At 48.0% G+C, this 144179-nt stretch overlaps 1 pseudogene; it reads right to left on the bottom strand.

The window, feature by feature from the left end:
* Positions 1 to 70811: 70811 nt before the first annotated feature.
* On the bottom strand, positions 70812 to 112641 carry LOC141041182 (uncharacterized; annotated as a pseudogene).
* Positions 112642 to 144179: the final 31538 nt, after the last annotated feature.

Genomic DNA, 144179 nt, shown 5'->3' with positions numbered 1-144179 from the left:
ATACACAACACAAAACACAATTCACAACCTGCAAATACTGACAACCCTAAGCTCCTCCTAACAATTCACAACCTGCCCGACTATTGGGCTGGGGGGCAGTCCCCTCCTATTCCTCGGCGGCAGACAGCCGCCCCGTGAGACGATGTGAACAGCGAGGGAGAGGACGGCGGGTAAGCGTCATCGGGCCAACTGCTTTTCTCCTCTTGCAGTTGCGTTCGGTCGACGAAGACTCCACCAGCACGCTCTGGCACGACACCCTGACAAACGGCACCCTGTAGATGCTCGATCCTTCAATCTCTGGTGGATGCTCCATCTGGGATCGATACTCCCACCACCGCTCCCTCACGATCGGATTCGGTGAATCTGTTTGCTCCATGGCCTAGAGGAGCAGCTCTATGTACTCCCGTGTGACTCCCTTCGGGAGTATCGCCGCCTTTTCGCTCTGTTACAGATATTTGGCCATGGATGTCGTCGTCGCCGCTAGTTGGTCCTTGTTGTCAAACCAAGACTGTATCTCCAACATCCTAGCTAGCTTCACAGGGTCGCCGTCTGTGATCCTCGCGTATCGGTTGTACTCCTCCATCGATCTACTTCTCCACAGCAGGTTCACTCGCCGGCGGTGTTTTTTTATGGAAGAGGAGAGGAGCAGCGCTAGTTTTGGATTAGAACGGGAGAGGAGCGATGCTGGTTTTGGATTGGAACAGGAGAGGAGGGGCGGTGGTTTTAAAATGGAAGAGGAGAGGAGTGGCGCTAGATTTAGATTGGAACAGGAGAGGAGCGGCGCTGGTCTTGGAAGTATTTTTTTTGTTTTGCGTATTTTGGGTCAAAGTTTGACCACGTACTGTATTTGACAAGCAAAATGTGAATGCATGTCACCAAAAATTGTATCGTTTGGTTCGTATATGAATATACTTTCAAATTATATTATTTTTGCAACGTATAACATATATTTTATTGGTGAAAATAATGGTCAATTATGACCCAGAATAAAAGGGAGAGCAGTTAATGTGGGGTCGCTTTCTTAATTGAAGGGTAAATTCATTTTCATTTTGATCCAGTCACAGCGCGCCGGCCCTCTTGTCCAATCCTAAATCGCTACCGCATGCTCCTCTCCCTCTTCTCCATTGCAAAACCACCACCTCTCCTCTCCATCATCTCCATTCCAAAACCACTGTCTCGCCTCTCCCTCTTCTCCATTGCAAAACCACCCCCTCTCCTCTCCATCATCTCCATTCCAAAACCATAGTCTCGCCTCTCCCTCTTCTCTATTGCAAGACCACCGTCTCTCCTCCCATCTTCCAAAGCTAGCACCAGACCACTCAGAAGGACATCTATGGAGAGGATGCAGCAGCGAATCAAGCAGATCGCCGGCGGCGACCAGGCAAAGTTAGCCAGGTTGAAGGAGATCCTTACTTGGTTTGACAACGATTGGTAATTTCGAGGACGGTGAGGGCCATGTGGCAATGTATGCGAAAGAGCGAGACGGCGGCGATGTACTCCTCGGCGGCAGTCACGCCGCAGTCCTTCGAGTTCATCGAGTATCTCCTCTGGGCGATGGAGCAGTCAGATTCGCCTGAGGCGAAAGTCAGGCGGAGGTGGTGGGCGTACAGGTCAAAGGTCGAGCACCCAAAGGATAACGAATCGATCGAGTACGGGGTGCCGTTCGTGAGGGTGCAGAGCCAGCCGGAGCCACATGAGTATTCATTCTCCCACCGCAAGAGGAGGCCGGATGGCGCAACGCCGCTCCCCCCCCCCCCCCCCCGTTCTCCACGGTTCCCTCGATGCTCGCCTCGTTTCAACGGCGACGGTAGGGTTTAAGGTAAGCTTCGCACTAACCTAATCTTCCATCTGCTCATGCTTACAATCAGTATGATAGCTAATGAAAATCATGCTTACAATCAATCTCCGAGTACTACATCAATCACCCTAAAATAGCTCTGGACCTTTAGGTCAAAGTTGTGACACTGTGTACAAATAAAGAAAAATAGATTGGTGCTTCTTTCATAAAAGAGTACTCCCTAGAAAACTACCAATATAAGCTACTAGTATTTGGTTAGAGGATTTGCTGCCGAGAATGATCCGTCCACAGAGAGCGCCACACATCCCACTACTGCTGGTGGATGCCAATGCATGCATGTAGCATGTTTGGTGTCGGTAATTTTTACTTGGTAGACCTCGCACTCTCCATATATGTCGGTTCCATCCGTACATTTGTGTAGTTCCACCAAAATGCAGCTGAATAACCTTGTTTGCACAGATAATGAAAAAGCATGATTACATTATAGTGGCACTAGTTGATGAAACATACACTAATAAATAGAAGAAAATATTGTGATAGTATCATAGTATGCCATGCTGCGAGGGCGAGATGGGCCCTGCGACGCCTCATACGGTATGCCTCATACTGGAAATCGACCCAAGTCTCCCCGATACACCTTCTGCCAATGAGGAACATCGTGTACAGCGGTAGTACAAGGAGGGGCCTTGAGACATTCCAATCTCTATTTTTTTGCAGATCAACTAAAATTAAGCACCCCAGTTTGCATAAACGCTTAAACATTAACAATGGGTCTAGTTGATGAAACATATACTAACAAAGAGAAGCACTTTCTTTATCTACATTGGAAATGAAATGATAGAGAGGACACTCGCTCTATTTTAACTGTATTATTACTTCATTTTATCAGTGGCACTAGGGTCGAGTAGGTGGCAAACGAGGTGTCCTGTGCATTGCAAGGATAGAGGCCGGAGGTGCTTAGACTGGGATGCTGAAGCTGGCTCTTTCAGTCCCTATCTTCCACCCTGATGTTTCTGTGGTAGCATTTGGGTTGTAATCCAAACTTGGTCGAGCTGGTGCTGCGTCCCCCTACCTACCTAGCTTATGTGGCGAACTTGTCTCCTGCTAGTACTCAGTCCGTTCTAGTAGTAGTTGCATAACTGCCCGTTTACACTGAGATTGGCGGTATACAAAAAGAGGGTGCATTTTTGTACCCCTTTACCTGTGCACGGGCAGTCGGAGCCGCGCCCGCGGTCACACCAAGCAGAACAGGGGAGGTGAGCCAAGGTAAAACCGAAGCCCAAGACAATAAGAGCACTGCCAAGGCCAAGACCACAAAGAGCAGAGGGACGAAGCAGGTTCCCCCAGCAAGACCCTTGCCGGGGCAGCCTCAGCAGGCCCGGCAAGATCCTTGCGGGACAGCTCGCCCCACACCAACAGAGCGAGCCACCATTGAGCCCACGGTCCCCAACGCCATCATCCACGTGGGGCCAGTGCTCGGGAGGCACCTCTGTGGTGGCATGCAGATCTTTGTGAAGACATATTCAAGATCAGATGAGGATTAGAAGACGACGATCCTCGGCAAGATCCTTGCTGAGGAAGGCCACCACCCTTGCCGGGGACGACAGCGCGCCACGGCAAGACCCTTGCCGGGCCACCCTGCAAGGCCCTCACCAAGAACGCCAGCAGGGCCACCGCCAGGCCCACGTCAACCAAGCTTCCACCACCGTTCCCATGCAGCTGCCAGCCCAACCAGCTGGGCGGGCACCTGCGTGGCAACATGCAGCCCCCAGGCCAACCCATCGAGCGCCTACGTGGCGGCATGCAGATCTTCGTGAAGGCTCCACCATCGCGCCACCTCAGCTGCCTGCCTGCCTACATGGCGCCGCACGCACCGCTGGCCAAGGCGCGTGTCAAAGCGAGGAGGAGCGGCGACGGACGGGACGGGCCTCGCCCCCGTCCCCGATAAAGCAAGGGGACATCTAAGCTACACATTAAATGCGTCTTGTCCTGTAATACGAGCGATAAGCTCGGGGCACTGTACGCCTTTCCACCTCCTATGTGCCACTGTGGCAGCCCCTTCTGACTATAAAAGGAGGCCCATGGCATACTGGAGAAGGATTCGGCTCTTTCGAACCACGCACTCATCACAACTAGTTCGAGAGCTCAAGAACTCTGTGAAATACACCCACCAAAGAAGGACTAGGGTTTTACGCATCCTCGCGGCCCGAACCTGGGTAAACGATTCTTGTGCTGGCTACTGATCCTGCTCTTCTTGCAATCCCGCGCCCCGGCAACCGTAGTAGGGATTCTTGTGATCCCATAGGTGTCGTTCCACACCGACATCTTTGGCGCGCCAGGTAGGGGGCGCAATTGTGAGAATTTTGTCTAGTACTTAGCCTAGCAGTTCTTCGTCGCCATGGCTCCTAAAAAGAAGACGGCCACAGCGATCGGCTCGCTGGGAGCCGAACGGCCCGTGCCGGTGCGGACGAGCAGTGGACCGGTCGCGGATAGGACCCGGGCCGCGGTCCGCGAGCACCAGCATCGCCCAGGAAGTCAGAGCCTGGCGAGCAGAGTCGTTCGTGCGCCAGACGACCGGCCGCACGCTGCCAGATCCAAAGGCGGAGTCGGGCCCCCCGTAGGCGGTGCGGGGCCGTCCAGGGGTGTCGTTGTGCCACCTCCGGGCGGCGCAGCGACCTCCTAAGACGCTCACACCGGCGACCACCGCGCGCTCTTCCCATGGTGTGCACGCCGAGTAGCGTCACCACGTTGGTGACCCTGGGCATCGCCGTGGGAAGAGCCCTGTGCGTCACTCGCAAGGTGAAGGGGTTCAGCACGCTCGCCGAAGCGCTGGCGGAAATGGCACGCAGCCGCTGGGTCGTAACGGAGCTCCTTCTAACGTAGTTAGAAGTCAAAGCGTGCCGCGATCCACGCAGCTGTCGCTGCCGCCCACGCCAGCGGAAGCTTTGGCGCGCGCACAGCTGCTCCTTGACTTCCCTCCTGCTGCGGAGAAGCTCGAAGAGTGGAGGGCCACCATCCGGAGCCTCGTCGCCGTCGCAAACAAAGACGATCCGCGACTGGCGTGGCCCCCGGGTCGGTGCTCCACCGAGCCACCACATGCTGGCACTGGGAGGACCGGGGGAGCTGCGGCCACGGTGCACTCTCCTCCTCCTCGCCAGCCGCCGCGGGCGTCGGCCCGTCGCGACGATGCTTGTGATAACATCTCCATAGCATCGTCTGACCCGCGGACCCTCCGCGACCAGCGCCAGGTCCTTCGGGAGCGAGCTCACGAAGACGCTCGAACCACCATCGAGCACCGGCGCGAAACGCGCCGCCAGTCGGACAAGCGGGCGGGACCCACTATGGACCACCCGGCACCCAGGGGCCCCTGCGGCCTACCTTATGAGGTGGGCTGCCCAGCTTTTACCCGTGAGTTGCGGCAATTCCAGTGGCAGTCCCACCGCACGTTCAAGCCCGACGTCGGCGAGAAGTACACTGGCAAGACCCATCCGTCCGAGTTCCTCAACATCTACACCATCGCAATGCAGGCTGCTGGGGCTCGCGACGACAAGGTGCTTGCCAAGTATTTCCCGCTGGCGCTCAAGCCCAATGTGATGTCTTGGTTGATGCACTTGCCGGTGGATTCCATTTCTTCTTGGTCGGATCTGTGCCATGAGTTCGTTGGCGCCTTCACAGGAGGCCACCAAGCTCATGGCCAGGCCAGTGATCTGCATATCATTCCCTAGAAGGAAGGGGAGACCCTGCGCAGGTACATCCAGAGATTCAGCTGGGTGCAGTACAACATCCCCGACGTTCATCCCGCCGCTATGATTAGCGCGTTCCACCAGAACGTGCGCAATCGCAAGATGCGCGAGGAGCTGGCGATGACCAAGGTTAAGGATGTGGCCGAGCTCTACGTTCTGGCCGATAGGTGCGCCCGCGCTGAAGAGGGAAGGAAGTAGCCCGGCGAAGACGCCGGCGCGGAAACCGACTCTACCGATGAAGACGCCGCCACCCCGACGAAGAAGAGCCGGCGTCGCAACAGGAAACGCAAAGGCAAGGCCGTGCTTGCCGTTGAGGGATCTAACGATACCGGTGCCGACAAGAAGGTCAAGGCAGACGCCCCCGGCAAGAAGATTGCCAGGTGCGCCGCCTGCCGGGCCTTGGCGGCTACCGACAAGCCAGGAAGCTCCGGCAAGAAATACTGCAAGATCCACCGCACCAAGGGCCACGACCTCCAGAACTGCCGACAAGTCGAGCTGCTTGCTGAGAAGCAAAAGGCTGAGTATGAGAGGCGGGACAAGGAGAAGGACCAGGACGGTGCTGAGGGATCCGGCAAGAAGCGTGGCGGCCAAGGAGGCCGCCCCGGCAAGGACAACCAGCAAGAGAGGCCCGCCTGGGGCCGCGACAAGAAACAAGAAGACGATGATCACGACGAGGACGACGAGTCTGGTGAGCAAGGGTTCTAGAAGGCTACGGAGGCCATGTGCGTCGATCGCAGCGCCTCGCTGCATACCTCTCACCGCCAGCTCAAGCAGTCGGCGCGTGAGATTATGACAGCAGAGCCGTCGTTCGACGCTCAGAAGCCGCTGAAGTGGTCTAGCACGCCCCTCATCTTTGACGCCGAGGACCACCCTGACCGCACTACCGCGGTTGGGTGTTTGCCATTGTTGGCCTCACCAACGATACGCAACCTGAGGGTGAACAAGATGTTGGTTGACTGCGGGGCCGGCCTGAACCTGATCTCGCATGTCGTGATCAAAAGGTTGCAAATCCCTGATGGAGACCTCAAGGAAATGGGCACGTTTCAAGGGGTCAATCCGGGGAGGAGCCAGCCGAAGGGAAAGGTCACACTACCCGTGACATTTGGAGGAGAGTTGAACTACAGGACGGAGAGGATTGTCTTCGACGTGGCCGAGATCCCCTTGCCCTACAACAGGATCCTCGGCCGCCCGGCACTAGCCAAGTTCATGGCGGCGTCGCACGATGCCTACAACATGCTAAAGATGGCCGGGCCATTAACCATCATCTCCGTCCTCTCCGACAAGAAGGACGCGCTGATCTGCGTCGACCAACTCTACCAGGAAGCAGTTGCAGCAGCTGCCGTCAAGGCACCTGCTCCTACCGCTGAAGGCCCGGGAGGGAAGAAGGAGCTCGGCAAGACCTCTCGTACCCACTCCGGCAAGCGCACCTCCTCGGAGTGTTGTGCTACCGTTGAGGCCGTGCCAGAGAGCTCTACCGACAAGAACAAGAGATCCAGAGCCGAGACGCCGCAGACCAAGAAGGTGCCCGTCGGGGAGGATGGCACGAGAGGGGCCTTCACCATAGGCTCCACCCTCGACAGCAAATAGGAAGGCTCCCTCGTCACCTTCCTGCGGGCAAATGTCGACGTGTTTGCATGGCAAGCGTCCGAGATCCCCAGTGTTCCCAGGGAGGTGATTGAGCACCACCTAGCTGTCTGCCCCCATGCGCGGCCCGTCAAGCAGAAGGTCAGAAACAGGCTCTGTAGAGGCAGGAGTTCATCACACAAGAGATCAGGAAGTTGGAAGCGGCAGGTTTGGTGAGAGGAGTGCTCCACCCGACGTGGTTGGGCAATCTGGTAGTGGTGCGCAAGACGAATTGGAAGTGGAGGCTGTGTATTGATTACACAGATATTAATAAGGCTTGTCCTAAGGACCCCTTCCCGTTGCCGCGCATCGACTAGATTGTTGACTCCACAGCCGGGTGTGATCTGTTATCATTCCTCGACGCCCACTCAGGCTACCACCAGATCTTCATGACAAGAGAGCATGAAGAGAAGACAGCATTCATCACCCCATGTGGTACGTATTGCTTTTTACGGATGCCTTTCGGGTTGAAGAGTGCTGGCTCAACGTTCGCAAGAGCAGTCCAAATTGGTTTTGAACCTCAGCTCCTTAGAAATATGGAGGCATACATGGATGACATAGTGGTCAAAACCAAGGACGGGCCAACTCTTGTGCAAGATCTGGAAGAGACATTTGCCAACCTGCGCAAGATCAACCTCAAGCTGAACCCCGAGAAGTGTGTCTTTGGTGTTCCGTCCGGCAAGCTTCTCGGGTCTTTGTGTCACAGCGCGGGATTGAGGCAAACCCAGACAAAATCAAGGCTATTGAGCAGATTGAGGCGCCCAAGCGGATCAAAGATGTGCGTCGGCTCACCGGCTGCGTCGCCGCCATGAGCCGATTCATCTCCAAGTCTGCTGAGCACGCTCTTCCTTTCTTCAAAATCTTGAAGAAGGCGGGCCCAATGGAGTGGACCCCAGAAGCCGAGGCAGCATTGCAGGATCTGAAGAAATACCTTTCCTCCACGCCAATACTTGTTGCGCCTAAACCACAAGAGCCGTTGCTGCTATATCTGGCAGCGACGAATCAAGTGGTCAGCGCCGCACTAGTGGCACAGAGGAAAGTCGACGAGGAGGCAGTAACGGCGGCAGAACCAGCGGATGGCAAGCCAAAGATTCCCCAGGCAGGGCCTCGTGCCGGCAAGGCGCGGCCCCCAGCAGAGTCTGATGCCACCAAGGCAGTGCCCGCGCAATCGAGTGAGATGGTGCAGAAGAAGAAAATGATGCAGCACCTGGTTTACTTTGTCAGCTCCCTCTTGCAGGGGGCTAGGTCGAGGAATTCCGGTGTGCAAAAATTGCTCTTCGGCCTCCTTATGGCCTCGAGGAAGCTACGTCATTACTTCCAAGCCCACGAGATCACTGTCGTCACCCGCCTCCCATTGCAACGGATACTGCATAATCTGGATGCAACCGGAAGGATTGTGGAATGGGCCTTGGAGCTATCAAGTTTCAGTTTGAAGTTTGAAAGTACCTCAACAATCCAGAGCAGAGTCTTGGCAGAGTTCATTGCAGAATGGACCTTAACGCCTGACGAAGAAATCCAGGAGACCACTCTGCCCGGCAAGGAAGCAGACCGCAACTAGATCATGTACTTTGATGGGGCTTTCTCGCTGCAAGGCGCCGGTGCCGGTGTGCTGCTTGTCGCGCCCACCGGAGAGCACCTCAAGTACGTGATCCAGATGCACTTCCCCAGGGAGATGTCCACCAATAACAATGCTGAGTACGAGGGATTGCTTGCCGGTCTCAGGATCGCGGCAGACCTTGGGGTTAAGAAGCTCATCGTCAGGGGTGACTCGCAGCTTGTTGTTAGGCAGGTCAACAAGGATTACGAGAGCCCATTGATGGAGGCCTACGTAGATGAGGTGAGGAAGCTGGAGGAGTGCTTTGACGGTATTCAAGCGGAGCACGTCCCCCGAATGGAAAACGACATCGCTGATTACCTGTCAAAGCGTGCTGCATTCAATCTACCTGTCGAACCAAGTACCTTTTTGCTCTGGTTAACTCAACCATCCGTTGAGCCATCGGCGGGGCAGAACAAGCGGAGGAAGTCAGGTCCCGGCAAGTACTTTCCTACCGAGCCCCCTGGGGCTGCCGGCAAGGGTGCTGCCGCGGCGCTGAGCCTGCCCAAGAGCAACTGGCTCCGGTAGGGCGTCAAGCCCTGGCCGTAGAGACAGTCACTCCCATGGCAGAAGAAATGCCTTTGGCCCTTGCCGTCGAGCCCCAGGCTCCGGCATGGGCGCAGCATACCGTCCAATTCCTCCAAACAGGGGAGCTTCCTGAGGAGCAGGAAGAAGCGAAAAACGTAGCCCGTCGGTCCGCCCTGTACCAGTTCGTCGATGACGTCCTGTACAGGAGAAGGCCAAACGGTGTGAAATTGAAGTCCATCCCCCGGGAAGAAGGACTGGAGTTGTTGGCAGAGATACATGGAGGCATATGTGGCTCCCACATAGGGTCGAGGGCCCTTGCCGGGAAGGCGTTCCGGCAAGGTTTCTTCTAGCCCACCGCCCTCCAGGATGCGACGACACTAGTAACCAAGTGTGAAGCGTGCCAGTTCCATTCAAAGAAGCTTCATCAACCAGCTCAAGCCCTTCAAACAATCCCTCTCTCCTGGCCATTCTCAGTCTGGCGGATCAATATACTGGGCCATTTCCCCCGCGTTGCCGGGGGCTTTGAGTACTTGTAAGTTGCAATCGACAAGTTCACAAAGTGGCCGGAAGTGGAAGCAGTGAGAAAGGTGACTGCTCAGTCAGCCGTCAAGTTCTTCAAGGGACTGGTCTGCCGTTTTGGTGTGCCAAACAGAGTCATCACCGACAACGGCACGCAGTTCACAAGCCACACCTTCATGCAATACATTCAAGACCTCGATAGCAAGGTCTGTTTTAATTTCGTGGCACACCCACGGAGCAACGGCCAAGCTGAGAGGGCAAATGCTGAAGTGTTGCGAGGCCTGAGAACGAAGACCTTTGACAAGCTGCACAAGAGTGGAAGGCACTGGATTGATGAGTTGCCGCGGTTCTTTGGTCGATCAGGATGACACCACATCGAGCCACCATCCAGACACCTTTTGCCCTGGTCTACGGGGCAGAAGCAGTTCTCCCCACGGAACTCATATACGGGTCACCTCGAGTGCTCGCTTATGATGAGCTTGAGCAAGAGCAGTTGCGCCAAGATGACGCGACGCTCCTTGAGGAAGATCGTCTTCGGGTGGCTGTGCGAGCAGTGCGGAACCAGCAAGCCTTGCACCGCTACCATAGCCGCAAGGTTCATGCCCGAAGCTTTGAGGAAGGCGACCTTGTTCTTCGGCGCGCTCAGTCGGCCAAGAATACCAACAAGTTGACGCCGAAGTGGGAAGGCCCTTATCGGGTAATACGAGTCACCAGGCACGGCGCAGTCCGCCTGGAGACCGAAGATGCCGTCCCAGTGAGCAACTCCTGGAACTTCGAGCATCCTCACAAGTTTTACCCATAAGGCGTGGCTTGCCGAGCCTCCCGGCAAGCCACCTATTGTACAAGCTTTGCCGGCAAGCCATGTGACCCTTTGTACAAAGCCAGGCGCAGACCCAGAGCATAAATAAATGAAGCGCTGGCGCCCTAAGTTATAGCATGCATGCTAGGTCGAGTCCCTTCCTTGGTTAGGGTTGATAGTGCTCAGCAGCAACTAACCCCTAGCTTAGAGGTCGAGTGCGCGTCTATCTGTTTCTCTTCTGTCCTCTTTTGGTTCGCATGGCACATGAGCACTTCTGCCGAGCTACTTGGAAGAAAGGAAACGGACCGGCGTCCCGACCCCGGCGAACCAGAGTTGCCGGGGGCTGCAAGCACGAGGATCCAACCGTGGCAAGATGAGAGTGCCGGGGGCTGCCGATCTAGATAAGTCTTTTATCCTCTGTCGTGCATTTCGAAACTGAACTGGGGCATGTGAAACCTCGTTTTTATCTCTAGGCTGCCGTGCTCCCCTTTTTCCTATACCTAGGGATTATTTCCTGGGTCCGGATTTGGTTGTAGCCGCGGCGACAAGGAGGTAGAACGAGGAGCCTAAAGCCCACTTCATCCCTGCCTCCGCCAAGAGCGCGAGAACGGTCGAGTAGAGTGGGGGGACGGCAAGGCCTGTTGCCGGGCGAAAAACGTTTATCTTAAACAATAACAAGGATTCACTCCTTGTCGCGGGATTTTACCCACGAACTAAAAACCCGGCAAGCATCCCCTTTTCATTAAAAACATCCCATACAGGTACAGTTCGTACGAAATGAAAAACATGAGCAAGGGGATTACAAGTTTTAAATTTAACAAAGGCCCGCAGGCTTACAAACTAAAAAAGAGATAAGGTGCCTGTAATCCCTTTCTTGTCCCTCTCCTCAGGAGGCAGGTCAAGGAGGCGAGAGGGCAAAAGGGGCGCCTAGGCGAGCTACGAGCGGCAGAAAGCACCAAGAGAACACCTCGGTGGCCGCCCACGGGTGGGCCGGTGATGACGGTGCCGGGAAAGGAGCTGGAAGACGAGGCGGCAAGACCGGCAATACACGATGAAGGCGTCGGTGCCCGTGTACTCCGAGTTGACGGCCTTGCCGCCCGCCCTCTTCCTCTTCCGCAGCCTCCCGACGCCAGCCGCCCAAGGAGACGGCCCCGAGAAGTTCAAGGAGCTGGCCCCGCCCCCGGCAAAACCCTGCCGGAGGAGCGGCCAGGTGCAGATGCTGCTGCTGCCGCGCCCGCCCAGGCGCGGCGGTCCGACGCCTAGTCAGACTCATCCCCGTCATCTGCCCCGATGTCCTCCTCATCACTTTCGCTCGAGGAAGAGCTTCCATCGTCGGAATCTCCATTGAAGGAGCTCTCCACACAACACTTCAGGCGAGTCCCGAACTCTCCGAAGACCTTGACGGAGAGCAGGCCGTCCTCCATTAATTTGAAGTAGAGGACGAGCCCTGCCGTCAGGCTGTGGATGCGAGCGAACTTCTTCCACCCACGACGGAGGTACATGACCCGAGGAGCCGGGAAGTCAACATCGACCCGCGTGCCCCCATTCCCACAACCTCTCATGTGCAATCTGAGGGATTGGGGTAGGTCACGCTCCATCTCCCGAGCAAACGGGGCGGGAAGACGAAGACAGCGACGCGGAGGCCGGCGCAGCCTGATGAAGAACTCGCGGGGCTGGTCTCCGACATGGCCTTCCATTGGAAAAGGCATCATTGGCCGGGGCGACGCCGACGCGCCGCCCCGTCCTCCTCTTCCCTGAGCACTGCGACCTCTGCCCCGGCCTCGCCCCCTCCCCCTTCCCCTCGTGGCCGGCTCCACCAACCCGGGCTCAGGAGGAGGAGGGACGCATTGTCGAGCGGCGACCCTCGCCGCCACCGTCGAAGGACCAGGATTCCCTTTCTCCATGGCGAGTGAAAGGAAGAAGCAGAAGCAAGAGGAGATAAATGATAGAAGAGTGCGGGACGCCATCTCCCATTCCCCCTCCTTATAAGGAAGTGGGGTCGGGGCTCGACCGCCCCGCTCGGCCAATCCAGCCACCAGAGGCGCAGGGAATCGGGACCGACCCGCTGCCCCAACCAGCGACGGCCCGGTTTCCCGCCTCCATCGCTTGCCACCCCAAGTGCATGGGGGGCGTGTGGCGGACGTGCAGGACCGAGGGGACGGGCGAAGCGACCTCTCCCCACCCCGTGATCGTGGGGAGTGGATGCCTTGAAGACCGCGCCCAGGCCCTGTTCAGTAAATGAGCCGCGCCTCCACGCCTCCCTCTTATTACGGGGAAGGCGCGAGCCGCCTCTTTACTGCGATGTGACGCATGCGTGTGGAAACCGCCCCACGCATGCCGCCCACGTCACGCACACCCCTCCACGCCGCGCCACGCGCGCGGGTCGTGGGAAGCGCAACGCGCGAAAAGTCCTACCGCGGTAAAAACCGCCCCGCCTGCCCGCGCACCGTTTTGGGCCTGGCCCAACAAAGTGTCGCGCTTATGTGTGGCCCAGGCCCGGGGCTCCTGTCGGTGTACAAAAAGAGGGGTGCGTTTTTGTACCCCTTTACCTGTGCAAGGGCAGTCGGAGCCGCGCCCGCGGTCACATCAAGTAGATAGGGGAGCTAAGCCAAGGTAAAACCGAAGCCCAAGACAATCAGAGCAATGCCAAGGCCAAGACCACAAAGAGCAGAGGGACGAAGCAGGTTCCCCCGGCAAGACCCTTGCCGGGGCAGCCTCAGCAGCCCTAGTAAGATCCTTGCCGGGACAGCTCGCCCCACACCAACAGAGCGAGCCACCCTTGAGCCCACGGTCCCCAACGCCATCATCCACGTGGGGCCAGGGCTCGGGAAGGCACCTCTATGGTGGCATGCAGATCTTTGTGACGACATATTCAAGATCAGATGAGGATTAGAAGATGACGATCCTCGGCAAGATCCTTGCCGAGGAAGGCCACCAGACCCCCGGTAAGGCCCTTGCCGGGGACGACAGCGCGCCACGGCAAGACCCTTGCCGGGCCACCCGGCAAGGCCCTCACTAAGAACGCCAGCAGGGCCACCGCCAAGCCCACGTCAACCAAGCTTCCACTGCCATTCCCATGCAGCTGCCAGCCCAACCAGCTGAGCGGGCACCTGCATGGCAACATGCAGCCCCCAGGCCAACCCATCGAGCGCCTGCGTGGCGGCATGTAGATCTTCGTGAAGGCTCCACCACCGCGCCACCTCAGCTGCCTGCCTGCCTACATGGCGCCGCACGCACCACTGGCCAAGGCGCATGTCAAAGCGAGCAGGAGCAGCGACGGACGGGACGGGCCTCGCCCCCGTCCCCGATAAAGCAAGGGGGACACCTAAGCTACGCATTAAATGCGTCCTGTCCTATAATACGAGCGAGAAGCTCAGGGCACTGTACGCCTTTCCACCTCCTATGTGCCTCTGTGGCAGCCCCTTCTGACTATAAAAGGAGGCCCATGGCATACTGGAGAAGGATTCGGCTCTTTCAAACCACGCACTCATCACAACTAGTTCGAGAGCTCATGAACTCTCTGAAATACACCCACCAAAGCAGGACTAGGATTTTACGCATCCTCGCGGCCCGAACCTGGGTAAACGATTCTCGTGCTGGCTACTGATCCTGCTCTTCTTGCAATCCCACGCCCCGGCAACCGTAGTAGGGATTCTTGTGATACCATAGGTGTCGTTCCACACCGACAGAGATGTTGTCGGATAATGGTTCTCTATGGTTGGGTTTCTTTAATGAAATCGGAGGAAACCCCCTCTTTTGATATTTAAAAAAATTAGTCGCACTAGCGGTGCCAAAACATTGCCTCAAATTAATAGTGCCACTAGATTAAGGTGCAACATAATGACATTACTACTTTATCATGGCAGTGCCAAAACAGTATCACAAGAGCAGACTCAACATGCAGGATCTTTGGCAAATGATCAGACCAAAAAGGAACATTCCTCGTGATGGGAACCACACTACTAGGAAAAGGGCTATAGATGGAATGGCCACTAATGGCGCACCAGACATGTGGTGCGCCACTACTATATAGCAGTGGCGCACCATGTCCTGGTGCGCCATTAGTGTTAAAGACACTAATGGCGCACCAGACACACGGTGCGCCACTAGTAACAATTTTTTTTATTTTTCCAAACATACTAATGGCGCACCAGGGCACGGTGCGCCATTACTAGTTCTAACTAGTAATGGCGCACCAGCCACATTGTGCGCCACTACTATATTTTTTATTTTTTATTTTTTTGCAAAACTACTAATGGCGCACCAGGGAACAGTGCGCCATTACTAGTTTAAACTAGTAATGGCGCACTGCTCCCTGGTGCGCCATTAGTGTTTTTTTTGCAAAACTACTAATGGCGCACCACCAGCAGGTGCGCCATTAGTAACCAGGGTTACTAATGGCGCATTTGTTGGTGGTGCGCCATTAGTAACCTGGGACGAGCTAGATATTTTGGACAGCCACACCTACCCACTCACTTTCCCCACTTCATTCTCTCCACCTCCTCCTCCAAGCTTGTCTCGGCTGCCTCCTCCTCCTCACCTCATTTTCACCATAAATTCATCCAAATTAAGTGGTTAAATTACCTTTTTTTGATAGGTAATTAAGGGGGAAGCTATCTTTATGTTGTTCTCCCTCCAACAACGTGCACATGCACTTTTTATGGCCTAGCTAGATCTATGTATGTTTGTGGTGTTGCATATGTTTGTGGTGTTGCATATATGTTTGTGTTTGCAGGTACCGGTATTTGAAATGCGATAGTTGCCAATATTTTGCCGGAATGTTGATTCATTTCCGTTTCGGCGAGAATTTTGGCACTATGCATTCTTTTTGGTCCTATTTTTAGGGAAAGTCATGCCAAATTTTTTCTTGGTTCTAAAATATCGTTTTGCTCTACCCCGCAGGCGACCATGGTCCGCACGATGACCGAAGGCATCGTGAATAGGTTTTTGAGCTCCGCGAAGGCCAAGATGCTTGAAAAGAACGAGACGGAGATAAGATGTCCGTGTCGAAGATGCAAGCTGAAGAGCCTTATTGCGGACCCGGATTCTGGGCAGGTGCGGGACCACCTGCTCTTGCGTGGTTTCATGGATGGCTATCGGTGGCAAGGTGATGAAGATGACTATGAAGTCGTCCATGGGGGTCGGGCAGGAAATGAGGAAGGGTAGCAAGACAACCACCGTGTCTCGGGCGGGCGAGAAGACGAAGAATCTCCAGGACATGATCACGACGGTGATGCTGTACACAGTCATCATGTAGAAGATGCCGGACATGATGATGAGGAAGATGCAGGAGCAGACGAAGGGCATGATCATGAAGATGAAGATGCCGGCGGAGCAGACGACGATGGACCATCGATGGGCTGGGTGCAGGACCCTCATATTCAAGAGCTGCTTCTCAAGCAGACGGATAACGCAAGAGCTGCCGCCCGAGAGAAAGCCAAGCTGGATCAACTGGAGATAGACGCGGTTACTCCATTGTATCAAGGATGCAGGCCCGAGGATACCCGCCTGAAAGTAACGCTCATGGCTCTGGAGATGAAGGTAAAACACAAAATGACCGACGCATGCTTCGACGAGAACATGTCATTCTGGCACGAACGTCTTCCCAAGGGGAACAAGTGCCCGACCAGTTTCGAGGAGGCGAAGAAAATCGTGTGTCCTTTGGATTTACCGCACATGAAATACCATGTGTGCATGAACAATTGCATCATTTATCGGGACGAGCACGTGGAGTCTACCACATGTCCGGTGTGCGGCGTCACTCGATACAAGAAGAGGAAGAAAGCTCCTCGAAAAGTGGTGTGGTACTTTCCGATCACTCCTCGTCTGCAGCGGTATTTCGCGGACCCTAAGGTAGCAAAGCTCCTGCATTGGCATGCGGATAGGGAGGAGAAGAAGCGAGAAGATGACGCAAATGATCCGGAGATAAATAAAAAAGACAAGATGCTGAGTCACCCTAAGGATGGGAGCCAGTGGCAAGCGTTGAACTTCGAACACCGAGAATTTGGGAAGGATCCAAGGAACATCGTGCTGGGCGCGAGCACCGATGGAGTCAATCCGTTTGGTAGCCAGAGAAGCACCCATAGCACCTGGCCTGTGTTTGTGTGGATGTACAACCTTCCCCCCTGGTTGTGCATGAAGAGGAAGTACATTCACATGGGTATGCTAATTGAAGGGCCGAAACAACCAGGGAACGACATCAATCTGTATCTGGGGCTGCTGAAAGAGGAGCTAGACACGCTGTGGAAAACGCCAGCCAATACGTGGGACGCCGCAGAGAAAGAATATTTCCCTATGAGAGCCGCACTGCTCACGACGGTGCACGACTATCTCGGTTACGGATATCTCGCGGGGCAGGTGGTCCATGGATTTTCTAGATGCGTCAGGTGCATGGATGACACAACGTATCGCCAGCTAGATAGAGATCCTGGGTCTTCGAAAACCGTGTTCATGGGACATCGAAGGTGGCTTTGCGACGATGACCCGTGGAGGAAACGCAAGGATCTGTTCGATGGTGAAACCGAACCCCGAAGACGCCCGCGTACGAGGAGCGACGAGGAAATAGACGAGCTGTTGAAAATTTGGAAAGATTGCCCACTGCCGGGAAAGAAGCAAAAGGCGCCAGAGCCGAGAAAGAAGCGAAAGGCGCCAGAGCCGCTGCTGAAGGTATGGAAAACAAGGTCTGTTTTCTGGGACTTGCCGTACTGGAAGATCCACCGTGTGCCTCACAGCCTTGATGTCATGCATATCACAAAGAACGTGTGCGAGAGTCTGCTTGGTACCTAAGTCAGGAGGAGATCGGTCAATTTTTCACCTGCCTCGTAGGAGTAAAACTTCCTTACGGTTACGCGGGGAAGATAAGCAGATACCTAGACTCAGCGAAGCAGAAGTTCATCGGGATGAAGTCTCACGACTGTCACGTGCTGATGACGCAGATACTTCCAGTTGCAATCTGTGGGATCATGGACGCGCATGTCCATGAAACGCTATTTGGCCTATGCAACTTTTTCGACATCCTCTCTCGGAAGTCGGTTGGCGTGAGGCAACTCAGAAGGCTACAGGAAGAGATCGTGGTGATACTATGCGAGCTTGAGATGTACTTCCCGCCCGCATTCTTCGACGTTATGGTGCATCTGCTGGTCCATATCGTGGAGGATATCATCCAACTCGGGCCGACATTCCTGCACAGCATGATGCCGTTCGAAAGGATGAATGGTGTCATCAAAGGATACGTTCGCAACCTGTCACGTCCAGAGGGAAGCATAGCCAGGGGCTTTCTGACCGAAGAGTGCATCTCCTACTGCACGAATTATTTAGGCATCGAGAACCCCGTTGGTCTGCCCGTCAACAGGCACCTCGGCAGGCTCGCTGGATGGGGTCACCATGAGGGTCGCCGCGAAATGCATGTCGACTTCGATGGTCGACTCGCCGACTTTGAAAGAGCAAACCTAGTCGCGCTACAACACATAGACGTGGTTGATCCTTGGGTGGTAGAGCACAAAACCTTTATTGAGAAGACGTACAATGACCGAGGCCAACAGAGGACGGACGGAGATATAATCAAAGAGCACAACTCATGTTTCACGCGTTGGTTCAAGCAGAAGCTTCTGTCGTACCCTTTACATGAGGATTCCTCCGCGGAAGAACAACTCATATTCGCCTTGTCACAGGGCGCCCAGCACAACCTGATGACGTATGAGGCGTACGATATCAACGGCTGCACATTCTACACCGAGGACAAGGACATGAAGAGCGATGGTTATCAGAACTCTGGGGTAACGATGGAATCCTACACCGGTAACGACAAGGACAGATACTACGGAAGGATTGAGGAGATCTGGGAGCTGAGCTACGCTGGAGAGAAGGTCCCGATGTTCCGTGTCAGATGGGCCAAGAGCGTCATAAAAGAAGACCGGTATTTCACCACCATGGTTATACCCGAAGCCAAATCCAAGACCGCAGGCGCGAACGTCACCGCGAAAAATGAGCCATGGGTACTGGCTTCCCAAGTGGACCAATGCTTCTTCATTACCGACCCGTCAAAGCCCAGTCGTGTTGTCGTGAGGAGAGACAAAAGGAAGATCATCGAAATGGATGGAGTCACCAATGAGCAAGACTTCGACAAGTACGGCGACCCGAAGATGGAACATGACGACGACGATGAAGTATCAGCATACACCACAAGAAGAAGCAGGACCACCCTACCTAAAGAACGTCCGTTCATGAGAAGAACTCCATTTACGAAAAATAAGGGCAAGAAGATTGTGAATAGATAGCTAGCTAAGATCGATTGTATTTAAATTGTAGCCTTCATTTCTCAATTGTATTTCATGGGCACTTTTTGAACTCATGAATATTTTTAAATTTCATGGACACTCGATCTCGATCCCCCTCCATCTCGATCGCTATCCCACCTCGCCAGATCCGGTCCCCCTCGCCGCCGAGCACCCCCCGCACCCTCTACCCCGCTCCACCGGCCGCCGTCGCCGACCCCCCGCACCCTCCCCCGCTCCACCGCCGACGACGACCCACCGCATCCTCCCCTGCTCCACCGCCGCCGACGACCCACCGCACCCTCCCCGGCCCGCTCCACCGCCGCCGACGACCCCCCGCACCCTCCCCTGCCCGCTCCGCCGTCACAAATGAATGCAACTAAAATTGCAAAAAAAACAAATTTGATTATATTTTCAAATAATAAATTTGATGATTTTTTTCATATTCATAAATATTTTCAAATAACAAATTTGATTATATTTTTTAAAAAAATATTACTGCTTTTATAAAAAATTATTACTGTTTCATATTCATATTCATTTTCTAAAAAATTATTAGATGCAACAAAAAATAAAATAAAAAGATTACTAATGGCGCACCTCTGGCTGGTGCGCCATTGCTATATAAAAAAAGTTTACTAATGGCGCACCGATCGTGGGTGCGCCATTGCTATATAAAAAACATTCTAATGGCGCACCGCTTCGGGGTGCGCCATTAGTAAGTTTCCCCCCTATAGCTCATTCCTCCCTCTGCCTCACCAGTTCCCCTTCGTCCCCCTACCTCGCGCCAGTTCCTCTCCGTCCGCTCCCAATCCGCGCCCCCGCCGCCTCCCTCTCCCCTTCCTCCCCTCCGACCCCACCCCACTCTCGCCGGAGCAGCGCCGCAGGGCCGACACCAACCTCGCCCTCGCCCGCGCGCGCCGCAACCTCCGCCTCGCCGAGTCCGGAGCTGCTCGTGGAGGAGACCTGGCTGGAGGCGCTCTCCGGGGAGGTGCCCGTCTACCCTCCGCCCTCGAGCGCCAGTTCGTCGCCCTCGAGCGCCTGCACGCCAAGGTGCCCGTCTACCCGCCGCCCCACCTCGTCTTCCACGCGCTCCACTATGCTGTTAGGGTTAAGATTTTTTTAGTCCCCGCCCCCGACTCTACTGCTGAAATTACCGTTGAAATCGAGGTAAAATCACTGTTGAACTGGGTGTAAAATCACTACTGTTGAAATTCAAATTTAAACTTGAAAATGAAAATTGAATTGGAGAATTAAATCACTGTTTTTTAGTCCCCATTTCTGAACCTATGCTAACCTTGCAAGCAGCATAACAGGCAATGTACTCCAAAGTACTATAAGAACTGGAGTAAAAGATGACTGCATCTCACAGAATATAAGAAATGGGGACTCTTGGCTAAGTATGGCAATGCCATAGAGTATAAGAAGTACTCCTGCATCTTACACAATGATAGGTCTAATTTATGCTACTCAACGAAAGAAGAAGAAAAATGCATTGGACATACACTGAAGAAAAATGCACTCTATCATTGGGTAATTGTCCATGGTTTATACCTGAAAATAAGTTTATCTCACGGCATGAATGTAAGTATCTGTTCCGCATTCATGGGCTATCTACCCAAGGTAAACCTAGAAAATGAGTTATATCCAGGACAAGCCACTGTCAATTAACACTCTATACACTGCCAACTGTATTTAGTTAACATTACACTGCCACTGCTATTCAGCACAAACGTTTGATCATCTCACTCTACTTACTGTCAATTGACACTGTATAACTGTCAGCTCCATTCACTAGCAGCAGCCAGCACTTCTGAATCTAATCTTTCTTGGGCAAGCTCGGCTACTTGTTGTTAGTCATTCACTAAAAGATCCTCAACAGACTGCATGCATCTAGTATTAAATTTCTTGGACGGATCATCTCTTTTAGCAAAGGACTCTAATAATTAACTAACTGAATATTTGACATTCTGGACTATGCTTGGCTCTGGTTTTGTGAAATCTCATCTCTTTTCTACTGCCATGACTAGTCATGAATTTTATTTTACTTTCCCCACTTTATAACATTCAGAAATTGTTTACTAGCTCAAGCTTCTCCTTTGCACTTTATCACTTCAATCTGCTGCTACCTCAAGCTTCCCGTTTATACTTGTGCCAAGTAACATTTTTTCCTTGTATAATTATATGGTGGTTGACTGAGCTGCTACTTTTTCCTTGTAGAAGATCGCAGGTCGAGTGGGAGGGATCCAGTTGCGATGACACCGAATCACCAGCAAGGCAGCTGCCTAGAATAATAGGTTGACTCACCTATATATACTACTATCTTGCATCTCTCTCTTGTTTCTTCTTCTACTACAATACAAAGTGTGTGGTGTGGCTGTTTATTGTTCAACACCAGCAGCTAGCTCTATTTAGGTCCAGTAGAAATGACATGGCTCTCCAATTTTTAAGTAATCTTGCATATGTTAGAAACTACATATATGGTCTCCGGTTTTCTTACCTCTGCTCTGAAACACCAACGCATCAACAAAACAAGATGGTTATTTTGTTACGCTTTCAGTTCGTGTCAGCAGGGAGATATAATGTTTTAAAATCTTTCTGGTTATATTGGAGTTAGGTTTTTTGAATATGAGCAGCAGTGACTTGGATATACCTTTTGGAGTTGTAACAGTTCCTCTTGGTGCTTAGGTGCATTTTCTTTGTGTAACTTGGTTTTAAAATGTGATTTGGTCTTTTGTGGCATTTGGATGCCTAAATCCCATTTTCTTAATCATATTGCTTGGAAACTTTTGGTTATCTCCTCTCAGTGATGAAATATTTATATGTACTGCACTTTTTTCATAATTAGGTAATAACGTTGGTTACAGTTTTGGTAGTTCAAACAGGATGTATCTCATTTTGTAGACAGATTATTTTCTGGAATATTATATATTCAAATTTGTAATGAATGATGGCTTCTACCTGAATTAGTAGACTCTGTGGTGTTAGTTTGTTCTAAATACAGTAAGATAATTTTAACAACTGTAGAACATGTTGAGACTAGCAACTTTTTTGTGACATCAACCAACAGTCCTGTCACTGGGTTATCCTATTTTATATTTGTAATTACTAACTTAAGTTTGAGTAAACAGTGGCACTGAAGTCCTCATAATAATCAGGCGGATGTTAACTTTCTGATCTCCCCAGAAGTTAACTAAGATTGTGGTGCTAGTAGAGGCACATTGTGGCCTTTTCATCCATATGAAAGGAGAGGCACATTGTGGTGCTAGTTTGCTGGGTTTTGTCTCCGACCATCGTGTAGTGATGATTTTGCAGGTACCTCGAGAGGCCCTTGAGTTTGCCGGAATGTCCATTAACTTCCGTTCCGGCAAATTCGGGTACTCCATATGTCCTATTTTCAGCAAAGGTCATGCTGAAATTTTCCATGAATTTTAGCATGACTTTGCTAAAAATAGGACATATGGGGTACTTGCGACTAATGCATGGCCCGGGGTATCTTAGTACTTAATTAAGTAGGATCAATTGCCCCTTTATTCTTGCTACATTAAACCATAGGTGGCAATAGAGCCAAGTGATTAGGCCCAAATGATGAAAGCTTAGGCTTTTAGGGTGCCTTGGCGTCGACAAACCCTAAATGATAAAAGCTTAGCTTTTAGGATGCCTCTCGGTGTCGACAAACCCTAAATGATGAGACCATGATCTTTGTTCCTTGACAATAACCAACTTTTTGACCAAACTTTTTTCCTATTTAGAGCGAAACATGGCCCACAACGATGAGGCCGGCGGTTCGGGCGGCAAGAAATTCTGGGAGCTGTCCCAGGAGCTGGAGGAAGAACCTCACCGCTATGAGGAAGCCGCGGAAGACACCGATCCTGACTACACAACCCCTAGTGGCGTTGGGGATGACACCACTGATGGTGCCGCCGAGGATGCCACCACTGATGATGGCAGCGCACGCATAGATGGCAGCCAACTGAAGAGGCAACGGAAGGATCGGCGCCCGAGCGTGCTCGGCACCGTCAAGGAGGAATTTACTGAAGTGAACTCCGACGGGCATCCAACAGCGCCCAAACAAGTAGTCAAGGGGTACTCGGTTCAGCTCGGGTGCTTTCTCCGGAGCACCGTCTCGATCAACACCGAGAACCTAAGGCATAAGGACCGAGGGAATTTGCGCAGTCTCCTCTTCACGAAGCTGCACGAACGATACAAGTTCCCTGCCGAGTTTGCAAACACACGCCTCTAAGGGAATAAAGTGAACAGTGCCGCCCTCACGAGGATGAGCACGGCCCTGTCTACATGGAGAAGCACGGTGAAGGCAATGATTGAAAAAGGTGATAGTTATGAGAAGATCAAGGTGAAATATCCTTTGATGAGCGAAGATGACTACAAGGAGTTCAAGATCAAGTGCGAGAGCAGCGCAACCTCCGAATCAAGTCAGTGGGGGAAAGAAATGCGGGAGTTGAACTTAGGGGTCCACCAACTCGGTCCCGGCGGTTACAGAGTGGCGGAGCCTATATGGGACAAGGAGGACGCGGAGCGTGCCGAGCAAGGCCTACCGCCCCGCTTCGAGAAATTACGTGACAAGCAGACCAGGAACTTTGTCAGGGCCCGGTACAAGGAGGACCCAGTAACAAAGGAGCTTACCACGGATCCGAAGACCAGGGCGCTTGAGCTTGTTCTGGTAAGGAATACACCCCCACGTAATTAGCTCCATATGGTTGCATTCTAATTAATGAAGCCAAATTTGTAAATGGTTCACATTCCTTCCGCAGGAGGCTGAAAGTAGTAGCGCGGGGTCGTCTCAGAGCTCCCCTTTTGACACCCCTTTAAATAGGGCGTTGAACGTAATGAAAAACAAGGATAAGCTCAGTAAGCCGTCGTCAGCTGGTCGTGTGGCCGGCAAAGGCTTGTCCACGAAATGGTCGTCATACTATACCACTGGTGGGCGAAAGGAGAAACAGACCAGCTCGGAAAGCCAGTCGCGCGAGGTTCAAGAACTCAAGGCACAAGTGGCGCGGATTCCGGAGATTGTCCAAGAGCAAGTGCAACAACAACTGGGAACGACGCTCACCGCCATAGTGCCTACCTTGATTCAGGGGCTGACGACGTGGATTGCGGGCGGCCAACAGGGGCCTCCCCCGGTTCCCAGCTTCACGTCCAGCAACTCGCACAACACGCAGGCGGCGCCATTGGTGTCTCCGGCGGAGGCGGTATTCGTGTCTCCGGCGCCGGCACGGGCATTGGAGCTTAATGCACCAGGGTGTACGCCGGCCGGCACCTCGCCAGCAAGCGGCCCCTCCGTCAGTTGCACGCCCGCCGTTGGCGGTGCCTCGACATTAGCCGAGCTCGACGGCATCACGGTAACTAAGCCTCTCGGCCGATGACTTCATCTCCTTGCCTTTGACTGGGCATCCCTGACGCCCTACATGTTTTCGCAGTGCGCCGCCGACGTTCCTTGCACTCTCCTGCACTTCGTGGGCGGCGATTTGGTCGATGTCGCCAAGGGCAGAATCGTTCAACCGGGCAACCGCATGTTCCACGGTAATCCGATGCCACCCAGCTTGTATAGGGTTGAACTGGTTCGGGTGCTGGCAGGCTGCGACGAGTTGTTACCTCCGATTCGACCCGCTGGGGCCGACGAAGATGATGTGATGACCCTCAGCGCCTGCGTAAGCTGGCCCCTGCTTTGGCCGAAGAGCCAGATTCGTTTGGGGGCGGGGAAAACCACCCCACAAACAAGACCGCCAGTCGTGCCAGCGCCAAGCCATGGCAAGAGTGCCGCAACGCTACCGGACATGCCGGACATCCCTATGGCACAGGATCCGGACATGCATATGGCACAGGATCCGGACGACGACGACAACGACGGCGGTACATTTTCCAACATCGATAAGTACTTTGCCGAACATGGGTACGGTGACGAGTTCTGCGGGCCTCATTCTCAAGAACCCAACCCTGAAAAAGACGACCGCGATCTAGCTGGTACGGCCGAGAAACCCAATTGCAACAGGCGTCGTCTGCGTTCAGTTCTCAGGAGACGCCTCCAGCTGCCTCCTTCACCGAGCCTCAGATAGCTGAGGTGCGAAATATTATCAGCCCCAACACGCTCAAGAAGGCGGTCTGTGAGCAGAACTCGATCCCATTACAGCAGATCAGGAAGAAGGGACGAAAACGAAAGACTAACAAGGGCGCCGGTGCGAGCCAGCCGGCACCGAGTACGATCCGTGCTCAGGACGGGCCACCTTCACCTAAGGATATCTCGAGGAGGGTGCATGTGGCGGGTAGGGCGATGCTACCGACAAATATGCTCAATGCTGCAACCGGTGCTATGCGGAGTCTGCATGACAGTGTTCTTTCTTTGGAGAAGCGGCGTCTCAGAGAGAATGATGTGGCATACCCGGTTTTCGTGGCCAAGGTGCCAGAGGGCGAGGGCTTTGTGGATAGCGCCGTCGGGGGTATGATCGTCCTGTGGTTTGATGCCATCTTTGCTATGTTTAACCTTCATCCGCTGCACTACACCTTCGTTCGGCTGTTTTCGCTGAGTATGGAGATGCGGATCATTAGAGACAAGACCGCGGACATTGTGATAGTCAACCCCTTCTACATGCGTGCCAAGATCTTGGGCAGCGCTGGGGACTGGCAAGTCGCGAGTTCACACCTCGAAGGCGTCATTCTGGCAAACCCAGATAAGGATAACTTCCTCGTGCCTTACTTTCCCGAGTAAGTCATCTCCTAACCGCCCCATAACATATGATTTCTTAGATTTCGATCGTTCTTTTTTTCTAACATTCCGTGTTCTGTGCAGTCACACACATTGCACACTCATCCTCTTAAGCCCGAAATATTCCATGGCCACGTATTTCAACCCGGACCGTGACTCCAAGATAGACTACACAAATATCAAGAAAGTTCTTGATGATGCTCTCCCCGGCTACGCCGCATCTGGAGGCACCTTTAAGAGGCCAGCTCGTAGGTACGGCAGGCACGTGTTCACCCACAATACGACGTTCCCCTGCGTCAAGCAGCCGCCTGGTGGTCAGAAGGATGCCTACTACGCCCTCCATCACATGCGGGCGATCGTACGGGACCATAATCACCTTCTGCTACCAAATAATCTCAAAGATTGGGCCGCAAGCTTGGCGGCAATCCAGGACGCGGACATCCGACAAGAATTCTTTCGCATCCAGTCGGAGTTTGCAGAAATCATCCATCAAGATGTCCTTCATACCTCGGGGCAGTTCTACCTCAAATTTCAACCGCCCAACAGTGAGATAGACACAACGCTACAAATGCAGGCTAACAACGCCCGCGACTTCATGACCATCACGATAGACGCCGGCTTCATCCACGCTCCGGTCCCATGAGTCGAGTCAAAAGTAGTGATGCTATGTGTAGTTCTGAAACATTGATTAGCTCATGTTGTAATTAAACTTTAATGAACTTGTATGTCTCTATGGTTTGGACAGTCGTTTAACTTAGATGTAATCGATGCTATTTATTAGTAGGACCATGAATCGTGCTATTAATATCTTGCTTTTCTCTTCCAATCCTTTTGTTGCATACTTATATATTGCTTATGTATTGTCTGTTGTTTGGCTAGTGCATAGAGTTGCCGTCGTATGTCGTGTACAAGGGTAAGGTTCCCGGAGTCTATGACGACTGGGAGGAGTGTCGGAGACAGGTTCACCGTTTCAGCGGTAACAGTTACAAAGGGTACACCACTAGGGCGGAGGCGGAATCTAGATACGCGCGCTATCTAGCGGGAGAGAGGAGGGAGCGTTGGAGGAACCGGATGAAGACCAGTTTCATCGCGATGATGCTCATCGTGATGACCGCAGCTCTCTTCTATGTGATGGTAGTTTAGATGATCGATATCGACTTGTAATGTGAAGACAAACTCGCTACTCGCGGTCTCGAGACTTGTAATGTTCTATCTTTGTTCGGTCTTTTGAATTCGGAGACTAATATGATGAATTGTATTCGGAGACTTTCGATGAATCTGCTGTTGCTGTGTGGTGCTGTTTATATTTTGTCCAATAATATATTTTGTAATCTGTGCAAATATCAGAAAAGAAAAAAATCCCTAATATACATACTAATGGCGCATCACCCCAACGTGCGCCATTAGTATGCCAAAGGATACTAATGGCGCATCACCCCAACGTGCGCCATTAGTATGCCAAAGGATACTAATGGCGCATCACCCCGCAGTGCGCCATTAGTATGGCAAAGCACATGGGTAAATATGGCCCCCTGGGAGGCATACTAATGGCGCACCGTGGCCTATACTAATGGCGCACTGCCTGGTGCGCCATTAGTATACCAGATACTAATGGCGCACCAGTGGTGCGCCATTAGTAAAAAATACTAGTGGCGTGGTACTAGTGGCGCACCAGTAGTGCGCCATTAGTAGGAAAAACTGGTGCGCCAATAGTAGGCCTTTTCCTAGTAGTGCCATATCTGCAGTCAACGCCATCATAGAAGGGATGACACCAGTCACCAACATGGATGATTCAATTCATGGGACCTTTTGGTGCAGTTCACCTAAAATGAAGCAATGTTCACCTAAAATGAAGCAATCACAAGGACAATAGCAATATCTAAAGCAACAACATTGCTAGATATTAGTGTGGACATTAGGATTAACTATGACAACCATTAAATACGACATTACTTTAATGGTGCCATTGCTTCATTTTACCAGCAACATTACATTAACAGCTGCTACAGAGTTGGTATTTGGGCACGGGAGAGTAGGCGGACCAGGACAGTTGCATTTCTAACGAAAAGAAGCAACTTACCTTTATGGGAAATTTAGTAGGACATGAAAAAAAGAGCCATTGATTCATATTACTAGAGGCATTACATTGAAAACAACATTGGTTTAACGTGTCCTTACTTTTAACAGTGCGACTGCTACATTTTACCAGTGGCATTACATAAGAGTGGCTCGGGGCAACAAACATCAGAACAGGATATCTGGGTTGGTCTCATTTTTGTTCGGTATAGCCACCTTACACTGTGTGAGGCTAGCAAATCTAGTGATGGACTTACTCTATTAACTTGTCCCCCATTCCTCACTTTCTTTCATTTTTCAACCAATAGATCGGGTTTATATTGAGTTTGTACTGTGTTTCCCTTTATTTCCCTATTAGACCCAGAGACCAGTTGGATAGCCAGTCTCAGCTACTTTTCGCCCCCATTATTTCCTCTTTCGACCAAGTCCTAGATTCAGGTAACAAATCTTCCCCCACCCCCCACCCCCACCCCCTTTCTTCCTTGTTTGAACCAAGTAGTACTAGATTCGAGTGCATAAACTAGTTTTACCTCTTAATAGTAAAAAAATTAGGTGGCTTTCGAACAGCCGATCGATCCTATCTATGAGGGGGGCTGAGAAATAGTAAAAGATACAAATGCAGCGATGTCAGGAGCTCTGGAAGTAGAGCAAGGCCGGTTTCGAAGGAAGTTATACCCGAGGGTCGCCGGGATGTCGCTAGGTGGGCGGCGGGAGGCCGGATCTGCCCACACTACGGCAGCGACGAAGAAGGGGTCGGAGGCCCTCCCTAGCCAGCGGTGCTTGGGAGAGAACGGCAAGGCACGCTGATCGGGACACGCCGGGAGTGGGTAAGAGCCGTCGCGGAGGACAACCGCGTGAATGTTGCACCTTCTCACCTTCCCCGACGGAGAGGATCCGGCTGGATCTGTGACCAGTGGTGAGCAGAGAGAGTGTGGCCACCGCTGTCGTGTTTAGATCTGGAGAGGACGAGACAGTGTGAAGAGAGCAACACTAGCAAGCAAGCGTGGAGGCTCCTGCCTATATAGTGGAGTACTACTAGTTTTCTTTTGCCTTCCGGAGCCGGCTTGACCTCGTCAATGACTGTCGAGAAGTCTTCATGCATGTGCCACGGAGGCGCAGTTGTCGTCATTTTGATCTGAAGCACTGGATTATAACGTATAACACGAAAAAATGCCACATGACGAGAAACCATAACCTCACTGCCCAGAGGAAACAACATGAATCCCGACGGATAAACTAGAAGAGGACCAAAGCTCAAATTAAAGATAAACTCATAGAAAAGGGGTCCATCGATAGATGTCCTAATTAACATAGCCAGCTTGACCTAGATGGCAACCGAGTAGTCTTCGTGCATGTGCCCCCAATGACTAGCGCCTTGGAGGAACTCAGTTGTCGCTGTTTAACCCTCGCAGTGATCCGAAGCACATGACACCTAATATTGCGAGATGACAAGAAACCTTTTTTTCGATTTCTCATCATAACTATAGCCCTATGCAACACAGCCTGCACGATATGTAGACGATAGGTAATCCAGGCGTGTCTGCTGGAGTCTGGTCACATGCATGGACAAACTGATCTTCCGTGTCATGCAGGGATCGTCCAGGCACCAACGTCTTTACAACACTTCTCTAGTACTATCGCTCACCTCTCTTTCTATTAACTCACCCGACTTGCGAGGCCGGGGAGTGTGCCTATGGTCGGTTCTCAATTGTAGTCCCACATGTGTGTGCAAACGCAATATGACGCGCTTTCCATTCAGAGAGCAGCGTGCCAGACCGACCGACCGTCTGGGGTGCGACGCGAACGCGACGGGCGTGCTATATACTCTGTACATGTGTACCGCCGTTTTCTTGAGGCTTTGCTCCATGGCGCAATCCATGGATACAAAATTGGTATATTGTACTATTTAAAAGTCGAGGGCAGGGCTTTTACTATGCGGTAGGCGGGACAGTTCCGCCTAGTCGGTTCAACAGAGAAGCGAGAAAATGAGGGAGTAGGCTGCTGCAAACATAGGGCTGTGTGATTTGACAGCGAGTTACTGCTGTACAGGTGGGGCCTTGTGATTTGACTTGCCATTATCATTTTAACTGCGGCACTACGACCGGTGTGAGTCTCCCGATTCCTGACCACCTCCATACAGGTGCCTCTCCCAATGCTCCACCATGTAGAGGCTGGCTCTTGCATGAGATCCCACTCCTCCACTTTTTCCTTGCCTCTTTACTCCACATATGCAAAAATGCCTAAGTGGGCTTATAGCCCACTATTGTACTTGCTCCTACAGGTGCTAAGCTTGCCACATAGGCATAAAGTATGATGTGGCAAGTTAATTAAGAAGAGAGAGACTAGTTTGGTGACCCCAGAAAGAAACGGTGCTGAGCGCGTGTACCTAGGTGAAAAGACAATTTTGAGTCTATAGCTAATTAAATGAAGCAAACTTAGCAACAAAAAACTAGGCACTGATGCATTGGGGACTTGAGTTGCTAAGCCATTTAATGCCCTTAGCACCTCATCTAAGCACCATTTCATTGGAAGAGGTCACTCCTTGGCAAATGCAATAAATACTACGAAGAAAGAGATAGAGAGAAGTAAAAAAATACTCTTATAGCCAACCTTATAGCTAACCTTGTTGTAGTATGAGTGACTAAGTGATGACTATGTATGACATTTCAACATCAGATAGCCTAACGCACCGTGTTAAATCTCCAAGGGCGCGACCTCGCGAGCGAGGCGACGGTCGTGGTAGGCGCGACGATGATACGGGCTGCTGGCAGCCCTTGGATCTGAGATCGAAAGGTCGCATGCTAAGTTGCTGATAATTTGCAGAATAACCCTCCAGGATAGGATATTCACCCATAGGTCTAGAATCACGCCATGCAACCGTTACATCTCAGATCCAAGGGCTCTCGGAAGCCCGTATCATGGGAGAATGGAATGCTTCGTATCACCTGTAATTTTCCCGACGCTTGACATGACATAGAAAGCCATTTAATTGGGCGTCGAGTAGACATGAAATCTAATTGGGCCCCCATAGTACTGTGCATGAATCCATTTATCCACCAGGCAAGCCACTACCCTGCCGTTCGCACGCCCTACTCAACATTTTTACAATCGAAAAACCGCTGGCAGTTCGCTCCTACTCGTCCTCGGACGTCCTTTAACATTATGGCAGTTCGCTCCTAGTCGTCCCGTCCTTTCACATTATGGCAGTTCCACTAATCCTAACCCTCCTCCCAAATCCATGGCGTCCCAAATCTCCATGATCAGCGGTGAGTACAAGGTTAGAACCATCATCGGCGATGAGTTCGACATCATCTACACGCGCTCTTCCGCGACGGTGAAAGGATGCCTTGCTCGCTTCAGACGCATGTTTGAAAACTCAAATGATGAGTGGGTCGCTGGGCTAGATGTTGAGTAGACGACAACCCTGGACAAAGAGAAGAATCTAAAGGAGGAAGAGAAGATGAAGCCCGCCGTGATCCAGGTTTGCGTGCATGACTTATGCTTGGTCTACCACATATGCCATGCCGACGTTGAGTGCGAGGAATTTAAGAACTTCCTCAAGGGCGGCCGAGTCAAATTCGATACTGTAGAATTTACGAACGAAAGAAGAGTCCTGGATCGGATAGGCCTCGTTGTAGGCAACCCCTTCGACCTCCAGAAGAATGGGTTGGTGCCCTCCCGTGATCAGCCTTCAATGCTGACCCTGGCAGGAGCCATGGTTCATCCTTTGTACGGTAAACTGAAGAAACCTCCGCACACGTTTCATCGTGCATGGCAGTGGAATGTACTAGATATAGACCACATCCAGTACGCTGCAATGGATGGCTACCTTTGTTTCAATATCTACAAGGGTTGGATGAAGAGCAAGAGCCAAGTGTGCGGTTCAAGCAAAGAAGTATCAGCCAAGAAGAAGAGGGACATGGACGAAGTCGAGGACGTGGACGAGGACTCCGAGTAAGGTAGCAGTGTCATTGCTCATGGTGGTTCTAATGCAGTGTGTACTGGATTAGTAGCTTAGTTTAATTTCAGGTGTGCTTAGTTTTATTTGAGGGGTGTGTTGTCTTGAGCCCCCAGCAGAACTATGTTATGTTTCTTCTTGTTACTTTAACTCTTCAGTACGTACATACTAGTATTTCTTACAGTTCATCTTTTAGTTGGTATAGTACTACCACTCGTTTCTTCACATTATATACGTAAAGTATATATGGCCAACATCATATAGCCAACAGTTTAGTTGTCAAAGAATTTCAGGGTGCCTAGTTTGTCAAAGAATTTCAGGGTGCTTAGTTTTATTTGAGGCATGTGTTGTGCTCGACACCATTATTGTGACTCAAATCTCTTTTGCCATGTTATAATGACATAAATACCGATGGACCAACATGCCAGCTATCCCTCTATCTCACTACAGTAAAATAAAGGGTGGGGCCTACTTGATCCCAACAATGTTCTTATTTTCCTATAAATTTATTCGCTTGGTTACTCCTGACAAGCGGGGCCATGCTTATCATTGTGAGAATCGGCTTATTTTTGTCATATAACATGGTCAACGGGTTTGACGTGAAAATAACAATGTCTAATGGCATTTTTGAGCAAACATCTAACTTAACGATGGCATTTTTGAGATATCTAATTGCATTTTTCAGCAGGCATCTCACGGATCGATGGCATTTTTGAGTAGTTTTAACTTCTAATGGCAAAACTGAGTAGTGATACACAACTACTGGCATAAATAATAAGAACCTGAGAATTAAATAGGTATGCTAATTTCTTTAATAGAATTTAGCACCCCATTTAAGCACGTACTAGCTTTTTTAATAGTACTATATGCATAATTTGGCGATGAGCGCTCTCTATATGTACCACCTTTTTTTTCTTTAATTTCATCTTGTTAGTTTTGCTCCATGGCGCAATCCATCGATCCTACTACTTTACAAAAGTATACATTTTTTAAAAGGCTAGAGGGCGGGGCAGTCTAGCTAGGTCGGTTTCAAGAGAGGTGAGGGCCTTTGTGATTTGATGGCTCATTACTACTAGAGGGCAGGGTAGTCTAGCTATGTCGGTTTCAAGAGAGGCGGGGGTCTTTGTGATTTGACGGCTCATTACTGCTGGAAGGCGGGGCCTTGTGATTTGACTGCTCGTATAAATGTGCCGACGACCTGACGAGGAGCAAAGAACCGTGCGGTATACTCAAGTTTTCTACTAGAGTACGGCACGAAACACGGCAGCCCAGTGCCATATCTCTACTCTCTACTCTTATAAAAAACCGAGTTGCTGATGATGGTGTGCCTGCCATCTTGTAATATAGATCATCCGATCTATATCTGACGGATAGAAAGCAAACTATGACAATTTTGCAAAAGATACCTACACCTCTCTCTCCACATTTACTGATAACGCCTTGCCTCATTCATTCGTATCGCCCACAACCTCATTGCTGAGCAATTAAAAAAGGAAGTCCCTGGAACAATCTAGCATGGTGGCCGCTGCCGCCTGCCGGCGCAGTCCATCCCCATGCCTCCGCCTAGTCCGACCACCAGTCACCACCACGCCCCACTCCTCCTCACCTTATCTCTCATCTTTCTCGACATATAATTTTTTTGATGAAATTCTGAGTACCATTTTTCCGATAAAATTCTCAAGATATCATTAGTTTTTACACATGGGATTACTCCTGCATGGGTCAATCACAACAGGTGTTTTATAAAAAATGCATCTTGATGTTCCGTGCAATGCATGGGCATCTTGCTAGTGGCGATAAAAATGATCTAATTTGCTAGTCATCTCATTGTTAGCATTGTTCTATTCATGCCTCGTAGAGAATGTGACACGTGCGGCGAAACACCCGAAGAAAAAGAAGAAACACAGGAGCAAAAGAAGAAGGAAGATTATCACCCCAAAAAAAGAAGGAAGACGCACGCACAAGTCTGGGGCGCTGCTCTCACTACATGAAGGGTTGCTGGCCGCGGAGTCGTAATTGCTTCTTCATCGCCTCCACGACCTCCATCTCCTTGCGCGTCTCCTCCGCCATCTTCTTCATTCTGTCCATGATGCGGGATTTCTCGATGCGAGCCTTCATCATCTGTTCCACGGTCGCATTACGTACCTTGACAGTAGTCGGGTGCTCGATGCGGACCTTCGCCAACTCCTCCTTCTGTTCCATGACGAGGGCCTGCAGCATCTTCATCGAGGAACTACTATTCTCATGCAGCTTCTTCCAGCCGGCGTTCTCCTCCTTCAGTAGGTCGAGCTCGTGGCAGAGCTTCGCCTTGTCCTCCTGAAGTTGCAGGATTTCGCCGGTCGCCTTCTTCTCCGAAGCGATGCTCTTCTTTAGCAGCATCACCAAGCCACCGGTCAACCCCCCTGCTCATTGAGCTCAGCAGGCATGTCGTCGAGGCTCTCCTTCAGGAGCTCCACCAAGCTGTGGATGAACTCCTTCTGCTTATTGAGGTGCCTATTGAGCTGATCGGGCATGCCGTCGAGGGATAACGACTCCAGCGCCGCCAGCTCGGCATGTTCGCCTCCACGGCTAGGGCGCTCCTGGGAGCCATCGTTTGCCCGTGAGAGATCTTTCGAGGTCTCTGCGTGGCGGCGAGCCCTCTTTTTTTCCGCAGCCTTGGTTACCGCCCCCATGTTACGAGTAGTTCTCAACCTAGAGCTCTGCACACCGGCCATGACAAGGACGGACGAAGAAGGACTTATGAGGAGGAAGGTAGAGTAATTTTCGGTTAGGTAGTTCCCCTTTTTGTAACCTAAGTACTAGCACTAGTACTAAAACCTGCATAGTGGGAACACGTTCAGGTTTGGTAGGTACTAGTAGGTGTGAGCAGGCTTGCACTTAATTGTAGCACTAGTACTTTGGAATGTGATGGGAACAAGGTAAAGATTAATTGATGGTTTTGGTTTCGAGGCCCGAAACGGATCCCGATGAGTTTAGTGGAACATAAATTTCAAGTACTCCCTCCATCTCAGTTTACAAGGCTTGCACGTGTATCTAGGTCAGCAATGTAACTTATATAAAATAAATTGTTTAACATAAAAAATATATCATTAAAAATAGAATATTTGAAGTTTGTAATGATATATTCTTCGTAATGTATGTCTCTTATTAAGTTGCTCAAATTAACGACCTAGGTACACGTGCAAGACTTGTAAACTAAGATAGAGGGAGTACTACACTGCTCAAATGCGGTCGCACAAGTCAGTGATGTAACTGGTCGTACATGTCAAACCAAGCCGATGTGTGTCCCTTCGGTGAGATGCGGGTCCGACTGGCCGTCTGTTGGTGCGACCGACCATAAAGTATTATGCGATGGAGACTTCTGGTTGTGGCTTCGGTTGATTGTCACGACCAAGAATTCTAAAACTAGTGATAAATCAATTACCATATTTTTCCAAGCGACCAAGTAACTTCACAGGAATACAATACATATAGATGGAGTGATTGTCAAGGTTGCAAACTGACATGGCCTTGCAAGTTCACTGCAGCAGCAACCGACTAGGTCACCACATTGCTGGCGGGGAAGGAGGGCAGATCACCTCGCCTATGATGCATGCCCAGTGGTGCCTCCACAACTGGTCCCGGGATTTGGCTTCTCCTACCGCCCATTTGAACAGTTGCACCTGCTGCTCATACCATTGCGCAGGCATGCGTGTTCTTTCCTCCGCGGTTGACTCCGTGAATATGATCTCTGCCATTAGCCCTAGCTCGAAATCAACGTGACGCTGCCAGATGCTCACATCCCTCAGCATCTCTCCCGTGAGATCGACTTGCGCCTCCGCCTTGTGTTGCGCCAGGCGCAGCTCCTTGGAACTTCTCTCCAATCGATGCGACACTTCCTCGATCCGATTTGCCCTTGCTTCCCACCACCTGAAACGCAGCCCTGGCATGTCCTCCGGCGCCACCATTTGTGATTCCAGAGCAATGGATCCCCTCTAAAACACATGTGGGTTTTGCTCAAAGGCGGCAGTGCTGCGGGCCGCAGTGAGAGGGCAGCCCGCGGGATCCTGGGATCTAAGGGATTATCCATGGCGGGATACTCCATGGCGGGATCCGGTGGGCGAGGCATGGAGGCGAGCCTAGGCGCTGGGAGATCCCTACGAGGCTAAGATAAATATAGTACTAATCCACTCCGTCCATATTTAAATACAAAGGCCACCAACAGTAGCCCAGGCAAAAATTGATCATGCTGCCTGCGTCCTAGTTTATTGGCCCCCTTTTTTGTGCCACTTTTTATGACATGCATAAATATTACGTTACTTACAAATATGGTCAAATTTTGGCACAAAATACGAAGGAGACCAATGGAAGTAGCAACCCATTGTATTAACTACTCGCATGCGCGCAGTGGAGTAGTAATGTCTTTCTTCCGCCCTCACGTCCACTCAATTTGCATGCGCTGTATTAACTGACCATAAATGAAGTGAAGGATTTTACACGTGTCAAATTATCACATGGGGTGGATCTTCATACAAAAATGCGGCCCCCATGTACTCGCGTGTGTGTGCGAGGGAATGAGTGCGTGTGTGGCATGCGTGCACATCTTCGCTTCGTGCATGTACCGCCAGTGTGCCTCAGAGAGGACGAGTACATTCTTCTAGAACCAGCAACACGTCACTGTGATCAATCCACACAAGGAGGTCGTGACAACGCCTCCACATGTGCCACGTGGCTTCATGAACTGTAAGAGAGACACTGTGTAGCGTGCCATTGGAATTCTAATTTACGTGTTTTGCACATACTCGAAGTACTAGTAAGGTACACGTGCATTGCACGCATCAGATTTGGCAACCAAATTATGAATAAATACCACACTTAGCATGTAAGATCTGAGTCATATATGCCTGATGTAGACCTTCGTTTAATTCTTATTGTTCATCTCATTCAAAATCAATTAGTTTTTATAAAAAAACTAGGGCCTCTTTGATTCGTAGGATTTTCAAAACGCGGGAATAGGAAAAACATGAGATTAGAGTGGAATGTCGTCTTGAATCCTTCAGGATTGTACGAGTGTTTGATTGTGCATAGAAAAAACGCAGGATTCTTTGAAAGAGGTTTGGGTGGATGGGATGTTTCCTATGAAATCTAGTGCAAATGAATCCTATGGAAAAATTCCTATGGTTTACAATCCTGCGAATCAAACAACCAAGATAGGAAAAATTCCTAAGGATTAGAATCCTCCAAATTTCCTTTGAGAATCCTTTGAATCAAAGAAGCCCTTAATCTATTTTATGATTCATGGGATTGTGCGTTGTAAAGCATAAAGTAAAAAAATGGCAATTTAACTAGAAAAAAAGTTTGGGCAGTTATGATACGGAAGATTCTAGAACAAAGGAGATGCACTTGTGTTTTGAGGTTTGTGCATTATGCTTAAGTTCAACCATGGAGTCTGCTAGATTGTACATGTGGCAAAAACCGGTGGGGGGATAGAAGATGGTGCGAGGGGCCAAGTGGAGGGAGACTATGAAGGAGTGCACAAGTGTGAGATCGGTATTTAAAGAGATGGGCCGGAACGTGCGCTCTTGCGCGCAGTGGCGGAGTCATGAAAAATAAATAAGCTAGGGGGCCCAGCATTGCTAATCCTTTACGAGGAGGGCCAATTCATCAACTTAAACCATTTACCAGGAATTGTCTAATAATCACATTATTATTAGCCTCGATATATAGTGATGTTAGGGGGGCAGGGCCCTTGCTGCCCCCTGTCTTCCCCACTGTGCGCGCGTCTGAGAGATGAAGCGGAAGGGATGGATGATGCGAGGGGGGCATTGGATATATAATTAATGTGGGTGTATTAGCTATGTAATCATGTATAGAGAGGTATAGATTGATCGATGTGGACGTGGGAAAGAGGGTGAGACCTCACTAGATATATAGATTGATCGATTTGTGTGGAAACTATGAATGACCTAGCTATATATATCGACACATAGAGGAACATCGACTGTTGCGCGTGCACGTGAGAGATAAAGAATGCCTGATATGATGGAGAGGGGGAGGTGTGTGTGTGTGTATGCATGCATGGGAGACCGACCTGAAGAAAAAGATTGATGTGTGTGATGGATAATGCCGACTGGTAGTGTGTGTGCATGCATGCACGAGAGAAAGTTAGAGGTACAATTATAAAGAGAAGACGACTGTGTGGGTGTAAAAGACTAGGTGAGGTCATAATCAATGTAAAGTTGAATTCAAATATTTGAATAAGAGATCATGATGTTTGAAACCCATGCATGCATGAATATAACTGAGATATCCGCGGTGTGGTTTGGAAATGAGCATGTTGTACTGTATACACATTGAACAAGGTCAGAATGATTTGAATTTGAGATACCGATGGCAGACATCGTTTGGCCACATTGCATCCGTGCATGGACACTGTCGGGGGAACGACACCTATGGGATCACTGGGATCCCTTCTAAGGTTGGCGGGCGCGGGGTTGTGCAAAGAGCGGGTCTAGGAGCCAGCACGAGGATCGTTTACCCAGGTTCGGGCCGCGAGGATGCGTAATACCCTAGTCCTTCTTTGGTGTATATTTGAGTGTTGTTGAGCTCTTGGACTAGCTACGGTGTGTGCATCGTCCAAAAGATCCGAATCCTTCTCCAGTACGCCTCGGGCCTCCTTTTATAGCCAAAAGGGGCTGCCACAGTGGCACACAGGAGGTGGAAAGCTATATAGTCTACTAGCTTATCGCATGTCATTGCGGGACAAAACGCATTAAATGCGCTCCTTAGGTGTCCCCTTGCTTTATCGGGGACGGTAACGAGGCCTGTCCCATCCGTCGCCGCTCCGCCTTGCTTCGACACGCGTCCAGGCCAACGAGGCGTGCAGCGCCATGTAGGCTGGCACGCTGCTGAGTTGGCGTGGTGGTTGGGTCTTCACGAAGATCTGCATGCCACCACGCAGGTGCTTGCTGAGTTGGCCTAGAGGCCGCACGTCGCCACGCAGGTGCTCGCCTAGTTGTTGGGCTGGCAGCTACATGGGAACGGCGGTTTAGTCTTGGCAGAAGTGGGCCTGGTTGCGGCCCCGGAGACGTCTTCAGCAAGAGTCTTGCCGGGGCCCCGGCAAGGGTCTTGCCGTGGCATCGGGGTCGTTCCCGGCAAGGAGCTTGCTGGGGGTCTCGTGGGTATCCTCGGCAACGATCTTGCCGATGATCGTCATCTTCTGGTTATCATCTAGTCGCATGTGCTTCTTGTCTTCACAAAGATCTGCATGCCGCCATGGAGGTGCCTCCCGAGCCTTGGTTCCAATGTGGTCGATGGTGTTTGAACTCTTCGGCTCAAGGGTGGCGGCTCTGCTTGTGTTGGACAAGTTGCCCCGGCAAGGTTCTTAACGGGGCTGTGGAGGCCGCCCCGGCAACGGCCTTGCTGGGGGAGTTCACCTCGCCCCTCTGCTCTTTGTGTTCCTGTCTTGGCGTTGCTCCGGTTGTCTTGTGGCTTTGCTTCCTCTGCCCCTGACCTACTAAGTGTGGCCGCAGGCGCGGCTCTGACTGCCCGTGCACAAGTAAAGGGGTACAAAAAGGCCCCTGCTTTTGTACACTGACAGGAGCCCTCGGGCCTGGGTCACACATAAGCGCAACGCGTTGTTGGGCTAGGCCCAGAACGGTGCGCGGGCAGGTGGGGCGGAGTTTTTACTGCAGTAACTCCCTCGCTCGCTGCGCTTCCCCATGACCCGCGTTGAATGCGCGTCGTGGGGGTCGCGTGTGACGTGGGGGTTATGCGTGGGATGACCGCAGGATGCTCGCGTCATCCCGTGGTGAATAGTAAAGAGGCGGCTTGTGTGTCCCTTTATAACCGCAGGGCCGCTGCCCATTTACTCTCTCTGCCTTGGAATCGTCGTTCCACGTTTCCCACCACGCCTGCCCCTTACGCCACGTACACATCATGCATGGCGTGGGGTAGGTGGCTGACGCATGGAACACGGGCAGGCGCGCGAGGGCCGATACTCACGTGCCTTTTGATTGGGCAGGGAGGGCGGCCGACGGCCTTGCTCGTTACCACTTAATGAGCCAGACCCCAGCGGGTGGCCTTCCCTGCTCAACTATAAAAAGGGAACTCAAGGGTAGGAGGAGGAGCATCTTCTTGCGTCTCCCCTCCGTCTCTATTTTTCATCCACTGTCATGGCGAGAGGGCGTGGCCGCGGCCGTCCTCCCGTGGAGGCGACCAGGTCCTCCTCCCATCAGAGAGCCGTGGCGGTCAAGGAAGAGCCAGATGCCCAGGGTGAAGGTCATGCTCGAAACGGGGGCCTTGGGTGGGGCCGTGGCCGGAGAAGCGGCCGAGGCGAAGGCGGGGGAGGCAGAGGTGGGCGCGGGAGGGCGACACCTGCGTCGTCTCCGTCTTCGTTGCCATCTCCCCCGCCATCTCCTCCTGCCTCGCCGAGCGGTCATGTCGGGGACACGGCGCTCGAGTTTATCCTGCAGCTGCATGGGCCGCTGGGCAGCCGCCTTCGTCTTCCCCGGGCGTTTGCGAGGGTGCTGGAGATCGACCAGCCACCGCGACTGAGGCTTCACATGAAGGGGTGTTGCCATGGCGACACATGGGTAAACACGAGGTTTCCCGCCCCTCAAGTGATGCTCCTTGGTCGGGGCTGGAAAACCTTCGCACATGCCCATTACTTGATGGATGGGCACGTCCTCTACTTCAAGCTAGTGGAGAGGAACCTGCTCTCCATCAAGGTCATCGGGCGCTCGGGACATAGGCTAGGGTGCTGTGCAGAGAGCTCGACCGATGACGAAAGCTCCTCCTCCGGCAGCAGCGACGAGGAGGATAGCGACGGCGACGACGGAGGTAGCGGGCAGGAGGATGACGGGTCCGACTAGGTGTCGGACACACCGTCCCTAGGCGACGCCGGCAGCACCACCATCTGCACCGTCGGCTCCTTGAACTTCTTGGGGCCGCTGCTTCTGGTGGCTGGTGCTGGAGGGCCGGAGAAGGCGAAGAAGGCGGGTGGCGGGCCGTCAACTCGGAGTACGATGGCATCGACGCCTTCGTCGCGTATTGCCGGCTCGCTGCCTCATCTTTCGGCCCTTCTCCCTGCACCGTCATCACCAGCCTTCGCTTGGTTTCTTCTGCTGCTCGTACCTCGCCTAAGCGCCCCTTTTGCCCTCCCGCTTATCCTGATCCATTTCCTGAGGAGAGGGACAAGAAAGGGATTACGGGCACCTTATCTTTTTTAGTTTTTAAGCATGCGGGCACTTGTTAGATTTAAACCTTGTAATCCCCTTGCTCATGTTTACATTCCGTACGAACTGTACCTGTTTGGAATGTATTAATGAAAAAGGGTGCTTGCCGGGTTCTCCGTGCGTGAGCGGGGCCCATGCCAAGGAACGAATCCTTATTATTTTTAAGATAAACATCGTCGCTCGGCAACAGGCCTTGTCATCCCCTTACTTCATTCACGACCATACTCATGCTTTCGGCGGAGGCAGGGGCAAAGTAGGGTTAGGCCCTTCGTTTCCTTCCTTGTCACCGCAACTACAACCAAGTTCCGGCCCAGGGAATAGTTCTTGGGCGCAAGAAAGGGTGAGCACGGTGGCCCAGGAATAAACGAGGCTTCATACGTCCCAATTCCATACGAAAATGCATAACAGGGGATAAAGGACTTATCTGGATCTGCAGCCCCCGGCGACCTTGGCTTGCCGTGGTCGGGTGCTTGAATCTGCAGCCCCCCCCCCCGGCAATGGCTTGCCGGGGTCGGGGATGTCGATCCGTCTCCCTGCCCTTAAATGACTTAGCACTAACACCTGTGCAGCCTGCGAACCAAAGAAAAGACTAGAAAGGACAAAAAAATACACACACCCGACCTCTATGCTAGGGGTTAGTTGCCGCCGGGCACTATCAACCCTACTAGAGAGAGACTTAACCTAGCATGCATGCTAAAACTTAGGGCACCAGCGCTTCATTTATTTATGCTCAGGGTCTGCGCCTGGCTTTGTACAAAGGGTTACATGCCATGTCGGCAAGGCTTGTACAAAAGGTGGCTTGCCGGGAGGCCCGGCAACCGCGCCTCATGGGTAAAACTTACGAAGATGTTCGATGTTCCAGGAGTTGCTCACTGGGATACCATCTTCGGTCTCCAGGCGGACTGCGCCAGGCCTGGTGACTCGTATTACCCGATAAGGGCCTTCCAACTTTGGCGTCAACTTGTTGGAATTCGTGGCCGACTGAACGCGCCGAAGAACAAAGTCGCCTTCCTCAATGCTTCGGGCATGAACCTTGCGGCTATGGTAGCGGCGCAAGGCTTGCTGGTAGCGCACTGCTCTCACAGTCGCCCAAAGACGATCTTCCTCAAGGAGCGTCGCGTCATCTTGCCGCAATTGCTCTTGCTCAAGCTCATCATAAGCGAGCACTCGGGGTGACCCGTATGTGAGTTCTGTGGGGAGTATTGCTTCTGTCTCGTATACCAGGGCAAAGGGTGTCTGGTCGGTGGCTCAATTTGGCGTCGTTCTGATCGACCAAAGAACCGCTCGCAACTCATCAATCCGGTGCCTTCCACACTTGTGCATCCTGTCAAAAGTCTTCGTCCGGAGGCCTCGCAGTACTTCAGCATTTGCCCTCTCTGCCTGGCCATTGCTCCGTGGATGTGCAACAGAGGCGAAACATACCTTGATGCCGAGGTCTTGGATGTACTGGATGAAGGTGCGGCTTGTGAACTGCGTGTCGTTGTTGGTGATGACTCTGTTCGGCACACCAAAACGGCAAACTAGCCCCTTGAAGAACTTGATGGCTGACTGTGCTGTCACCTTCCTCACTGCCTCCACTTCAGGCCACTTTGTGAACTTGTCGATTGCGACGTACAAGTACTCAAAGCCCCCGATAGCACGGGGGAAGGGGCCCAGTATGTCGAGCCCCCAGACCGAAAATGGCCAGGAGAGAGGGATCATTTGAAGGGCTTGAGCTGGTTGATGAAGCTTCTTTGAATGGAGCTGACACGCTTCACACTTGGTTACTAGTGCCGTTGCATCTTGGAGGGCAGTGGGCCAGAAGAAACCTTGCCGGAATGCTTTGCCGGCAAGGGCCGTCGACCCTATGTGGGAGACACATATGCCTCTGTGTATCTCTGCCAACAGCTCTAGTCCTTCCTCCCGGGGAATGCACTTCAATTTCACACCATTCGGCCTCTTTCTGTACAGAACGTCGTCGACGAACTGATACATGGCAGACCGACGGGCTACTTTCTCCGCTTATTCCTGCTCCTCAGGAAGCTCCCCTGTTTGGAGGAATCGGACGGTATGTTGTGCCCATGCCGGAGCCTGAGGCAAGACGGCAAGGACTAAAGGCATTTCATCTACCATGGGAGCGGCTGCCTCTACGGCGAGGGCTTGACGCCCTGCCGGAGTCAGTTGCCCCATGGCAGGCTCAGTGTCCTCGGCAACATCTTTACCGGCGGCTCCTGGGAGCTCGGTGGGAAAGTACTTGCCGGGACCTGATTTCCTTCGCTTGTTCTGCTCTGTCGATGGTTCAACGGATGGTTGAGTTAAACGAAGCACAAAGGTACCTGGTTCCACAGGCAACTTGAAGGCAGCGCATTTCGACAAGTAATCGGTGATGTTGTTCTCCGCTCAGGGAACATGCTCCGCTTGTATACCGTCGAAACGCTCCTCCAACTTCCTCACCTCATCCACGTATGCCTCCATCAATGGACTCTGGTAATCCTTGTAAACTTGCTTGACGACAAGCTGCGAATCACCCCTGACGATGAGCTTCTTGATTCTGAGGTCTGCCACGATCCTGAGACAGCAAGCAACCCCTCGTACTCCACCGTATTGTTCGTTGATTTTTCCCGGGGGAAGTACATCTGGATTACGTACTTGAGGTGCTCTCCGGATGGTGCGACGAGTAGCACGCCAGCACCAGCACCTTGGAGTGAGAAAGCTCCGTCAAAGTATATAATCCACTCACTGCTCGTCTCCTTGCCGGGAAGGGTGGTCTCTTGGATCTCCTCGTCAGGCGTTGCGCTCCACTCTGCCAAAGCTCGGCTCTTGATCATTGAAGTACTTTCAAACCTCAGGCCAAAGCTCGACAGCTCCAATGCCCACTCCACAATCCTCCCTGTCACATCTGGGTTGTGCAAAATCCGTTGCAAAGGGAGGCGGCTGACGATGGTGATCTCGTGCGCTTGGAAATAGTGGTGCAGCTTTCTCGAGGCCATGAGAAGGCCAAAAAGCAGCTTCTGCATTCCAGAATATCTTGACCTAGCCCCCTGCAAGAGGGAACTGACAAAATATACTGGATGCTACACCATCTTCTTCTTCTGTGCCACTTCGCCCATCCGCTCAGGCTCTGCCTCGCTGTGTTCGGGCCATGCCGGGGGTCGAGGCTCTGCCGGGGAAGACCCCGGCCCACCATCCGACGGCTCTGCCGCAACTGCTTCTTCTCCCTCATGTTCCCTCTGCGCCACCAGCGCAGCACTGACCACTTGATTCATTGCTGCTAAGTACAGCAGCAACGGCTCTCGTGGCTTGGGTGCGACTAGTATTGGCGTGGAGGAGAGGTACCTCTTCAGATCTTGCAGTGCTGCCTCTGCCTCCGGAGTCCATTTTACTGGACCCGCCTTTTTCAAAACTTTGAAAAAGGGGAGGGCACGCTCAGCAGATTTGGAGATGAACCTACTCAGGGCAGCAACGCAGCCGGCGAGCCTACGGATGTCTTTGACCCGTTTCGGCGCCTCAATCTGCTCAATCACTTTGATCTTGTCGGGATTTGCTTCGATTCCGCGTTGAGACACAAAGAACCCGAGAAGTTTTCCGGAGGGGACACCAAACATGCACTTCTCTGGGTTGAGCTTGAGGTTGATCTTGCGCAGGTTGCGAACGTCTCTTCTAAGTCTTGCACAAGGGTGGCCCTGTCCTTGGTTTCGACCACTATGTCATCCATATAAGCTTCCATATTTCTATGCAGCTGGGGCTCAAAACCCATCTGGACTGCTCGGGCAAAAGTCAAACCAGCACTCTTCAACCCGAAAAGCATTCATACAAAACAGTACGTACCACGTGGGGTGATGAATGCGGTATTCTCTTCGTCTTCCTTCATCATGAAGATATGGTGGTACCCTGAATAGGCATCGAGGAATGACAGCAGGTCACACCCGGCAGTGGAGTCTACAATCTGGTCGATGTGTGGCAGAGGGAAAGGATCCTTTGGACAGGCTTTATTGATGTCTGTGTAATCAATGCACAACCTCCACTTCCCATTTGCCTTACGCACCACCACCGGATTGGCCAACCACGTGGGGTGGAGTACTCTTCTTACCAGGCCTGCCGCCTCCAACTTCCTGATCTCTTTAATGATGAACTCTTGTCACTCCAAAGCTTGCTTTCTGACCTTTTGCTTGACGGGGCGTGCTTGAGGATAGACAGAAAGATGGTGCTCAATCACCTCCCTGGGAACATCGGGGATGTCAGATGCTTGCCATGCAAATACATCGACATTCGCCCGCAGGAAGGTGACGAGCGCACTTCCTATTTGCTGTCGAGCGTGGAGCTTATAGTGAAAGCCCCGCCTGTGCCATCCTCCTTGACGGACACCTTCTTGGTTTCTGGTGGTGCGGCCTTGGACTTCTTGCTCTTGCCGGTGGAGCTCTCGAGCACGTCCTCAATGGGAGCACAACACTCCGAAGAGGTGCGCTTGCCGGAGTGGGTGCAAGAGGTCTTGCTGGAAGGAGCCTTGTCGGCCTTCTTCTTCCCTCGAGCTTCAGTGGCAGGAGCAAGTGCCCTGGCGGCAGTCGCTGCAACTGCCTCTCAGTAGAGTTGGTCGACGCAGATGAGTGTGTCTTTCTTGTCATAGGGGACGGTGATGATGGTCAGTGGCCCCGGCATCTTCAACGTGTTGTAGGCGTAGTGGGACGCCGCCATGAACTTGGCCAGCGCTGGGCGGCCAAGGATCCCATTGTATGGCAAGGGGATCTCGGCGAGATCGAAGACGATCTTCTCCATCATATAGTTCAGCTCGCCTCCAAACGTAACGGGCAGCGTGATTTTACCTTTAGGCTGGCTCCTTCCCGGGTTGACCCCTTGAAACGTGCCCGTTTCCTCGAGGTCTCCATCAGGAATCTGCAGCTTCTTGATCACAGCGGGAGAGATCAAGTTCAGACCGGCCCCACCGTCAACCGGCACTTTTGTCACCTTGAGGTTGCGTATTGTTGGTGAAACCAACAACGGCAAACACCCGACCGCAGTTGTGCGGTCAGGGTGATCCTCGGTGTCAAAAACGATGGGCGTGCGGGACCACTTCAGTGGCTTCTGGGCATTGTACGACGGCTCCGCCGCAGTGACCTCACGCGCCCACTGCTTCAGCTAGCGGTGTGAGGTGTGCAACGAGGTGCCACCGTCGACGCACATAGCCTCTGTGGCCTTCTGGAACTCGTGCTCGCCGGACTCGTCGTCCTCGTCGTGATCATGATCCTCCTCTTTCTTGTCGCGGCCCCGAGCGGGCCTCTCTTGTTGGTTATCTTTGCCGCGGCGACCTCCATGGCCGCCACGCTTCTTGTCGGACCCCTCGGCACCATCTTGACTCCTCACATTGTCCCGCCTCTCATATTCAGCCTTCTGCTTCTCTGCAAGCAGCTCAACCTATCGGCAATTCTGGAGGTCATGGCCCTTCATGCGGTGGATCTTGCAGTACTGCTTGTCGGAGCCTCCTGGCTTGCCGGCGGCCGCCAGGGCCAAGCAGGCGGCACACCCGGCAACCTCCTTGCCGGGGTCATCAGCCTTGGCCTTTTTGGCGGCGCCGAGCTCGCCTGATCCCTCAATGGCAAGCACAGTCTTGCCCTTGCGCTTCCTGTTGCAGAACCGGCCCTTCTTTGTCTGGGCGGTGGTGTCTTCGTCTGTGGAGTCGGTTTCCGCACCGGCGTCGTCGCCGGGGTACTTCCTCCCCTCTTCAGCTCGAGCGCATCTATCGGCCAGAACACAAAGTTCGGCCACATCTTTGACCTTGTTCATCGCCAACTCTTCATGCATCTTGCGGTTGTGCACATTCTGATGGAATGCGCTGATAACGGCGGCGGGATGAACATCTGGGATGTTGTACTGCACCCGGCTGAACCTCTGTATGTACTTGCTCAGGTTTTCACCTTCTTTCTGGGGGATGATATACAAATCGTTTGCCTGGCCATGAGCTTGGTGGCCTCCAGTGAAGGCGCCAACAAACTAATGACACAAATCCGACCAAGAAGAAATGGAATCCACTAGAAAGTGCATCAACCATGACATGACGTTGGGTTTGAGTGCCAACGGGAAGTAATTGGCAAGCACCTTGTCGTCGCGAGCCCCAGCAGCTTGCATCACAATGGTGTAGATGCTGAGGAACTCCGACGGGTGGGTCTTGCCGTTGTACTTCTCGCCAACGTCGGGCTTGAACATGCGGTGGGAGGGCCACTGGAACTGCCGCAGCTCTCGGGTAAAGGCTGGGCAACCCACCTCGTAGGGTAGGTCGCCGGGGCCCCCCGGCGGTGGGTGGTCCATAGTAGGCCCCACGCGCCAATCTGACTGATGGCGCGTCTCCGTCGTCGTTCAATGGTGGTTTGAGCGTCTTCCAGGGCCCGTTCCTGAAGGACTTGATGTTGGTCGCGGCGGGTTCGCGGGTCGGACGACGTTGTGGAAACGTTGTCACCAACGTCGGGTCAATGGGCCGGTGGCTGTTGTCGCGGCCGCGGGGGGGGGAGTGCACCGTGCTCGCAGAGTCTCTGGTCCCCCCACCGCCGGCATGCGCCGGCTCGTTAGGACGCTGGTGCGAGGGTCCCGTGGGGAGCGGCTCGTCTTTGTTGGCGAAGCTGACAAGGCTTCGGATGGTGGCTCTCCACTCGTCGAGCTTCTCCGCAGCGGGGGGGGGGGGGTCAAGGAGCAGCTGCACACGCGCCAGCGCTTCTGCTGGCGTAGGCGGCGGCGAGATCTACGTAGACTGTGACGCGCTCCGACTCCTAACCAGGTTAGAAGGGGCTCTGTCGCGGTCTCGCGGTCGCACGCCGCCTGCACCGGCGTCTGAGCACGCACACCGGCCTGGTTCATCCTATGAGTGGTGCACAGGGCTCTTTCCGTGGCGGTGCCCAGGAGCTCCGGCATCACGGTGTTGCTCATCGCGCGCAGCCTGGGAAGGGCGTTGTCGGTGTCAAAACCGGCGGATCTCGGCTAGGGGTCCCGAATTGTGCGTCTAAGGTCGATGGTAACAGGAGACAGGGGACACGATGTTTACCCAGGTTCGGGCCCTCTCTATGGAGGTAATACCCTACTTCCTGCTTGATTGATCTTGATGAATATGAGTATTACAAGAGTTGATCTACCACGAGATCGTATGGCTAAACCCTAGAGGTCTAGCTTGTATGACTATGATAATGAGTATCCTCTCCGGACTAAGTCCTCCGGTTTATATAGACACCGGGAGGATCTAGGGTTACACAAGGTCGGTTACAAAGAAAGGAATCTACATATTCGGTCGCCAAGCTTGCCTTCCACGCCAAGGTGAGTCCTATCCGGACACGGGTACAGTCTTCGGTCTTCGTATCTTCATAGCCCATCAGTCCGGCCCATGGCTAACAGGCCGGACGCCCGAGGACCCCTTAGTCCAGGACTCCCTCAGTAGCCCCTGAACCTGGCTTCAATGACAAGGTGTTCGGCGCGCAGATCGTCTTTGGCATTGCAAGGCGGGTTCCTTCTTCCGAACTCCAAGATAGTCTTCGGACGTATTGATCATGTCTGGACCTGTAACACACGCAATACACACAACTGCAGAGGGAATATAATATCCCACGCGTCCCATCTGCTGACAACTTTTCGCAAGATGACATCACATCTGTTCGGTCACTATATCGAACTGTTTTTGTCCGCCGTTCCGTGTTTCTAGATGCGGTTCCCATTGGCATGTCTTGTTAAAGCAGAGATCGTGTCCCCTTATTGCGGGATTTTCATCAATGCGGGCGTGGGTAACCCAACCGTGCCGTTTACACAGCCCTTGGGAATAGGCAAGTTTTAGGGCGAGTCTGGAGGCGTTCGATATTTACTGCCTTTATAAGGGGATAAGGATTCCCCCCCTCTTCTCCCACGCCTTCTCTCTTCCTTCGCCCTTCCACCCTTGAGCTCCAGCGCCCAAGTTCTCATCTTCTTCCCACTTAAGCTAGCACTCAACCATGTCCGGATCCGGACACCAAGGCAAGTGGATAGTCTCCTCCATCAAGGAGAAAGACATTACTGAGCTTCGGGCGGCCGGGTACTTGGCGAAGGAAATCGCCCATCGCCTGCCGGCCGAGGGACAAGTCGTCCCCACGCCGAAGCCCAATGAGAGGGTGGTATTCATCCCTCATTTCTTCCACGGACTAGGGTTTCCACTCCAGCCTTTCGTCCGTGGGCTGATGTACTATTACGGGATAGACTTTCACGATCTATTCCCGGACTCCTTCCTCAACATCTCGGCGTTCAACGTCGTATGTGAGGCCTTCCTCCGCATTCAACCCCACTTCAGGCTGTGGCTCATAGTCTTCAACGTGAAGCCGAAGGTGGTGGATGGCCAGCACACGGAGTGTGGAGGAGTGCTACCTCTTGAGCACTGCGTTGGTTTTCCCTTGAAGAGGAAAGGGTGATGCAGCAAAGTAGCGTCAGTATTTCCCTCAGTTTTTGAGAACCAAGGTATCAGTCCAGTAGGAGGCACGCACGAGTCCCTCATACCTACACAAACAAATAAATCCTCGCAACCAACGCGATAAGGGGTTGTCAATCCCTACACGGCCACTTATGAGAGTGAGATCTGATAGATATGATAAGATAATATTTTTGGTATTTTTATGATAAAGATGCAAAGTAAAGAAACTAAAATAAAAACGGCGCCAGAAATAGCTTGTTGTCGCGAGATTAATATGATAGAAAATAGACCCGGGGGCCATAGGTTTCACTAGTGGCTTCTCTCAAGAGCGTAAGTATTTACGGTGGGTGAACAAATTACTGTTGAGCAATTGACAGAATTGAGCATAGTTATGAGAATATCTAGGTATGATCATGTATATAGGCATCACGTCCGAGACAAGTAGACCGACTCCTGCCTGCATCTACTACTATTACTCCACACATCGACCGCTATCCAGCATGCATCTAGAGTATTAAGTTCATAAGAACAGAGTAACGCTTTAAGCAAGATGACATGATGTAGAGGGATAAACTCATGCAATATGATATAAACCCCATCTTGTTATCCTCGATGGCAACAATACAATACGTGCCTTGCTACCCCTACTGTCTCTGGGAAAGGACACCGCAAGATTGAACCCAAAGCTAAGCACTTCTCCCATTGCAAGAAAGATCAATCTAGTAGGCCAAACCAAACTGATAATTTGAAGAGACTTGCAAAGATAACCAATCATACATAAAAGAATTCAGAAGATTCAAATATGGTTCATAGATAAACTTGATCATAAACCCACAATTCATCGGTCTCAACAAACACACCGCAAAGAAGATTACATTGAATAGATCTCCAAGAGGGAGGGGGAGAACATTGTATTGAGATCCAAAAAGAGAGAAGAAGCCGTCTAGCTAATAACTATGGACCCGAAGGTCTGAGGTAAACTACTCACACATCATCGGAGAGGCTATGGTGTTGATGTAGAAGCCCTCCGTGATCGATGCCCCCTCCGGCGGAGCTCCGGAACAGGCCCCAAGATGGGATCTCACAAGTACAGAAGGTTGCAGCGGTGGAATTAGCTTTTTGGCTCCATATCTGGTAGTTTGGGGGTACGTAGGTATATATAGGAGGAAGAAGTACGTCGGTGGAGCAACAGGAGGCCCACGAGGGTGGAGGACGCGCCCCTGCCTTGTGGCTTCCTGGTTGATGCCTTAACGTAGGGTCCAAGTCCTCTGGATCACGTTCGTTCCGAAAATCACGTTCCCGAAGGTTTCATTCCGTCTGGACTTCGTTTGATATTCTTTTTCTGCGAAACTCTGAAATAGGCAAAAAACAGCAATTCTGGGCTGGGCCTCCGGTTAATAGGTTAGTCCCAAAAATAATATAAAAGTGTATAATAAAGCCCAATAATGTCCAAAACAGAATATAATATAGCATGGAACAATAAAAAATTATAGATACGTTGGAGACGTATCAAGCATCCCCAAGCTTAATTCCTGCTCGTCCTCGAGTAGGTAAATGATAAAAACAGAATTTTTGATGTGGAATGCTACTTGGCATAATTTCAATGTAATTCTTCTTAATTGTGGTATGAATATTCAGATCTGAAAGATTCAAGATAAAAGTTCAATATTGACATAAAAATAATAATACTAACTAAGCAGCTATGTTTTCTCAAAATAACATGGCCAAAGAAAGTTCATCCCTACAAAATCATATAGTTTAGTCATGCTCCATTTTCGTCACACAAGAATGCTCTCATCATGTACAACCCTGTTGACAAGCCAAGCAATTGTTTCATACTTTAGTAATCTCAAACTTTTTCAACTTTCACGCAATACATGAGCGTGAGCCATGGATATAGCACTATGGTTGGAATAGAATATAATGATGGGGGTTATGTGGAGAAGATAAAAAAGGAGAAAGTCTCACATCAACGAGGCTAATCAATGAGCTATGGAGATGCCCATCGATTGATGTTAATGCAAGGAGTAGGGATTGCCATGCAACGGATGCACTAGAGCTATAAATATATGAAAGCTCAACAAAAGAAACTAAGTGGGTGTGCATCCAACTTGATTGCTCACAAAGACCTAGGGCACTTGAGGAGGCCCATTGTTGGAATATACAAGCCAAGTTCTATAATGAAAAATTCCCACTAGTATATGAAAGTGACAAAACAAGAGACTCTTTATCATGAAGATCATGGTGCTACTTTGAAGCACGAGTGTGGAAAATGGATAGTAGCATTGTCCCTTTTTATTTCTCTTTTTTTGGGGGCCTTCCCTTTTTTTGGCCTTTCTCTTTTTTTATTGGGACAATGCTCTATTAAGGATGATCATCACACTTCTATTTATTTACAACTCAAAGATAACAACTCGATACTAGAACAAAGTATGACTCTATATGAATGCCTCCGGCGGTGTACCGGGATAGGCAATGAACCAAGAGTAACATGTATGAAAGAATTAGGAATGGTGGCTTTGCCACAAATACGATGTCAACTACATGATCATGCAAGGGAATACGACAATGATGAAGCATGTCATAATAAACGGAACGGTGGAAAGTTGCATGGCAATATATCTCGGAATGGCTATGGAAATGCCATAATAGGTAGGTATGGTGGCTGTTTTGAGGAAGATATAAGGAGGTTTATGTGTGAAAGAGCGTATCATATCACGGGGTTTGGATGCACCGGCGAAGTTCGCACCAACTCTCAATGTGAGAAAGGGCAATGCACGGTACCGAAGAGGCTAGCAATGATGGAAAGGTGAGAGTGCGTATAATCCATGGACTCAACTTTAGTCATAAAGAACTCACATACTTATTGCAAAAATCTACAAGTCATCAAAAACCAAGCACTATGCGCATGCTCCTAGGGGGATAGATTTTTAGGAAAAGACCATCGCTCGTCCCCGACCGCCACTCATAAGGAGGACAATAAAAGAACACCTCATGTTTCAAATTTGTTACATAATGTTTACCATACGTGCATGCTACGGGACTTGCAAACTTCAACACAAGTATTTCTCAAATTTACAACTACACAACTAGCACAACTTTGATATCACTACCTCCATGTCTCAAAACAATCATCAAGCATCAAACTTCTCTTAGTATTCAACGCACTCATAAGAAAGTTTTTACTAGTCTTGAATACCTAGCATATGCAGATTATTTAAGAAAATTACCATGATATTTAAAACTCTCCAAAATAATCTAAGTGAAGCATGAGAGAATAATAGTTTCTATAAAACAAATCCACCACCGTGCTCTAAAAGATATAAGTGAAGTACTAGAGCAAAAACTATATAACTCAAAAGATATAAGTGAAGCACATAGAGTATTGTAATAATTTCCGAATCATGTGTGTATCTCTCAAAAGGTGTATACAGCAAAGATGATTGTGGTAAACTAACAAATAAAGACTCAAATCATACAAGACGCTCCAAGCAAAACACATATCATGTGGTGAATAAAAATATAGCTCCAAGTAAAGTTACCGATGGAAGTAGACGAAAGAGGGGATGCCTTCCGGGGCATCCCCAAGCTTTGGCTTTTAGTTGTCCTTATATTATCTTGGGGTTACCATGGTCATCCCCAAGATTAGGCTCTTTCCACTCCTTGTTCCATAATCCATCAAATCTTTCACCCAAAACTTGAAAACTTCACAACACAAAACTCAGCAGAAAATCTCGTGAGCTCCGTTAGCGAAAGAAAAAAAAAGACCACTTCAAGGTACTGTAATGAACTCATTCTTTATTTATATTGGTGTTAAACCTACTGTATTCCAACTTCTCTATGGTTTATAAACTATTTTACTAACCATAGATTCATCAAAATAAGCAAACAACACACGAAAAACAGAATCTGTCAAAAACAGAACAGTCTGTAGTAATCTGTAACTAACGCAAACTTCTGGAAATCCAAAAATTCAGCCAAAATAGGACGACCTAGACAATTTGTTTATTGATCAGCAGGAATTGGAATCAATATTTTATCACGTTCTGGTGATATTTAACAATTGTTTTTGTGAACAGAAAGTTTCTGGAATTTACAGCAAGATCAAATAACTATCATCCAAGAAGATCCTATAGGTTTAACTTGGCACAAACACTAATTAAAATATAAAAACACATCTAACCAGAGGCTAGATCAAAGATTTATTCCTAAACAGAAGCAAAAAACTAAAAACTAAAAATAAAATTGGGTTGCCTCCCAACAAGCGCTGTCGTTTAACGCCCCTAGCTAGGCATAAAAGCAAGGATAGATCTAGGTATTGCCTTCTTTGGTAGGCAATTCTTCAATGAGGCATCTATCATCCTTAGAAGTTTCTTTATTTTTATTAATTATCAAACTGTTAGGCACAAGATCGAAAAATTCATTTGTAGCAAATGGTTCCTTAATGATAGCAAAAGGATTGGGATGAATACTTATATATTTGAGATCCGCAGTTTCCTTACTAGAGGATTCACCCTTATTTTTAGGAACATACATAAGCTTGGCAATTTTAGTTGGAGGACTTGGAGTATTCTTTACAGAAGAAAAAGCGGTTCCCAAGTTGGTAATGATACCCTCAAGTTTATCGATTCCAGTGGAATCCCGATTTATTCTTTCATTAACTATGGGTTCCTTCTCCTTAATATTTTTCAAAGTGACTCCTACTTTAGATCCATATTGGGTAATTTGGTTGTGGATCTTTTTATCCAAATTTTCAATTAACTCTACGGTAGCAACTTTATTTTCAATAATTTCAAGTCTTTGCATTACATGCTCCAAAGTTAACATAGTTCCATTAACCAAAAGAGGTGGTGAGCCAAACAAATCTATCATAGCATTATAAGAATCAAAAGTATGGCTACCCAAGAAATTCCCTCCGGTAATGGTATCAAGGATATATCTGCACCAACGAGTAGCGCCTACATAAAAATAGCGGAGAAGAACGGAAGTAGATTGCTTCCGGGTAGATCTATTTTGAGCTTTGCAAATTCCATACCAAGCGTCTTTTAGATTTTCTCCCTCCCTTTGCTTAAAATTAAGAACATCATTCTAGGGAGACAACGGAGAAGAAAGAGGACTAGCCATAACGACCAAGCAAGCGGAAAAGAGGCGAACGAAAAAGAGAGGGCGAATAAAACGGCAAGGGTGAAGTGGGGGAGAGGGAAACGAGAGGCAAATGGCAAATAATGTAATGCGGGAGATAAGGGTTTGTGATGGGTACTTGGTATGTTGACTTTTATGTAGACTTCCCCGGCAACGGCGCCAGAAATCCTTCTTGCTACCTCTTGAGCACTGCATTGGTTTTCCCTTGAAAAGGAAAGAGTGATGCAGCAAAGTAGCGTAAGTATTTCCCTCGGTTTTTGACAACCAAGGTATCAATCCAGTAGGAGGCCACGCACGAGTCCCTCGCACCTACACAAACAAATAAATCCTCGCAACCAACGCGATAAGGGGTTGTCAATCCCTACACGGTCACTTACGAGAGTGAGATCTGATAGATATGATAAGATAATATTTTTGGTATTTTTATGATAAAGATGCAAAGTAAAGAAAGTAAAATAAAAACGACGCCAGAAATAGCTTGTTGTCGGAAGATTAATATGATAGAAAATAGACCCGGGGGCCATAGGTTTCACTAGTGGCTTCTCTCAAGAGCATAAGTATTTACAGTGGGTGAACAAATTATTGTTGAGCAATTGACAGAATTGAGCATAGTTATGAGAATATGTAGGTATGATCATGTATATAGGCATCACGTCCGACACAAGTAGACCGACTCCTGCCTGCATCTACTACTATTACTCCACACATCGACCGCTATCCAGCATGCATCTAGAGTATTAAGTTCATAAGAACAGAGTAACGCTTTAAGCAAGATGACATGATGTAGAGGGATAAACTCATGCAATATGATATAAACCCCATCTTGTTATCCTCGATGGCAACAATACAATACGTGCCTTGCTACCCCTACTGTCTCTGGGAAAGGACACCGCAAGATTGAACCCAAAGCTAAGCACTTCTCCCATTGCAAGAAAGATCAATCTAGTAGGCCAAACCAAACTGATAATTTGAAGAGACTTGCAAAGATAACCAATCATACATAAAAGAATTCAGAAGATTCAAATATTGTTCATAGATAAACTTGATCATAAACCCACAATTCATCGGTCTCAACAAACACACCGCAAAAGAAGATTACATCGAATAGATCTCCACGAGGGAGGGGGAGAACATTGTATTGAGATCCAAAAAGAGAGAAGAAGCCATCTAGCTAATAACTATGGACCCGAAGGTCTGAGGTAAACTACTCACACATCATCGGAGAGGCTATGGTGTTGATGTAGAAGCCCTCCATGATCGATGCCCCCTCCGGCGGAGCTCCAAGATGGGATCTCACAAGTACAGAAGGTTGCGGCGGTGGAATTAGGTTTTTGGCTCCGTATCTGGTAGTTTGGGGGTACGTAGGTATATATAGGAGGAAGAAGTACGTCAGTGGAGCAACAGGGGGCCCACGAGGGTGGAGGGCGCGCCTAGGGGGTAGGCGCACCACCCTACCTCGTGGCTTCCTGGTTGATGCCTTGACGTAGGGTCCAAGTCCTCTGGATCACGTTCATTCCAAAAATCACGTTCCCGAAGGTTTCATTCCGTTTGGACTTTGTTTGATATTCTTTTTCTGCGAAACTCTGAAATAGGCAAAAACAGCAATTCTGGGCTGGGCCTCCGGTTAATAGGTTAGTCCCAAAAATAATATAAACGTGTATAATAAAGCCCAATAATGTCCAAAACAGAATATAATATAGCACGAAACAATCAAAAATTATAGATACGTTGGAGACGTATCAAGGAGCCATGGTGAGTAAGCTGTCCAATGTCTCCTGGCCGAAAGGCAGTTTCGTGGAGACTGTCAAGGAATGGCAGAAACAATGGTTCTACATTACGGAGCCCCGCGGCACCAACTAGGCCGCAGCTGCCGAATTCAACCCCGGTGCTCCAATGCGGCTCACCTCCTAGGTCGAGAAGAGCCCAAACTGGTGTTCGCCAGATGAGCTGATAGCGCTGCAGATGCGCGTTCAGAGCATGGTGGACAAGAATGTCAAACTTGTCGATATAATCCAGGAGATGCTAGTTCGCCGGATTCTCCCGTGCCAAAGCCAATGCCTCCCGCTATGGAAGTTCATTCCGAAGAAGCACCATACCCTGAAGAGGCTCTTCGAGACCACTCACAAAGATGCCTGGAGGTTACTCTTCAAGGGCAACGAGATACCGCCAGCCACGGATTCGGACCGTGGGCATGATGTTAACCACCTCGCCAGCGAGGTATGTTTTTAACGCGTCCTCTACTTGTCTGTTTCAAGGAGGATATCTGAACTTTTACTGTTATCGCTTCTTTAGGAATGGATGGAGAGGGCGAAGAAGATCCAGTTCCTGGCTCCGCTGCCTGAAGAACCAGTCATTCCGTGTTTGGCGAAGATGCTGGTGCCGGCGCCCTATACAGCACCGGTGAAGAAGGTCAAGGGGGTCCGGAGTGGCCCCCACCGCAAGGGTGCTACGAACGCGACGTCCGCAAACAAGACCCATTCCTCCGTCGCCGAAGACGACGACGATGAAGAGGAGGAGAAGGAGGAGGAGAGCGACTCTCCCCCTAATGGAGGGAGAAAGAAGAGGGCGGCCTCCACAATTCTGGAGGCGGAGGCGCCCAAGAAGGGGAAAGGCCAGCTTGCGGGCAGCTCCGCATGGGACATTGACAGCTGTCCGGAGCGACGCCCCGCACTAAGCCCAGGGCCGCATCGTAAGTGTTAAGACTCGTACATGCCCATAGATCTAACCTCTCCTCCTTGTCGTATTAACATGGTCAATCATGCTATTACAGTCCGGCGAACGACAGCTCCCAGCGATCCTCATCAGAGGGTTCGTTGGACTCGAAGGAGATGGCCAGCGAGACACCGCCGGCCGCTTACTCTCCCAAGGCCAAGGGAGACGACGAGGTGCTCTCCAACGGACCTTCCCAGGCCGGGGAGAGGCGCCAGAAGGCGAAGTCCCCGTCGCGGAACACCAAGGGGAGTCAATTCCCATGGAGACTGGGGATGAGGGCCGTATTCAATTCGGCCCTCAACCGGACTCGATTCCGGAGACCGGTACGGCTCCGGGATCCGGTACGCAGCCTCCTTCGAAAGAAGGGGGTATGCCTATTCCACCGGTGACCCCTGTCCAACCAGGGGCACTAGATAATCTGCTGGAAGCGCTGCGAGGCGCTTCCATTATGGACGAGCACTGTGTTCTTATGGGCACGGTGATTGAAAGGGTCCTGTTCGCCAAGAGCGGACTGACCGAAGCCTGCAACAGCCTACTGACAGGTTTTGAGGTAAGCGACGCAAGAGGAGAAAATCCCGATATGGACAGTAGCCCCTGAGACACTGTTCGGTGTCTGTAAAGAAAAACCGGACAGAGGATCAATCCCTGATGGCAGGAAACTAACTAAACTTGTCTGAAATGAATACGCAGGTGTCGCTGTTGGCCGCAGCCTCACATACTACCGAAGTCTCCAGACTAAAGCAGAGACTGGAGCAGACCGAGGAGGAGCTCGGTCAGGTGAGGAGGCAGCTCCAAGAAAAACAAGGTATGTGATAACCGATTTTATATTAAGAAGGTAAAATGATATGCATTGACTGAAGTGTCAAGATGTATATAGAAGTGACGACCGAGGTCGAGGCCCTGAAAGAGGCCCTGGCCGAAGCCGAGGGGAAGGCTATCAAGGAGCAGGCCGCCCGTAAGAATCTCAAGGCCCGGGTCAACGAGATTCAACAAGAGCTCCAGGACGCGGTGAGGAAGTGCGAGACCTTGGAGCACGACGCGTCGGTTCGAGAGACCGAACTCGCCAAGGCTCGTCAGAGCATGGAGACGGCCCGGAATGAGTCCCAGTGCGCCCTCCAGGAGATCCATGAGGCCAGGAAGATCGCGGCGGGTAAGGCATTTAGTATGCAAAGCAAGTGTATGAAGAAGAAGTATTTCCTACTAACCCGGATTCGGAGTTCTCCAGGAGCCTACGCAGATTTGCCGCGCAGTGTGTCCGATGCGCGGAGTTCTTTCGAGCCGAAGAAGGGAGCTCCATGGAGAAATTGTTCTGGTCATAGTATCTTGCGCCAGAGCATCCCGTGCCCTTCACCGATCAGCTGAAACAGCTGGTGGAGCTGCATAGGGTGGCCGAACTAGCCATGAAGGATTTGATAATCCGGCTATGGTCAGCCGATGCTATGCTCGGCAGCTACTTCGGACTCGTGAAGCGGCTGGTGAACACCTGTCCTCGGCTGGACGTCGTCAAGTGATTGGCCTGTATTGAAGGTGCGCGCATGGCCTTCGCCCGTTGCAAGATGTGGTGGGTGAAGATGGACGTCGTCGAGCTGACCAGGGGGCCGCCAGAGGGCAAGGAGCACCGCACACCCGAGCGCTATTTTGCGGATGTTCTAGAGGGGTCTCGCATTGTGGCAACGTAGTGTGGGCAAGACATTATTTTCGAATGAATATATTCGTGTTGTCTTTGCCTTGTAGATGAAACAAAGTAGGTTTGTAATATAATGCTTGTTATGTTTTAATTTTTCCTTCCTGTGCGGCCGTGTTGTATGAAATCATAGGGTTGGCCAGTCGTCGGCTTTTGCCCCCATGTAGGTTGTACGGAGGTGTTCGGGATGGAATCTAAACAATCTTGATCCAATTATATGGTCGTTGAAGGAGTTGTTTAGCGCAACGAACCAGGCAATCAGACTATGCGGCTTAAACGCCCTCACTTAGCCATAGGAGTTTTATAATAAAACATGGGCGCAGCCCCTGGTATCCAAACCAGAGTGCTATGAGCGTCTGATCGGGAAGTATCGATCCTTCGCGTAATGCGGAAAAAATCTCCAACGATTTGCAACCTCCGAACAGCTGACCTGCTCTCGTCGTATCATGACAGTCGGTTTTCGGCTTTCTCTACTAAGGTGCTCCTTTGGATAAACCAGGGCACAATCGCAGCAGTACCTTAGCCGATATAGCGGAACGTAAGGTAGCAAGCACAGGAGCCGGGCAACCCAACTATTGACCAAAGATATGATTCGGAGCCAATGCATATAATGCTAAATTCGGGGTGCCGAACTATACTGTAAAAGTGTTCGGACTTTTGTTGCCATGTTGTGGGGTGCTATGAAGCCCCTGGCAAGGTGGAACACACAGAGTGTACGGGTGTTATCTGATAGAATTACCAGGAAGAAAAAGGCAAAAAGAAAGAAAGAGGAAGAACCAGTGGTAAGCTAAAGCCGTGGAAATTTAGGCCGCAAATTGTTTCTATTATAATTTCATTGGTGCGTTAAAGCGCATTCGTACAAGTGGTGCAATAAGCAGAAAGGCTATTTACTATGCCTTCACCAAGAGAGAGCTGCGTATGGGTCCTGAAAAACAGGTAGAGTGATCGTTTAACGAAACCACCTAGAGAAATCCCCCATATGTCTGTGGCTCTCCCGTGCTGAGCTTGTATAATACCATCCGACAGGGTCAACTGACCGCTTTTATTCTTGCCGTCTTGGTGTGCTTGTCCTTCAAGACGATCCATGATCAGGCCATCGGATGGGGTCTGCGGGATTGAGACCTGAAAGGAAAAAGTAAAAGTGAAAGTATGTGTGTACCCGGTGCCGGTTGAGCCGCACTGTGGATCACAAGCTAGTTGTGCCTCCGTCGATGCCCATGGAATTTTGAGTGCATAGTTATGTACGCGCGGCGCGAATGCCACTGCTTGATCGGGACTGGGACGGAGGCCGGATTGCTAATCGAGCTCCTGACGAGCCGAGATGTCCTGCTGCGGGGTAGTTCGTACCCTCATAAAGGTGTCCGTGGGCTTGGCAGCCGCATTAGGGTTCTGCTTGAGAAGGCCACTCTGTACTTCTGCTGCTAAGGCAGCTGTGTGCTCTTCTGTACGGAGGGAGCGTTCCGTATTTCCGTTAACCGTGATGACACCGCATGGACCGGGCATCTTGAGCTTAAGATAAGCATAGTGTGGCACTGCATTGAATCGAGCGAATGCGGTTCGTCCCAGCAGTGTGTGATAGCCGCTGCGAAAGGGGACGATGTCGAAGATTAACTCCTCATTTCGGAAATTGTCCGGAGACCCGAAGACAACTTCCAGCGTGATTGAGCCCGTATAGCAGGCCTCGACACCTGGTATGACTCCTTTGAAGGTAGTCTTTGTGGACTTGATCCGTGATGGATTGATGCCCATTTTTCGCACTGTATCCTGATAAAGCGGGTTGAGGCTGCTACCTCCGTCCATAAGGACGCGCGTCAGGTGAAATCCATCAATGATTGGGTCGAGGACTAGTGCGGCTGAACCGCCATGAGGGATACTAGTCGGGTGATCCCGACGATCAAAGGTGATCGGGAATGACGACCATGGATTGAATTTTGGGGCGAGTGGCTCTATCGCATAGACGTCCCTTACTGCGCGCTTTCGTTCCCTTTTAGGGATGTGTGTGGCATATATCATGTTTACTGTTTTGACTTGGGGGGGGGACTTCTTCTGCCCCCCTGTGTTCGGTAGTCGGGGCTCGTCGTCGTCGTCCTCGCTTTGCGATCCCTTTTCCCTGTTCTCGGCGTTTAATTTGCCGGCCTGTTTAAAAACCCAACAATCTCTGTTGGTGTGATTAGCTGGTTTGTCTAGGGTGCCATGTATCTGGCACGGCCGATCGAGTATGCGGTCCAGGCTGGATGGTCCCTGATTATTTCTCTTGTACGGTTTCTTCCGCTGGCTAGACTTGGAGCCGCTGAATCCGGCGTTGACTGTAGTGTCGTCGGTATTATCGCTATTGCTTCGGCGTTTGTGTCTGTTACATCGGAGCTTGCCGTTACTGTTCTTAACCTCATAGGGGCCTGCCTCGCTGGCTGTGTTTTTTCTATGAGCCAACCAACTATCCTCACCCGCGCAAAAGCAGGTCATGAGTGCCGTGAGGGCTGCCATAGATTTTGGCTTTTCTTGGCCGAGGTGGCGGGCGAGCCATTCGTCGTGGATGCTATGTTTAAAGGCCGCTAGGGCTTCGGCATCCGGACAGTCGACGATCTGGTTCTTTTTAGTTAGGAACCTAGTCCAGAACTTCCTGGCTGACTCCCCGGGCTGCTGAACTATGTGACTTAAGTCATCGGCATCTGGTGGCCGAACATATGTACCTTGGAAGTTGTCGAGGAAAGCTTCTTCCAGGTCCTCCCAGCTGCCAATAGAATTCTCGGGCGGACTGTTTAGCCAGTGTCGGGCTGGTCCTCTAAGTTATAGTGGGAGGTATTTGATGGCGTGAAGATCATCCCCGCGAGCCATGTGGATGTGGAGAATAAAATCCTCGATCCATACCGCGGGATTGGTTGTTCCATCATATGATTCGATGTTGATGGGTTTAAACCCTTCTGGGGATTCGTGGTCCATTACTTCGTCAGTGGCGCAAAGAGGGTGTGCGGCGCCTCCATATCGGGCCGCATCGCGAGGAAGCTCTGATGGAGTCCGTCTGCGGATTTTCGGCCCGGGCGTGACTAGCTTTGTCAGGCCCGAATAGATAGTTGTCCTCGCGCGTTAAGGCATGTCCTCGCGATCTGTAGATCGATCTTGTATGTTCTGCTCTACTGTCCAGGTCTTGACATAGGTCATATGTATAGCCCCGAGCTGTCTTATCCCTGCCTTTACGGCGGGGTGGAACAGTCTGGTTTTCTGCTCGTGTTGCCGTTTTATCCCGACCGCGCGGTGGCCGATCAACCACATTGCGTGATGCTGGTGCAAGGTCTGGCGTGTAATGCCCCGAGACTGCGCTTCAGACGCCTTTCATGTTTTCGTTGTCGTCGTGTGTATTTATTTCTTTGTTGCATTTCATCATGGCATCATCCGCATTGCATCGTCACTCGCTGCCGTCATTTTTTTCAAAACATAAATCTGCTCGTAGTTGCCGCTTCTTCCTTGTCACTGTTGACCTGTCATATCAACCGGACCGCTCTCTTCTCTCTCTTCTCTGAGCCCGTCAAAACCCCCTTTATCTCCTTGGCCTTTCGTCAAACCCCTCGCGCGCGTACGAAAGCTGTCCCGAACCCGAACCGCTCAGTCGTGACCGTTGGGTCCGGATCATCCCCAAACATCTATAAGACATCTCCGTTTCTTATTTAGACTCTCCTAACCTATTTATCTCGGACCGTCCGATTATGATCGGAGGGACCAAATGACCATATGCCTAGCCCACTGCTATATATTCAGATGAAACCCTAAACCTAGCTGTCCCATCCATCAAATCCTCCGTTGCCGCCGCCACTGTCATTCTCCCACCTCGGGATCCCCTTCACACCAACCAGCCACCACCAAAACTTCCAAATCCATCGATCCCCACAAACTAGAGCCCGCACCCATGGTCCAAATCCTCCCCGACCAGCCTCCTCATTCCTCGGGATTGAGGCCGAGCCAACGAGCGCTGCTCCTGATTCCCTCGATCACGTGTCTCCAACACCCTCGCTCGATCTGGACTAGGTGGGCCCCGAGCTCCTCGACCACCGCCTCGCGCGCCCGATCCCCGAGCCGCCTCCTCTGCCTCGTTCCTAAAGTCGTTGGCGCCGAGCTCCCCCTTGCGCCGCCGTGCACCCCGCGTCCCCGAGCACCTTGTCGCTGCTGCCCAAACAACCGGCGGCGACCAGCAGGTCACCAGTGCCACGCCCTTGTCTTCCTTCTTCTTCCCCTGCTCCACTTCCTCCTTCCTTCACGCGCCCCTCTCTCTTGACCTGCAGGAACCATGGCGCGCGAAGGCCTCCGAGCTCGCCCACCTCCTGGTTCCGACGACCGCTGCTGCATGGTCACCGGAGGACGGCGCCGCTGTCGCATGGGAGCTACTAGGTCGCCCTGGCTCCTCCTTTTCTTTCCAGTTTCCTCTCCCTGTCTCTCCTCTCTGAATTCGCTCGCTCTCTGTATTTCTTCACTGGAGCCGAGTCGCCGTCGTCCTGTTCGACTCCCACCATCATGAACCGGCTCCCCTCGTCAGATCCGGTGGATACTCGCCGCCGTCCACCGCCTGTAGGCCCCATCTCGCCGCACTCCCTCCGTTCCTTGCGCCCACGTCGCCGAAGTCCATCGCGCCCAACCGCCGGCGCTTGAACCTGCTGCTGTTTTTGTTCTTCAGAAACGAGCAGCAACAGCTCGCTCGCCTCGTCCCTGCGTTGACCCGCGCGCTGCCTCGCTTGACCGCGCCTCCCCTTCTCGCTCGGTCCAGATGCGCGCCTAGCAGCCCAACCGGTCTCCTCCAGCCTCTGCATCGACTAGGCCTTGGCCCATGGTGAGCTCCCCAGTGCCTAGCAGATTCGGCCCGTTCATTGGTTTTTTTCCTGCCTGCGAATTTAGCTATTTATCCAGAGTTTGCGGTTTTACAAAAACACCCTTGCACTTCATGCATTTAATAACTCCACAACCGTGCATCGGATTAAAATGGTTTAAATATGTAAAATGCTTAGAATTTCATCTAGTTTCATAATATCCAACACTCATCCATGTTTAAAATGTTTAAACTTGCTGTTTGTTTAATTTTGCATAAATAGCATGTTAAAATGAATTATTTCATAACTAATTAATCGTAGCTCCAAATTAAATGTTATTTATATGTAAATGGGGTGGAAAAATGCCTAGTTTAACATGGTGCACTTTGTTTTACTGTTTAATAGCATTAAAATTGTGATTCGGGCAGAACAGTAGCGAATTCAAAATACGCATATGGGGATTTTCTGGAATTGTTGTTTGTTATTCCGGCCTCATTTAAACGCCTAAATAGGTAGTTTTCATATGCTTCACCCCTTGCCATGTTTAACAACATTTAATATTGTTGGGTACATAAATGAGAGAGAACTAAATAATTGATGGGGTGTTTCGTCAATATGCAACTCGTTGCATATTGAGCTCCACTTAATTTGTAGTATTGTTTGTGCACTTTGCCATGCCATGCCTACTTAAACCGGACATGCATCATACTTGATTGTGCATCATGCCATGTTTATGCTTGTGTGTTTACCATGTTGTTTGCTTCTTTCTGGTTTGCTTCTCTCGTTAGCTTTGGTTTCGTTCCGGAGTTGTGAGGATTCGTTCGAGTACGTCCGTTTGTCTCCTTCATGGACTCGTTCTTCTTCCTTGCGGGATCTCAGGCAAGATGACCATACCCTCGAAATCACTTCTATCTTTGCTTGCTAGTTGTTCGCTCTATTGCTATGCCGCGCTACCTACCACTTGCTATACCATGCCTCCCATATTGCCATGTCAAGCCGCTAACCATCCTTTCCTAGCAAACCGTTGTTTGGCTAAGTTACCGCTTTTGCTCAGCCCTTCTTATAGCGCTGCTAGTTGCAGGTGAAGATGAAGTTGGTTCCATGTTGGAACATGGATATGTTGGGATATCACAATATCTCTTATTTTAATTAATGCACCTATATACTTGGTAAAGGGTGGAAGGCTCGGCCTTATGCCTGGTGTTTTGTTCCACTCTTGCCACCCTAGTTTCTGTCATACCGGTGTTATGTTCCTTGATTTTGCGTTCCTTACGCGGTTGGGGATTTATGGGACCCCCTTGACAGTTCGCTTTGAATAAAACTCCTCCAGCAAGGCCCAACCTTGGTTTTAACATTTGCCACCTAAGCCTTTTTCCCTTGGGTTCTGCAGACTCAAGGGTCATCTTTATTTTAATCCCCCCCCCCCGGGCCAGTGCTCCTCTGAGTGTTGGTCCGAAACGGGCAGCCTGCGGGGCCACCTCGGGGCAACTCGAGGCCTGGTTTTACTCGTAGCTTGACCTATCCGGTGTGCCCTGAGAACGAGATACGTGCGACTCCTATCGGGATTTGTCGGCACATCGGGCGGCTTTGTTGCTCTTTTTTTACCATTGTCGAAAAGTCTTGTAACTGGGATTCCGAAACAGATCGGGTCTTCCCGGGAGAAGGAATATCCTTCGTTGACCGTGAGAGCTTATGATGGGCTAAGTTGGGACACCCCTGCAAGGTATAAAATTTCGAGAGCCGTGCCCGCGGTTATGTGGTAGATGGGATTTATTTAATGTCTGCTTGTAGAGAACTTGACACTTGACTTAATTAAAATGCATCAACCGCGTGTGTAGCCGTGATGGTCTCTTTTCGGCGGAGTCCGGGAAGTGAACACGGTTCTTGTGTTATGGTTGTGCGTAAGTAGTTTCAGGATCACTTCTAGTTTCACGACCGTTGCGTTGCTTCTCTTCTCGCTCTTAGTTGCGTATGTTAGCCACCATACATGCTAGTGCTTTCTGCAGCTCCACCTCACTACCCTTTCCTACCCATAAGCTTAAATAGTCTTGATCTCACGGGTGTGAGATTGTTGAGTCCTCGTGACTCACAGATTCTACCAAAACAGTTGCAGGTGTCGATGATGCCAGTGCAGGTGATGCTTCGACGAGGACCTTGTTTGTTACTATGTTTCGTTTCCAGATGATCAGTAGTGGAGCCCAGTTGGGACGATCGGGGATCTAGCATTTGGGGTTGTCTTCTTTTATTTTGGTTCCGTAGTCGGACCTATGTGTGTACTCTGATTGGTGTATGACTTATTTATGTATTGTGTGAAGTGGCGATTGTAAGCCAACTCTCTTTATCCTATTCTTGTTCATTACATGGGATTGTGTGAAGATGACCCTTCTTGCGACAAAACCACCATGCGGTTATGCCTCCAAGTCGTGCCTCGACACGTGGGAGATATAGCCGCATCGTGGGTGTTACAAGTTGGTAATCAGAGCCATCCCCGACTTAGGATCCCCCTACTTGATCGAATCGCTGACATTGTTGAGTCTAGAAAAAAATGTTTTGAGTCTTAGGATTATATATATCGGAGAGTAGGATTCTTTTTACTCCTCAATCCCTTCGTCGCTCTCGTGAGGCCTCCTGACGTAGATGTTTTGACTTTCCTCTCCTCAAATTTCACTAAAAAAAATTCGGATCACGCAGGTATCTTGGGATCGTTCCGATATTCTTGTGACGAGAACATTGTTCTTGGTGCCTCCTGACATTTAGGGGTTGTGGCAGTGTCCCGGGGAGTTGAGCTCCGAGGTGTTGTCGTCACAATTTTATCGTTGCAGTTCTGGAATACCTGAGTTTCGCCGACATCAAAAATCTCTTTTATGCAGTTGTTGGTGAGATCACCTCGACGCCACCCAGTACTGGGGCGGGAGTTCGGGTGTATTGCCATAACTCGTATAACGGATGCTTTTCGAAGGTTGAGGTGCACGCTTTCCGGAGTTTTATTGGTTATGTGTTGACGGATGGATACAGCTGGATCTAGGTATTGTTAGTTTGGGTGAGATATATTGCGTCCCCTATATCCCCAACACCAGATTGCATAACCAGAAAGTTTCGGGAGTTTATTGGTGGGTATTCAAGTAACTCCTAGAATATCTTTCCGACAAATGCAGGATATGGGATTGGGTAAATCTCTATCATATGTATTTGTTTCGGCTTATTCTGCGAGCTAATCCTTTGTTTTGTTTTAAGTTGTGGTATTCGAGTTGCTTCGAAGTCAAATGTGGATTCCATACCTTTCCTAAGTGGTGTTCGCATTTTCCTATGTGGATAATAATCCTTCTGGATAATTGAGATTGCCATCTTAATTCTATTCCCAACCGGCGTGTTTCTTTTCAAGTGCATCTGATCATTCCAACATTCGCAAGATCAGTCCTAAGTTTTTCTCAATGGTGTTCGTTTCATCTGCCCCAAGTTGCCTTTGTTTTCCCCGCCCTCCCACCCTTTTTTCTTCAAGGACTCATATATCTTAATCAAGTATCCATCTTATGGATATGAAGTTTCTTCATTCTTTCATTCAATGTTCTTAGCCGGCGATTCTCGCGGAGTTACTAACGGAGCTTCAAGTTTATCAATTCTTCGTCACATTTTCTTCTCCGGTGGATTCAATTCAAGCTTTCTCGATCATATCTTTTCCTCGTTTCAAATGCTTTCTCATGCCGGTGTACCTCTTAATCATCCACTTCTCGCCATTCATTTGTTCTGGAGTGCCGAAGATATATCAGAAGATTTGTGTCTCCATTATCAATCCGTTCAACCTATTTTGAGGTTGTTATCACATTCAAGCCATTTAATTCAACCGGTGCAATCTCTCTTCCAAGCGACCTTTTTAACGGTGTATCTTTTGAGTGGGCCCTAACCCACATGTCTTTTCCAGGATCTTACCTGACTCTTCTAATTTATCCGGAGTGATTCCCAAATTCCTTCAAAGTTTGACATAAGAATGATTTCTCGTAAGTCAAATGTATCCTCCAAGTTTGCTTTCATATTCTTTTCATCGTTGGTTCAACCTTTCTAATTTTCGTTACGGAGTGCCTCAACAATTCATGGTGGTGTTTACCGTCGTCATCTCGGATTTTCAAGACCGAGGAAGAAATTTCTCCTAAAATCTTGGTCCATTCTCTTGTAGATTCATGGTTCTAGCTTCATGACATCCTCATAATTGTTTTTGATTGTGACAATTCTTTTCTTACCATCCGGAGCAATTCATGAGTCTTTTTCAGTTTGATTCTCCGAAGGCCATCATTTCAGAAGATTTCTTCGTTCTAAGTTTTCAGCTTCGTTCTCCAATTATTCTAAATTGATGTCTCTTCGTTCATCTCCATATTCTCCCGGTGCATCATTCAAGTATCCTCTAGTCAGCTCGTGATCTATTCGTTCTCATGTATCTAAATTCCCTCGAGTATCTTCGCGCGTTCTTTAATTCTTACGGTGTTTCGTCCTCTTTTCTTCAATTGTTTTCAATTCTTACGGTGGTTCGTTCAAGATTTCTATTCCTTCGTGATCATATCAATTCATTCGTTGTTTCCAAATCCTACCGGTGGTTCCATCAAGACCTTCTCAAGTTTGCGCTATGTCTCTCTTAATCCTTTCTACGAGAATAAGTAGTATGCCAAATCCGTTACTTGTCATCAATTTAAATTGGTGAAGGATACGCATAACGTAATTCTTATTATTGTTTCATCCAAGTGATCTAGTTTCTTCTTTCCAGATTGTTCATCATATCACATTCTCGGTTCGAGAGGCTTCATCTTTTGTTTCCGGAGTTGCAAGCTCTCTCAGTTAACTCGTGGCGAAGATCCATCTAAATCATTGCAAGGATTCATCCTGTTCCTTCAACTTCTCCTTCTTTTATAATCCTTTTATTACCGGAGTTCTTCATGGAGGCTCTACATCGTGGTTCGTTAAAGAGTTAATTCATTTTTAAGTGTTCATCAAGATTTTGTTGGAGGAGCTCAAGCATTCTTCATCTTGCATTCCGAAGTGCAATTCTTTCTACCTTATCTTTTGAGGTGGTGTTACGTCATTCTTGACAATTTCCCTTCATGCTTCATGATTCACATGTTGTCAAGAATGAGGTATTTTAAATCCATCAATCTCTTCATTGGGGTTATCTTGGGTTACATTTCACCTAAAGCTTTCCCTAAGGATTGTTGCTATTTATGGTGCTTATAAATGACCCAAGTTCTTCATTTGTCCTCCCGATGAAATAAGTTTCTCGTCTCCTTGTTGATATCAATCCAATCATTTGTTTTCGTTGGTGGCAGAAGCTCACCTCATAATTTTGAGAAAGTGTTTCCATAAGCCCACTACAAGCTTATTCTTTTCGTTGTTGGTTTTCCAACAATTCCGTTCTAACCTTCTTGCAAGGATGCTATATCAAATTCATTTGAGGTAGAAGATGTTGTCTTCTACGTTCTTTTCATTCCACTCTTTCATTTCTTACGGAGGCATTGTGATGTTGCTTTCTTCGACCCATCATCTTGTTTTGTCAAGATCATGTTCTTTTATTGCTTATCCGGTTAGCAGGAGTGTTGTGTCCTCTGCTCAAGTTCTTTTCATCTTATCAAGTCTTACATCTCTTCTCAACCGGAGTGCTGTCTGAAATCTTTCTTACCCCTTGTGCCATTCTTCTAATAGTTCCGGAGGCAGTGTGTTGTTCATTTCGTCAAGTATCCCCTCATCTTGTCAAATTCATGTTCAATTCCTTCCATTTATAGTCGGAGTGCTGTACAAATTATATCACTCTTATTCCTGCTCTATCTTGTTTTAACCGGAGTGTTGTCGTAATTGATCTTCATCGTTCCTTGTACATCTCGCTTCAACCAGAGTGCTTGCATGCACTTCTTGGCCATTGCAACCCTTTTTCTTATGTCTTTCAACCTACAAGGTTCCCGTAATGTTCCTTGTTCCTTTTTCTAACGAAGTGTTTTCGACTTTGTTCATCTTCGTTGATTCCTTCTTTAAATTTGTTCATTCTTTGGTTTCACTCATTTGTCAAAGAAGCAATTAGTTTTACCTCTTCTCTTCCTCTTCCGCTTCTCTCCGGTGCCATCCTAGATCTCGGGACGAGATCCTCTTGTAGTGGTGGAGTGTTGTAACGCCCCGAGACTGACGCTTCAGACGCATTTCATGTTTTTGTTGTCGTCGCGTGTATTTATTTGTTTGTTGCATTTCATCATGGCATCATCCGCATTGCATCGGCACTCGTTGCCGTCATTTTTTTCAAAACTTACATCTGCTCGTAGTTGCCGCTTCTTCCTTGTCTCTGTTGACCTGTCATATCAACCAGACCGCTCTCTTATCTCTCTTCTCTGAGCCCGTAAAAACCCCCTTTATCTCCTTGGCCTTTCGTCAAACCCCTCGCGCGCGTCCGAAAGCTGTCCCGAACCCGAACCGCTCAGTCGTGACCGTTGGGTCCGGATCATCCCCAAACATCTATAAAACATCTCCATTTCTTATTTAGACTCTCCTAACCTATTTATCTCGGACCGTTCGATTACGATCGGAGGGATCAAATGACCATATGCCTAGCCCACTGCTATATATTAAGATGAAACCCTAGCCCTAGCTATCCCATCCATCAAATCCTCCGCCGCCGCCACTGTCATTCTCCCACCTCGGGATCCCCTTCGCACCAACCAGCCACCACCAAAACTTCCAAATCCATCGACCCCAGAAACTAGAGCCCGCACCCATGGTCCAAATCCTCCCCGACCAGCCTCCTCATTCCTCGGGATCGAGCCCGAGCCAACGAGCGCTGCTCCTGATTCCCTCGATCTCGTGTCTCCAACACCCTCGCTCAATCTGGACTAGGAGGGCCCCGAGCTCCTCGACCACCGCCTCGCGCGTCCGATCCCCGAGCCGCCTCCTCTGCCTCGTTCCCGAAGCCATTGGCGCCGAGCTCCCCCTTGCGCCGTCGTGCACCCCGCGTCCCCGAGCACCTCGTCGCTGCTGCCCAAACAACCGCCGGCGACCAGCAGGTCACCAGCGCCACGCCCCTGTCTTCCTTCTTCTTCCCCTGCTCCACTTCCTCCTTCCTTCACGCGCCCCTCTCTCTCGACTTGCAGGAACCATGGCGCGCGAAGGCCTACGAGCTCGCCCACCTCCTGGTTCCGACGACCGCTGCTGCGTGGTCACCGGAGGACGGCGCCGCTGTCGCATGGGAGCTACTAGGTCGCCCTGGCTCCTCCTTTTCTTTCCCGTTACCTCTCCCTATCTCTCCTCTCTGAATTAGCTCGCTCTCTATGTTTCTTCACAGGAGCCGAGTCGTCGTCGTCCTGTTCGACTCCCACCATCATGAACCGGCTCCCCTCGTCATATCCGGTGGATCCTCGCCGCCGTTCGCCGCCTGTATGCCCCATCTCGCCGCACTCCCTCCGTTCCTTGCGCCCACGTTGCCGAAGTCCATCGCGCCCAGCTGCCGGCGTTTGAACCTGCTGCTGTTTCTGTTCTTCAGAAACGAGCAGCAGCAGCTCGCTCGCCTCGTCCCTGCGTTGACCCGCGCGCTGCCTCGCTTGACCGCGCCTCCCCTTCTCGCTCGGTCCAGATGCGTGCCTAGCAGCCCAACCGGTCTCCTCCAGCCTCTGCATCGACTGGGCCTTGGCCCATGGTGAGCTCCCAGTGCCTAGCAGATTCGGCCCGTTCACTGTTTTTTTCCTGCCTGCGAATTTAGCTATTTATCCAGAGTTTGCGGTTTTACAGAAACACCCTTGCACTTCATGCATTTAATAACTCCACAACCGTGCATCGGATTAAAATGGTTTAAATATGTAAAATTCTTAGAATTTATCTAGTTTCATAATATCCAACTCTCATCCATGTTTAAAATGTTTAAACTTGCTGTTTGTTTCATTTTGCATAAATAGCATGTTAAAATGAATTATTTCATAACTAATTAAACGTAGCTCCAAATTAAATGTTCTTTATATGTAAATGGGGTGGAAAAATGCCTAGTTTAACATGGTGCACTTTGTTTTACTGTTTAATAACATTAAAATTGTGTTTAGGGCAGAACAGTAGCGAATTCAAAATACGCATATGGGGATTTTCCGGAATTTTTGTTTGTTATTCCGGCCTCATTTAAACGCCTAAATAGGTAGTTTTCATATGCTTCACCCCTTGCAATGTTTAACAACATTTAATATTGTTGGGTACATAAATGAGAGAGAACTAAATAATTGATGTGGTGTTTCATCAATATGCAACTCGTTGCATATTGAGCTCCACTTAATTTGTAGTATTGTTTGTGCACTTTGCCATGCCATGCCTACTTAAACCGGACATGCATCATACTTGATTGTGCATCATGCCATGTTTATGCTTGTCTGTTTACCATGGTGTTTGCTTCTTTCCGGTTTGCTTCTCTCATTAGCTTCGGTTTCGTTCCGGAGTTGTGAGGATTCGTTCGACTACGTCCGTTTGTCTCCTTCATGGACTCGTTCTTCTTCCTTGCGGGATCTCAGGCAAGATGACTATACCCTCGAAATCACTTGTATCTTTTCTTGCTAGTTGTTCCCTCTATTGCTATGCCGCGCTACCTACCACTTGCTATACCATGCCTCCCATATTGCCATGTCAAGCCGCTAACCATCCTTTCCTAGCAAACCGTTGTTTGGCTAAGTTACCGCTTTTGCTCAGCCCTTCTTATAGCGTTGCTAGTTGCAGGTGAAGATGAAGTTGGTTCCATGTTGGAACATGGATATGTTGGGATATCACAATATCTCTTATTTTAATTAATGCACCTATATACTTGGTAAAGGGTGGAAGGCTCGGCCTTATGCTTGGTGTTTTGTTCCACTCTTGCCGCCCTAGTTTCCGTCATACCGGTGTTATGTTCCTTGATTTTGCGTTCCTTACGCGGTTGGGGATTTATGGGACCCCCTTGACAGTTCGCTTTGAATAAAACTCCTCCAGCAAGGCCCAACCTTGGTTTTAACATTTGCCACCTAAGCCTTTTTCCCTTGGGTTCTGCAGACTCAAGGGTCATCTTATTTTAAACCCCCCCCCCCCCGGGGCCAGTGCTCCTTCGAGTGTTGGTCCGAAACGGGCAGCCTGCGGGGCCACCTCGGGGCAACTCGAGGCCTGGTTTTACTCGTAGCTTGACCTATCCGGTGTGCCCTGAGAACGAGATACGTGCGACTCCTATCGGGATTTGTCGGAACATCGGGCGGCTTTGCTGGTCTTGTTTTACCATGGTCGAAAAGTCTTGTAACCGGGATTACGAGACTGATCGGGTCTTCCCAGGAGAAGGAATATCCTTCGTTGACCGTGAGAGCTTATGATGGGCTAACTTGGGACACCCCTGCAGGGTATAAACTTTCGAGAGTCGTGCCCGCGGTTATGTGGCAGATGGGAATTTGTTAATGTCCGGTTGTAGAGAACTTGACACTTGACTTAATTAAAATGCATCAACCGCGTGTGTAGCCGTGATGGTCTCTTTTCGGCAGAGTCCAGGAAGTGAACACGGTTCTTGTGTTATGGTTGTGCGTAAGTAGTTTCAGGATCACTTCTTGATCACTTCTAGTTTCACGACCGTTGCGTTGCTTCTCTTCTCACTCTTATTTGCATATGTTAGCCACCATACATGCTAGTGCTTGCTGCAGCTCCACCTCACTACCCTTTCCTACCCATAAGCTTAAATAGTCTTGATCTCACGGGTGTGAGATTGTTGAGTCCTCGTGACTCACAGATTCTACCAAAATAGTTGCAGGTGCTGATGATGCCAGTGCAGGTGATGCTTCGACGAGGACCTTGTTCGTTACTATGTTTCGTTTCCAGATGATCAGTAGTGGAGCCCAGTTGGGACGATCGTGGTTCTAGCATTTGGGGTTGTCTTCTTTTATTTTGGTTCCGTAGTCGGACCTATGTGTGTACTCTGATTGATGTATGACTTATTTATGTATTGTGTGAAGTGGCGATTGTAAGCCAACTCTCTTTATCCTATTCTTGTTCATTACATGGGATTGTGTGAAGATGACCCTTCTTGTGATAAAACCACCATGCGGTTATGCCTCCAAGTCGTGCCTCGACACGTGGGAGATATAGCCGCATCGTGGGTGTTACATGGCGCCTCATCGTCGAACTGAGGAAGTAATCTGTGCTTCGGGTAACTTTTGGCTGGGCGTTTAAGGCCGTATTCCTCGGCTGCCAGGACATCGGTCCATCTGTCATTGAGCAGGTCTTGATCAGCTTGAAGCTGCTGCTACTTCTTTTTCAGGCTCCTCGCAGTGGCTATTAGCTGAAGCTTAAAGCGCTCCTGCTCCAGAGGCTCCTCAGGCACGATGAAGTCTTTGTTGCCGAGGCTCACCTCCTCCTCGGAGGGCGGATGATAACTACCGTCCTCCGAGTCTTCTTCTATGGCATGTTCGTCAGGGCTGACATGCCCTGATTCCCGATTGTCTTGTTCGGCAGTTTGTTCATCGGGTTCTTCTGTGTCTTCGGCACCATCCGGAGTGTTTTCATCTCCTGTGCCGGTCTTGATGTCCCTGTGCCGGTCTTGAGGAAGTGGTCGTCCATCGTCCAGTGAACGGCAGCTTTTGGGCCTCCTCATCTCCGGCATCGTCGTCCATACCGTCGATGTCTTCGGAGTCATAGTCAAGCGTGTCGGTTAAGTCTTCGACATTGGCTATGAAGTGGGTGGTGGGTGGGAATCGAAATTCTCCCCCATCATCTGCCTCCAGCTCGAACCGGACATAATTCGGCTGTGAATCCCCCGCCAAGGACATATTTTTTAATGAGTTTAGAACATCGCCCAAAGGTGAATGCTAAAAGATGCATGCGGCGCCGAATTCGAAGATCGATAAACGATCAAGTTCGGTGTCCGCGGGCTCATATGGTTTGGAACTTATGACCGGAGACGAGTCCGGAGTTCCGATAACGCAGATGTCCCCTGAGTTTAGGTCCGTGTGCGGCTCCAACACCGCGGGATCCGTGGCCTCCGTGGCGGGGTTGAGCTTCCCGTCCTTGGATGGCGCAGTATGCTCCGGATCTAAGGCCGGAGCAGTTACAGGAGCTATCTCCTGAAAGTGGTCCGACGACATATTTAGGTTATGTTCGTCGAGGTGACCAGGAGCGGTCGCCGCGGTCTCAAATCCGGCGAAGATCAAGTCTCCACGGATGTCTGCGACGCAGTTCAAGCTCCCAAATCTGACCTGATGTCCAGGGACGTAGCTATCGATCTGCTCCAGATGGCCAAGCGAGTTAGCCCATAGTGCGAAGCCGCCGAACACGAAGATCTGTCTGGGGAGGAAGGTTCCTCCTTGGACAGCGTCATTGTTGATGATTGAAGGGGCCATCGAGCCTTTTGAGGACGGCACAGTGGAACTCTCAATGAAAGCACCAATGTCGGTGTCCAAACCGGCGGATCTCGGGTAGGGGGTCCCGAACTGTGCGTCTAAGGTCGATGGTAATAGGAGACAGGGGACACCATGTTTACCCAGGTTCGGGCCCTCTCTATGGAGGTAATACCCTACTTCCTGCTTGATTGATCTTGATGAATATGAGTATTACAAGAGTTGATCTACCACGAGATCGTATGGCTAAACCCTAGAGGTCTAGCTTGTATGACTATGATAATGAGTATCCTCTCCGGACTAAGTCCTCCGGTTTATATAGACACCGAGAGGATCTAGGGTTACACAAGGTCGGTTACAAAGAAAGGAATCTACATATTCGGTCATCAAGCTTGCCTTCCACGCCAAGGTGAGTCCTATCCAGACACGGGTACAGTCTTCGGTCTTCGTATCTTCATAGCCCATCAGTTCGGCCCATGGCTAACAGGCCGGACGCTCGATGACCCCTTAGTCCAGGACTCCCTCGGGCGTGGCGCGGGTGCCAGCTGGGGTGCCGTAGAAGCTGCTGCGCCGCCCGTGGGCAGCACGGCCCCGCCCCCGGACCCAGCGGCGCGTAGCTCGTTGTCTCGGGTTCGGACGACGCCGCTTGCCTGGCTCCGATTGCCAGAATGTCGTGGATGCTTGCAGGCCACGTCTCCGGCCCCACCCATGGCCACCCGATCGCCCGCTCGCGCTGGTGCGGACGGGCCTACTCCGGGCGATCCGATCGCCATCATCCCCTTCTTGGGGGCCATGGCGATGAAGAACTGCTAAACTAACTACTAGACCGGATTTTCACAACTGCGCGCCCCTACCTGGCGCGCCGAAGATGTCGGGGGAACGACACCTATGGGATCACTGGGATCCCTTCTACGGTTAGCGGGCGTGGGGTTGTGCAAAGAGCGGGTCTAGGAGCCAGCACGAGGATCGTTTACCTAGGTTCGGGCCGCGAGGATGCGTAATACCCTAGTCCTGCTTTGGTGTATATTTGAGTGTTCTTGAGCTCTTGGACTAGCTACGGTGTGTGCATCGTCCAAAAGATCTGAATCCTTCTCCAGTACGCCTCGGGCCTCCTTTTATAGCCAAAAGGGGCTGCCACAGTGGCAGACAGAAGGTGGAAAGCTATATAGTGTACAAGCTTATCGCCTGTCATTGCGGGACAAAACGCATTAAATGCGGTGTCCCCTTGCTTTATCGGGGACGGTAACAAGGCCCGTCCCGTCCGTCGCCGCTCCACCTTGCTTCGACACGCGTCCAGGCCAATGAGGCGTGCAGCGCCCTGTAGGCTGGCTGGCTGCTGAGTTGGCATGGTGGTCGGGTCTTCACGAAGATCTGCATGCCACCATGCAGGTGCTTGCTGAGTTGGCCTAGAGACCGCACGTCGCCACACAGGTGCTCACCTAGTTGTTGGGCTGGCAGCTGCATGGGAACGGCGGTGGAGTCTTGGCAGAAGTGGGCCTAGTTGCGGCCCCGGAGACGTCTTCGGCAAGAGTCTTGCCGTGGCATCGGGGTCATCCCTGGCAAGGAGCTTGCCGGGGGTCTCGTGGGTATCCTCGGCAAGGATCTTGCCGAGGATCATCGTCTTCTGGTTATCATCTAGTCTCGTGTGCTTCTTGTCTTCACAAAGATCTGCATGCCACCATGGAGGTGCCTCCCGAGCCTTGGTTCCAATGTGGTCGATGGTGTTGGAACTCTCGGGCTCAAGGGTGGGGGCTCTGCTGGTGTTGGGCAAGTTGCCCCGGCAAGGTTCTTGCCGGGGCTGTGGAGGCCGCCCCGGCAAGGGCCTTGCCGGGGGAGTTCACCTCGCCCCTCTGCTCTTTGTGTTCCTGTCTTGGCGTTGCTCCGGTTGTCTTGTGGCTTTGCTTCCTCTACCCCTGCCCTACTAAGTGTGGCCATGGGCGCGGCTCTGACTGCCCGTGCACAAGTAAAGGGGTACAAAAAGGGCCCCTACTTTTGTACACCGACAGACACACTATTCTAATTGGAGATGACGGGTGGCTTTCGAAGCACATATCTATATCGATACCCCTATATATTATATTTTATATTTTTTATATAGTGTGCGGATAACTTTAACTTTGTAAGATGATCGTTGGATGAAACCAATCCGATGGTGCAGACATGGCAAATTTGAGCACTACTGGCCGTTGGATATCATCTAGATTCCACTAGATTTTGCCACATGTACAATCTAGAAGACTCGATGATTGATCTTAAGCGTAATGCACAAACCTCAAAACACAAGCACTTCTTCTTTGTTCTAGAATCTTCCGTATCAGAATTGCCCAAATGTTTTTCTATGTGATTTGCCATTATTTGTTTTTTACTTTATGCCTTACAACGCACAATTCCATGAATCTTAAAATAGATTAGCTTTCTTATAAAAACTAGATGATTTTGAATGAATGAACTATAAGAATTAAACGAACATCTACATCATGCATATATGACTCAAAACTTACATGCTATAATGTGGTATTTATTCATAATTTGGTTGCCAAATCTCATGCATGCAATGCACGTGTATCTTACTAGTCTAAATGGTGTTTGTGTGTGTTGTGCGTGTTAAACACATTGTACGTAGTATATCATACATGGATTAGATTCCGAACATCTAGCTAGAGCATACATGTACAATGATTTGAATTCAACATAAAATGGATACATATATTCGAATTTGAGATCGTATGTACATGTAGTTCGTATTTATATAGGAATTTACTTCTCCTATATTCATGTCATGTGTTGTGAAGATAATATTTAGATGGTTGTCTAACTAACCCGAGTACAATCCCATTCAAACAGGGAAAATGTACTCAAATTTACTCCATATGCTAGACAACACACATTTTTTTATTGTTGAGGGAAGTGCAAATTGTTTTGGTAACGTACACATTTTGTTTGTTGTCCCGATCTTTTTAGTTTTTTTGTTGTAGTTGAATGCATTTCTAGTAATATAGTAAAACGGGACATGGCTCTCTCTAGTGATGAGGAGAGAATTATCTTTTTTTTGGGAACACGTTAAGCTTGTTCTCCCGAAATTTCAAGTCGATCCTTGTTACGCCGAAATTTCAAGCTAGTGTCTCTGTCTATCATGCTGCGAAACTGCCGCCTCTTCAACCCGTGCCTTGTTACCCCGAAATATTTAAGATATATCTTTGTCTCGTTGTGCTCCAAAAAGTCCCTCCATCTCAACCTGCGCCTTGCTATTCCAAAATTACAACGCGCGCGAACACTCTCACCTCCTATGAAATCCCGGCACGCGAAATGCCCGTGATACCCCTGAACTGAAAGAACCTCCTAGCTCAAATCGGTGGGGGTACTTTCGTAACTTACCCCACATTTCGGACAAGCGCGTCCCTAAGCCATGGTTCCCCACTCTCATCCCATCCGCCCACCCATTCGTACACCGAGGCCGCGAAAACCCGCGAAGCCCCACACCCTCCTCCGTCCGCCACCCAGCCGGAACCTCTTCCCCGACGATGTCATCCACAGCAACACCTCGACGTCCCTCATCCACCGTACTGGATGAGGATCTGTCGTCGATCTCATCGTCCCGCCGGTTCAGCCACCCCGTCCTCCACCTCCAAGGAGCTGCCCCTATGTTCCCCTCGTCTTTGGTGCCACCTCCATTCCCACACTGCCGTCTTCACCTGCACCACCGGAAGAGCATCATCATCACCATTTCCTCGGATAAAGCTGAGGCCTAATCGGCGCCACCAAAGAGGTTGTACAGTAATCGCCGCATTTTCTTCTTGATTCGATCTCACGGTGCTCCCGGTGCTCGGTCCCGAGCCGACACGGCGCGGCTCCATCCACGGCGACATTGCCGGCCACTTCCTCCACGGCATCGCTCCCTCGGCGGCGACGTCCACATCAGTAGGAGATGCTGCTGCTACTTTAGCTCTCGTTCACGCTGCTGCTCTGCTCTTGCTCTCAGTCCCCTGTCTGGTCTGCTCTTGCTATTTCTCTTGCTCTTGCTCGCGCTGCTGCTCTCACTCTTGCTCTTGCTTGCGATGCTGCTCCGATTTAGCTACACTTCAGTCGACTGAATTGACTTTTGGGTAAGTCAATTTTCAGGGGATGGGGGGCTCGCCGAAGTTAAGGAAGAACCAGCCGCAGCAGGGAGGGGGGCTCACCGGAGAGGTACCCCACTATCTATCTTAGGGTTCAGGGTGGGGCGGTGGTGGGGCGATGGCGTGGGGATCGCCGGAGAAAAAGCTCGGCACGGGGGGCCTAGAGGGATGGCCGCGGCGGCGGTGGACCGACGGTGGGGAGTGGTTTCGGGGCAGGCGGGGCGGCGCACCATCGGCCACGGGCGGCGGGTGTCGGTGTCAAAACCGGCGGATCTCGGGTAGGGGGTCCCGAACTGTGCGTCTAAGGTCGATGGTAACAGGAGACAGGGGACAGGATGTTTACCCAGGTTCGGGCCCTCTCTATGGAGGTAATACCCTACTTCCTGCTTGATTGATCTTGATGAATATGAGTATTACGAGAGTTGATCTACCATGAGATCGTAATGGCTAAACCCTAGAAGTCTAGCCTGTATGATTGTGATTGTCCCTATGGACTAAACCCTCCGGTTTATATAGACACCGGAGAGAACTTAGGGTTGTACAAAGTCGGTTGCAGAGAAAGGAATCTTCATATCCGAACGCCAAGCTTGCCATCCACGCCAAGGAGAGTCCCATCCGGACACGGGTGACAGTCTTCGGTCTTGTATCTTCATAGCCCATCAGTCCGGCCCATGTCCAACAGGCTGGACGCCCGAGGACCCCTTAATCCAGGACTCACTCAATAGCCCCTGAACCAGGCTTCAATGACGAGGTGTCCGGCACGCAGATTGTCTTCGGCATTGCAAGGCGGTTTCCTTCTCCGAATACTCCAAAACATCCTTCGAACACAAAGAACGTGTCCGGCTCTGCAAAACAAGTACCACACACAACCGCAGAGAGTATAATATTTCACGAGTCCAATCCACTGACAACTTTTGAAGCGTGACGCCACGTCACCACCCGGTCATTATTTCGAACCATTTTTGGGCCTGCCGCTCCACATTTTGAGATGCGGTTTCATTGGCACGTCTTGTCAAAGCAGAGATCGTGTCCCCTTATTATGGGATTCTCATCAATACGGGTGTGGGTAATCCAACCGTGCCTTCTGCACGGCCCTTGGGAAATAGTGTTGGGGAACGTAGTAATTTCAAAAAAATTCTACGCACACGCAAGATCATGGTGATGCATAGCAACGAGAGGGGAGAGTGTTGTCCACGTACCCTCGTAGACCGAAAGCGGAAGCATTAACACAACGCGGTTGATGTAGTCGTACGTCTTCACGATCCGACCGATCAAGTACCGAACGCACGGCACCTCCGAGTTCAGCACACGTTCAGCTCGATGACATCCCTCGAACTCTGATCCAGCCGAGTGTTGAGGGAGAGTTTCGTCAGCACGACGGCGTGGTGACAATGATGATGTTCTACTGACGCAGGGCTTCGCCTAAGCACCGCTACGATATTATCGAGGTGTAATATGGTGGAGAGGGGCACCGCACACGGCTAAGAGATCAATGATCAATTGTGTCTCTAGAGGAGCCCCCTGCCCCCGTATATAAAGGAGCAAGGGGGGTTCGGCCGGCCAAGGGGAGAGGCGCGCCAGGAGGAGTCCTACTCCTACCGGGAGTAGGACTCCCCCCCTTTTCCATGTTGGACTAGGAGAGAGGGGGGAAGAGGTGGAGGGGAGGAAGGAAAGGGGGCGCCGCCCCCTTCTCCTTGTCCTATTCGGACTGGGGGGAGGGGCGTGTGGCCCTGCCCTGGCCTCCTCTCCTCTCTTCCACCTAGGCCCACTAAGGCCCATTAAGTTACCGGGGGGTTCCGGTAACCTCCCGATACTCCGGAAAAATCCCGATTTCACCCGGAACACTTCCGATATCCAAACATAGGCTTCCAATATATCAATCTTTATGTCTCGACCATTTCGAGACTCCTCGTCATGTCCGTGGTCACATCCGGGACTCCGAACAACCTTCGGTACATCAAAACATATAAACTCATAATATAACTATCATCGTAACGTTAAGCGTGCGGACCCTACGGGTTCAAGAACTATGTAGACATGACCGAGACACCTCTCCGGTCAATAACCAATAGCGGAACCTGGATGCTCATATTGGCTCCCACATATTCTACGAAGATCTTTATCGATCAGACCGCATAACAACATACGTTGTTCCCTTTGTCATCGGTATGTTACTTGCCCGAGATTCGATCGTCAGTATCCCGATACCTAGTTTAATCTCGTTACCGGCAAGTCTCTTTACTCGTTCCGTAAAACATCATCCCGCAACTAACTCATTAGTTACAATGCTTGAGAAGCTTATAGTGATGTGTATTACTGAGTGGGCCCAGAGATACCTCTCCGACAATCGGAGTGACAAATCCTAATCTCGAAATACGCCAACCCAACAAGTACCTTTGGAGACACCTGTAGAGCACCTTTATAATCACCCAGTTACGTTGTGACGTTTGGTAGCACACAAAGTGTTCCTCCGGTAAACGGGAGTTGCATAATCTCATAGTCATAGGAACATGTATAAGTCATGAAGAAAGCAATAGAAACATACTAAATGATCGAGTGCTAAGCTAACGGAATGGGTCAAGTCAATCACATCATTCTCCTAATGATGTGATCCCGTTAATCAAATGACAACTCATGTCCATGGCTAGGAAACATAACCATCTTTGATCAATGAGCTAGTCAAGTAGAGGCATACTAGTGACACTCTGTTTGTCTATGTATTCACACATGTATTATGTTTCCGGTTAATACAATTCTAGCATGAATAATAAACATTTATCATGATATAAGGAAATAAATAATAACTTTATTATTGCCTCTAGGGCATATTTCCTTCAGTCTCCCACTTGCACTAGAGTCAATAATCTAGATTACACAGTAATGATTCTTACACCCATGGAGTCTTGGTGCTGATCATGTTTTGCTCGTGGAAGAGGCTTAGTCAATGGGTCTACAACATTCAGATCCGTATGTATCTTGCAAATTTCTATGTCTCCCACCTGGACTAAATCCCGGATGGAATTGAAGCGTCTTTTGATGTGCTTGGTTCTCTTGTGAAATCTGGATTCCTTTGCTAAGGCAATTGCACCAGTATTGTCACAAAAGATTTTCATTGGTCCCGATGCACTAGGTATGACACCTAGATCGGATATGAACTCCTTCATCCAGACTCCTTCATTTGCTGCTTCTGAAGCAGCTATGTACTCCGCTTCACACGTAGATCCCGCCACGACACTTTGCTTAGAACTACACCAACTGACAGCTCCACAGTTCAATGTAAACACGTATCCGCTTTGCGATTTAGAATCGTCCGGATCAGTGTCAAAGCTTGCATCAACGTAACCATTTACGATGAGCTCTTTGTCACCTTCATAAACGAGAAACATATCCTTAGTCCTTTTCAGGTATTTTAGGATGTTCTTGACCGCTGTCCAGTGATCCACTTCTGGATTACTTTGGTACCTCCCTGCTAAACTTATAGCAAGGCACACATCAGGTCTGGTACACAGCATTGCATACATGATAGAGCCTATGGCTGAAGCATAGGGAACATCTTTCATCTTCTCTCTATCTTCTGCAGTGGTCGGTCATTGAGTCTTACTCAATCTCACACCTTGTAGTACAGGCAAGAACCCTTTCTTTGCTTGATCCATTTTGAACTTCTTCAAAACTTTGTCAAGGTATGTGCTTTGTGAAAGTCCAATTAAGCGTCTTGATCTATCTCTATAGATCTTGATGCCTAATATATATGCAGCTTCACCGAGGTCTTTCATTGAAAAACTCTTATTCAAGTATCCCTTTATGCTATCCAGAAATTCTATATCATTTCCAGTTAGCAATATGTCATCCACATATAATATCAGAAATGCTACTGAGCTCCCACTCACTTTCTTGTAAATACAGGCTTCTCCAAAAGTCTGTATAAAACCAAATGCTTTGATCACACTATCAAAGCGTTTATTCCAACTCCGAGAGGCTTGCACTAGTCCATAAATGGATCGCTGGAGCTTGCACACTTTGTTAGCTCCCTTTGGATTAACAAAACCTTCCGGTTGCATCATATACAACTCTTCTTCCAGAAATCCATTCAGGAATGCAGTTTTGACATCCATTTGCCAAATTTCATAATCATAAAATGCGGCAATTGCTAACATGATTCGGACAGACTTGAACATCGCTACAGGTGAGAAGGTCTCATCGTAGTCAATCGCTTGAACTTGTCGAAAACCTTTCGCAACAAGTCGAGCTTTATAGACAGTAACATTACCATCAGCGTCAGTCTTCTTCTTGAAGATCCATTTATTTTCGATGGCTTGCCGATCATCGGGCAAGTCAACCAAAGTCCATACTTTGTTCTCATACATGGATCCCTTCTCGGATTTCATGGCCTCAAGCCATTTTGCGGAATCTGGGCTCACCATCGCTTCTTCATAGTTCGTAGGTTCGTCATGGTCTAGTAACATAACCTCCAGAACAGGATTACCGTACCACTCTGGTGCGGATCTTAATCTGGTTGACCTACGAGGTTCAGTAATAACTTGATCTGAAGTTTCAGGATCATTATCATTAACTTCCTCACTAATTGGTGTAGGTGTCGCAGAAACTGGTTTCTGTGATGATCTACTTTCCAATAAGGGAGCAGGTACAGTTAGCTCATCAAGTTCTACTTTCCTCCCACTCACTTCTTTCGAGAGAAACTCCTTCTCTAGAAAGGATCCATTCTTAGCAACGAATGTCTTGCCTTTGGATCTGTGATAGAAGGTGTACCCAACAGTCTCCTTTGGGTATCCTATGAAGACACATTTCTCCGATTTAGGTTCGAGCTTATCAGGTTGAAGTTTCTTCACATAAGCACCGCAACCCCAAACTTTAAGAAACGACAACTTTGGTTTCTTGCCAAACCATAGTTCATAAGGTGTCGTCTCAACGGATTTTGATGGTGCCCTATTTAGAGTGAATGCAGCCGTCTCTAAAGCATAACCCCAAAACGATAGCGGTAAATCAGTAAGAGACATCATAGATCGCACCATATCTAGTAAAGTACGATTACGACGTTCGGACACACCATTACGTTGTGGTGTTCCGGGTGGCGTGAGTTGCGAAACTATTCCGCATTGTTTCAAATGTAGGCCAAACTCGTAACTCAAATATTCTCCGATCTGATCGTAGAAACTTTATTTTCTTGTTACGATGATTTTCAACTTCGCTCTGAAATTCTTTGAACTTTTCAAATGTTTCAGACTTATGTTTCATTAAGTAGATATACCCATATCTGCTCAAATCATCTGTGAAGGTGAGAAAATAACGATATCCACCACGAGCCTCAATATTCATCGAACCACATACATCTATATGTATGATTTCCAACAAATTAGTTGCTCTCTCCATAGTTCCGGAGAACGGTGTTTTAGTCATCTTGCCCATGAGACACGGTTCGCAAGTACCAAGTGATTCATAATCAAGTGATTCCAAAAGTCCATCATTATGGAGTTTCTTCATGCGCTTTACACCGATATGACCTAAACGGCAGTGCCACAAATAAGTTGCACTATCATTATCAACTCTGCATCTTTTGGCTTCGACATTATGAATATGTATGTCACTACTACCGAGATTCATTAAAAATAGACCACTCTTCAAGGGTGCATGACCATAAAAGATATTACTCATATAAATAGAACAACCATTATTCTCTGATTTAAATGAATAACCATCTCGCATCAAACAAGATCCAGATATAATGTTCATGCTCAACGCTGGCACCAAATAACAATTATTTAGGTCTAATATTAATCCCGAAGGTAGATGTAGAGGTAGCGTGCCGACGGCGATCACATCGACTTTGGAACCGTTTCCCATGCGCATCGTCACCTCGTCCTTGGGCAGTGTTCGCTTAAGCCGTAGTCCCTGTTTCGAGTTGCAAATATTTGCAACAGAACCAGTATCAAATACCCAGGTGCTACTGCGAGCTCTGGTAAGGTACACATCAATAACATGTATATCACATATACCTTTGTTCACCTTGACATCCTTCTTATCCGCCAAATACTTGGGGCAGTTCCGCTTCCAGTGACCAGTCTGCTTGCAGTAGAAGCACTCAGTCTCAGGCTTAGGTCCAGATTTGGGTTTCTTCTCCTGAACAACAACTTGCTTGCTGTTCTTCTTGAAGTTCCCCTTCTTCTTCCCTTTGCCTTTTTTCTTGAAACTAGTGGTCTTATTGACCATCAACACTTGATGCTCCTTTTTGATTTCTACCTCCGCTGCCTTTAGCATTGCGAAGAGCTCGGGAATTGTCTTATTCATTCCTTGCATGTTATAGTTCATCACGAAGCTCTTGTAGCTTGGTGGCTGTGATTGAAGAATTCTGTCAATGACGCTATCATCCGAAAGATTAACTCCCAGTTGAATCAATTGATTGTTATACCCAGACATTTTGAGTATATGCTCACTGATAGAACTATTCTCTTCCATCTTGCAGCTGTAGAACTTATTGGAGACTTCATATCTCTCAATCCGGGCATTTGCTTGAAATATTAACTTCAACTCCTGGAACATCTCATATGCTCCATGACGTTCAAAATGTCGTTGAAGACCCGGTTCTAAGCCGTAAAGCATGGCACAATGAACTATCGAGTAGTCATCAGCTTTGCTCTGCCAGACGTTCATAACTTCTGGTGTTGCTCTTGCAGCAGGCCTGGCACCCAGCGGTGCTTCCAGGACGTAATTCTTCTGTGTAGCAATGAGGATAATCCTCAAGTTACGAACCCAGTCCGTGTAATTGCTACCATCATCTTTCAACTTTGCTTTCTCAAGGAACGCATTAAAATTCAACGGAACAACAGCACGGGCCATCTATCTACAATTAACATAGACAAGCAAGATACTATCAGGTACTAAGTTCATGATAAATTTAAGTTCTATTAATCATATTACTTAAGAACTCCCACTTAGATAGACATCCCACTAATCGTCTAAGTGATTACGTGATCCAAATCAACTAAACCATAACCGATCATCACGTGAAATGGAGTAATTTTCAATGGTGAACATCACTATGTTGATCATATCTACTATATGATTCACGCTCGACCTTTCGGTCTCAGTGTTCCGAGGCCATATCTGCATATGCTAGGCTCGTCAAGTTTAACCTGAGTATTCTGCGTGTGCAAAACTGGCTTGCACCCGTTGTAGATGGACGTAGAGCTTATCACACCCGATCATCACGTGGTGTCTGGGCACGACGAACTTTGGCAACGGTGCATACTCAGGGAGAACACTTTTATCTTGAAATTTTAGTGAGAGATCATCTTATAATGCTACCGTCAATCAAAGCAAGATAAGATGCATAAAAGATAAACATCACATGCAATCAATAAAAGTAATATGATATGGCCATCATCATCTTGTGCTTGTGATCTCCATCTCCGAAGCACCGTCATGATCACCATCGTCACTGGCGCGACACCTTGATCTCCATCGCAGCATCGTTGTCGTCTCGCCAACTATTGCTTTTACGACTATCGCTACCGCTTAGTGATAAAGTAAAACAATTACATGGCGATTGCATTGCATACAATAAAGCGACAACCATATGGCTCCTGCCAGTTGCCGATAACTCGGTTACAAAACATGATCATCTCATACAATAAAATTTAGCATCATGTCTTGACCATATCACATCACAACATGCCCTGCAAAAACAAGTTAGACGTCCTCTACTTTGTTGTTGCAAGTTTTACGTGGCTGCTACGGGCTTAGCAAGAACCGTTCTTACCTACGCATCAAAACCACAACGATAGTTTGTCAAGTTGGTGATGTTTTAACCTTCGCAAGGACCGGGCGTAGCCACACTCGGTTCAACTAAAGTGAGAGAGACAGACACCCGCCAGTCACCTTTAAGCAATGAGTGCTCGCAGCGGTGAAACCAGTCTCGCGTAAGCGTACGCGTAATGTCGGTCTGGGCCGCTTCATCTCACAATACCACTGAACCAAAATATGACATGGTGGTAAGCAGTATGACTTATATCGCCCACAACTCACTTGTGTTCTACTCGTGCATATAACATCAACGCATAAAACCAGGCTCGGATGCCACTGTTGGGGAACGTAGTAATTTCAAAAAAATTCTACGCACACGCAAGATCATGGTGATGCATAGCAATGAGAGGGGAGAGTGTTGTCCACGTACCCTCGTAGACCGAAAGCGGAAGCGTTAACACAACGCGGTTGATGTAGTCATACGTCTTCACGATCCGACCGATCAAGTACCGAATGCACGGCACCTCCGAGTTCAGCACACGTTCAGCTCGATAACGTCCTTCAAACTCCGATCCAGCCGAGTGTTGAGGGAGAGTTTTGTCAGCACGACGGCGTGGTGACAATGATGATGTTCTACCGACGCAGGGCTTCGCCTAAGCACCGCTACGATATTATTGAGGTGTAATATGGTGGAGAGGGGCACCGCACACGGATAAGAGATCAATGATCAATTGTGTCTCTAGAGGTGCCCCCCTGCCCCCGTATATAAAGGAGCAAGGGGGGTTCGGCCGGCCAAGGGGAGAGGCGCGCCAGGAGGAGTCCTACTCCTACCGGGAGTAGGACTCCCCCCTTTTCCATGTTGGACTAGGAGAGAGAGGGGGAAGAGGTGGAGGGGAGGAAGGAAAGGGGGGGCGCCGCCCCCTTCTCCTTGTCCTATTCGGACTGGGGGGAGGGGCGTGCGGCCCTGCCCTGGCCTCCTCTCCTCTCTTCCACCTAGGCCCACTAAGGCCCATTAAGTTACCGGGGGGTTCCGGTAACCTCCCGGTACTCCGGAAAAATCCCGATTTCACCCGGAACACTTCCGATATCCAAACATAGGCTTCCAATATATCAATCTTTATGTCTCGACCATTTCGAGACTCCTCGTCATGTCCGTGATCACATCCGGGACTCTGAACAACCTTCGGTACATCAAAACAAATAAACTCATAATATAACTGTCATCGTAACGTTAAGCGTGCGGACCCTACGGGTTCGAGAACTATGTAGACATGACCGAGACACCTCTCCGGTCAATAACCAATAGCAGAACCTGGATGCTCATATTGGCTCCCACATATTCTACAAAGATCTTTATCGGTCAGAGCGCATAACAACATACGTTGTTCCCTTTGTCATCGGTATGTTACTTGCCCGAGATTCGATCGTCGGTATCTCGATACCTAGTTTAATCTCGTTACCGGCAAGTCTCTTTACTCGTTCCATAATACATCATCCAGCAACTAACTCATTAGTTACAATGCTTTCAAGGCTTATAGTGATGTGTATTACTGAGTGGGCCCAGAGATACCTCTCCGACAATCGGAGTGACAAATCCTAATCTCGAAATACGCCAACCCAACAAGTACCTTTGGAGACACCTGTAGAGCACCTTTATAATCACCTAGTTACATTGTGACGTTTGGTAGCACACAAAGTGTTCCTCCGGTAAACGGGAGTTGCATAATCTCATAGTCATAGGAACATGTATAAGTCATGAAGAAAGCAATAGCAACATACTAAATGATCGAGTGCTAAGCTAACGGAATGGGTCAAGTCAATCACATCATTCTCCTAATGATGTGATCCCGTTAATCAAATGACAACTCATGTCTATGGCTAGTAAACATAACCATCTTTGATCAACGAGCTAGTCAAGTAGAGGCATACTAGTGACACTCTGTTTGTCTATGTATTCACACATGTATTATGTTTCCGGTTAATACAATTCTAGCATGAATAATAAACATTTATCATGATATAAGGAAATGTATAATAACTTTATTATTGCCTCTAGGGCATATTTCCTTCAAATAGGCGAGTGGGGAGGCGCTTGATATTCGCTGCCTTTATAAGGAGATAAGGATTCACCCCCTTTCACCCACGCCTTCTCTCTCTCTGCCCACCCATTCTCGAGCCCCAGCGCCCAAGTCCTCATCTGTTACACCCCAAGAGAGCACTCCGATCATATCCGGATCCGGAGCGCAGGGCAAGTGGATGGTGTCCTCCGTCAAGGAGAAGGACATCACCAAGCTCCGGGAGGTCGGATATTTGGCCAAGGAGGTCGCCCATCGGCTTCCGACCAAGGGACAGATCGTCCCTACCCCGAAGCCCCACGAGAGGGTAGTGTTCATCCCCCACTTCGTCCGTGGGCTGGGATTTCCACTCCACCCATTCGTCCGCGGGCTCATGTTCTATTACAGGCTGGATTTCCACGATCTGGCCCCCAACTCCTTCCTCAACATCTTGGCATTTATTGTCGTGTGCGAGGCCTTCCTCTGCATCTCCCCCCACTTCGGATTGTGGCTGAAGATCTTCAATGTGAAGCCGAAGGTGGTGGACGGACAACATGCAGAGTGCGGAGGCGCCATGGTGAGCAAGATGCCCAACGTCATATGGCCCAAAGGGACTTTCGTGGAGACCGTTAAAGGGTGGCAGAAGCAGTGGTTCTATGTCACAGAGCCCCGCGACACCACCTGGGCCGCGCCTCCCGAGTTCAGGTCCGGGGCCCCGATGCGGCTCACCTCCTGGCTAGAGAAGGGCCTGGACTGGGCCTCGTCGGACGAGCTGATAGCGCTGCAGATGTGCATCAAGAGCATGGATGACAAGAACATCAAGCTTGTCAATGTGATCCAGGTGATGCTCTTTCGCCGGATCCTTCCATGCCAAAGTCGGGCCCGCAATTTGTGGGAGTTCGATCCGGCCAAGCACCAGATCCTGCAACACTTCTTCGGCGTTACGCACGAAGGCATTTGGAAGGTCCTCTTCAAGGCCAACGAGACGTGGCCGAAGGAGAATGAAGACCGTGGGTACAACCTGACCCATCCCGCTAGTCCGGTAAGTTTTTCGTGTTTTCAAGGTGTATTCTTTACTTATATGCTCAAGGAGAATTTCTAAGCTTCCCCATCTTATTTTTTCAGGGCTGAACGAAGAAGGCAGAGCTGGTCAAGAGTCCGGCTCCACTGCCCGAAGATCCAGCAATTCCACTTCTGACATTGTTGAGGAACACCGTATCCTTATGGGTACGGTGGTTGAGAAGGTTCAGTCCGTTAAGAGCGGACTAACCGAAGCCTGCACCAGCCTTCTGACAGGCTTTGAGGTAAGCGGCGTAATTGTGTAAGAAGAATGTCATAGTGTAGACAGTAGCCCCTGAGACTCGATCCGGTGTATGGAAAGAAAATCCAGACAGAGGATCAAATAATTTTCGCAGGAGACTAACCATACATGTCTATGCGAATAAGCAGGCGTCGCTGCAGGCTGCGACCTCTCATGCTGCCAAAGTCTCCGGATTGAAGCGGAGTCTGGAGCGGGCCGAGTGAAGAAGCAACTGGAAGACAAGCAAGGTATGTAATGACCTTCTGTATAGCAGAAAGGGTGAATGATTTGTGTTTAACCAAAGCACCATGATGTTTGTAGGAGAGGCGACCGGGGTGGAGGCCCTCAAGAAGGTGCTAGCCGAGGCCCAAAAGAAAGCAGCAAAGGAGCAGGCCGCCCGTGAAAAACACGAGGCCAGGGTTGATGAGGTCCAGCAGGAGCTCCAGGACGCTGTGAAGAAATGTGAGTCCTTAGAGCGCAATATTACGGATCAAGAGACCGAACTCGCCAAGGCTCGCCAAAGCGCACAAGATGCCCGGGTTGAAGCCCAGGGCGCCCTCCAGGAAATCCAAGAGGCCAGAAAAATCGCGGCGGGTAAGGCCTTCATTATGCAAAGCAAATATGTGAAGAAGAGGTATCTCTTACTAACCCGGATTTGGAGTTCTCCAGGGGCGTTTGCGGATTTACCGCGCAGTGTTGCCGACGCTGCGGAGTTCTTCCGAGCCAAAGAGGGGAGCTCGACGGAGAAGCTATTCTGGTCGCAATACCTTGCGCCAGAACATCCGGTGCCCTTTAGCGACCAGCTAAAATAGATGGTCGAACTGCATAGGGTGGCTGAACTAGCCATGAAGCATTTAATAATCCGGCTGTGGCCTGCCGAAGCCATACCCAGCAGTTACTTTGGGCTCGTGAAGCAGCTGGTCAATGCCTGCCCCCGGCTTGACGTCATCAAGCAGTCGGTCTGCATCGAGGGTGCGCGGAAGGCCTTCGCCCGCGTCAAGGTGCAGTGGGCGAAGATGAACGTCGTCAAGCTCGCGACTGAGGGACCACCCGCTGGCAAGGAGCACCGTACGCCCGAGCGGTATTTTGATGATGTCCTAGAGGGATCCCGTATTGTAGCGGAGCAATGTGCCAAGGACATCATTTTTGAATGAATGCATTCATGTTATCCTATCCTGTATCGTGAAACAAAGCTGATATGCAATATAATGCTTGTTATTATTTGCTATTATTTAATATTTTACCTCATGTGCAGCCATTTTGTTAAATCTGAGAGTTGGCCAGTCGTCGGCTTCAGCCCCCACGTAGGTAGTACGGGGGTGTTCGGGATGGAATCTAAACACTCTTGATCCAAAAGTTTGGTCCTTGAAGGAGGTGTTTAGCGCAACGAACCAGGCAATCAGACTATTCGGCTTTATCACCCTCACTTAGCCATAGGAGTTTGACAAATGAAAAATATAGGTGCAGCCCCTAGTTGGTATTTAATCCAGACTAGGGTGCTGTAGACACCTGATCGGGTAAAGGCCGATCCGTCACACAAGGCAGAGAAAATCGCAAAAGATTTTGAACCTCAGAATAGCTGACCAGCTCTCGCCACATCATGACAGTCAGTTTTCGGCTTTCTCTACTGAGGTGTTTGCTCGGGTAAACTAGAAACACAATCGCAATAGTTCTCCCTTTACTACCCTAGCCGATAGAGCGGAACGTAAGGTATAAGCACAGGAGCCAGGCAACCCAACTATTGACCAAAGACATGATTTGGAGCCAATGCATATAATGCTGAATTCGGGGTGCCGAACTGTACTGTAAAAGTGTTCGGACTTTGCTGCCATAGTATGGAGCGCAATGAAGCCCCTGGCGAATTGAAGCGTACCATAGTGTACGTATGCAATCGATAAGAATAACGAAATAAAATGAAATTGTAAGCTAGTGCCACATAAGTTGGGCCGCAAACAGTTCTCATTATAATTTAATTAATACGTCAAAGCGTATTTGTACAAGTAGTGTGATGAGCAACCGGGCTATTTAACATGCCAAGATCAAGGGGGGGCTGCGTGCGGGTCCTGAAAACAGGTACGATGATCATCGAAGAGAACGTCTAAAGATTCCCCCACACGACTGTGGTGCTTGCTACCTTGGTGTATCCGTCCTTCGAAAGGACCGATGATTGGGCCGCCGCTAGGGGCCTGTGGAAAAGAAACCTGAAAAGGGTAAAAGGAAAAGTGAAAGTATGTGTGTCCAGGGAAGGTCGAGCCGTATTATAGACCACGGTCTGGTTATGCCTCCGTCTCTGCCCATGGTATTTTGAGTGCGTAGTTATGTACGCACGGTACGTATGCCGCCATTTGGTCCGGACTGAGATGGAGGCCGAATTGCTAGTATAACTCCTGACGAGCCGGACTGTCATGCTGCGGAGTAGTCCGGACTCGTTTGACAGTGTCCGGGAGCTTGGCCGCTGAATTAAAATTCTGCCTTAAAAGGCCGCTCTATACTTCCGCTGCCAGGGCCGCGGTGTGCTCCTCGGTACGGAGGGAGCGCTTCGTGTTTCCATTTACTGTTATGACACCGCGTGGTCCGGGCATCTTGAGCTTGAGATAAGCATAGTGTGGCACCGCATTAAATCGAGCGAATGCGGTTCGTCCGAGCAGTGCGTGATAGCCACTTCGGAAGGGGACGATATCGAAGATCAACTCTTAGCTTCTGAAGTTGTCCGGGGATCCGAAGACAACTTCCAGTGTGATTGAGCCCATACGGCGGGCCTCCACACCTGGTATGACTCCTTTAAAGGTAGTTTTGGTGGGCTTGATCCTTGATGGATCGATGCCCATTTTGCGCACTGTATCCTGGTAGAGTAGGTTGAGGCTGCTAGCTCCGTCCATGAGGACTCGCGTGAGGTGGAATCCATCGATTATTGGGTTGAGGACTAGTGTGGCTGAACCGCCGTGGCGGATACTAGTAGGATGGTCCCTGCGATCGAAAGTGATAGGGCAGGACGGCCATGGGTTGAATTTTGGGGCGACTGGCTCTATCGCATAGACGTCCCTGAGAGCGTGCTTGCGCTCCCTCTTGGGGATATGGGTAGCGTATATCATGTTCACCGTTTTGACCTGAGGGGGAAACTTCTTCTGTCCCCCTGTGTTCGATGGACGGGGCTCCTCGTCATCATCCTCACTTTACGACCCCTTCTCCTTGTTTTCGGTGTTTATCTTGCCGGCTTGCTTAAAGACCCAACAGCTTCTGTTGGTATGATTGGATGGCTTATCGGGGGTGCCATGTATCTGACATGGACGATCGAGAATGCGGTCTAGACTGGATGAGCCCGAATTGTTCCTTTTGAACGACTTCTTCCGCTGGCCGGACTTGGAGCCACTGAATCCGGTGTTGAACGCCGTGTCGTCGGTATTATCACCGTTGCTTCGACGCTTGTGTCTGTTGCGTCGAGGCTTGCCGTTGCTATTTCTGGCTTCAGAAGTGCCAGGTTCGCTTGCATTGTTATTGCTACAGCTAGCCAGCCATCTTCGCCCGCACAAAAGCGGGTAATAAGCGTCGTGAGGGCTATCATGGAATTCTGCTTTTCCTGGCCGAGGTGTCGGGCGAGCCATTCATCATGGATGCTGTGTTTAAAGGCCGCTAGGGCTTCGACATCTGGACAGTCGACTATCTGGTTCTTTTTAGTTAAGAACCTAGTCCAGAATTTCCTAGCTGACTCTCCGGGTTGTTGGACTATGTGACTTAGGTCATCGGCATCCGGAGGTCGGACGTATGTACCTTGGAAGTTATCGCGGAAGGCGTCTTCTAGGTCCTCCCAGCTGCCAGTGGAGTTTTCGGGGAAGCTGTTCAACCAGTGCCGAGCTGGTCCCTTGAGTTTTAGTGGGAGGTATTTGATGGCATGAAGATCATCACCGCGGGCCATATGAATATGGAGAAGAAAATCTTCGATCCATACCGCGGGGTCTGTTGTCCCATCATATGATTTGATGTTCATGGGTTTAAACCCTTCTGGGAATTCGTGCTCCATTACTTCATCAGTGAAGCAAAGGGGGTGTGCGGCGCCTCTATATCGGGCCACATCGCGACGTAGCTCGGATGGAGTCCGTCTGCGGTTTTTGGCTCGGGCGTGGTTATGTTTGTCACGTCCGGCTACATGGCCGTCGTCGCGCATCGGCGCACGCCCCCGCGATCCGTAGATCGATCTGGTATGACCTGCTCTACTGTCCAGGTCCTGCCGCATGTCATATGTATAACCCCGAGCAGTTATTCTCTGCCTTTATGGCAAGGTAGTATGGGCTGGTGTTCGGCTTGAGTTGCCGCTTTGTCTCGGCCACGTGGTGGTCGGTCAGCTGCATTACGCGCTGATGGTACGGGCTCCAACGCCTCGTCATCAAATTGAGGTAACAATTTGCGCTTCGAGTAACTTTTGGTCAGGCGCTCGAGGCCGTATTCCTCGGTTGCCAGGACGTTGGTCCATCTATCATTGAGCATATCTTGATCAGCTTGATGCTGCTGCTGCTTCTTTTTTAGGCTCCTTGAAGTGGCAATTAGCCGGCGCTTAAAGCGGTCTTGCTCGAGAGGTTCCTCAGGCATGATAAAGTCTTCGTCACCGAGGCTCACCTCATCCTCGGAGAGTGGGAGATAATTACTGTCCTCCGAGTCTTTGTTTGCGGCCCGTTCCTCAGGACTGACCTGCCCATCTTCCTGATCGTCCTGTTCGACAGTTGGCTCGTCGGGGTCTTCTCTGTCTTCGGCACCGTCTGGAGTGTTATTGTCTCCTGTGCCGGTATTGCTATCTTTTCTACGGCGTGATTTAGAGCGGCGCCGCTGACGCCGGTGCTTGGGCTGTATCTCAGGAGGTTTATCCTCAACTGGGTCTTCTTTGTCATCGTCGTTATCCTTTTTGGGTGTATCCACCATATACATGTTGTACGAAGAGGTGGCCGTCCAACGTCCGGTAAACGACGGGTTTTGGTCCTGCTCATCTCCAGCATCGTCGTCCATACCGTCGATGTCTTTGGAGCCGTAATCGAGCATGTCGGTTAAGTCCTCGACAGTGGCTATGAAGTGGGCGGTGGGTGGGAGGCAAAATTCCCTGCTCTCAGCCCCTAGTCCGGGCTGGGCATAGTTCGAACGTTGCTCCTCTGTAATGACAAGGGATCGCATTAAGTCCAGAGCCTCGCTTAAAGGCGAGGTTTTGCTAGGGAGGAGAGAGCCCGTGGAGTACGGCAGGAGGGAGGTTCCCTAGCCGAACTCACACGATGCTGGCCCTGAGAATTTGGAGCCAGTGTCCGGAGAAGAGTTCGGCTTCACGACGGTTGCCAGTGACACTACTTCCCCCAACTCTCTCATACTGGGTTTGGTAGGTGCCGACAGTCCGGCGGACTCAAGAAGTCCGTCTTCGGGCATGGCGACGCGCTCCGGATCTAAGGCCAGAGCGAAAGTTGGGTTCACGAATCCTTGGAAGATAAAGTCCCCTCGGACGTCGGCGACATAGTCCAGGTTTCCAAAACTAATCTGGTGACCTGGGGCGTAGCTGTCGATCTGCTCTAGATGGCCAAGCGAGTTGGCCCGCAGTGCGAAGCCGCTGAACACGAAGATCTAGCCGGGGAGGAAAACTTCCCACAGGACAGCATTGTTGTAGATGATCAATGGGGCCATCGAACCTCTTAGCGAGGACGCAGCGGAGCTCTCAATGAAAGCACCAATGTCGGTGTCAAAACCGGCGGATCTCGGGTAGGGGGTCCCGAACTGTGCGTCTAAGGTCGATGGTAATAGGAGACAGGGGACACGATGTTTACCCAGGTTCGGGCCCTCTCTATGGAGGTAATACCCTACTTCCTGCTTGATTGATCTTGATGAATATGAGTATTACAAGAGTTGATCTACCACGAGATCGTAATGGCTAAACCCTAGAAGTCTATCCTGTATGATTGTGATTGTCCCTATGGACTAAACCCTCCGGTTTATATAGACATTGGAGGGGACTTAGGGTTGTACAAAGTCGGTTACAGAGAAAGGAATCTTCATATCTGAACGCCAAGCTTCCCATCCACGCTAAGGAGAGTCCCATTCGAACACGGGTGAGAGTCTTCGGTCTTGTATCTTCATAGCCCATTAGTCCGGCCCATGTCCAACAGGCCGGATGCCCGAGGACCCCTTAATCCAGGACTCCCTCAGTGGGGCGGCGGTTTGGCCGGTGGTGGCTGGCGGCTCAGGGGGGTGGAGGTTGAAGATGAACTGCATGCCCTTGATTTCGTATCCAACGGCTGGAAAATGGACTGACCAGAGATGAAAAAGTCAGTCGACTGACGTGTAGCCTCACCTGATGCTACTACACGACCAGCTGCCCTGGCTCTCGCACGCGCTGTTGCAGCTGCTGTTGCTTTTCTGCTACTAGTGCGTTCAATTTTGTCAGTACAATTCAGTTTCGACAGCAAAATTTAGTTTCGACAGTTAAGTTCAGTTTCGACAGTTAAATTCATTTTCGACAGTTAAGTTCAGAGATGAGTGGCTGATGTATTTTACATCTAGCACTGTGGTTATGTATTTTATGTCATCTATTGGAGATGCTATTAGAATTCCACTCAGGTTAACGTTGTCTCTCTTATCCTACTTCAGCCTCGGCGTCGTACAACTCACATGAGCTGCTACGACGAAACCCTCCATCACAGCGGAGCAGTACCCCGGGCTCCATCTCCATACGCCTAAGATCTTCTTCCCCTCCTTCGACAGCCAAGTCAGCCGGAGCATCCTCAGCGACCAAACCAATCACACTGAGATTGACATGGCTTCGCCAAAGAGGTTGTACACTTGTTGCATCTCTTTTTTACTCTACGTGTTATATATATATTGTCCATTGATCACACGTAGTAAAATGAAATATAATTATTTTATCCTACTATATGACAATCAGTGAGGTACCAGGCAACTTAGCTATCTGTGATGGACTCTCTTGAATGCCTTCATTATTTATCTCTGCATGTTTGAGCTGTGCATTTGTCGATGGGCCAGGGAGTTGAGCTAGTAGGGCAGTGGCCTGGGTCCAAAGTAACAGAAGTAGCAAAAAAACACTTTTTGAGTGTAGGCTTTTCTTTGCTCAAGCCTGCCTACTAGAATCGCCAGTGCTTGAAAGGAAAAGTGAAGGAAAAACATAGGAATTGGAAAGTTTCCTATGGTACTACTATTCATGCATTTGGTTCAAAGGAATGGAGCAAAGGAAAACTGTAGGATTTGTTCCTTTAGTGTCTCCTTGAAAGAAAAACCGTAGGAATTTTAATTTCCACTTGTCCTCCTTTTCAAATTCCTATTCATGAAGCACAAGACTAAGAGATAGTAGCATAATAGCATTATAACTATACATTTTCTTGTGGTTTGACTTAATCTCACCATGCTTCTTTGCATCTTGTGATCTTCCAATTCTTGTGAACCAAACACCCATATTGGCAGAAACCCTGTGTTTTTAAATTCTCTGTTTTGCACGTGCATTCCTATCCTATTCCTGTCTATTTCCAATCCCTGCATTGTTAGAATCCTCAAATTCAAACAAGCCCTTACACAATTACTTCTGTTACAGATATGTGTCAAAGAAAACCTTGTGTGGTTTGTCCTGCTCCTGCTGCACTGTGTTCCACCCCAGCTCAGCTGCTCCAACGACAGAAGGGTTCACCACAGCAGGGATCCGCTCTCCAGACTGTCTTTCGCTACCTCAGATCTTCTTCCCCGCCGCCGGCAGCCACGACAACTGCATTACCATCATCAACTGAGAAGATGACCTTGAGGACTACACGGGTCCGCAAGAGAGGTCACACTCTTCCGTGTCTGCTTACGTTATGCATCGCTTAATATGATGACATGCTACTTTATCATCGTGTTCACCTATTAGACTCCAAGTCAGGTCCAAACTAATGTTGAAACTTGAGTTTTTAAATGGTTGTGGGGTACATATTGGGGCAGCAATCAGTACTATCTGTCTACTATCTGGTTAATCTCGGGTGTCTACTATGAGTTTCATGTTGGGTGCAAACAAACATTAAAGGAGCCATTATCTGTATTTTTTAACTAAAGCTATTATCTGCCTGCTATCATTGGTTTTGGGTCTATACACAGTTTGCTACCATCACTCTGGATTTGTGCATGTCCTCCTTACATAATCTCATTATGTTTTATTCCAATGCATGTCAGTTATTGTACACAATGGAACTGAACATGTAGAGCAAAAGAGACGAGCCTTGCGTGGCAATAAAATTTCATGCAGACGTCGCTCCATGGTGGGCGCAAAGGCAGCCCCCCTCCACCCATTTCGGATCGTAATCAAGAGGAAGATAACTGTTCTGAGGGGGATTCAGAAGGAGAAGACCACTCCTATTTACCCCCTGAGGTCTTCGCTCTAACTTGGCATGCTGATGTTGGTAATATCATGCATATGGTGCCTTGCATTACTTACTGTATACATCAAATTTGTCATCTGCTTAGTTTAGACATGCTTTGTGTCAATGTCATATGTTTAGTTTCTTTATCGTATATGTGAATCATGCAATGCCATCATGTTTAGCCAGGTATCATATATGTGAATTTTGCAATGCCACCCTGGTTAGCCAGTCATCTTATATGTGAATTATATCATGCCATCATTTTTTATTACCTGTTAAATTTGTCAACAATTTTAGTACATTCAATTACTCTACCTGTGCATCAGTCATTCGGCATGGTCATGGAAAAATCTGGAGTGGAAACAAGGTCTTCAGAGCAGACAATGCTATCTGACGAAGCACATGTCTTGCTGGTTATGAATAGCTCCTCAGAGGAGGATTCAGAGATAGATGACCAGTCATATCCCCCCCCAAGGTGCATGCTCTAACTTGCCAGGGTTATGTTGCTCATATCGTGCGTATGGTATCTTGCATTGCTATGTCATTTGCTTAGTTTAGACATGCTTTGTGTGAATGCCACCTGTTTAGTGTCTAATTACCATATATGTGAATTATGCAATGCCATCTTGTTGCAAGACATTATATATGTGAATTATGCAATGCTATCTTGTTGCAAGGCATTATATATGTGAATTATGCAATGTCGTGTTGTTTAGCCAAGCGTCATATTTGTGAATTATATCATGTCATCCTTTTTTTGTATTTCTCGTTGCATTTGTCGACAATGTTTGTATATTCAACTGCTCTTCCTGTGCATCAGCCATTTGAATTGGTGATGGAGAAATCTGGAGTGAAAACAAGGTCTTCAGAGCAGACAATGCTACCTGCTGAAGCAAATATCTTGCTGGTTACATATAGCTCTTCAGAGGAGGATTTAGAGGCAGATGACCAGTCCTATTATCCCCCTAAGGTGTATGCTCAAACTTGGCAGGGTTATATTACTCATATCATGCATATGTTGTATTGCAATGCTTAGTTTTTACATCATATACACAATATTGAATGCCATCTCCTTAGTTGACACATCATATATGCGATTGCCCTCTGCTCACTTGCTTAGTATATAGATCATATATTTGAATTATATCATTCCATGATGTTTACGTAGACAGCATGTATCTGAATTATGGCATGCCAACCCATTTTCTAAAGACATAATATAGTTATATCATCTCATCCTGTTTACATAGTCATCATATTTTGAATTATGTCATTCTATCCGTGAATTATATCATGCCATCATGTTTCCATCGACGGCATGTTTGTGATTTATGGCATGCCAACCACTTTAATAGACACATCGTATAGTTATATCATGTCATCCTATTTACATAGTCATCATATTTTGAAGTATGTCATTCTATCCTGTTTAGTTTGCCATCATACATGTGAAATTGTGTCATGCTATCCTGTTTAATTAGCCATCATACATGTGAAATTATGTCCTGCTATTCTGTTTAGTTAGACAACATAAATGTGAATTATTTCATGCCCTGTTTTCTTTACTACTATCCATTGCACCTGTCTATCTTACAATGTCTGTACATTCAATTACTTTTCTTGTTTATCAGCCATTTCAATTGGAGGGGGTGATGGTAGTATCTGTGGGAGTAAAAACACGGTCTTCAGAAAAGATCGTGCTACCTGTCGATGCAGATAGAACCACGGTTGTACTTGTCCAAGAACCAGCCCCACCACACATAACCCAGACTCACGCAGATTGTACCCCTACCAAGTTTGACAGAGAACCAACTACACCCCTTCTAACCCCAACCCCAGCAAATAGTAACCCAGTTACAGTTGACACAGCACCGTCTCCACCACAGAGCACCCAAACACGAGCAGTTAGTAAGGCATCTGCAGTGCCCAAAGCACGAGGACCACCACTCCGAACCCCAAGTCAACGCTTAAAGTAGAAGAAGAATTGTTCTCAGGTCAGGTTCCATAGCTATGGTTCATAATACTTTGCTCTTGCATCACTGTATTTACTCATACTAACTAATTTCAAATTTGAAGGATGCAATTGGAACTCCAATGGCGCAACAGGTATGTTTTAAACCTGTTTCTTTAACGTGTTTGCTGTTGTAACTTGCTCTATGTTGATTTCAGTTTCAATTGAATAATCAATTATGTTCTCATGCCATGCACATTACAAGTGTTGTTATTGCTGTGCAGTTTCCCACACTTATATTCTGTCTATGCTGCTTTGTCTTAAATAGATATGATTCGAACTGTATCTATCTTGATTTGGCAACATAAACTAGAATGATATAGACCATACAATGACCATACTACATAGATATATGTTTGTTTCATGTTGTTATCCTGTCCACCTTGCTACTGAACTGGTTTACCAAAATGAGTTTCATATACTACATTATAAACCTATGATGTGTTTGTTTGTTTCTATTTTAGAACGCGGATAAATTATGGGAGAAGAGTACCCCTTATGCAATGGTAAAGGAAGTAATGCAGATAAGGTTCAAGATAGTGAGACATCCCTGTTGGTCTCCAACAAAGCTGATAAAAACTATATTGAAGACACTGAGACAACCCCAAAGTCTTGTCTTGATGTAGTGTTCGAGTTACTGGCTACTACTGCTGGCACCAGCCCTTCGAACTCGCTGCCGGAATCAGTTCGGCTTCTTGAGTCTCAACTTCAAGTTGAAAGACATCGATCAGATGTTATGCGACAGGAATCCGAAGGACTGAGGAAGTCCCTGCAGAATTCAGATGCATACTTTCTGGTGCAACAGCAAGTGCTGTAGGATTTAAGCGCCAAAGAAGAGAAAGTTAATAAGCTTGCTAAGCATCTTGCCAGCATTATGGGTACCCGGGATATTGTTTCTTGAGCTCTTCTGAAGTGGTTTTGAAAGTGCGTTATATCGACTAGAGGTGGGTGAATAGGCGATTTTTATGAATTCTTCACTAAGGAATTTCAGGGTGAGGAAATTCCTAAGCGAAGAACTACTTGCAGCGGAATAAGTACTCAGATGCAAACATAATAGAACATAAGCATGGTCATCATGATGAAATGAAAACAAGCACAGAGTACAGAAAGTGTAAACACAGGATAAACAGGAAGAAGACAAACAGACTGAAGAAATTGAACTGAGGAAATTTGAGAAAGTCTTCAGTCAAAGTCTTCAAACAGATATGAACAAGTACACAACACACTAATGAGGAAATGAAAGAGTTGAGGAAATAGAACCAGTTGGCTTGGTGAAGACAATGATTTGGTAGACCAGTTCCAACTGCTGTGACAGTTGTACGTCTGGTTGGAGTGGCTAGGTATTTAAACCTGAGGACACACAGTCCTCACCGTATTCTCCTTGAGCTAAGGTCACACAGACCTCGCCCAATCACTCGTGGTAAGTCTTCAGGTGACTTCCAAACCTTCACAAACTCGGTCATTCGGCGATCCACAATTTCCTCTTGGATGCTCAGACCATGACGCCTAACCGTCTGGAAGATGCACAGTCTTCAAAGGTAACAAGCGTCGGATCCACACAGGATCAATCTCTTCAGTGATGCTCAATCACTTTGGGTTTGTAGGTGTTTGGGTTTGGGTTTTCCTCACTTGATGATTTTCGCTCAAAGTCCTCGGAGGATGGGATGCTCTCAAATGACAAGTGTCAGTTTCTCTCGGAGCAGCCAACCAGCTAGTTGTTGTAGGGGCGGCTATTTATAGCCTAGGGAGCAGCCCGACATGATAAGACATAAATGCCCTTCAATGATATGACCGTTAGGTGGATAAGATATTTTGGGACAGCTGGCACATAGCACAGCAACGGTCGGAAATTTGACTATCAAATTCCTCAGGGCTATCATGTTCCTCAGTTGTAGGCAATCCGCACTGGCGAATTCCTAACTCCTCAGTCAGAACAAATTACTCAGAGACCAGAAGAACTTCGTCTCTATCACTGAAGAAATTGACTGAGCTACATGAGATTTCCAATGGCTTCACTCAAAGGGATTGGTAGGTGTAGGATTTTGAGATGAGCATCACTTGGAAATTTTTCCTTAGTATTTCCTCGACCCCCTTTAACAGTACGGTGTTTCCTATGACTCAAGAAAGAGAAAATGAAACTATGAAAACAAAAGTCTTCACGCTTCATGTTCCTCGCATGAATACCAAGTCTTCATGGTCACACAAATTTCTTCACTTTCAAAGTCTTCAGAAAGTCTTCAGAAATCCAAAGTCTTCAGTCGAAGACATTCATTTTTAGGGGTCTACTTTCTCTGTAAATATCAAACTCCTCATAGACTTATAGACCTGTATATACTCACAAACGCATCAGTCCCTTAACCTATAAGTCTTCAATACACCAAAATCACTAAGGGGCACTAGATGCACTTACAATCTCCCCCTTTTTGGTGATTGATGACAATATAGGTTAAGTTTTCAATAGGGATAAAACATATGAAGTGTAAATACTGATATTGAGGAATTTGATTGCAAGATATAGAAGAACTCCCCCTGAAGTTGTGCATAGTGAGGAATTTGCTTTTGAAGAAATGCACACATGTAAAGTAGAATCATGGAGATCTCCCCCTATATCTTGTAATTCATACACGCATTTAACATATGATATGAAGAATTTGAAATGCATGATGAAGTATGGTGACTGATGTAATTCAGCATGCGTGCATTAACATATATGAGGAAATAGCATGCAGAAGAACATAGCAAAAGTATCAGACTACCATCGGGTTTAAGTTTACAACTCGATCCAATAAAGTCTTCAAAAGAATGAGAGTTGTAACTTAACAAAAAATGCCCATATATAGAGACCCGCTTGAAGACTAACTCAAATTTCTCCCCCTTTGTCATCGAATGACCAAAAGGGTCGAAAAGTGAGGACTGACGCCCCTGAAGAATGTCATGTTGATGGAGGAGCGCCAGCGTTGTTGGGGTCGGTTGTTGTAGTAGGGCCTGCCGCAGTGTCGTCCAAATCTTCATGTTCATCAGTATCGCGAGATGAAGAAAATGAGCTGGCCACTAAGGAAGGAACTTTGACTTTCTTGAATTTCTTCGCTGGTGGCTGAGACCAGTCAAAGTCCTCCTTGAAACCCATATGCTTCAGATCTTCTTCGCCATAAAGATGAGACAGAACAGCCCAGGTGCGATTTAAAACTTCATGGAGGTAGTAGTGGTTCTTCTTCACTGCATTGTGTGTAGCAATCATGTTGTGAGGAATTGAACCAAACTGACGCTTAACCCATTTGTGGTTGGGCTCGACCTTCTGGTGAAGACTGAGGAGAAGCTCACGATCAGTCATCACCCTTGGAGTTGTGCCTTGAGGATTTTGCTTTGAGGCATTGGCGGTAGAGTCATGAGTGGCAGAGTCATCATTGGTGGAGTAAGATGTAGCTTTGCGGAACTGACCATCCAATGGACGAATGCCTTCGTCCATAACAGCAGTGGCCTTGCCCTTTTCATCAGCTGAGGAAAATGTTCGTTTGAGGACTTCAGTGGGGAGCAAGTAGCTGCCATGGTTGAGTGTGTCAGCCTTGTAGTTGAGTGAAGACCTTGATCTGAGGAATCTCATAATCCAGGGAGTGTAAGGCTTCAACTCAAACGGAGATAATGCAACATTGGCCAGAGTCCTCATGAAGAAATCATGGTAGTTGACAGGAACGCCATGAATGAGGGTGAAAAGCAGATTCTTCATGATGCCAACGACCTCTTCTTCATTAGAGTTGTGGCCTTTGATTGGACTCAATGTCTTCGTCAGAATGCGATAGACAGTCTGTGGCACATACAACAATTCCTTCACGAGGAATTTGGTCCTTGGGACTTGACCGGGCTTCAGTGGCTTCATCAACACTTGCATGTAGTGATCTGTAAGCTCAGGTTCATGGTATATACAACGAGCACCTTCAAGGGGGGACTGACAGGCAGGGCATGAAGTAATTCAGAGGCCGGTGCTTTGAAGTGAGTATTTTCTACCATCCAGTACAATACCCAAGGGTTCACATCTTCAGCATTTCCAATGATGTGCAGCGTTGCATAGAACTGAAGAATTACCTCTTCATTCCAATCACAAATGTCAGTGCAGAAGTTGAGCAGTCCAGCATCGTGAAGAACGCTGAGGACTGACGTGGAGCAAGGCAGTGAATCCATGTCCACGTGAGGAATATGCTCATGGTCAAAGACTTTGTCCTTGTTGAAAAGCAGCGAAGAATAGAAGTTGGCTTGGCTGGCAGTCCAGAAACGCTTCCTTCTAAGACGAGCAGAGTCATATGGGTTGTAATCCGTGAAGAACACATGCTCGTGGAAGAAGTCATCAGCCTTGAAGTTTTGCTTCTTGGAGAAAGGATCCTTCGGCTTGGGCTGAGGAGTGTCGGTCAATTGCATCACAACCTCAGGAATCGCAATCTCAGGAACCACGGGCTGAGGAATTTTAGTTTCTTCTTCAGTTGCAGCCTGGGTCTTATATTCTTCAGCAGCAATTTCATCAGCACTAGTGGCTGGAATCTCTTCTGGAATGGAAGGAGTGGAGTGAGGTTCGTCAGAGCCCATTTGAACTTCAGTATGCACTGGGGACTAAGGAATTTGTTGCAGAGGAGTGAACATGGGAGAGTTGGGGTGCTAACTTTCCCAAAAGTCATCATTCAACACTGGTGTTGTGCTCCCAATGTCCACATCCTCGTCTTCTTCACTTAATTCTTCAACGCCTGCCTCGTCAGCTGTGAATTGAGGCATGGGCGATGAGACAACTGGGGTTGAAGGGATTGTATCCATTTCAATTTCTTCATCCAACTTCTCTGAAGAAGCAGCAGAAGAAACATCTTCATCGGATCCGCTTGGGATCTCATAGTCTTCACCAAAAGGAACGAGTTCCTTTGATGGCATGCTTGAGACTGGAATAGCATCAATAGGATTCTCAAAAGAGCTTGTCAATTTCTTCATCTTCTTCGGAGCTGAAGATCCTGATGAAGTTGATGATTTCCTTTTCTTCACTGCTGCACGCTCCGCAGCCTTGGTCTTCTTAGCTTCTGATGCAGAAGGAAGAATTGGACATGGTGTAGGTGCAGGAGGAGCAGAGGAAATTGGCTCATTTTCTTCAGGCACAACTGATGCAGTTGCCCTGGCATGGTCAGTTTCTTCAGGCACAGCGGTTGAAGCTTCAGCTGGCCTGACTAGTTCTTCAGGCGCAACACTAGTTGTTGCCCTGGAAGTTTCATCAGCGGCTGGAATGCAGTCATCAGCCCTGGTACTCTCAGTTTCATCAGCAGCCTAATTTTCATCAGCGGTGCCGGCATGTTCTTCAGTAGGCTGAGCAGATGCCTCAGCTTGAGCAATTTCTTGTTGCGTTGGTGCTGCAACATTGGTAGTGAATTTCTCAGCTAACTTCACAAATCTGACCTTGGCTCCCAGCCAATCAACACGGTATGCGTCAAATTCATCACTGAGGTTTTTGATCTCAGATTGAACAGCCACAAGTTCATCAGTGGTCATCTTGACAACATTCTTCTTCAGAAAGCGCTCCTTCTTGTACTGTGCTTTCTTCAACTGCCTGGCCTTCTCAAATTTCCATTTTTCTTTGCCTATGAAGGCGGTCAGCATCTGACTTTGGCCAGGAGTCAGCTTGAAGTCGGGCATAGGAGTGTTGGGGTCCTTGTGCCAGAGATTAATGAAGTCGAGGATCAACTTTGGATCCAAAAGCAGAGGTACATTTGTGCCTTTGGCTCTAGCGGCCCTTTGCTGTCTGTCTCTGATGATTTCGGCGAGTTCCTCATCATCAGCTTCGTCTTCACTAGACGGAACTTGGAAGGCAACCTGCTTCTTGTGAGGACTTGGTCGAGAACCTCGTCCAGCAGTGGCCTTAGTCTTCAACAGAGTGGGGCCAGTTGAGGAATGCGGAGGTGCTGAAGAACTTGCAGAGGCTCCTGAGGCAATAGAGATTCCTGTTGTCCTTTGGCACGAGGTGAGATGCACGGGTGCTAAGGATTTGGAAGGAGGAGCTGAGGACTTTGGAGGAGCTGGTGCAGCTTGAGGAATTTGCCGTGAGGGCTTTGCGGAGCTGGGCCGTGAGGGCATTGCAGATGAGCTTGGCCGTGAGGACATTGATGCAGAAGCCTTGGGCTTGTATGCGGGCTTCTTGGGCATAGCCTTCTTAGGCTTGCCAGTAGCGGCCTCAACAGCAGCGGCAGTAGAATCTTCATTGAATTTCTTCACTGCTTCTTTTGCCATTTTGGCCAGCTTGGCTTGACGCTTGGCCCATTCCTTTGGAAATTCTTCACCTCTTCTGATGCTAGAGGGATCAACTTCTTGGCCAGGTGCCTGGAGGTCTTGGGCATGGAGGGTGTACAACAAATTTCTTCATGTACTTTGGAGTCACATATCTGTACTCCCTCCATTCCCGTGCCCATCTCCTCTCTATCCTTTGGATGCGCAGCTTGCGCTGATTTTTGTTCTCCTTGCCATATTTGGCCTCATCAGGAGTGCAATATTCATCATAGATGTCATCAGGAATCTCGAAAGCAGTGTTTGCTTCTGGTCTCTTTCCTCCCTTCTGAGGTTTCTTGCCGTCAGCCATTTTCTTCAGCTAAGGATTTTGAACGATTGAGTTCTCATATGAGGTGTGCAACTTTTCCTCGAGGAACGCTGCAAATGAGTTAAGTTGATGAGAACCTAGTGATTCGGCAACGGACATGTGTACCTGTGAACAGAATATAGGTGCGAAGAATTTGGAGAGGTCATATGCGTTCTCAGAAGCTTTTGCAAAAAGAGCAAGTTTGAGGAATTTGACCAGATGAGTCTTCAGGAATTTCACTAAGCGTTCTTTGACTTAGGTTCCAGAGTTGTACAGATTGAAAATCCACACAATTGAAGAATCTTGAAGAAAAATGTTGCTTAGGGAAACAGATCAAGAACAGATGTTATGTGAGGTGTTTAGTGTGTGAAGATTTGAAGAATAAACACCTTTTGAAGATTTTGTAGAAATCATCAGAATCAACAAGGGTAGTAAAAGTAACTTTTAATTACCCTTGACGAAGAACACGATGAACTGTGAAGTGTAGATTTAGAAGTTCGTCAGTTCAGATCCTCCACGCCCTAACTTGGCAGAGGAAGACAGCTACGGCGGCGGCGGAGTGAAGGAATCCGTGGCCGGCGCGAGTACGACGGCGACGAGGTCGAGGCAGCGAAGCTCTTCCTCACTGGTGACGATGTAAGTAGCGGCGGTGCTAGGTTTTGAGAGCTCGAGCAAGGGAGTGAGATCGAGTGGAGTAAAAACGAAGTGAGGAGGATGAGGGGTATTTATAGCCGAGGTGAGAAAACTGTTTCCCCGAGGAAAATGGACAAACGTGCCCCTGACCCTTCTCATTCGCGTGACATGTGTCACCCACGTACTGAGAGGTGGCGATCATGCGAGATCGTGGGTGAATAGATAAATCCATCATGGAATGTGGAACGGTTTGAGCGGCAAAAGCCGAAAATTCAGATATGATAATTTTAATGTTTCGTTTGCAAATTCTTCAGCTGACAAGGACACAGTGAAGATTTTGAACGAGTTTCAAATAGAACGCATATGAGGAATTTGTGAATAGACTGGGTTGAGTTTAGCATAGAGGGGGAAGGGTCCGATCACATTCACTTAGCAGAAAAGGCAACATGAAGAATTAGCAACAAGTGAATGCTGTAGAGGACATAAACTCATATATATATATATATATATATATATATATATATATATATATATATATATATATATATATATATATATATATATATATAGCCAATGAAGAACAACAACGGAAAGAGTGAAGACATCTAAAAGTTAAAGAAATTGAGCAACTGAGGAATTTAAAAAAACTCAAATTGAAGATTTTCAACTTTTGGTGGTGGCGTGACCCACCGTATAAGAATGATGATTTCAGACACCGCGTACAATTGTTGTAGGGCTCTGAGAATCAAATTCTTCGTTAATTTCTTCACACTTAGAGTGTTAGTCTTCATTGATTGAAGAAAAACGTTTCTTCGTGTGTTGCACATCTAAGTCATCAATTTTGCATAAGTGTTAGGATGTGTGTCCTTTTCAAAGGACATTCGAAGATTCTAGGATATTTAGCTCACACCGCAACTTGCTAAATCTCTTCTCATCCAAGGGCTTTGTGAAGATATCGGCTAGCTATTCTTCAGTCTTCACATGCTCAATAGAGATGTCGCCCTTCAACACATGATCACGAAGAAAATGATGATGAATCTGAATGTGCTTTATCTTCGAGTGCTGAACTGGGTTATGAGCAATCTTGGTAGCACTCTCAGTGTCACAGTAGAGAGGCACATTCTTCATGTTGACGCCGTAGTCCTTAAGGGTTTGCTTCATCCATAGCAATTGAGCACAGCAAGAACCAGCAACAATGTACTCAGCTTCAGTAGTAGACAGTGATACGCAGTTCTTTTTCTTCGAGGACCAACAGACCAAGGATCGTCCGAGGAAATGACATGTGCCTGATGTTGACTTGCGGTCCACACGATCACCAGCATAGTCAGAGTCTGAATATCCAATGAGATCGAAAGCCGAGCCCTTGGGATACCATAATCCAAGTGTTGGCGTGTGAGCTAGATATCGAAGAATATGCTTCACAGCCTTATGGTGTGATTCCTTTGGTGTAGCTTGAAAGCGGGCACACATGCAAACACTAAGCATAATATCTGGCCTAGGTGCACATAAATACAATAAATAACCAATCATGGAGCGGTATACCTTTTGATCGAAGTCAATACCATTTTCATTAGTGCATAGATGGCCATTTGTGGGCATAGGGATTTTGACGGCTTTGCAATCTTGCATGCCGAATTTCCTCAGTACATCCTTGAGGTATTTCTTCTGAGATATGAATATGCCATTGCGCTGTTGATGAATTTGAAGACCTAAGAAGAATTTCAATCCTCCCATCATAGACATTTGATATTGTTCACTCATCATATAGGCAAATTCATCACTGTAACGTTGGTCAGTACAGCCAAAGATGATTCATCAACATATATTTGGCACACAAACAATTCACCATCATAAGATTTAGTGAAAAGAGTTGGGTCAAGTGAACCGGTTTTGAAGCCTTTCTTCATGAGGAATTCCTTCAAAGTATCATACCACGCCCGAGGGGCCTGCTTGAGGCCATAGAGGGCCTTATTGAGTCTGAAGACTTTGTCAGGATGCTTTGGATCTTCAAAACCTGGGGGTTGAGCAACATATACTTCTTCCTCAAGCTTACCATTGAGGAATGCACTTTTCACATCCATTTGATATAAGATGATATTATGATGGTTAGCATAAGCAAGTAATATGTGAATAGCCTCAAGTCTAGCAACAGGTGCAAAAGATTCATCGAAATCAATTCCTTCAACCTGTGTGTAGCCTTGAGCTACAAGCCGTGCCTTATTCCTCACAACAAGGCCATTTTAATCTTGGTTGTTGCGATAGATCCATTTTGTGCCGATGATATTGTGCTTGCGAGGGTCCGGACGTTTGACCAGTTCCTAGACGTTGTTGAGCTCGAATTGATGTAATTCCTCTTGCATAGCTTGAATCCATTCAGGCTCCAGAAATGCTTCATCTACCTTAGTGGGCTCTGTGATAGAGACAAAGGCAAAGTGCCCACAAAAGTTAGACAAATGTGAAGCTTTTGAGCGTGTGAGAGGACCTGGTGCGTTGATGTCGCTGATGATTTTCTCAATCTGCACTTCATTTGCAACGCGAGGATGAGCGGGTTGTCGTCGAGGAATTGGATCAGCATTTTCTTCAGCACCATTTCCTCAGGTGCATCAGCATGATGTTCTTCACGTTGTGGAATGACTTCTTCAGCAGATTCTTCGGTAGGAATGACATCCTCAGTAGCCTTAAACTTGATGGTTTCCTCAGGTGACTTTTCTTCAAGCAATGGAACAGATAAAATAGAATGAGGACGTGAGAAATGAAAATTCATTTCTTCATGATTAGCTTGCGTCCTTTCAAGCATATTCAGGTCTCCAGCAAATTCTTTAGACGTTTAAGTTCGTCTGGAGGCCTGTCCCTGCATAAGAGATTAGTTCTTTTTCTTCACCACCCACATCTGAAGGGGTGGCAAAGAGTTCATCATTCTGTGAGCTCCATAAGAGAAAGGTGGCATAGAAGCCAGTCCACTTCGTTTCACATAAGAGGAGTTAGGGTAAGCATATGAATAAGCGGAGAAATTCTTTGAGGACTTATGAACATAATGGTTAGAAGAATAATGCACATATTCATAGCCCTTAGTTCTTCCCTGCGAAACAGAAGTGTTAGCACGATGATGTTCATATGAGGACTTTGATCCTTTTGAGGAATTTGATCCATGTGAGGAATTTGGTCCATTTAAGGACTTGGATCCATATGAAGAATTTGGTCCATATGAAGAGTTTGATCTGGGGTTCCTGTTCTTCACAGATGGTGTCATAATGACATTCACCTGAAGACTTTCAAGGCATCTTTTGGGAACCCAGATTTTCTTCATAGGAGAACCGTTCCTGCAGTTAGTGCCAACATATCTAGCAAATACTTCACCATTCTGATTTTTGAACAGTTTATAGTTGGAGTCAAATGACTCATCAGTAGAGTGAGGAGATTCACATGTAAAGCCGGATAGAATAGATGGATCTACTGGACGTCCCTTTGCAGCAACCCATGAGGTTTTGGGGTACTGCTCAGGCTTCTAGTATGTTCCATCAGCATTGAGTTTCCTCTCAAAGGCAATACCCTCTTTCCTAGGGTTCCTGTTGAGGATCTGCTTTTTAAGCACATCACAAAGAGCCTGATGCCCTTTGAGGCTTTTGTACATGCCTGTCATATACAATTCCTTCAGCCCTGCATTGTCAGTGATACTAGCAATATCCTCAGATGAGGAATTAGTGATAGCAGAGACAGGTGAAGAATTTGTAGCAGTAGAAGCCTTTGAACATTCAGGTGAAGAATTAGCAGATTCACATTCAATGGACTTCAAACATGGAGGAATGAATTCTTCCTGAGCAGCGCTGATTTGTTGAGCAAGTAATGAATCACGCTCCTTCTGAAGATCTTCATAACTCTCCCTTAGCTTTTCAAGATCTTGCTTTCTTTGAAGAAATTCATAAGGAAGCTTCTCATGATCAGATAAGAGAGTGTTATGATGACTTTGAAGATTGTCAAACTTGGGCTAAAGTCTCTGAAGATTTTCAGTCAAAGTTTTAGTGTGATCCATTTCTTCACCCAACATATCATCACTCTTGTCTAGCATGTTCTGAACTTTTTCAAAAGCCTTTTGTTGTTTCACAGCAATCTTAGCAAGTTTAGAGTAGCTAGGCTTGAGGTTTTCATCAGATTCATCCTCACTTGATTCAGAGGAGGGATATTTGAGTACCTTGGCACCCTTTGCCATGAAGCAATAGGTGGGAGCGTAGTCATCATCGCCTTCGTCGGAATTGTTGGTGAAGCCATTTTCTTCAGAGTTGAAGATCGACTTGCTGACGAACGCAGTAGCGAGGACTAGGCTCGCCACTCCATATTCTGACTCCTCAGATGCCTCCTCTTCCTCATGTTCCTCAGATTCAGCTTAAGAGTCCATTTCCTTGCCAATGAATGCCCGAGCCTTCTTAGAACTGCTCTTCTTGTTAGATGAAGACTTCGAGGATTTTGATGATGAAGACTTTGAAGATTTCTTCTTCTTCTTTGAGTCATCAGAACTATAATCCTTGTATTTCTTCTTCTTTGATTCCTTTTCCCACTGAGGACAATCTTGAATGTAGTGACCAGGTTTCTTGCATTTGTGGCATAGCCTCTTCTTGTAGTCACGGGATGAGGAATCATCACTTATTGAGGATTTCCCAAAGCGACCACGCCTTGAGAACTTCTGAAATTTCTTCACGAGCATAGCTAGCTCCTGGCTCAGTTCTTCAGGATCACCAAGGCTGCTACCAGAATCTTCACCTTCAAATTCAGACACTGCCTTGGTCTTCAGGGCGCATGATCTGCCATAGCTCGAACCATAGAGATCTCTCTTCTCAGCAAGCTAGAACTCATGAGTGTTTAGCCTTTCGAGGATATCAGTGAGATCAAGTGACTTGTAGTCTCCACGTTCTTGTATCATCAGTGCCAGAGTGTCAAATGAGGAATCAAGTGATCTCAGCAATTTCTTCACCACCTCATGGTCGGTGATGTCAGTGGCACCAAGTGCTTGAAGCTCATTTGAGATGTCAGTGAGGCGATCGAAGGTTTGCTGAACATTTTCATTGTCGAGTCTTTTGAGGCGGTTGAAGAGATTGCGAAGAACGTCAACTCGAGAGTCACGCTGTGTTGAGACTCCTTCATTTACTTTGGACAGCCTATCCCATATAAGCTTAGCAGTTTCCAAAGCACTCACTCTGCCATACTGCCCTTTACTCAGATGGCCACATATGATGTTCTTCGCTTGAGAATCGAGTTGCTTGAATCTCTTCACATCAGTAGCACTCACAGAAGGTGTGACAGAGGGAACACCATTTTCCACAACATACCAAAGATCGTTATCAATTGCCTTCAGATGCATTCGCGTCTTGTTCTTCCAGTAGGGGTAGTCCGTCCCATCGAAGGTAGGACACCCAGCAGAGAACTTGATCATACCTGCGGTCGACATACTAAAACTCCAGGTGGTTAAACCAAAATCACACAGAACAAGGGAGTATCTTGCTCTGATACCAATTGAAAGTGCGTTATATCGACTAGAGGGGGGTGAATAGGCGATTTTTATGAATTCTTCACTAAGGAATTTTAGGGTGAGGAAATTCCTAAGCGAAGAACTACTTGCAGCGGAATAAGTACTCAGATGCAAACATAATAGAACATAAGCATGGTCATCATGATGAAATGAAAACAAGCACAGAGTACAGAAAGCGTAAACACAGGATAAACAGGAAGAAGACAAACAGACTGAAGAAATTGAACTGAGGAAATTTGAGAAAGTCTTCAGTCAAAGTCTTCAAACATATATGAACAAGTACACAACACAGTAATGAGGAAATGAAAGAGTTGAGGAAATAGAACCAGTTGGCTTGGTGAAGACAATGATTTGGTAGACCAGTTCCAACTGCTGTGACAGTTGTACGTCTGGTTGGAGTGGCTAGGTATTTGAACCTGAGGACACACAGTCCTCACCGTATTCTCCTTGAGCTAAGGTCACACAGACCTCGCCCAATCACTCGTGGTAAGTCTTCAGGTGACTTCCAAACCTTCACAAACTCGGTCATTCGGCGATCCACAATTTCCTCTTGGATGCTCAGACCATGACGCCTAACCGTCTGGAAGATGCACAGTCTTCAAAGGTAACAAGCGTCGGATCCACACAGGATCAATCTCTTCAGTGATGCTCAATCACTTTGGGTTTGTAGGTGTTTGGGTTTGGGTTTTCCTCACTTGATGATTTTTGCTCAAAGTCCTCGGAGGATGGGATGCTCTCAAATGACAAGTGTCAGTTTCTCTCGGAGCAGCCAACCAGCTAGTGGTTGTAGGGGGCGGCTATTTATAGCCTAGGGAGCAGCCCAACATGATAAGACATAAATGCCCTTCAATGATATGACCGTTAGGTGGATAAGATATTTTGGGACAGTTGGCACATAGCACAGCAACGGTCGGAAATTTGAATATCAAATTCCTCAGGGCTATCATGTTCCCCACTTGTAGGCAATCTGCACTGGCGAATTCCTAACTCCTCAGTCAGAACAAATTCCTCAGAGACCAGAAGAGCTTCGTCTCTGTCACTGAAGAAATTGACTAAGCTGCATGAGATTTCCAATGGCTTCACTCGAAGGGATTGGTAGGTGTAGGATTTTGAGATGAGCATCACTTGGAAATTTTTCCTTAGTATTTCCTCGACCCCCTTTAACAGTAAGGTGTTTCCTATGACTCAAGAAAGAGAAAATGAAACTATGAAAACAAAAGTCTTCACGCTTCATGTTCCTCGCATGAATACCAAGTCTTCATGGTCACACAATTTCTTCACTTTCAAAGTCTTCAGAAATCCAAAGTCTTCATTCGAAGACATTCATTATTAGGGGTCGACTTTCTCTGTAAGTATCAAACTCCTCATAGACTTATAGACCTGTGTATACTCACAAACACATCAGTCCCTTAACCTATAAGTCTTCAATACACCAAAATCACTAAGGGGCACTAGAGCACTTACAGGTTTCAGTTCTGGACTTGTTTTGCTGCGGTGTTTATTTGCACTGGTCGACAACTTCGACAACCAGTGTATATGATATGCTGCTTTGTTCCCTATATTTGCACGGGTGGCGAACTTTGATGCCCAGTGGATGTAATATGTGTAATAGCCGTGATAGCCTAGCGTAAGTTGCTTGCTTATTTATTTCCTTGTTGTCTTGTTTATTTGTTTGCTTGTAGTTAGTGCAGTTCTTTTTCCGCAGTTTGCTAGTGGCCACAATAACCTATTTTTTAAAACTTGGCCACAATAACCATGGGCTACATATTTACTGTAGTTACCATGGGCCTCCTACAGGCCGTAGAAACAATGGGCCTTCTAAGGGCCGTAGAAACAATGGGCCTTCTACGTGCCGTATGATCGATAGGCCAAACATGGGCCAATAACAGACCGCATTATGGGTCGTAAACGGGCTAGATTTGGAATTGCCCGTTCATGGGCCGACAATAACGGGCCGTCGTTAATTGGCCGTATTTGATGACGCTATGAAAACGGCCCAACGGATTAACGGGTTGCAAACGGGCCGATTGTAACCGCAGGCTGAATTTGGCCCACAAGCAGAAAAGGCCAGTAACAGGCTGTAAGTAACCGAATGCTGGAAATGAGCCCAAGAATAAATGGGTCCTGAGAAGGCCGAAAGATAACACGGATTGGAAACGGCCCAATTGAATAATGGGCCGTTAATGGGTATAAAGGGGTACATTGTTCATCGCGGGCCAGATTCACCACGGGTCGTTAATGGGCCAAGAGTTACAAATGGCCTCGTATGGGCCGAAAGACATCATGGGCCATACATGGGCGGGAAGTTACAGCGGGCTGGAATCATATTGGACGGCCTAGATGAAGCTACTGAGCTTAATTCCGATAGGTCGTAACGGACCGTGAGTTAGCGGGCCATAAATGGGCTATATACGAACATGCCGTTAACAGGCTTTCCGTGGGCTGGCCCGTTACCTTTTGACCAAGTCAAACGGGCCGGCCTTTTCACCAGAATGGGCCTCTGTTGGGTCGTGCCATGTGTCGACGTATCATAGGCGCCTCCTATCCAATGAATGGATGACATCTGTCCCAACGGTGAGCCAACACATGTTTCCTCCGGCCAATGAGAATTTTACATGTGGAAAATCCTCATTGGTCCTGGCTTTTAGCTGGTTATCGGATCCAAAACCGGACCCGATAGCTTAACGACAACCCGTTACGGTGGATGCCACGTGTCGGTCACCCTTGACGAAAGCACTTCCATGAAGCGCCATTTATCGTCATGGAAGTGGACACTTCCGTGATGATAATTTTGGTAATGTCATGGAACACTTCTACGACAGCACAGGTATGACTATCTTGATTCTTTCATAAAATCGTCATGGATGTACATGCATGATAGAAAACGTGACCTACTATGACAAACACGTATCATCACGGAAGTGTATTTTTTGTAGTGTTTATCAATCCGTGAGAGGTGTAGGATAAAGATGGTCTCTCTCAAACGACCCTGCAACCAAATACAAGAAATCTCTTGTGTCCCCAACACACCCAATACAATTGAATTGTATAGGTGCACTAGTTCGGAAAAGAGATGGTTATAAAAGTGTAATATGGATGGTAGAAATATATTTTTATAATTTGAGTAAATAAAAACAGCAAGGTAGCAATTGGTAAACGGGCACAAAAATGGTGTTTCAATGCTTAAAAACAAGGCCTAGTGTCCATACTTTCACTAGTGCAACCTCTCAACAATGCTAACATAGTTGGATCATATGATTATCCCTCAAAGTAGAACGAACAATCACTCCCGAGTTCCTATTAGCGGAGAACAAAAGATAGGAGTTGTTTGTAGGGTACGAAACCACCTCAAAGCTATTCTTTCCGTTCGATCTATTAAAGAGTTCGTACTAAAATAACACAAAGCTATTTTTCTGTTTGATCTATCCTAGAGCTCGTACTAGAATATTACCAAAGCAAATTCATATTCATAATACTCAATCCACACAAAGAACTATAAGGAGACCCCAAAGTTTCTATCGGAGAAAAGATAATAAAAATGTGCATCAACCCCTATGCATAGATTACCCCAATATCACCGTGGGAATCCGCGAGTTGAATGCCATAACATATATCAAGTGAATCAATATGATACCTCATTGTCACCTCAAGTATTCACACCGCAAGACATATATCATGTGTGCTCATCTCTGAATATTCAATCCGACAAGACAAAACTTCAAAGGGTAAAGACTCAATTCATCACAACAAGAGTATAGAGGGGAGAAACATCATATGATCCATCTATATTAACAAAGCCCATGATATAGATCACGAGGGAGAGAGATTAAACACATAGCTACTGGTACAAACCCTCAGACCCGAGGGTGGACTACTCCCTCCTCATCGTGGTGGCCACGCGGGATGATGAAGATGGCCACCGGAGATGATTTCCCCCCTCCGGCAGGGTGCCGGAACGGGTCTAGATTTGTTTCTCATGGATACAGAGCCTTGCGGCGGCGGAACTTCTGATCTAGGTTAACCTCGAGGGGTTTCAGAATATTTGGGCATTTATAGTGCAAAGAAGGGGTACGGGCGGCCACCGAGGTGGGCACGCCAGGGGGGCCTGGCTCGCCCTGGTGGGTTGTGCCCCCCTCGGGGCACCCCCAGGTGCTGCTTTGGCCCATCGGGAGTCTTCTGGCCCATAAAAAATCTCCGTGGAGTTTCGCGGTGTTTGGACTCCGTTTGATATTGATTTCATGCGATGTAAAAAACAAGCAAAAAACAACAAGTGGCACTGGGCATTGGGTCAATAGGTTAGTCCCAAAAAATGATATAAAGTTGCTATAAAATGATTGTAAAACATCCAAGAATTATAAAATAACAGCATGAATACTTCATAAATTATAGATACGTTGGAGACGTATCAATACTCGGAGTGATAAATCCTAATCTCGATCTATGCCAACCCAACAAAAACCTTCGGAGATACCTGTAGAGCATCTTTATAATCACCCAGTTATGTTGTGACGTTTGATAGCACACAAGGTATTCCTCCGGTATGTGGGAGTTGCATAATCTCATAGTCAAAGGAATATGTATATGACATGAAGAAAGCAATTGCAATAAAACTTAACGATCATTATGCCAAGCTAAAGGATGGGTCTTGTCCATCACATCATTCTCCTAATGATGTGATCCCGTTCATCAAATGACAACACATGCCTATGGTTAGGAAACTTAACCATCTTTGATTACGAGCTAGTCTAGTAGAGGCTTACTAGGGACACTGTGTTTTGTCTATGTATCCACACATGTATCAAGTTTCCGGTTAATACAATTCTAGCATGAATAATAAACATTTATCATGATATAAGGAAATATAAATAACAACTTTATTATTGCCTCTAGGGCATATTTCCTTCACGGCCATCTTATTTATTAACATAGATTCCTTTTCAAAAATTTGGCCTACTAAATTTTCAATATGCATAAATTGAGCCTTTAGACCAACAATTTTTTTATTAACATCATCAAGCTCTTTATTAATATACTAAATCATAGTATTTTTGTTCTTTAAGTTCGTTCCTAAAGAAACTATTATGCTCAAATTGTAAGGACATGAAGCTCTTTGTGTTGTTTTCAATTTCCTCCAACTTTCTATAGTGCAGATCAAGACTCTTGGGTTGAGACATGAAGGCAAGAAAGCAATCTAGCACACAAGCAAACGAAAAGACGAACGGAAAGAAGGCGAATAAAAAGGCAAATATTTTTGTGTTTTTCTGAAGACATTTTAGAAGTGGGGGAGAGGAAAACGAGAGGAAAATGGCAAATAATGTAAGTGCAAGAGATGAGAGTTTATGATAGGTACTTGGTGGGCTTGATGTAGAACCTCCTCGGCAACGGTGCCAGAAATTCTTCCTGCTGCTTCTTGAGCTTGCGTTGATTTTTCCCTTGAAGAGGAAAGGGTGATACAGCAAAGTAGAGATAAGTATCTCCCTCAGTTAAGAACTAAGGTATCAATCCAGTAGGAGGTACAAGCAAGTCCCCAATAGATGCACCTACACAAACTAACAAACACTGCACACAACGCGAAAAAGGGGTTGTCAATCCCTTCACGGTCACTTGCAAGAGTGAGATCTAATAGAGGTAGATATAAAAGATAAATAAAAGGCAAAATAAAGTAAATATAAATAAATTACAGCAAGGTATTTTTGGGTTTTTGGTTTTATAGATCTGAAAATATATGATGGAAAATAGACCCCGGGGCCATAGCTTTCACTAGAGGCTTCTCTCTTGAAGAAAGCATACGGTGGGTGAACAAACTACTGTTGAGCAATTGATAGAAAAGCGAATAATTGTGACGATATCTAAGGCAATGATCATGAAGATAGGCATCACGTCCGTGACAGGTAGACCGAAATGATTCTGCATCTACTACTATTACTCCACACATCGACCGACTCCTGCTTGCATCTAGAGTATTAAGTTCGTAAGAACAGAGTAACGCCTTCAGCAAGATGACCTGATGTAGAGGGATAGATCCAATCAACATGGTAAAAACCCCAGCTTTTTATCCTTGATGGCAACAATGCAAATACGTGCCTCGCTATCCTTTCTGTCACTGGATGACGACACCGCAAGATTGAACACAAAACAAAGCACCTCTCCCATTGCAGGAAAAACCAATCTAGTTGGCCATTTCGAAGAGAAATACAAAGCTATCTTAATCATGCATAAAAGAGTACAGAGATGACTCAAATAATATTTATAGATAATCTGATCATAAACCCACAGTTCATTGGATCTCAACAAACACACCGCAAAAGAAGAGTACATCGAATAGATCTCCAAGAACATCGAGGAGAATATTGTATTGAAGATCAAAGAGAGAGAAGAAGCCATCTAGCTACTAGCTATGGACCCATAGATCTGTGGTAAACTACTCACACATTATCGGAAGGGCAGCAAGGTTGGTGTAGAGGCCCTTCATGATCGAATCCCCCTCCGGCGGAGCACCGAAAAAGGCCCCAAGATGGGATCTCACGAGAACAGAAGCTTGCGGCGGCGGAAAAGTATTTCTGGTGTGCCCTCTGGTGTATGGGGAATATCTAAGGATTTATGGTGCTGGAGTTAGGGTTAGGAGAGCCACCGGGGGCACAAGCCTAGGGGCGCGCCCCTAGGGCTTGTGGCCCACTCGTGGGTCTTCTGGCCTCCTCCCGAAGCTTCGTGGGTTTCTTATGGTCCAAGAAAAATCATCGTAAAGTTTTATTCCGTTTGGTATTGATTTTCTGTAAAAGTCAAAAACAAGGAAAGAACGTCAACTGGAACTGGGCACTAGGTTAATAGGTTAGTCCCAAAAATGATATAAAAATAGCATATAAATGCATATAAAACATCCAAGATGGATAGTATAATAGCATGGAACAATGAAAAAATATAGATAGTTGGAGACGTACCGGGCGCCGGAATCGTCGAGGATCACCGGCGGCCGTAGAGGAAGAAGACGACGTCAATCTGCCGATGCAGAGGCGTCGAGCTCGAGGCGGCGGTCATAGGCGAGGTAGAGGTCGACAACGCGTCTCGTGGACGTGCTGGCGAGGCGCGGGGAGAGCGGTGGCCGCGGCTACGGCACAACCATGGCGACGGTGGCGCTCGGTTGAGGTGGGGTGTGTGTGAGAGAGAGAAAGAGAGCGCGAGCACGTGGGCGAGAGAGAGAGAGAGAGAGAGAGGGCGAGGGAAAATATCTGGGGGCCGCGGCGTCGGCCTTATCCCCTCGTTGGTAAGGCGCGGGACAGCGAGTTGGTCCGGCGGCGAGGCGCAGGCCCGCGCCCTCGGTCGGTTGAACAGGAGAAGGGGAAGACGACAGCGGAAAGGATGGGCTGGGCCGTCTTGGGCTGCATGCCAGGTAAGTTTCTACCCATTTTTTTCATTTCCTGTCTTCCTATTTTATTTATTTATTAGGGATAGAAAATGATTATTTAGGGTAACCAAAAGAGATGAGAAAAATGTGGGACTTAGCCTATTAAATAGTTTGTATTTTTAGGCAGTGCCACAAAAAGTTTGGAGGCCAGAGGAATCCATTTGTATTTTCCACAAATAAATTAGCACTTTAAAATGCTGAAATTGCATTGTAATAATTGCTACGGTCCATCCTAGCTCCTAGGTGATGTTGTTTTCATTAACAATTAAATGTTATGGAATTTTGGCTAAATGATTAACTATTCTGCAGCAACTTTTGTGCAACTCCATATCTCACTTGCAAATTAAATTTGATTTCAAAGTGGAATTTCAAATGATATTTGAATCAAAGGTGATCAAGCACTGTTTAGCAAAACAATTAGCTTAATCACAGAGGGTTACTGTAGTATGACACTAGGGGTGTTACATAAATATAAAATACTATGAAAAATATACAAAAGTGATACTATAATAGCATGAAACAATAAAAATTATAGGTACTTTTGAGACGTATTAGGACGAACCGAAGGGGAAAAGGGTTGGGGACGAAGAGGAGCTGATCAAGATCAAGATGTGGTGACCCGTTGATCCAGAGGTGGAAGGAGGTGACCGGAGTTGTGCAAAGAAGGTCGATAGCCATAGGGGAAGGAGAGGAAGCCAGGCTCCTGGACGCCCCCTTGCTCGAGGTAGAGGGCACAGAGGAAGCAAATGTGAAATCAGAGCTCCCGGACATGGCAATGGAGGAGGAGGACATCGTGTTCATGCTAACGTCGAGCTCATGCTCTCGTCTTCTCTCGGTTTTGCTTGAGGATGAAAAAAGAAAGGAGGGTAGGAGCCCCTGGTGGTGGCGGACGGATGGGGAAACCCTAGCGAGGAGCATGGATGCAGAGATAGATTTAAATAGCGCTGGGGTGCAAGCGGAGGGCGGCTTTCTGGTTGATGTGGTCGTGTCCTGGCCAAGCTCTGTTTTCGCCAAGGGCAAAGTTACCGAAGGTGGAAGAAGCACGGGAAATTGTTTCGCTGGTTGGGCTGCGTTGCGTAGTAAGAGAGAAGGAGAGGGAAAGGCTAAGTGGGCCAACTCTGGTTCTCTCCCTCCCTCCCTCGGTTATTTCTTTTCCTTTTCTATTAATAAATAAACATAAACTAGAATAGAAGAAATAAACGGAGGTTTAGGAAAATATTTTGTGCAAATGGCTATTTTTTGGACTTGTTAAAGTAAGCGTGATTCAAGAAAAATGGTTGTCGGCATGTTTGAAAGCTTAAATTCAAACTCATTTGAATATGGGTTTGAACTAGGACTAGGTGTTAGAAGTGTCCGAAAATCTTGAGATTTTTGGTAGAGCTTCGATAAATGCAAAAGGATTTTATGGCAAAGTTTGGAGGCCAAGCTTAGGGTAGAAAAGGCAAGAGGGGTCTGAGTAAGGTTGAAATGGAATTTGGAAAAACATTATAATAACATAGCAGCAAGTCACAAATGTTTTTTGGAAAATGTTCAAAGTTAAATGTGTGATAAATGAAAATCAGTTTTTAAATTTGGGGAAAACTCCGAGATGTTCCACGTGGTGACCCCCATGAACGACATTTGTAGGGGCCGATGGTACCTTCGCGGCGGACGGGCGAGAGTGGAGCAACGGCGTTGGCAAAGCGGCGTGGTGACCAAGTGGAGCGGCGGGGGTCCGGCAAGGCCTTGGCGGGAGGCCGGGATGATACAGATGCAACATAGGCCAAGGAGGAAACGGATGCAGAGCAAGGGGAAGGAAGGGACGGAGACATGGGTTCCGCCTTGGTTTGTGTGGGCCGAGGGTGTCTGAGTCTATGTCCGGACGCTCGCAAAACTCCCGCAACTTTGCTTTCAGTTTGCGGGGAAACGTATGTGCGTCCCATGTATGCAAAATGGTATTGAATGGCAAAGTGCACCCAAACAGTTTGGTCCGGACGTTTGTTGGCTATTTGAGCATCGGCTTTGAGATGCCATTAGCACTATATGAAAAATCTAAGTAGTTCAGTACCGAATGACGTGAACTCCTTTTTTTTGTTGCGAAAATAATTCAGATCTACTATCAGAGTTCACTGAAAATACAAAGCACCACAGACGTAATAAAAATTACATCAGGATACCGAGAACACCGAATGATCACCACCGCCGTCAGAACTACTAATAATAAAATTTGAAGTAAACTACTGCAGTATTTCAAACTGTATATCCATGCGCATCTACGGGAGTATCATTTTTGTGGATTGGACGCCATTGAGTTGGCTGCTTCAGAGGATCCCACAGCATGACATCAATATTTCGCTCAAAAAAATATTTTCTGATACTGATCCCACATCACTACGTTCTCCCACCGGAGAGAGCTCATATTCGGCGGAGAAGACATCTCTCATCGTCGGCTGGCTGCTGGCAAAGCGGACACCACGTCAACACAAATACGTCGCCTCCGTGACGCCTCGCATGGTCGCATCGTTATCCATCCCTCGGCCGCCGTAGGCCGTGTCTTTTTAGGTGCGTGCGTACGCGTACCATGGCTCTACGTACTCACTGTAGGTACCAGGCCGCGACCTGTGCTCTCCTCCTCTCTCCTCGTCCGCTGTGTCTCTGCTTGCAAAACTGCGGGAACCTGGCGAAAGGGCCTGTACCTCTGGGACATGACGGGGCAATGGCCGTGCCTGCCAAAAGCGCACAAGTTCCGCAGGCCTATCGCAGTTTTTTTTCAGACTGACGACATGAAAGGTGGCGTGAGCGTCGGAAAGGCTACGGCAAAGGCAGGACGGTCACGGGTTACGGGCAAATTTGACAAATTTGACCTATAAACGAAATCAAATCACAGAATGAACTGTCCGTGAAACTATTTCACGCGGCTGAGCCGTGGCGCCTAGCTCTCAGGCGCTGCACTAGTGCAACGCCTGGGAGCTAGGCGCTGCACTAGTGCAACGCCTGAGAGCTAGGCGCCACACTGTATAGTGTGGCGCCTAGCTCTCAGGCGCTGCACACTGACTTAGTAATTTTCTGATCACACGGGTGCGACGCTGACCGTGTAGCGCCTATCTGTGAGGCGTTGCACAGTGTAGTGTGGCGCCTTCGTGTCGGACGTCACACAAAAAGGTCGGCCGCGTGAAATAGTTTCACGAATAGTTCATTCTGTGATTTGAATTCGTCTATAGGTCAAATTTGCCACGGGTCACGTGCCCCGCCCCCGATCGATCCCCCGGATTCGTGCTCTCGCTCTGGCGCATGCGGGGCTGCCAACAGACGGGCAGCAACTTTTTTTTTTGAGCATCAGGGCAGCAACTTTTGTTTGCAGTCTTGTGAGAGAGGCTCGAGTTTTTGGGCCGTCAGAGACGAAGCCCAGTGAAAGGCCCAAGACGCTTCCACAAAAACTACACCTCATTTTTATTTACCCCTAAAAAACCTCATTTTCCCTGTGTTGTTCCTTTTGTGATCGCAGAGAAACATATTTGCACTTGTTCTTTCTCTGCCCTGTGGCAAGGGTAGCTTGGCGTACTGTTGGGGCGATGCTTGGTACAGAATTATGTTCTAATAATCTGTGCCAATTTTACTCATGGTGTTATGCTTTTCTTCCCCAAGGGGACCGATATTTCACTATGGGTCTAGCAGCCATATGTTGGGCCATCTGAAATCGCAGAAATCAGGCCACTTTTCAGTTTAAGAAAATGTCATCTGCTTTTGAGATTGTCTTCACTGCCTGTGTGCATTTATCCTATTGGGCGGGTCTACTGAAGGGCGAGGAACGAACGGAGCTGGAACATGGCGCGATGCTTATGAAGAAAAATGCTAAGGAGATGATGAGACTCTGCGAGACTGCGTACGTGGGCAACAACCTGGAGTGATCCCGACGCCGTGTCTCCAAAACCCTCCACCTTTTGAAGCTGATGGTCGTGCTGTCTTTTGGATCCCTGAAGAACCTAGTCATTTTATTTGATCTATGCTCCTACTATGTCGCCTCGGTGTAGGCTGTGGTGTTTCCCGAACCTTTGCTACTTTCTGTTGCGTGCTGATAGTGCTTCAGGGTTTTTGCCTCGTAGTGGGCACTTCGATTGCAACGGGTTTTCCTGAAGTGCTTGAACTCGCTTTTTTCCTTTCCCTTTTCGTCTGAACTCGGATATGGCTGTATTTCCGTTATTTCTGTAATGCAAAGGGGATTAGCCTGGTTCAAAAAAAAACTCATTTTTATTTTATTTTCTGCAGGCCCTTTGGCTTACGCACAATTTCTCTAATTTTGAGAAACAAGCTGCAGTTTCAATCAATTTTGGATCATGGACCAGTCAACTTCTCCTGGCCTAAGTTTCAATCAATTCACCACTCAGGAGAAGTAATCCATTATGAAGCCCGACAGGCGACAGGCGACAGGTGAAGCACCACTATCGTGGATTTGTGGGGTTACGATTAATCATTGTTTTGCTCCTTACGTGGGTCATGTCGGATCCATGAAAGACGAGCACCATCATTTGGGATTAGCCCATTCGAGCGATCCTCCTTGGTTCGAGCGGCCGGGCCTCGTTGCTCCCAAAAGCAGCACTCGCAGCTATTGTGCTAAGCGACAGCAAAATCGAAGCCAACTCCGGCCCTGATGATAAGCACGGCACTGCGAGTACTAGGAGCACTCTTCTGATGGAGCAAGAAGAGATGAGCACGGTTTTCACTTTGACCGTGCTGAAGAAACCCGACCTCTGGTCCGGGGAAACATCAAACGTCACTTTTGCGTCCACATGGCGCATGGATGCTGCTGCCGGTTTGCACAGGTTACGCCGGTTCCTTTCTCTTGACTGTAGAGACCTGTGATTTCGGATCTGGGTAGGACATGTAACGCTCATTCATGAGGCCTGCTTATTCATTGCCATCAATGTTTTCCTTACGTGATGCAGAGCTGACCGACCATATATGTACAGGACCTGTCGCCATGACGACGCGAGGGAGACTCTCAACTGCCCTTTCCCACCTACAGTTTGCCTGCCGCAATTGCCGCGCACGTTCAGGCGATCAGCCAACTACTCCGGCCGTTTTGCTTGCGGTCGGTTATCCGCCGGGCTCCCTGCACTCCCACGCCATTTTCCAATTCTTCTTGTTCACTTCATCTTTTTCCACTCCCGTTCGAGGCGAAAGAACACAGTGCAAAATGATAGAAAAAGAAATGTGGAGAGGTAAAGAAACTTAAGAAATCAGAAAATAGAAGAAGGGAAAGAGAAAAAGACAATTGGCATGTCTATTTGTCCGGGCAACCAAACACTCATTTTCAAAACCTCAATTCCATGCAAAGCACACAACAGTGAAAATAACATACAATAGTTCAACAATACTAATGTTTTAAAATGCAACATAGTGGGTGTGTTCACTAGGTGGGTGTGTGGTAGGGTTAGGGTTGAGGGAGACGCTGCCGAGGCCGTAGCGGTGGTGTCGCGTCCGAATAAGTTTCTCCGGGCTCCGTCCGCGGTCAGGCGAGGCTTTTGCCTTCGTCTAGGAGCCAGCGGTGTTGGGGATCCCCGGATCTCGTCGAGGTCGCGGGCTATGGTGGTTGGAGGTCCATCGGCACTGGCCGTTTGGATCCTCAGATGGGCGATGGAGGCAGGGAGACGAAGACCTTTCTTCTTCCTTGTTGGTACGATTTGCTGCTGCTGTTCTTCTCCTTCCTCTGCGCTGATACTGGTGGGAGATCCTGCTTTGCACGGGCGGATGGCCCGCCGCGGTGCTGGACCGGTCGGATGACTCGAGTTCTCTTCCTTCTGGAAGGGACACTTTTCGCGTTAGTCAAAGCCAAAGATGGCGACGGCTATTGCAGGTGTGTTGGATTGATGTCCATGCCCTCTCAGCACTGGTGTCAAGAAAGGAGGAAGCATCGTGGCGGCAATTTTACTGTGGTCGAAGATGATGACCTGTTTGCGACTGGTTGCAGATCCTTCTGCTGCAGGGGTCTTCTCTCAAGATTCAGGGATGATGACACAGGGCTCCGGAGATCTTCTTGTGTTATGGTTGTCTTAGGGTACTCTAGGTGTTCATGGTCCTTTGTTTTTGCGTTTCAGTGTACTTGTAAGGGTCACCTACTCCGTACTGATTCGTGATTTGAATGAACAATTTCTCAAAAAAAAATGCAACATAGTCCAGACATAAATATTAGGGTCTGTCTAGGATTTAGATGTGACATAACTAGCTGATGTTCACTCTGTTTGTGGTCTATTTTTTTGTCCTAGTTTTTTTTTTTGTTTTTTGATGCTGCATTATATATTTGTGGGAGCTTGGATGTGACATTTTTAAAGAACTTCTAGATGTGAATTAGACAAACTATAAATATTATCTATCCTGAGTGCGTGTTCAAACATGGAATTGGATTATTTTCAGTGTGGATCAAGATATGTTCCAAAAAACATTGAGTAGTTACGCGTGTGCATGTTGATGACAAAGTGCCACATCTTATTTCGGGAGGTCGGACATGTACTCCGGTCTTCTTAAGATCATGTTCGGCAGACCCATTGGCCTCACCTTCCACAATCATGTTGTGTAAAGTTACACGATAAGTCATCGTCTGCCATAATATCTTCATTTCCACATATTTGTAGCTTCATGAAAACTACCTTACCGAGCTTAGAGCACCTTAAATGGTCTCTCCACATCTTTCCTAATAGCTTTTTGCATTTGTGCAAACGGATGTATTTTATCACCTGGGACGAAGTAGCCTGTATTGAGGCGGCGTCCGGAGCCGCGACTATGTCCAGACGCATGGACGTTCTGGGGCGGATAGGAAATGGCTGTGGAGGCGTTGCGGGTTGGGTACTAAGAGCAACTATAGCAGACCCCGCATCCCGCCCTGACTCGTAAAATAACCGCTAAAATGCGGGTCGGGGCGGAAAACCCAGACCCGATCAGACCCCGCATCCCGCCCCGGCCCGCAAAATTTTTTAGGGGGCGCGGCAAAATCCCGACCCCAATCCGGGAAACGCGGGTTTCCCCCTCACGGCTGCGGTGCCCTGCATATAAGCGGAAGCAGTTGGTGGGGGACATTTCATCCCGTGCTTTCCCCCACCAACCACCTCTCCTCTCCCCCCTCGTGCCGCCGCCGGCCGCCGCCCAAGATTCCGGCGAAAGCAGCCGGCAGGAGCACGCCGGAAGGCCGCCATGCGCAGGAGGCCTCCCCTCCCTTCCCCCCTGCGTCGGCTGGCCGCCGGATTTGCAGATCTGCGGCACTTCATCGCGGGCCGCCGGATTTGGCTTCATCTCCCGCATCCCAGGCAAGGGCGCATCGCCGCATGCAGGTACGGATTTGCCCGCCCGCCGCCGCCGAAGGTTTGCGGGCATGGATTCGTCCGGCCGTCCATCGGGCTCGGCGCTCGCGCAATGTCTTTGTGGCTTGCCGATGCCGCTCATAGAGTGCGACGACTGCACGCGAAAAGTGTTGCGGCTCACTTCGGGCACGCCGAAGCATCCCGGATGGGTGTTCTTCAAATGCGAAAACGACGGGGTACGTGCACTTGCGGTAGCTCATTTCATAGCTCATTCTTTAGTTCAACTGCGGTAGCTCACTTCGAGCTTGCTCATTCTTTTGTGTAGGGCGATGGATGCTCATTTTGGTTTTGGAAAGGCCAATACATTGATTTGTTGATAGAAAGAAACTTAATAGATGTTGGTGCACTTCTTAGTAGAATCGAAGGCAATGATGCGGCTGTATGTGCAGCTAGAGGGGAAGCAACGTCTACTTCTTTCGAACCAAAGATGAAGAAAGAGGAATGCAAATTCAAGAATCCACAGATCAACAACGAATGCATGGAGAAGATATTAGTCCAACTAGTGGGAGCAGTTATGGAAGTTGGAAATCTTCTGAAATGCATACTTGTGGTTCTTGTTTTCTTTGGTTTTGCTATTTCTAGCAAAGACTTGGTGATGTCTTTTGTATCTAATGTTGCTGCAAAAGCAAAGAAATGCATTATGCTAGATCAATTTAAGTTGTAAATATAGATTTTGCGGGTTGGGAGGAGCTGCGCCAGATCAGACACCGCAAAGCCGACCCATAAAATAGGATATTCCGGGAATATTCTTTTTTACGGGTCCATTATGCAGGGTCTGCAACTGTGGCCGTCCGCGCCGGCCCGCAAAGGCGTTTTTGCGCAAACTGCAAACACATTTCGCGGGCGGAAAGATGCGGGGTCTGCTAGAGTTGCTCTAACAGGTCGTCATCAGAGCTTGGTGGAAAAAGCAGTATGGGCAAGGAACAACGCAGAAAAGGCATAATAGAAGGGAGAGAGTAAGTTGGGCGAAGATGAAGGTTGATTTGACATGGATTTGATGTGGCAGATGCATTCAGCATGTCCGGACGGTTCTAAATTCGCGTCATATAAGAGTTGAGTTTGAGGAGCATCGAACAACCCGGACATATGGATGGGGTAAAAAAATTAGTCGAAAATTTTTGGGGGTAAAAAAAATTAGTCGAAAAAATTACTCTCCCAGCCCTGACATATGAGGAGGGGTGGCCCAGTTGGAGATGATGTAACCTGTCGCAAAAGGAAAATAGAAGGAAATTTTTTTTTTGAAAAGGGAAATCAGGAGAGAAAAAAAAGCCCTGATGAACCAGCCCAACATGCTACAGAGATGGACATCCGGTGTAAATGTTTTGTGAGGCAAATCGGTGTATAGATTTTTTTTTTGAGCAACATCTGGTGTATAGATAGGGTTGCTTCACAGCGAAGGCAAATGGGGCAGCCCACTTTAGACGCAAGTTTATTTTTTTCTTCTTTTGCTTTTTTAGTCTATTTTCACCCAATAAAGTCAGATATTGTTTTTTAGGAGCTAGATATTTCCAAAATTGTGTTAAAAACAGGAAATTCCATTTTTGGAAATTTTTTAGTGTGTATTTTATAAAAATGTTCAGCATATATTAATAAATTCATTATATCTTAAGAATGGCCAGTATTTATAAAAAAAGTGTTCATCATATAATTAGTAAATTTCCTCATATACAAAAAAAATTCAATGTATGTAACAAAATTGTAAGCTTATATTATAAAAAAATTCACCGTATAGTAAAAGTTCTCCGTGTATTTGAAAGAATGTGCATCGTATATTAGAAAAAAACTTCACTATATATTGCAAAACGTACAAAAAAATTAAAATGTGCAAATAAAAGAATAAAATCCAATATCTGAAAGAAGAAATAAAAAGTATAAATAAAAAGGAATCAAAACAGCCGATACCTGGGCTGGCCTGTCTGGAAGAGTTTTTAGTGAAGCCTCAACTATGTGCACGCGTGTCATAAGGATTGGCCTAGTAGATCAAACAAGGGGGTGCTCCTATTTGGCGCGCTCAGTGCCGTGGCAGTTAACTGGCGGCCACTGCGGCGCCTAGTAGGCCGACTCATGAACGCTTAGCGCAATTATAGCACGAAAAACCCACACAAAAAAGGTGGCGGGACGGAGAATCAAACTCGCGCCACTTCTTCTCTAGAACCACTTAGCTTACCACTACAGCGTCTGAACCCTAGTGGCTATTACCACCGCGAATAGTTTTAGAACTAATGTAGCCGCACTATTTATTACTCAGCCATTTACTATATAGCTTAGATTTTTGAGTTATTTGAAAACAATTTGAATTTTATTTATTAAAGAAGTTAATGAAATTTTGAAAAAAGTGCACGATTTTTAAAAGTTCATTGATTGAAAAAAATCATCGATTTTAAAAAAATGTTCATCAATTTTTCTAAAAACTTCATTAATTTTAAAAAAAGTTCATAATTAAAAAAAAGATCATTGAATTTGAAAAAGAAGTTCATCAACTTTTTTATAGAACTTCATTAATTTAAATCACAAATTTTCGAAAAAAAATTAATCAAACTTGAAAAAGAAGTTCATCGATTTAGAAAAAAATTAATTGATTTTGAAAAAAGTTCATTGAATCAGAAAAAGCTCACCAATTTTGGAAACAATCTACAGATTTTTTTAAAAGTACACCGATTTTGAAAAAAAAATGTTTGTCAATTTTGAAAAGTGTTCGTTGATGTTGAAGTGAACTTCATCGATTTGAAAAAAAGATCACAGATTTGAAAAAGAGTTCATTGAATTTGAAAAAAAATTGTAAAAATTTTAAAGAAAAAGGAAATAGTTGAAAGAAAAGAAACCAAAAAATAAAATATAAAACCAGAACAAAAAAGGTACGAAAAAAACCCCGAACGGAAAAAGAGAAAACCCGGATGTGGAAAAGTATAAAAGAGGAAAATGAAATGGATTATCACAAATTGTGGTCAGCCTTGGTTGGTTAGTGCGTGTTGCACTTAAACTGCAGGTCGCGGGTTCGATTCTCTCCTGTGCAAATGCGCGTGGAAGGGGTGTGTGCCGGTTTGTCCAGTGGCCTATAATCAGCGCCTGAAGCGCTAAATAGGAAGCGCGCAAAGTAGGAGTATCAAACGTGTGCACGACTAGGACTCACCTTTGGGCCTATGGGCAGGGTAGTCCCTATCTAACCAATTATGCCTTAACTATTGAGACTTCGCATAGCGATCGACCGAGCAACAGACAATGTGCCAACCCATTTAGCAGTTCTCTGAATCCGATTTAAGGAACGTTTTCCTAGCCAGTCTGCCAATTTTAGGAATCTTCTAGAAGATTCTAGTCCATTTTCTGTTTTTTCTTTTCTTTCCTAAAATATGTTCAGAATTTCAAATATTGTTTCATTTTTTTAACATGGTCCGAATTACCAAAATTAGTCGGTATATTAGTCGTGAGCTCGGTATGAGTGGGCTGGGGCGCCCCCACCAGTATTTTTTTGCGTTTGGTTTTTTCTTGCTTTTTATTTTTTCCCTTTTAGAATAATGATGGGATTTGAAAAAAAATCTTGAAATAATTAAATATTTGTGGATAAAAAAATGTACATGATTTTTATAAATGATTGTGTGCTAAAAACTATTCATGAATTTGATATTTGCTAATTAAAATAATATCAAGAGTTTTATAAATAATTTAGAAAAAGGATCGTGAATTCAAAAAGATGTGTGTGAACTATTGAAAAATTGTGTATATGTTGTAAATATAATGTTTTTGTAGTATAAAATATATTTCTTAACTTTGAAAAAATTGTAAATGACATTTTAAGTAATTTTTCCTGCGTTGCAAAAGTTTGTGACATTTGATGAATGTTTACATAATATAAGAAAATGTTTGCATGATCTTAGAATTTTTTTATTACCATTAAAATACTGTTTCAATGTGTATTAAGAAAACTCTCCAATAAAAATAGAAAAAAAGGAATGGCGAAAAACAGATTAATACAAAGAAACCATGAAAAAAAACAATGTATAACAAAGAAATAAAGAAATGCTGTGAAAAACACAAACAAAACCAAATTATAACAAAGAAAAAAAACCAAGAAAAACAAATGAAGAAATAAAAGGCCGAAGTAAGAAATAAAAGAAAACAAAAAAGCAAGAAAACCCGACCGAAACAGTGAAAACCATACAAAGAAAACCCAGACATAAACAAAACCCGACTCAAAACAGTGAAATCAGACAAAAAAGATGGGACTTTCTATTTACGTTTTGGTTTCTTAGTTGTGCTCAACATAGAAAAACACAGGAGCGGCCACAGTTGTGGGCCAGGCCGGTCGCGCAGCGTCTGTGGCGTGGGGATCATACATCTCGCTATACGCGAGATATGGCTGAGGCGTATAGGGCCTCCATATGGACAGCCACAAGTCTATCTAGTCACTTTGACCCGATTGGGCTTTAGCTGTGTTGGCAAGGGCAAAAGGCCCAAAAATGGGCCTTGGCCCGCAAAGCGGACTTACAGAAATTGAGAGTATACAAAAAAAGAGTTCTATTTTTTTACTGAAAAGCAAATCTTTACTCAAATACTTTGACACCGCATGATGGCATGATGTTGTAATGTTGATCGAAACCAAACAAAAGGCCCAAAAATAGGCCCTGGCCCGCAAAGCGGACTTACAGAAATTGAGAGTATACAAAAAAAGAGTTCTATTTTTTTTACTGAAAAAAGCAAATCTTTACTCAAATACTTTGACACCGGATGATGGCATGATGTTGTAATGTTGACAGAAACCAAACAGAAATTTGGGATTTTTTTGAGGGGAGGATGCTAGGGTTTCCCAAGCCAGGCGATCGAGGGGCGTCCCCCACGGCGTCGCCGCCATCACTGCCGCCACCGCCGTCGGGCGATAATCCGGCCGCGTGTGGCACCCCTCCGGCCCCCTACCCGCGCAGGTTGCTGGAACCGTGGCGGCCCCGTCCGCCTTGCGATTCGCATATGCCATCAGGCCTCGTCGATCCCGCTACCTTGGGTTTGGAAGATGCCGCCCAGAACCCGGACTACGTTTGCCGGGACGTGTTAGGGTTCACTAACCCCTCCCGCAAGGAATCCCATAGCAGGAGGCCTTTAAGATGTGGAGAGGGGCCGTCGCGGAAGTACGCACCCAAGCAGCCGCCAGATCGGGCTAACCTCTCCTCCGCACCCGCGCTCAGTGTTGGGGAACGAAGTAATTCCAAAAAAATTCCTACGCACACGCAAGATCATGGTGATGCATAGCAACGAGAGGGGAGAGTGTTGTCCACGTACCCTCGTAGACCGAAAGCGGAAGCGTTAACACAACGCGGTTGATGTAGTCGTACGTCTTCACGATCCGACCGATCAAGTACCGAACGCACGGCACCTCCGAGTTCAGCACACGTTCAGCTCGATGACGTCCCTCGAACTCCGATCCAGCCGAGTGTTGAGGGAGAGTTTCGTCAGCACGACGGCGTGGTGATGATGATGATGTTCTACCGACGCAGGGCTTCGCCTAAGCACCGCTATGATATTATCGAGGTGTAATATGGTGGAGGGGGCACCGCACACGGCTAAGAGATCAATGATCAATTGTTGTGTCTCTGGGGTGCCGCCATGCCCCCGTATATAAAGGAGCAAGGGGGAGGCGGCCGGCCAAGGAGGAGGGCGCGCCAAGGGGGGAGTCCTACTCCCACCGGGAGTAGGACTCCTCCTTTCCTTGTTGGAGTAGGAGAGAAGGAAAGAGGGGGAGAGGGAGAAGGAAAAGGGGGCTGCACCCCTTGTCCAATTCGGACCAGAGGGCGCACCTCCTTCCTTTTGGCCTCTCTCCTCTATTCCCGTATGGCCCAATAAGGCCCAATACTTCTCCCCGGTGAATTCCCGTAACTCTCCGGTACTCCAATAAATACCCGAATCACTCGGAACCTTTCCGAAGTCCGAATATAGTCGTCCAATATATCGATCTTTACGTCTCGGCCATTTCGAGACTCCTCGTCATGTCCCCGATCTCATCCGGGACTCCGAACTACCTTCGGTACATCAAAACACATAAACTCATAATATAACCGTCATCGAACTTTAAGCGTGCGGACCCTACGGGTTCGAGAACTATGTAGACATGACCGAGACACGTCTCCGGTCAATAACCAATAGCGGAACCTGGATGCTCATATTGGCTCCCACATATTCTACGAAGATCTTTATCGGTCAGACCGCATAACAACATACGTTGTTCCATTTGTCATCGGTATGTTACTTGTGAAGGAAATATGCCCTAGAGGCAATAATAAAGTTATTATTTATTTCCTTATATCATGATAAATGTTTATTATTCATGCTAGAATTGTATTAACCGGTAACATAATACATGTGTGAATACATAGACATATAGAGTGTCACTAGTATGCCTCTACTTGACTAGCTCGTTGATCAAAGATGGTTATGTTTCCTAGCCATAGACAGGAGTTGTCATTTGATTAACGGGATCACATCATTAGGAGAATGATGTGATTGACTTGACCCATTCCGTTAGCTTAGCAGTCGATCGTTTAGTATGTTGTTGTTGCTTTCTTCATGACTTATACATGTTCCTATGACTATGAGATTATGCAACTCCCGTTTACCGGAGGAACACTTTGTGTGCTACCAAACGTCACAACGTAACTGGGTGATTATAAAGGTGCTCTACAGGTGTCTCCAAAGGTACTTGTTGGGTTGGCGTATTTCGAGATTAGGATTTGTCACTCCGATTGTCGGAGAGGTATCTCTGGGCCCACTCAGTAATACACATCACTATAAGCCTTGCAAGCATTGTGACTAATGAGTTAGTTGCGGAATGATGTATTACGGAACGAGTAAAGAGACTTGCCGGTAACGAGATTGAACTAGGTATCGAGATACCGACGATCGAATCTCGGGCAAGTAACAAACCGATGTCAAAGGGAACAACGTATGTTGTTATGCGGTCTGACCGATAAAGATCTTCGTAGAATATGTGGGAACCAATATGAGCATCCAGGTTCCGCTATTGGTTATTGACCGGAGAGGTGTCTCGGTCATGTCTACATAGTTCTCAAACCCGTAGGGTCCGCACGCTTAACGTTACGATGACAGTTATATTATGAGTTTATATGTTTTGATGTACCGAAGGTTGTTCGGAGTCCCGGATGTGATCACGGACATGACGAGGAGTCTCGAAATGGTCGAGACATAAAGATTGATATATTGGAAGCCTATGTTTGGACATCGGAAGTGTTCCGGGTGAAATCGGGATTTTTCCGGAGTACCGGGAGGTTACCGGAAACCCCCGGTAACTTAATGGGCCTTAGTGGGCCTAGGTGGAAGAGAGGAGAGGAGGCCAGGGCAGGGCCGCACGCCCGTCCCCCCCAGTCCGAATAGGACAAGGAGAGGGGGGCGGCGCCCCCCCTTTCCTTCCTCCCCTCCACCTCTTCTTCCTCTCTCTCCTAGTCCAACATGGAAAAGGGGGGAGTCCTACTCCCGGTAGGAGTAGGACTCCTCCTGGCGCGCCTCTCCCCTTGGCCAGCCGAACCCCCTTGCTCCTTTATATACGGGGGCAGGGGGCACCTCTAGACACACAATTGATCATTGACCTCTTAGCCGTGTGCGGTGCCCCCCTCCACCATACTACACCTCGATAATATCGTAGCGGTGCTTAGGCGAAGCCCTGCCTCGGTAGAACATCATCATTGTCACCACGCCGTCGTGCTGACGAAACTCTCCCTCAACACTCGGCTGGATCAGAGTTCGAGGGACGTCATCGAGCTGAACGTGTGCTGAACTCGGAGGTGCCGTGCGTTCGGTACTTGATCGGTCGGATCATGAAGACGTACGACTACATCAACCGCGTTGTGTTAACGCTTCCGCTTTCGGTCTACGAGGGTACGTAGACAACACTCTCCCCTCTCGTTGCTATGCATCACCATGATCTTGCGTGTGCGTAGATTTTTTTTGAAATTACTACGTTCCCCAACAGTGGCATCCGAGCCAGGTTTTATGCGTTGATGTTATATGCACGAGTAGAACACAAGTGAGTTGTGGGCGATATAAGTCATACTGCTTACCAGCATGTCATATTTTGGTTCAGCGGTATTGTGAGATGAAGCGGCCCGGACCGACATTACGCGTACGCTTACGCGAGACTGGTTTCACCGTTGCGAGCACTCGTTGCTTAAAGGTGACTGGCGGGTGTCTGTCTCTCTAACTTTAGTTGAACCGAGTGTGGCTACGCCCGGTCCTTGTGAAGGTTAAAACAGCACCAACTTGACAAACTATCGTTGTGGTTTTGATGCGTAGGTAAGAACGGTTCTTGCTAAGCCCGTAGCAGCCACGTAAAACTTGCAACTACAAAGTAGAGGACGTCTAACTTGTTTTTGCAGGGCATGTTGTGATGTTATATGGTCAAGACATGATGCTGAATTTTATTGTATGAGATGATCATGTTTTGTAACCGAGTTATCGGCAACTGGCAGGAGCCATATGGTTGTCGCTTTATTGTATGCAATGCAATCGCCATGTAATTGTTTTACTTTATCACTAAGCGGTAGCGATAGTCGTAAAAGCAATAGTTGGCGAGACGACAACGATGCTACGATGGAGATCAAGGTGTCGCGCCGGTGACGATGGTGATCATGACGGTGCTTCGGAGATGGAGATCACAAGCACAAGATGATGATGGCCATATCATATCACTTATATTGATTGCATGTGATGTTTATCTTTTATGCATCTTATCTTGCTTTTATTGACGGTAGCATTATAAGATGATCTCTCACTAAAATTTCAAGATAAAAGTGTTCTCCCTGAGTATGCACCGTTGCCAAAGTTCGTCGTGCCCAGACACCACGTGATGATCGGGTGTGATAAGCTCTACGTCCATCTACAACGGGTGCAAGCCAGTTTTGCACACGCAGAATACTCAGGTTAAACTTGACGAGCCTAGCATATGCAGATATGGCCTCGGAACACTGAGACCGAAAGGTCGAGCGTGAATCATATAGTAGATATGATCAACATAGTGATGTTCACCATTGAAAACTACTCCATTTCACGTGATGATCGGTTATGGTTTAGTTGATTTGGATCACGTAATCACTTAGATGATTAGAGGGATGTCTATCTAAGTGGGAGTTCTTAAGTAATATGATTAATAGAACTTAAATTTATCATGAACTTAGTACCTGATAGTATCTTGCTTGTCTATGTTAATTGTAGATAGATGGCCCGTGCTGTTGTTTCGTTGAATTTTAATGCGTTCCTTGAGAAAGCAAAGTTGAAAGATGATGGTAGCAATTACACGGACTGGGTCCGTAACTTGAGGATTATCCTCATTGCTGCACAGAAGAATTACGTCCTGGAAGCACCGCTGGGTGCCAGGCCTGCTGCAAGAGCAACACCAGAAGTTATGAACGTCTGGCAGAGCAAAGCTGATGACTACTCGATAGTTCAGTGTGCCATGCTTTACGGCTTAGAACCAGGTCTTCAACAACGTTTTGAACGTCATGGAGCATATGAGATGTTCCAGGAGTTGAAGTTAATATTTCAAGCAAATGCCCGGATTGAGAGATATGAAGTCTCCAATAAGTTCTACAGCTGCAAGATGGAAGAGAATAGTTCTGTCAGTGAGCATATACTCAAAATGTCTGGGTATAATAATCACTTGATTCAACTGGGAGTTAATCTTCCGGATGATAGCGTCATTGACAGAATTCTTCAATCACTGCCACCAAGCTACAAGAGCTTCGTGATGAACTATAACATGCAAGGGATGAATAAGACAATTCCCGAGCTCTTCGCAATGCTAAAGGCAGCGGAGGTAGAAATCAAAAAGGAGCATCAAGTGTTGATGGTCAATAAGACCACTAGTTTCAAGAAAAAGGGCAAAGGGAAGAAGAAGGGGAACTTCAAGAAGAACAGCAAGCAAGTTGCTGTTCAGGAGAAGAAACCCAAATCTGGACCTAAGCCTAAGACTGAGTGCTTCTACTGCAAGCAGACTGGTCACTGGAAGCGGAACTGCCCCAAGTATTTGGCGGATAAGAAGGATGGCAAGGTGAACAAAGGTATATGTGATATACATGTTATTGATGTGTACCTTACCAGAGCTCGCAGTAGCACCTGGGTATTTGATACTGGTTCTGTTGCTAATATTTGCAACTCGAAACAGGGACTACGGATTAAGCGAACACTGGCCAAGGACGAGGTGACGATGCGCGTGGGAAACGGTTCCAAAGTCGATGTGATCGCCGTCGGCACGCTACCTCTACATCTACCTTCGGGATTAGTATTAGACCTAAATAATTGTTATTTGGTGCCAGTGTTGAGCATGAACATTATATCTGGATCTTGTTTAATGCGAGACGGTTATTCATTTAAATCAGAGAATAATGGTTGTTCTATTTATATGAGTAATATCTTTTATGGTCATGCACCCTTGAAGAGTGGTCTATTTTTAATGAATCTCGGTAGTAGTGACACACATATTCATAATGTCGAAGCCAAAAGATGCAGAGTTGATAATGATAGTGCAACTTATTTGTGGCACTGCCGTTTAGGTCATATCGGTGTAAAGCGCATGAAGAAACTCCATAATGATGGACTTTTGGAATCACTTGATTATGAATCACTTGGTACTTGCGAACCGTGTCTCATGGGCAAGATGACTAAAACACCGTTCTCCGGAACCATGGAGAGAGCAACTGATTTGTTGGAAATCATAGATACGGATGTATGTGGTCCAATGAATATTGAGGCTCGTGGCGGATATTGTTATTTTCTCACCTTCACAGATGATTTGAGCAGATATGGGTATATCTACTTAATGAAATATAAGTCTGAAACATTTGAAAAGTTCAAAGAATTTCAGAGCGAAGTTGAAAATCATCATAACAAGAAAATAAAGTTTCTATGATCAGATCGTGGAGGACAATATTTGAGTTACGAGTTTGGCCTACATTTGAAACAATGCGGAATAGTTTCGCAACTCACGCCACCCGGAACACCACAGCGTAATGGTGTGTCCGAACGTCGTAATCGTACTTTACTAGATATGGTGCGATCTATGATGTCTCTTACTGATTTACCGCTATCGTTTTGGGGTTATGCTTTAGAGACGGCTGCATTCACTCTAAATAGGGCACCATCGAAATCCGTTGAGACGACGCCTTATGAACTATGGTTTGGCAAGAAACCAAAGTTGTCGTTTCTTAAAGTTTGGTGTTGCGATGCTTATGTGAAAAAACTTCAACCTGATAAGCTCGAACCTAAATCGGAGAAATGTGTCTTCATAGGATACCCAAAGGAGACTGTTAGGTACACCTTCTATCACAGATCCGAAGGCAAGACATTCGTTGCTAAGAATGGATCCTTTCTAGAGAAGGAGTTTCTCTCGAAAGAAGTGAGTGGGAGGAAAGTAGAACTTGATGAGGTAACTGTACCTGCTCCCTTATTGGAAAGTAGATCATCACAGAAACCAGTTTCTGCGACACCTACACCAATTAGTGAGGAAGTTAATGATAATGATCATGAAACTTCATATCAAGTTATTACTGAACCTCGTAGGTCAACAAGATTAAGATCCGCACCAGAGTGGTATGGTAATCCTGTTCTGGAGGTTATGTTACTAGACCATGACGAACCTACGAACTATGAAGAAGCGATGGTGAGCCCAGATTCCGCAAAATGGCTTGAGGCCATGAAATCCGAGATGGGATCCATGTATGAGAACAAAGTATGGACTTTGGTTGACTTGCCTGATGATCGGCAAGCCATTCAAAATAAATGGATCTTCAAGAAGAAGACTGACGCTGACGGTAATATTACTGTCTATAAAGCTCGACTTGTGGCGAAAGGTTTTCGACAAGTTCAAGGGATTGACTACGATGAGACCTTCTCACCCGTAGCGATGCTCAAGTCTATCCGAATCATGTTAGCAATTGCTGCATTTTATGATTATGAAATTTGGCAAATGGATGTCAAAACTGCATTCCTGAATGGATTTCTGGAAGAAGAGTTGTATATGATGCAACCGGAAGGTTTTGTTGATCCAAAGGGAGCTAACAAAGTGTGCAAGCTCCAGCGATCCATTTATGGACTGGTGCAAGCCTCTCGGAGTTGGAATAAACGCTTTGATAGTGTGAACAAAGCATTTGGTTTTATACAGACTTTTGGAGAAGCCTGTATTTACAAGAAAGTGAGTGGGAGCTCAGTAGCATTTCTGATATTATATGTGGATGACATATTGCTAATTGGAAATGATATTGAATTTCTGGATAGCATAAAGGGATACTTGAATAAGAGTTTTTCAATGAAAGACCTCGGTGAACCTGCATATATATTAGGCATCAAGATCTATAGAGATAGATCAAGACGCTTAATTGGACTTTCACAAAGCACATACCTTGACAAAGTTTTGAAGAAGTTCAAAATGGATCAAGCAAAGAAAGGGTTCTTGCCTGTACTACAAGGTGTGAGATTGAGTAAGACTCAATGCCCGGCCACTGCAGAAGATAGAGAGAAGATGAAAGATGTTCCCTATGCTTCAGCCATAGGCTCTATCATGTATGCAATGCTGTGTACCAGACCTGATGTGTGCCTTGCTATAAGTTTAGCAGGGAGGTACCAAAGTAATCCAGGAGTGGATCACTGGACAGCGGTCAAGAACATCCTGTACCTGAAAAGGACTAAGGATATGTTTCTCGTTTATGGAGGTGACAAAGAGCTCATCATAAACGGTTACGTTGATGCAAGCTTTGACACTGATCCGGACGATTCTAAATCGCAAACCGGATACGTGTTTACATTGAACGGTGGAGCTGTCAGTTGGTGCAGTTCTAAGCAAAGTGTCGTGGCGGGATCTACGTGTGAAGCAGAGTACATAGCTACTTCGGAAGCAGCAAATGAAGGAGTCTGGATGAAGGGGTTCATATCCGATCTAGGTGTCATACCTAGTGCATCGGGACCAATGAAAATCTTTTGTGACAATACTGGTACAATTGCCTTAGCAAAGGAATCCAGATTTCACAAGAGAACCAAGCACATCAAAAGATGCTTCAATTCCATCCGGGATTTAGTCCAGGTGGGAGACATATAAATTTGCAAGATACATACGGATCTGAATGTTGCAGACCCGTTGACTAAGCCTCTTCCACGAGCAAAACATGATCAGCACCAAGACTCCATGGGTGTAAGAATCATTACTGTGTAATCTAGATTATTGACTCTAGTGCAAGTGGGAGACTGAAGGAAATATGCCCTAGAGGCAATAATAAAGTTATTATTTATTTCCTTATATCATGATAAATGTTTATTATTCATGCTAGAATTGTATTAACCGGTAACATAATACATGTGTGAATACATAGACATACAGAGTGTCACTAGTATGCCTCTACTTGACTAGCTCGTTGATCAAAGATGGTTATGTTTCCTAGCCATAGACATGATTTGTCATTTGATTAACGGGATCACATCATTAGGAGAATGATGTGATTGACTTGACCCATTCCGTTAGCTTAGCACTCGATCGTTTAGTATGTTGCTATTCCTTTCTTCATGACTTATAGATGTTCCTATGACTATGAGATTATGCAACTCCCGTTTACCGGAGGAACACTTTGTGTGCTACCAAACGTCACAACGTAACTGGGTGATTATAAAGGTGCTCTACAGGTGTCTCCAAAGGTACTTGTTGGGTTGGCGTATTTCGAGATTAGGATTTGTCACTCCGATTGTCGGAGAGGTATCTCTGGGCCCACTCAGTAATACACATCACTATAAGCCTTGCAAGCATTGTGACTAATGAGTTAGTTGCAGAATGATGTATTACGGAACGAGTAAAGAGACTTGCCGGTAACGAGATTGAACTAGGTATCGAGATACCGACGATCGAATCTCGGGGAAGTAACATACCGATGACAAAGGGAACAACGTATGTTGTTATGCGGTCTGACCGATAAAGATCTTCGTAGAATATGTGGGAACCAATATGAGCATCCAGGTTCTGCTATTGGTTATTGACCAGAGAGGTGTCTCGGTCATGTCTACATAGTTCTCGAACCCGTAGGGTCCGCACGCTTAACGTTACGATGACAGTTATATTATGAGTTTATATGTTTTGATGTACCGAAGGTTGTTCGGAGTCCCGGATGTTATCACGGACATGACGAGGAGTCTCGAAATGGTCGAGACATAAAGATTGATATATTGGAAGCCTATGTTTGGACATCGGAAGTGTTCCGGGTGAAATCGGGATTTTTCCGGAGTACCGGGAGGTTACCGGAAACCCCCGGTAACTTAATGGGCCTTAATGGTCCTAGGTGGGAGAGAGGAGAGGAGGCCAGGGCAAGGCCGCACGCCCCTCCCCCCCCAGTCCGAATAGGACAAGGAGAGGGGGGCGGCGCCCCCCCTTTCCTTCCTCCCCTCCACCTCTTCCCCCTCTCTCTCCTAGTCCAACATGGAAAGGGGGGAGTCCTACTCCCGGTAGGAGTAGGACTCCTCCTCGCGCGCCTCTCCCCTTGGCCGGCCGAACCCCCCTTGCTCCTTTATATACGGGGGCAGGGGGCACCTCCAGACACACAATTGATCATTGACCTCTTAGCCGTGTGCGGTGCCCCCTCCACCATACTACACCTCGATAATATCGTAGCGGTGCTTAGGCGAAGCCCTGCGTCGGTAGAACATCATCATTGTCACCACGCCGTCGTGCTGACGAAACTCTCCCTCAACACTCGGCTGGATCGGAGTTCGAGGGACGTCATCGAGCTGAACGTGTGCTGAACTCGGAGGTGCCGTGCGTTCGGTACTTGATCGGTCGGATCGTGAAGACGTACGACTACATCAACCGCATTGTGTTAACGCTTCTGCTTTCGGTCTACGAGCGTACGTAGACAACACTCTCCCCTCTCGTTGCTATGCATCACCATGATCTTGCGTGTGCGTAGAATTTTTTTGAAATTACTACGTTCCCCAACAACTTGCCCGAGATTCGATCGTCGGTATCTCTATACCTAGTTCAACCTCGTTACTGGCAAGTCTCTTTACTCGTTCCGTAATACATCATCCCGCAACTAACTCATTAGTTACAATGCTTGCAAGGCTTATAGTGATGTGCATTACCGAGAGGGCCCAGAGATACCTCTCCGACAATCGGAGTGACAAATCCTAATCTCGAAATACGCCAACCCAACAAGTACCTTCGGAGACACCTGTAGAGCACCTTTATAATCACCCAGTTACGTTGTGATGTTTGGTAGCACACAAAGTGTTCCTCCGGTAAACGGGAGTTGCATAATCTCATAGTCATAAGAACATGTATAAGTCATGAAGAAAGTAGTAGCAACATACTAAACGATCGAGTGCTAAGCTAACGGAATGGGTCAAGTCAATCACATCATTCTCCTAATGATGTGATCCCGTTAATCAAATGACAACTCATGTCTATGGCTAGGAAACATAACCATCTTTGATCAACGAGCTAGTCAAGTAGAGGCATACTAGTGACACTCTGTTTGTCTATGTATTCACACATGTATTATGTTTCCTGTTAATACAATTCTAGCATGAATAATAAACATTTATCATGATATAAGGAAATAAATAATTACTTTATTATTGCCTCTAGGGCATATTTCCTTCAGTCTCCCACTTGTACTAGAGTCAATAATCTAGTTCACATCGCCATGTGATTTAACATCAATAGTTCACATCACCATGTGATTAACACCCATAGTTCACATCGTCATGTGACCAACACCCAAAGGGTTTACTAGAGTCAATAATCTAGTTCACATCGCTATGTGATTAACACCCAAAGAGTACTAAGGTGTGATCATGTTTTGCTTGTGAGATAATTTTAGTCAACGGGTCTATCACATTCAGATCCGTAAGTATTTTGCAAATTTCTATGTCTACAATGCTCTGCACGGAGCTACTCTAGCTAATTGCTCCCACTTTCTATATGTATCTAGACCGAGACTTAGAGTCATCTAGATTAGTGTCAAAACTTGCATCGACATAACCCTTTACGACGAACCTTTTATCACTTCCATAATTGAGAAACATATCCTTATTCCACTAAGGATAATTTTGACTGTTGTCCAGTGATCTACTCCTAGATCACTATTGTACTCCCTTGCCAAAATCGGTGTAGGGTATACAATAGATCTGGTACACAGCATGGCATACTTTATAGAACCTATGGCCGAGGCATA

Source organism: Aegilops tauschii, chromosome 2 (genome assembly GCF_002575655.3).
Source record: "Aegilops tauschii subsp. strangulata cultivar AL8/78 chromosome 2, Aet v6.0, whole genome shotgun sequence".
Classification (NCBI taxonomy): domain Eukaryota; kingdom Viridiplantae; phylum Streptophyta; class Magnoliopsida; order Poales; family Poaceae; genus Aegilops; species Aegilops tauschii.
The sequence above is the reverse complement of the archived record's forward strand: the minus strand, read 5'-3'. Positions and strand labels throughout refer to the sequence as shown.